The sequence below is a fragment of the Heterodontus francisci genome, unplaced genomic scaffold (assembly GCF_036365525.1).
Source record: "Heterodontus francisci isolate sHetFra1 unplaced genomic scaffold, sHetFra1.hap1 HAP1_SCAFFOLD_692, whole genome shotgun sequence".
In the NCBI taxonomy this organism is placed as follows: domain Eukaryota; kingdom Metazoa; phylum Chordata; class Chondrichthyes; order Heterodontiformes; family Heterodontidae; genus Heterodontus; species Heterodontus francisci.
The window spans coordinates 491,397-632,385 of NW_027140421.1; the positions used below are offsets into that span (position 1 = coordinate 491,397).

Genomic DNA, 140,989 nt, shown 5'->3' on the forward strand with positions numbered 1-140,989 from the left:
GATAGTTTAGCAGAATGGACAGACAGTCAGAATGATAGTAATTGACTGAAACAGGGCTTGGATAGTTTAGCAGAATGGATAGACAGTCAGGATGATAGCAATTGACTGAAACAGGACCTTGATAATTTAGCAGAATGGACAGACAGTCAAGATGATAGTAATTGACTGAAACAGGACATGGATAGTTTAGCAGAATGGATAGACTGTCAGGATGACAGTAATTGACTGAAACAGCACATTGATAGGTCAGCAGAATGGACAGACAGTCAGGATGATAGTAATTGACTGAAACAGGACATGGACAGGTTAGCAGAATGGATAGACAGTCAGGATGATAGTAATTGACTGAAATAGGACATTGATAGTTTAGCAGAATGGACAGAGAGTCAGGATGATAGTAATTGACTGAAATAGGACATTGATAGTTTAGCAGAATGGACAGACAGTCAGGATGATAGTAATTGACTGAAACAGGACATTGATAGTTTAGCAGAATGGATAGACAGTCAGGATGATAGTAATTGACTGAAACAGGACATGGATAGTTTCGCAGAATGGACAGAAAGTCAGGATGATAGTAATTGACTGAAACAGGACATGGATAGTTTAGCAGAATGGATAGACAGTCAGGATGATAGTAATTGACTGAAACAGGACCTTGATAATTTAGCAGAATGGATAGACAGTCAGGATGATAGTAATTGACTGAAACAGGACCTTGATAATTTAGCAGAATGGACAGACAGTCAAGATGATAGTAATTGACTGAAACAGGACATTGATAGTTTAGCAGAATGGATAGACAGTCAGGATGATAGTAATTGACTGAAACAGGACATGGACAGGTTAGCAGAATGGATAGACAGTCAGGATGATAGTAATTGACTGAAATAGGACATTGATAGTTTAGCAGAATGGACAGAGAGTCAGGATGATAGTAATTGACTGAAATAGGACATTGATAGTTTAGCAGAATGGACAGACAGTCAGGATGATAGTAATTGACTGAAACAGGACATTGATAGTTTAGCAGAATGGATAGACAGTCAGGATGATAGTAATTGACTGAAACAGGACATGGATAGTTTCGCAGAATGGACAGAAAGTCAGGATGATAGTAATTGACTGAAACAGGACATGGATAGTTTAGCAGAATGGATAGACAGTCAGGATGATAGTAATTGACTGAAACAGGACCTTGATAATTTAGCAGAATGGATAGACAGTCAGGATGATAGTAATTGACTGAAACAGGACCTTGATAATTTAGCAGAATGGACAGACAGTCAAGATGATAGTAATTGACTGAAACAGGACATGGATAGTTTAGCAGAATGGATAGACTGTCAGGATGACAGTAATTGACTGAAACAGCACATTGATAGGTCAGCAGAATGGACAGACAGTCAGGATGATAGTAATTGACTGAAACAGGACATGGATAGTTTAGCAGAATGGACAGACAGTCAGGATGACAGTACTTGACTGAAACAGCACATTGATTAGTTAGCAGAATGGACAGACAGTCAGGATGATAGTAATTGTCTGAAATAGGACATTGATAGTTTAGCAGAATGGACAGACAGTCTGGATGATAGTAATTGACTGAAACAGGACATGGATAGTTTAGCAGAATGGACAGACAGTCAGGATGACAGTAATTGACTGAAACAGCACATTGATAGGTTAGCAGAATGGACAGACAGTCAGGATGATAGTAATTGACTGAAACAGGACATTGATAGTTTAGCAGAATGGACAGACAGTCAGGATGATAGTAATTGACTGAAACAGGACATTGATAGTTTAGCAGAATGGATAGACAGTCAGGATGATAGTAATTGACTGAAACAGGACATGGATAGTTTCACAGAATGGACAGTCAGTCAGGATGATAGTAATTGACTGAAACAGGACATTGATAGTTTAGCAGAATGGATAGACAGTCAGGATGATAGTAATTGACTGAAATAGGACATTGATAGTTTAGCAGAATGGACAGACAGTCAGGATGATAGTAATTGACTGAAACAGGACATTGATAGTTTAGCAGAATGGATAGACAGTCAGGATGATAGTAATTGACTGAAACAGGACATGGATAGTTTCGCAGAATGGACAGACAGTCAGGATCATAGTAATTGACTGAAACAGGACATGGATAGTTTCGCAGAATGGACAGACAGTCAGGATGATAGTAATTGACTGAAACAGGACATGGATAATTTAGCAGAATGGACAGACTGTCAGGATGACAGTAATTGACTGAAACAGCACATTGATAGGTTAGCAGAATGGACAGACAGTCAGGATGATAGTAATTGACTGAAACAGGACATTGATAGTTTAGCAGAATGGACAGACAGTCAGAATGATAGTAATTGACTGAAACAGGACATGGATAGTTTAGCAGAATGGACAGACAGTCAGAATGATAGTAATTGACTGAAACAGGACATGGATAGTTTAGCAGAATGGACAGACAGTCAGGATGATAGTAATTGACTGAAACAGGACATGGATAGTTTCGCAGAATGGACAGAAAGTCAGGATGATAGTAATTGACTGAAACAGGACATGGATAATTTAGCAGAATGGACAGACTGTCAGGATGACAGTAATTGACTGAAACAGCACATTGATAGGTTAGCAGAATGGACAGACAGTCAGGATGATAGTAATTGACTGAAACAGGACATTGATAGTTTAGCAGAATGGACAGACAGTCAGAATGATAGTAATTGACTGAAACAGGACATGGATAGTTTAGCAGAATGGACAGACAGTCAGAATGATAGTAATTGACTGAAACAGGACATGGATAGTTTAGCAGAATGGATAGACAGTCAGGATGATAGTAATTGACTGAAACAGGACATGGATAGTTTAGCAGAATGGACAGACAGTCAGAATGATAGTAATTGACTGAAACAGGGCTTGGATAGTTTAGCAGAATGGATAGACAGTCAGGATGATAGCAATTGACTGAAACAGGACATTGATAGTTTAGCAGAATGGGCAGACTGTCAGGATGATAGTAAATGACTGAAACAGGACATGGATACTTTAGCAGAATGGACAGAGAGTCAGGATGATAGTAATTGACTGAAATAGGGCTTGGATAGTTTAGCAGAATGGATAGACAGTCAGGATGATAGTAATTGACTGAAACAGGACCTTGATAATTTAGCAGAATGGACAGACAGTCAAGATGATAGTAATTGACTGAAACAGGACATGGATAGTTTAGCAGAATGGATAGACTGTCAGGATGACAGTAATTGACTGAAACAGCACATTGATAGGTCAGCAGAATGGACAGACAGTCAGGATGATAGTAATTGACTGAAACAGGACATGGATAGTTTAGCAGAATGGACAGACAGTCAGGATGATAGTAATTGACTGAAACAGCACATTGATTAGTTAGCAGAATGGACAGAGAGTCAGGATGATAGCAATTGTCTGAAATAGGACATTGATAGTTTAGCAGAATGGACAGACAGTTTGGATGATAGTAATTGACTGAAACAGGACATGGATAGTTTAGCAGAATGGACAGACAGTCAGGATGACAGTAATTGACTGAAACAGCACATTGATAGGTTAGCAGAATGGACAGACAGTCAGGATGATAGTAATTGACTGAAACAGGACAGTGATAGTTTAGCAGAATGGACAGAGAGTCAGGATGATAGTAAATGACTGAAACAGGTCATTGAAAGTTTAGCAGAATGGATAGACAGTCAGGATGATAGTAATTGACTGAAACAGGACATTGATAGTTTAGCAGAAAAGAAAGACAGTCAGGATGATAGTAATTGACTGAAACAGGACATTGATAGTTTAGCAGAATGGATAGACAGTCAGGATGATAGTAATTGACTGAAACAGGACATGGATAGTTTCGCAGAATGGACAGACAGTCAGGATGATAGTAATTGACTGAAACAGGACATGGATAGTTTCGCAGAATGGACAGACAGTCAGGATGATAGTAATTGACTGAAACAGGACATGGATAATTTAGCAGAATGGACAGACTGTCAGGATGACAGTAATTGACTGAAACAGCACATTGATAGGTTAGCAGAATGGACAGACAGTCAGGATGATAGTAATTGACTGAAACAGGACATTGATAGTTTAGCAGAATGGACAGACAGTCAGAATGATAGTAATTGACTGAAACAGGACATGGATAGTTTAGCAGAATGGACAGACAGTCAGAATGATAGTAATTGACTGAAACAGGGCATGGATAGTTTAGCAGAATGGATAGACAGTCAGGATGATAGTAATTGACTGAAACAGGACATTGATAGTTTAGCAGAATGGACAGACAGTCAGAATGATAGTAATTGACTGAAACAGGACATGGATAGTTTGGCAGAATGGACAGACAGTCAGAATGATAGTAATTGACTGAATCAGGACATGGATAGTTTAGTAGAATGGACAGACAGTCAGAATGATAGTAATTGACTGAAACAGGACATGGATAGTTTAGCAGAATGGACAGACTGTCAGGATGATAGTAAATGACTGAAACAGGACATGGATAGTTTAGCAGAATGGACAGAGAGTCAGGATGATAGTAATTGACTGAAACAGGACATAGATAATTATAATGGACAGAGGATCAGCATGATAATAATTGACTGAAACAGGACATAGATAATTAGAATGGACAGAGGATCAAGCTGATAGCAATTGACTGAAACAGGACATTGATAATTTCGCAGAATGGACAGACAGTCAGGATGATAGTAATTGACTGAAACAGGACATTGACAGTTTAGCAGAATGGACAGACAGTCAGGATGATAGTAATTGACTGAAACAGGACATTGATAGTTCAGCTGAATGGACAGACAGTCAGGATGATAGTAATTGACTGAAACAGGACATTGATATTTTAGCAGATTAGACAGACAGTCAGTATGATAGTAATTGACTGAAGCAGGACTTTGTTAGGTTAGCAGAATGGATAGACAGTCAGGATGATAGTAATTGACTGAACAGGACATGGATAATTTAGCAGAATGGACAGACGGTCAGGATGACAGTAATTGACTGAAACAGCACATTGACAGTTTAGCAGAATCGACAGACAGTCAAGATGATAGTAATTGACTGAAACAGGACATTGATAGTTTAGCAGAATGGACAGACAGTCAGAATGATAGTCATTGACTGAAACAGGACATTGATAGTTTAGCAGAATGGACAGACTGTCAGGATGATAGTAATTGACTGAAACAGGACATGGATAGTTTAGCAGAATGGACAGACTGTCAGGATGATAGTAATTGACTGAAACAGGACATAGATAATTAGAATGGAGAGAGGATCAGGATGATAGTAATTGACTGAAACAGGACATAGATAATTAGAATGGACAGAGGATCAGGATGATAGTAATTGACTGAAACAGGACATTAATAGGTTAGCAGAATGGACAGATAGTCAGGATGATAGTAATTGACTGAAACAGGACATGGATAATTTAGCAGAATGGACAGACTGTCAGGATGACAGTAATTGACTGAAACAGCACATTGACAGATTAGCAGAATCGACAGACAGTCAAGATGATAGTAATTGACTGAAACAGGACATTGATAGTTTAAGAGAATGGACAGACAGTCAGAATGATAGTCATTGACTGAAACAGGACATTGATAGTTTAGCAGAATGGACAGACTGTCAGGATGATAGTAATTGACTGAAACAGGACATGGATAGTTTAGCAGAATGGACAGAGAGTCAGTATGATAGTAATTGACTGAAACAGGACATAGATAATTAGAATGGAGAGAGGATCAGCATGATAATAATTGACTGAAACAGGACATAGATAATTAGAATGGACAGAGGATCAGGATGATAGTAACTGACTGAAACAGGACATTGTTAGTTTAGCAGAATGGACAGACAGTCAGGATGATAGTAATTGACTGAAACAGGATATTGATAATTTAGCAGAATGGACAGACAGTCAGGATGATAGTAATTGACTGAAACAGGACATGGATAGTTTAGCAGAATGGACAGAGAGTCAGGATGATAGTAATTGACTGAAACAGGGCATTGATAGTTTAGCAGAAAAGAAAGACAGTCAGGATGATAGTAATTGACTGAAGCAGGACATGGGTAGTATAGCAGAATGGACAGACAGTCAGGATGATAGTAATTGACTGAAACAGGACAGTGATAGTTTAGCAGAATGGACAGAGAGTCAGGATGATAGTAAATGACTGAAACAGGTCATTGAAAGTTTAGCAGAATGGATAGACAGTCAGGATGATAGTAATTGACGGAAACAGGACATTGATAGTTTAGCAGAAAAGAAAGACAGTCAGGATGATAGTAATTGACTGAAACAGGGCATTGATAGTTTAGCAGAAAAGAAAGACAGTCAGGATGATAGTAATTGACTGAAGCAGGACAAGGGTAGTATAGCAGAACGGACAGAGGATCAGGATGATAGTAATTGACTGAAACAGGACATTGATAATTTAGCAGAATGGACAGACAGTCAGGATGATAGTAATTGACTGAAACAGGACATTGATAGGTTAGCAGAATGGACTGACAGTCAGGATGATAGTAATTGACTGAAACAGGACGTGGATAGTTTAGCAGAATGGACAGACAGTCAGGATGATAGTAATTGACTGAAACAGGACATGGGTAGTTTAGCAGAATGGACAGACAGTCAGGATGATAGTAATTGACTGAAACTGGACATGGATAGTTTACCAGAATGGACAGACAGGCAGGATGATAGTAATTGACTGAAACAGGACATTGATAGTTTAGCAGAACGGATAGACATCAGGATGATAGTAATTGACTGAAACAGGACATGGATAGTTTAGCAGAATGGACAGACAGTCAGGATGACAGTAATTGACTGAAACAGGACATTGATAGTTTAGCAGAATGGACAGACAGTCAGGATGATAGTAATTGACTGAAACAGGACATGGATAATTTAGCAGAATGCACAGACAGTCAGGATGATAGTAATTGACTGAAACAGGACATGGATAATTTAGCAGAATGGACAGACAGTCAGGATGATAGTAAATGACTGAAACAGGACATGGATAATTTAGCAGAATGGACAGACTGTCAGGATGATAGTAATTGACTGAAACAGGACATTGATAGTTTCGCAGACTGGACAGACAGTCAAGATGATAGTAATTGACTGAAACAGAACATTGATTGGTTAGCAGACTGGACAGACAGTCAGGATGATAGTAATTGACTGAAACAGGACATGGATAATTTAGCAGAATGGACAGACAGTCAGGATGATAGTAATTGACTGAAACAGAACATTGATTGGTTAGCAGACTGGACAGACAGTCAGGATGATAGTAATTGACTGAAACAGGACATGGATAATTTAGCAGAATGGACAGACAGTCAGGTTGATAGTAAATGACTGAAACAGGTCATGGATAGTTTAGCAGAATGGACAGACAGTCAGGATGATAGTAATTGACTGAAACAGGACATGGATAATTTAGCAGAATGGACAGACAGTCAGGTTGATAGTAAATGACTGAAACAGGACATGGATAGTTTAGCAGAATGGACAGACAGTCAGGATGATAGTAATTGACTGAAACAGGACATGGATAATTTAGCAGAATGGATAGACAGTCAGGATGATAGTAATTGACTGAAACAGGACATGGATAATTTAGCAGAATGGATAGACAGTCAGGATGATAGTAATTGACTGAAACAGGACATGGATAATTTAGCAGAATGGATAGACAGTCAGGATGATAGTAATTGACTGAAACAGGACATTGATAGTTTAGCAGAATGGACAGACAGTCAGGATGATAGTAATTGACTGAAACAGGACATGGATAATTTAGCAGAATGGACAGAAAGTCAGGATGATAGTAATTGACTGAAACAGGACATTGATAGGTTTGCAGAATGGACAGACTGTCAGGATGATAGTATTTGACTGAAACAGGACATTGATAGGTTAGCAGAATGGACAGACAGTCTGGATGATAGTAATTGACTGAAACAGGACATTGATAGTTTAGCAGAATGGACAGACAGTCAGGATGATAGTAATTAACTGAAACAGGACATTGATAGTTTAGCAGAATGGACAGACAGTCAGGATGATAGTAATTGACTGAAACAGGACATGGATAGTTTAGCAGAATGGACAGACAGTCAGGATGATAGTAATTGACTGAAACAGGACATGGATAGTTTAGCAGAATGGACAGACAGTCAGGATGATAGTATTTGACTGAAACAGGACATTGATAGGTTAGCAGAATGGACAGACAGTCTGGATGATAGTAATTGACTGAAGCAGGACATTGATAGGTTAGGAGATTAGACAGACAGTCAGGATGATAGTAATTGACTGAAGCAGGACATTGTTAGGTTAGCAGAATGGATAGACAGTCAGGATGATAGTAATTGACTGAAACAGGACATGGATAGTTTAGCAGAATGGATAGACAGTCAGGATGATAGTAATTGCCTGAAACAGGGCATTGATAGTTTAGCAGACTGGACAGACAGTCAGGATGATAGTAAAAGACTGAAACAGAACATTGATTGGTTAGCAGACTGGACAGACAGTCAGGATGATAGTAATTGACTGGAACAGGACATGGATAGTTTAGCAGAATGGAGAGACAGTCAGGATGATAGTAATTGACTGAAACAGGACATGGATAATTTAGCAGACTGGACAGACAGTCAGGATGATAGTAATTGACTGGAACAGGACATGGATAGTTTAGCAGAATGGAGAGACAGTCAGGATGATAGTAATTGACTGAAACAGAACATTGATTGGTTAGCAGACTGGACAGACAGTCAGGATGATAGTAATTGACTGAAACATGACATGGGTAGTTTAGCAGAATGGACAGACAGTCAGGATGATAGTAATTGACTGAAACAGGACATGGATAGTTTAGCAGAATGGACAGACAGTCAGGATGATAGTAATTGACTGAAACAGGACATGGATAAATTAGCAGAATGGACAGACAGTCAGGATGATAGTAATTGACTGAAACAGGACATGGATAATTTAGCAGAATGGACAGACAGTCAGGATGATAGTAAATGACTGAAACAGGACATGGATAATTTAGCAGAATGGACAGACTGTCAGGATGATAGTAAATGACTGAAACAGGACATGGATAGTTTAGCAGAATGGACAGACAGTCAGGATGATAGTAATTGACCTAAACAGGACATGGATAGTTTAGCGGAATGGACAGACAGTCATGTTGATAGTAATTGACTGAAACAGGACATGGATAGTTTAGCGGAATGGACAGACAGTCAGGATGATAGTAAATGACTGAAACAGGACATGGATAATTTAGCAGAATGGACAGACTGTCAGGATGATAGTAAAGGACTGAAACAGGACATGGATAGTTTAGCAGAATGGACAGACAGTCAGGATGATAGTAATTGACAGAAACAGGACATTGATAATTTAGCAGAATGGACAGACAGTCAGGATGATAGTAATTGACTGAAACAGGACATTGATAGTTTAGCAGATTAGTCAGACAGTCAGGATGATAGTAATTGACTGAAACAGGACATTGATATTTTAGCAGATTAGACAGACAGTCAGGATGATAGTAATTGACTGAAGCAGGACATTGTTAGGTTAGCAGAATGGATAGACAGTCAGATGATAGTAATTGACTGAAACAGGACATGGATAGTTTAGCAGAATGGATAGACAGTCAGGATGATAGTAATTGACTGACACAGGACATTGATAATTTAGCAGAATGGACAGAGAGTCAGGATGATAGTAATTGACTGAAACAGGACATTGATAGTTTAGCAGAATGGATAGACAGTCAGGATGATAGTAATTGACTGAAACAGGACATTGATAGTTTAGCAGAATGGACAGACAGTCAGGATGATAGTAAAAGACTGAAACAGAACATTGATAGTTTAGCAGAATGGACAGACAGTCAGGATGATAGTAAAAGACTGAAACAGAACATTGATTGGTTAGCAGACTGGACAGACAGTCAGGATGATGGTAAAAGACTGAAACAGGACATTGATAGTTTAGCAGAATGGAGAGACAGTCAGGATGATAGTAATTGACTGAAACAGGACATTGATAATTTAGCAGAATGGATAGACAGTCAGGATGATAGTAATTGACTGAAACAGGACATGGATAATTTAGCAGAATGGACAGACAGTCAGGATGATAGTAATTGACTGAAACAGGACATTGATAATTTAGCAGAATGGACAGACAGTCAGGATGATAGTAATTGACTGAAACAGGACATTGATAATTTAGCAGAATGGATAGACAGTCAGGATGATAGTAAAAGACTGAAACAGAACATTGATTGGTTAGCAGACTGGACAGACAGTCAGGATGATGGTAAAAGACTGAAACAGGACATTGATAGTTTAGCAGAATGGACAGACAGTCAGGATGATAGTAATTGACTGAAACAGGACATTGATAATTTAGCAGAATGGAGAGACAGTCAGGATGATAGTAATTGACTGAAACAGGACATTGATAATTTAGCAGAATGGATAGACAGTCAGGATGATAGTAATTGACTGAAACAGGACATTGATAGTTCAGCAGAATGGACAGACAGTCAGGATGATAGTAATTGACTGAAACAGGACATTGATAATTTAGCAGAATGGAGAGACAGTCAGGATGATAGTAATTGACTGAAACAGGACATTGATAATTTAGCAGAATGGACAGACAGTCAGAATGATAGTAATTGACTGAAACAGGACATGGACAGTTTAGCAGAATGGATAGACAGTCAGGATGATAGTAATTGTCTGAAACAGGACATTGATAGTTTAGCAGAATGGACAGACTGCAGGATGATAGTAAATGACTGAAACAGGACATGGATAGTTTAGCAGAATGGACAGAGAGGCAGGATGATAGCAATTGACTGAAACAGGACATAGATAATTAGAATGGACAGAGGATCAGGATGATAGCAATTGACTGAAACAGGACATTGTTAGTTTAGCAGAATGGACATCCAGTCAGGATGATAGTAATTGACTGAAACAGGACATTAATAGTTTAGCAGAATGGACAGACAGTCAGGATGATAGTAATTGACTGAAACAGGATATTGATAATTTAGCAGAATGGACAGACAGTCAGGATGATAGTAATTGACTGAAACAGGACATGGATAGTTTAGCAGAATGGACAGAGAGTCAGGATGATTGTAAATGACTGAAACAGGACTTGGATAGTTTAGCAGAATGGAGAGACATTCAGGATGATAGTAATTGACTAAAACAGGACATTGATAGTTTAGCAGAATGGACAGACAGTCAGGATGATAGTAATTGACTGAAACAGGACATGGATAGTTTAGCAGAATGGACAGACAGTCAGGATGATAGTAATTGACTGAAACAGGACATTGATAGTTTAGCAGAATGGACAGACAGTCAGGATGATAGTAATTGACTGAAACAGGACATGGATAGTTTAGCAGAATGGACAGACAGTCAGGATGATAGTAATTGACTGAAACAGGACATTGATAATTTAGCAGAATGGACAGACAGTCAGGATGATAGTAATTGACTGAAACAGGGCATTGATAATTTAGCAGAATGGATAGACAGTCAGGATGATAGTAATTGACTGAAACAGGACATGGATAATTTAGCAGAATGGACAGACAGTCAGGATGATAGTAATTGACTGAAACAGGACATTGATAATTTAGCAGAATGGACAGACAGTCAGGATGATAGTAATTGACTGAAACAGGACATTGATAATTTAGCAGAATGGATAGACAGTCAGGATGATAGTAAAAGACTGAAACAGAACATTGATTGGTTAGCAGACTGGACAGACAGTCAGGATGATGGTAAAAGACTGAAACAGGACATTGATAGTTTAGCAGAATGGACAGACAGTCAGGATGATAGTAATTGACTGAAACAGGACATTGATAATTTAGCAGAATGGAGAGACAGTCAGGATGATAGTAATTGACTGAAACAGGACATTGATAATTTAGCAGAATGGATAGACAGTCAGGATGATAGTAATTGACTGAAACAGGACATTGATAGTTCAGCAGAATGGACAGACAGTCAGGATGATAGTAATTGACTGAAACAGGACATTGATAATTTAGCAGAATGGAGAGACAGTCAGGATGATAGTAATTGACTGAAACAGGACATTGATAATTTAGCAGAATGGACAGACAGTCAGAATGATAGTAATTGACTGAAACAGGACATGGACAGTTTAGCAGAATGGATAGACAGTCAGGATGATAGTAATTGTCTGAAACAGGACATTGATAGTTTAGCAGAATGGACAGACTGCAGGATGATAGTAAATGACTGAAACAGGACATGGATAGTTTAGCAGAATGGACAGAGAGGCAGGATGATAGCAATTGACTGAAACAGGACATAGATAATTAGAATGGACAGAGGATCAGGATGATAGCAATTGACTGAAACAGGACATTGTTAGTTTAGCAGAATGGACATCCAGTCAGGATGATAGTAATTGACTGAAACAGGACATTAATAGTTTAGCAGAATGGACAGACAGTCAGGATGATAGTAATTGACTGAAACAGGATATTGATAATTTAGCAGAATGGACAGACAGTCAGGATGATAGTAATTGACTGAAACAGGACATGGATAGTTTAGCAGAATGGACAGAGAGTCAGGATGATTGTAAATGACTGAAACAGGACTTGGATAGTTTAGCAGAATGGAGAGACATTCAGGATGATAGTAATTGACTAAAACAGGACATTGATAGTTTAGCAGAATGGACAGACAGTCAGGATGATAGTAATTGACTGAAACAGGACATGGATAGTTTAGCAGAATGGACAGACAGTCAGGATGATAGTAATTGACTGAAACAGGACATTGATAGTTTAGCAGAATGGACAGACAGTCAGGATGATAGTAATTGACTGAAACAGGACATGGATAGTTTAGCAGAATGGACAGACAGTCAGGATGATAGTAATTGACTGAAACAGGACATTGATAATTTAGCAGAATGGACAGACAGTCAGGATGATAGTAATTGACTGAAACAGGGCATTGATAATTTAGCAGAATGGATAGACAGTCAGGATGATAGTAATTGACTGAAACAGGACATGGATAATTTAGCAGAATGGACAGACAGTCAGGATGATAGTAATTGACTGAAACAGGACATTGATAATTTAGCAGAATGGACAGACAGTCAGGATGATAGTAATTGACTGAAACAGGACATTGATAATTTAGCAGAATGGATAGACAGTCAGGATGATAGTAAAAGACTGAAACAGAACATTGATTGGTTAGCAGACTGGACAGACAGTCAGGATGATGGTAAAAGACTGAAACAGGACATTGATAGTTTAGCAGAATGGACAGACAGTCAGGATGATAGTAATTGACTGAAACAGGACATTGATAATTTAGCAGAATGGAGAGACAGTCAGGATGATAGTAATTGACTGAAACAGGACATTGATAATTTAGCAGAATGGATAGACAGTCAGGATGATAGTAATTGACTGAAACAGGACATTGATAGTTCAGCAGAATGGACAGACAGTCAGGATGATAGTAATTGACTGAAACAGGACATTGATAATTTAGCAGAATGGAGAGACAGTCAGGATGATAGTAATTGACTGAAACAGGACATTGATAATTTAGCAGAATGGACAGACAGTCAGAATGATAGTAATTGACTGAAACAGGACATGGACAGTTTAGCAGAATGGATAGACAGTCAGGATGATAGTAATTGTCTGAAACAGGACATTGATAGTTTAGCAGAATGGACAGACTGCAGGATGATAGTAAATGACTGAAACAGGACATGGATAGTTTAGCAGAATGGACAGAGAGGCAGGATGATAGCAATTGACTGAAACAGGACATAGATAATTAGAATGGACAGAGGATCAGGATGATAGCAATTGACTGAAACAGGACATTGTTAGTTTAGCAGAATGGACATCCAGTCAGGATGATAGTAATTGACTGAAACAGGACATTGATAGTTTAGCAGAATGGACAGACAGTCAGGATGATAGTAATTGACTGAAACAGGATATTGATAATTTAGCAGAATGGACAGACAGTCAGGATGATAGTAATTGACTGAAACAGGACATGGATAGTTTAGCAGAATGGACAGAGAGTCAGGATGATAGTAAATGACTGAAACAGGACTTGGATAGTTTAGCAGAATGGAGAGACATTCAGGATGATAGTAATTGACTAAAACAGGACATTGATAGTTTAGCAGAATGGACAGACAGTCAGGATGATAGTAATTGACTGAAACAGGACATGGATAGTTTAGCAGAATGGACAGACAGTCAGGATGATAGTAATTGACTGAAACAGGACATTGATAGTTTAGCAGAATGGACAGACAGTCAGGATGATAGTAATTGACTGAAACAGGACATGGATAGTTTAGCAGAATGGACAGACAGTCAGGATGATAGTAATTGACTGAAACAGGACATTGATAATTTAGCAGAATGGACAGACAGTCAGGATGATAGTAATTGACTGAAACAGGGCATTGATAGTTTAGCAGAAAAGGAAGACAGTCAGGATGATAGTAATTGACTGAAGCAGGACATGGGTAGTATAGCAGAATGGATAGACAGTCAGGATGATAGTAATTGACTGAAACAGGACATTGATAGTTTAGCAGAATGGACAGAGAGTCAGGATGATAGTAAATGACTGAAACAGGTCATTGAAAGTTTAGCAGAATGGATAGACAGTCAGGATGATAGTAATTGACTGAAACAGGACATTGATAATTTAGCAGAATGGACAGACAGTCAGGATGATAGTAATTGACTGAAACAGGACATGGATAGTTTAGCAGAATGGATAGACAGTCAGGATGATAGTAATTGACTGAAACAGGACATTGATAATTTAGCAGAATGGACAGACAGTCAGGATGATAGTAATTGACTGAAACAGGACATGGATAGTTTAGCAGAATTGACAGACAGTCAGGATGATAGTAAATGACTGAAACAGGACATGGATAGTTTAGCAGAATGGACAGACAGTCAGGTTGATAGTAAATGACTGAAACAGTACATTGATAGGTTAGCAGATTAGACAGAGAGTCAGGATGATAGTAATTGACTGAAACAGGACATTGATAATTTAGCAGAATGGACAGACAGTCAGGATGATAGTAATTGACTGAAACAGGACATTGACAGTTTAGCAGAATGGACAGACAGTCAGGATGATAGTAATTGACTGAAACAGGACATTGATATTTCAGCAGAATGGACAGACAGTCAGGATGATAGTAATTGACTGAAACAGGACATTGATAGTTTAGCAGAATGGACAGACAGTCAGGATGATAGTAATTGACTGAAACAGGACATTGATATTTTAGCAGATTAGACAGACAGTCAGTATGATAGTAATTGACTGAAGCAGTACTTTGTTAGGTTAGCAGAATGGATAGACAGTCAGGATGATAATAATTGACTGAAACAGGACATTGATAGGTTGGCAGAATGGACAGACAGTCAAGATGATAGTAATTGACTGAAACAGGACATGGATAGTTTAGCAGAATGGATAGACTGTCAGGATGACAGTAATTGGCCTGAACAGCACATTGATAGGTTAGCAGAATGGACAGACAGTCAGGATGATAGTAATTGACTGAAACAGGACATGGATCTTTTAGCAGACTGGACAGACAGTCAGGATGACATTAATTGACTGAAACAGCACATTGATAGGTTAGCAGAATGGACAGACAGTCAGGATGATAGCAATTGACTGAAACAGGACATTGATAGTTTAGCAGAATGGACAGACAGTCAGGATGATAGTAATTGACTGAAACAGGACATGGATAGTTTCGCAGAATGGACAGTCAGTCAGGATGATAGTAATTGACTGAAACAGGACATTGATAGTTTAGCAGAATGGACAGACAGTCAGGATGATAGTAATTGACTGAAACAGGACATTGATAGTTTAGCAGAATGGATAGACAGTCAGGATGATAGTAATTGACTGAAACAGGACATGGATAGTTTCGCAGAATGGACAGACAGTCAGGATGATAGTAATTGACTGAAACAGGACATGGATAGTTTCGCAGAATGGACAGACAGTCAGGATGATAGTAATTGACTGAAACAGGACATGGATAATTTAGCAGAATGGACAGACAGTCAGGTTGATAGTAAATGACTGAAACAGGACATGGATAGTTTAGCAGAATGGACAGACAGTCAGGATGATAGTAATTGACTGAAACAGGACATGGATAATTTAGCAGAATGGATAGACAGTCAGGATGATAGTAATTGACTGAAACAGGACATGGATAATTTAGCAGAATGGATAGACAGTCAGGATGATAGTAATTGACTGAAACAGGACATGGATAATTTAGCAGAATGGATAGACAGTCAGGATGATAGTAATTGACTGAAACAGGACATTGATAGTTTAGCAGAATGGACAGACAGTCAGGATGATAGTAATTGACTGAAACAGGACATGGATAATTTAGCAGAATGGACAGAAAGTCAGGATGATAGTAATTGACTGAAACAGGACATTGATAGGTTTGCAGAATGGACAGACTGTCAGGATGATAGTATTTGACTGAAACAGGACATTGATAGGTTAGCAGAATGGACAGACAGTCTGGATGATAGTAATTGACTGAAACAGGACATTGATAGTTTAGCAGAATGGACAGACAGTCAGGATGATAGTAATTAACTGAAACAGGACATTGATAGTTTAGCAGAATGGACAGACAGTCAGGATGATAGTAATTGACTGAAACAGGACATGGATAGTTTAGCAGAATGGACAGACAGTCAGGATGATAGTAATTGACTGAAACAGGACATGGATAGTTTAGCAGAATGGACAGACAGTCAGGATGATAGTATTTGACTGAAACAGGACATTGATAGGTTAGCAGAATGGACAGACAGTCTGGATGATAGTAATTGACTGAAGCAGGACATTGATAGGTTAGGAGATTAGACAGACAGTCAGGATGATAGTAATTGACTGAAGCAGGACATTGTTAGGTTAGCAGAATGGATAGACAGTCAGGATGATAGTAATTGACTGAAACAGGACATGGATAGTTTAGCAGAATGGATAGACAGTCAGGATGATAGTAATTGCCTGAAACAGGGCATTGATAGTTTAGCAGACTGGACAGACAGTCAGGATGATAGTAAAAGACTGAAACAGAACATTGATTGGTTAGCAGACTGGACAGACAGTCAGGATGATAGTAATTGACTGGAACAGGACATGGATAGTTTAGCAGAATGGAGAGACAGTCAGGATGATAGTAATTGACTGGAACAGGACATGGATAGTTTAGCAGAATGGACAGACAGTCAGGATGATAGTAATTGACTGAAACAGGACATGGATAAATTAGCAGAATGGACAGACAGTCAGGATGATAGTAATTGACTGAAACAGTACATGGATAATTTAGCAGAATGGACAGACAGTCAGGATGATAGTAAATGACTGAAACAGGACATGGATAATTTAGCAGAATGGACAGACTGTCAGGATGATAGTAAATGACTGAAACAGGACATGGATAGTTTAGCAGAATGGACAGACAGTCAGGATGATAGTAATTGACCTAAACAGGACATGGATAGTTTAGCGGAATGGACAGACAGTCATGTTGATAGTAATTGACTGAAACAGGACATGGATAGTTTAGCGGAATGGACAGACAGTCAGGATGATAGTAAATGACTGAAACAGGACATGGATAATTTAGCAGAATGGACAGACTGTCAGGATGATAGTAAAGGACTGAAACAGGACATGGATAGTTTAGCAGAATGGACAGACAGTCAGGATGATAGTAATTGACAGAAACAGGACATTGATAATTTAGCAGAATGGACAGACAGTCAGGATGATAGTAATTGACTGAAACAGGACATTGATAGTTTAGCAGATTAGTCAGACAGTCAGGATGATAGTAATTGACTGAAACAGGACATTGATATTTTAGCAGATTAGACAGACAGTCAGGATGATAGTAATTGACTGAAGCAGGACATTGTTAGGTTAGCAGAATGGATAGACAGTCAGATGATAGTAATTGACTGAAACAGGACATGGATAGTTTAGCAGAATGGATAGACAGTCAGGATGATAGTAATTGACTGACACAGGACATTGATAATTTAGCAGAATGGACAGAGAGTCAGGATGATAGTAATTGACTGAAACAGGACATTGATAGTTTAGCAGAATGGATAGACAGTCAGGATGATAGTAATTGACTGAAACAGGACATTGATAATTTAGCAGAATGGACAGACAGTCAGGATGATAGTAATTGACTGAAACAGGACATTGATAGTTTAGCAGAATGGACAGACAGTCAGGATGATAGTAAAAGACTGAAACAGAACATTGATAGTTTAGCAGAATGGACAGACAGTCAGGATGATAGTAAAAGACTGAAACAGAACATTGATTGGTTAGCAGACTGGACAGACAGTCAGGATGATGGTAAAAGACTGAAACAGGACATTGATAGTTTAGCAGAATGGAGAGACAGTCAGGATGATAGTAATTGACTGAAACAGGACATTGATAATTTAGCAGAATGGATAGACAGTCAGGATGATAGTAATTGACTGAAACAGGACATGGATAATTTAGCAGAATGGACAGACAGTCAGGATGATAGTAATTGACTGAAACAGGACATTGATAATTTAGCAGAATGGACAGACAGTCAGGATGATAGTAATTGACTGAAACAGGACATTGATAATTTAGCAGAATGGATAGACAGTCAGGATGATAGTAAAAGACTGAAACAGAACATTGATTGGTTAGCAGACTGGACAGACAGTCAGGATGATGGTAAAAGACTGAAACAGGACATTGATAGTTTAGCAGAATGGACAGACAGTCAGGATGATAGTAATTGACTGAAACAGGACATTGATAATTTAGCAGAATGGAGAGACAGTCAGGATGATAGTAATTGACTGAAACAGGACATTGATAATTTAGCAGAATGGATAGACAGTCAGGATGATAGTAATTGACTGAAACAGGACATTGATAGTTCAGCAGAATGGACAGACAGTCAGGATGATAGTAATTGACTGAAACAGGACATTGATAATTTAGCAGAATGGAGAGACAGTCAGGATGATAGTAATTGACTGAAACAGGACATTGATAATTTAGCAGAATGGACAGACAGTCAGAATGATAGTAATTGACTGAAACAGGACATGGACAGTTTAGCAGAATGGATAGACAGTCAGGATGATAGTAATTGTCTGAAACAGGACATTGATAGTTTAGCAGAATGGACAGACTGCAGGATGATAGTAAATGACTGAAACAGGACATGGACAGTTTAGCAGAATGGACAGAGAGGCAGGATGATAGCAATTGACTGAAACAGGACATAGATAATTAGAATGGACAGAGGATCAGGATGATAGCAATTGACTGAAACAGGACATTGTTAGTTTAGCAGAATGGACATCCAGTCAGGATGATAGTAATTGACTGAAACAGGACATTAATAGTTTAGCAGAATGGACAGACAGTCAGGATGATAGTAATTGACTGAAACAGGATATTGATAATTTAGCAGAATGGACAGACAGTCAGGATGATAGTAATTGACTGAAACAGGACATGGATAGTTTAGCAGAATGGACAGAGAGTCAGGATGATAGTAAATGACTGAAACAGGACTTGGATAGTTTAGCAGAATGGAGAGACATTCAGGATGATAGTAATTGACTAAAACAGGACATTGATAGTTTAGCAGAATGGACAGACAGTCAGGATGATAGTAATTGACTGAAACAGGACATGGATAGTTTAGCAGAATGGACAGACAGTCAGGATGATAGTAATTGACTGAAACAGGACATTGATAGTTTAGCAGAATGGACAGACAGTCAGGATGATAGTAATTGACTGAAACAGGACATGGATAGTTTAGCAGAATGGACAGACAGTCAGGATGATAGTAATTGACTGAAACAGGACATTGATAATTTAGCAGAATGGACAGACAGTCAGGATGATAGTAATTGACTGAAACAGGGCATTGATAATTTAGCAGAATGGATAGACAGTCAGGATGATAGTAATTGACTGAAACAGGACATGGATAATTTAGCAGAATGGACAGACAGTCAGGATGATAGTAATTGACTGAAACAGGACATTGATAATTTAGCAGAATGGACAGACAGTCAGGATGATAGTAATTGACTGAAACAGGACATTGATAATTTAGCAGAATGGATAGACAGTCAGGATGATAGTAAAAGACTGAAACAGAACATTGATTGGTTAGCAGACTGGACAGACAGTCAGGATGATGGTAAAAGACTGAAACAGGACATTGATAGTTTAGCAGAATGGACAGACAGTCAGGATGATAGTAATTGACTGAAACAGGACATTGATAATTTAGCAGAATGGAGAGACAGTCAGGATGATAGTAATTGACTGAAACAGGACATTGATAATTTAGCAGAATGGATAGACAGTCAGGATGATAGTAATTGACTGAAACAGGACATTGATAGTTCAGCAGAATGGACAGACAGTCAGGATGATAGTAATTGACTGAAACAGGACATTGATAATTTAGCAGAATGGAGAGACAGTCAGGATGATAGTAATTGACTGAAACAGGACATTGATAATTTAGCAGAATGGACAGACTGTCAGAATGATAGTAATTGACTGAAACAGGACATGGACAGTTTAGCAGAATGGATAGACAGTCAGGATGATAGTAATTGTCTGAAACAGGACATTGATAGTTTAGCAGAATGGACAGACTGCAGGATGATAGTAAATGACTGAAACAGGACATGGATAGTTTAGCAGAATGGACAGAGAGGCAGGATGATAGCAATTGACTGAAACAGGACATAGATAATTAGAATGGACAGAGGATCAGGATGATAGCAATTGACTGAAACAGGACATTGTTAGTTTAGCAGAATGGACATCCAGTCAGGATGATAGTAATTGACTGAAACAGGACATTGATAGTTTAGCAGAATGGACAGACAGTCAGGATGATAGTAATTGACTGAAACAAGATATTGATAATTTAGCAGAATGGACAGACAGTCAGGATGATAGTAATTGACTGAAACAGGACATGGATAGTTTAGCAGAATGGACAGAGAGTCAGGATGATAGTAAATGACTGAAACAGGACTTGGATAGTTTAGCAGAATGGAGAGACATTCAGGATGATAGTAATTGACTAAAACAGGACATTGATAGTTTAGCAGAATGGACAGACAGTCAGGATGATAGTAATTGACTGAAACAGGACATGGATAGTTTAGCAGAATGGACAGACAGTCAGGATGATAGTAATTGACTGAAACAGGACATTGATAGTTTAGCAGAATGGACAGACAGTCAGGATGATAGTAATTGACTGAAACAGGACATGGATAGTTTAGCAGAATGGACAGACAGTCAGGATGATAGTAATTGACTGAAACAGGACATTGATAATTTAGCAGAATGGACAGACAGTCAGGATGATAGTAATTGACTGAAACAGGGCATTGATAGTTTAGCAGAAAAGGAAGACAGTCAGGATGATAGTAATTGACTGAAGCAGGACATGGGTAGTATAGCAGAATGGATAGACAGTCAGGATGATAGTAATTGACTGAAACAGGACATTGATAGTTTAGCAGAATGGACAGAGAGTCAGGATGATAGTAAATGACTGAAACAGGTCATTGAAAGTTTAGCAGAATGGATAGACAGTCAGGATGATAGTAATTGACTGAAACAGGACATTGATAATTTAGCAGAATGGACAGACAGTCAGGATGATAGTAATTGACTGAAACAGGACATGGATAGTTTAGCAGAATGGATAGACAGTCAGGATGATAGTAATTGACTGAAACAGGACATTGATAATTTAGCAGAATGGACAGACAGTCAGGATGATAGTAATTGACTGAAACAGGACATGGATAGTTTAGCAGAATTGACAGACAGTCAGGATGATAGTAAATGACTGAAACAGGACATGGATAGTTTAGCAGAATGGACAGACAGTCAGGTTGATAGTAAATGACTGAAACAGTACATTGATAGGTTAGCAGATTAGACAGAGAGTCAGGATGATAGTAATTGACTGAAACAGGACATTGATAATTTAGCAGAATGGACAGACAGTCAGGATGATAGTAATTGACTGAAACAGGACATTGATATTTCAGCAGAATGGACAGACAGTCAGGATGATAGTAATTGACTGAAACAGGACAGTGATAGTTTAGCAGAATGGACAGACAGTCAGGATGATAGTAATTGACTGAAACAGGACATTGATATTTTAGCAGATTAGACAGACAGTCAGTATGATAGTAATTGACTGAAGCAGTACTTGGTTAGGTTAGCAGAATGGATAGACAGTCAGGATGATAATAATTGACTGAAACAGGACATTGATAGGTTAGCAGAATGGACAGACAGTCAAGATGATAGTAATTGACTGAAACAGGACATGGATAGTTTAGCAGAATGGATAGACTGACAGGATGACAGTAATTGGCCTGAACAGCACATTGATAGGTTAGCAGAATGGACAGACAGTCAGGATGATAGTAATTGACTGAAACAGGACATGGATCTTTTAGCAGACTGGACAGACAGTCAGGATGACATTAAGTGACTGAAACAGCACATTGATAGGTTAGCAGAATGGACAGACAGTCAGGATGATAGCAATTGACTGAAACAGGACATTGATAGTTTAGCAGAATGGACAGACAGTCAGGATGATAGTAATTGACTGAAACAGGACATGGATAGTTTCGCAGAATGGACAGTCAGTCAGGATGATAGTAATTGACTGAAACAGGACATTGATAGTTTAGCAGAATGGACAGACAGTCAGGATGATAGTAATTGACTGAAACAGGACATTGATAGTTTAGCAGAATGGATAGACAGTCAGGATGATAGTAATTGACTGAAACAGGACATGGATAGTTTCGCAGAATGGACAGACAGTCAGGATGATAGTAATTGACTGAAACAGGACATGGATAGTTTCGCAGAATGGACAGACAGTCAGGATGATAGTAATTGACTGAAACAGGACATCGATAATTTAGCAGAATGGACAGACTGTCAGGATGACAGTAATTGACTGAAACAGCACATTGATAGGTTAGCAGAATGGACAGACAGTCAGGATGATAGTAATTGACTGAAACAGGACATTGATAGTTTAGCAGAATGGACAGACAGTCAGAATGATAGTAATTGACTGAAACAGGACATGGATAGTTTAGCAGAATGGACAGACAGTCAGAATGATAGTAATTGACTGAAACAGGGCATGGATAGTTTAGCAGAATGGATAGACAGTCAGGATGATAGTAATTGACTGAAACAGGACATTGATAGTTTAGCAGAATGGACAGACAGTCAGAATGATAGTAATTGACTGAAACAGGACATGGATAGTTTAGCAGAATGGACAGACAGTCAGAATGATAGTAATTGACTGAATCAGGACATGGATAGTTTAGCAGAATGGACAGACAGTCAGAATGATAGTAATTGACTGAAACAGGACATGGATAGTTTAGCAGAATGGACAGACAGTCAGAATGATAGTAATTGACTGAAACAGGACATGGATAGTTTAGCAGAATGGACAGACTGTCAGGATGATAGTAAATGACTGAAACAGGACATGGATAGTTTAGCAGAATGGACAGAGAGTCAGGATGATAGTAATTGACTGAAACAGGACATAGATAATTATAATGGAGAGAGGATCAGCATGATAATAATTGACTGAAACAGGACATAGATAATTAGAATGGACAGAGGATCAGGCTGATAGCAATTGACTGAAACAGGACATTGATAATTTCGCAGAATGGACAGACAGTCAGGATGATAGTAATTGACTGAAACAGGACATTGACAGTTTAGCAGAATGGACAGACAGTCAGGATGATAGTAATTGACTGAAACAGGACATTGATAGTTCAGCTGAATGGACAGACAGTCAGGATGATAGTAATTGACTGAAACAGGACATTGACAGTTTAGCAGAATCGACAGACAGTCAAGATGATAGTAATTGACTGAAACAGGACATTGATAGTTTAGCAGAATGGACAGACAGTCAGAATGATAGTCATTGACTGAAACAGGACATTGATAGTTTAGCAGAATGGACAGACTGTCAGGATGATAGTAAATGACTGAAACAGGACATGGATAGTTTAGCAGAATGGACAGAGAGTCAGGATGATAGTAATTGACTGAAACAGGACATAGATAATTAGAATGGACAGAGGATCAGGCTGATAGCAATTGACTGAAACAGGACATTGATAATTTCGCAGAATGGACAGACAGTCAGGATGATAGTAATTGACGGAAACAGGACATTGACAGTTTAGCAGAATGGACAGACAGTCAGGATGATAGTAATTGACTGAAACAGGACATTGATAGTTCAGCTGAATGGACAGACAGTCAGGATGATAGTAATTGACTGAAACAGGACATTGATAGTTTAGCAGAATGGACAGACAGTCAGGATGATAGTAATTGACTGAAACAGGACATTGATATTTTAGCAGATTAGACAGACAGTCAGGCTGATAGTAATTGACTGAAACAGGACATGGATAGTTCAGCAGAATGGACAGACAGTCAGGATGATACAAATTGACTGAAACAGGGCATTGATAGTATAGCAGAATGGACAGACAGTCAGGATGATAGTAATTGACTGAAACAGGACAGTGATAGTTTAGCAGAATGGACAGAGAGTCAGGATGATAGTAAATGACTGAAACAGGTCATTGAAAGTTTAGCAGAATGGATAGACAGTCAGGATGATAGTAATTGACTGAAACAGGACATTGATAGTTTAGCAGAAAAGAAAGACAGTCAGGATGATAGTAATTGACTGAAACAGGACATTGATAGTTTAGCAGAATGGATAGACAGTCAGGATGATAGTAATTGACTGAAACAGGACATGGATAGTTTCGCAGAATGGACAGACAGTCAGGATGATAGTAATTGACTGAAACAGGACATGGATAGTTTCGCAGAATGGACAGACAGTCAGGATGATAGTAATTGACTGAAACAGGACATTGATAGTTTAGCAGAATGGACAGACTGTCAGGATGACAGTAATTGACTGAAACAGCACATTGATAGGTTAGCAGAATGGACAGACAGTCAGGATGATAGTAATTGACTGAAACAGGACATTGATAGTTTAGCAGAATGGACAGACAGTCAGAATGATAGTAATTGACTGAAACAGGACATGGATAGTTTAGCAGAATGGACAGACAGTCAGAATGATAGTAATTGACTGAAACAGGGCATGGATAGTTTAGCAGAATGGATAGACAGTCAGGATGATAGTAATTGACTGAAACAGGACATTGATAGTTTAGCAGAATGGACAGACAGTCAGAATGATAGTAATTGACTGAAACAGGACATGGATAGTTTAGCAGAATGGACAGACAGTCAGAATGATAGTAATTGACTGAATCAGGACATGGATAGTTTAGCAGAATGGACAGACAGTCAGAATGATAGTAATTGACTGAAACAGGACATGGATAGTTTAGCAGAATGGACAGACTGTCAGGATGATAGTAAATGACTGAAACAGGACATGGATAGTTTAGCAGAATGGACAGAGAGTCAGGATGATAGTAATTGACTGAAACAGGACATACATAATTATAATGGAGAGAGGATCAGCATGATAATAATTGACTGAAACAGGACATAGATAATTAGAATGGACAGAGGATCAAGCTGATAGCAATTGACTGAAACAGGACATTGATAATTTCGCAGAATGGACAGACAGTCAGGATGATAGTAATTGACTGAAACAGGACATTGACAGTTTAGCAGAATGGACAGACAGTCAGGATGATAGTAATTGACTGAAACAGGACATTGATAGTTCAGCAGAATGGACAGACAGTCAGGATGATAGTAATTGACTGAAACAGGACATTGATATTTTAGCAGATTAGACAGACAGTCAGTATGATAGTAATTGACTGAAGCAGGACTTTGTTAGGTTAGCAGAATGGATAGACAGTCAGGATGATAGTAATTGACTGAACAGGACATGGATAATTTAGCAGAATGGACAGACGGTCAGGATGACAGTAATTGACTGAAACAGCACATTGACAGTTTAGCAGAATCGACAGACAGTCAAGATGATAGTAATTGACTGAAACAGGACATTGATTGTTTAGCAGAATGGACAGACAGTCAGAATGATAGTCATTGACTGAAACAGGACATTGATAGTTTAGCAGAATGGACAGACTGTCAGGATGATAGTAATTGACTGAAACAGGACATGGATAGTTTAGCAGAATGGACAGACTGTCAGGATGATAGTAATTGACTGAAACAGGACATAGATAATTAGAATGGACAGAGGATCAGGATGATAGTAATTGACTGAAACAGGACATTAATAGGTTAGCAGAATGGACAGATAGTCAGGATGATAGTAATTGACTGAAACAGGACATGGATAATTTAGCAGAATGGACAGACTGTCAGGATGACAGTAATTGACTGAAACAGCACATTGACAGTTTAGCAGAATCGACAGACAGTCAAGATGATAGTAATTGACTGAAACAGGACATTGATAGTTTAGCAGAATGGACAGACAGTCAGAATGATAGTCATTGACTGAAACAGGACATTGATAGTTTAGCAGAATGGACAGACTGTCAGGATGATAGTAATTGACTGAAACAGGACATGGATAGTTTAGCAGAATGGACAGAGAGTCAGGATGATAGTAATTGACTGAAACAGGACATAGATAATTAGAATGGAGAGAGGATCAGCATGATAATAATTGACTGAAACAGGACATAGATAATTAGAATGGACAGAGGATCAGGATGATAGTAATTGACTGAAACAGGACATTGTTAGTTTAGCAGAATGGACAGACAGTCAGGATGATAGTAATTGACTGAAACAGGATATTGATAATTTAGCAGAATGGACAGACAGTCAGGATGATAGTAATTGACTGAAACAGGACATGGATAGTTTAGCAGAATGGACAGAGAGTCAGGATGATAGTAAATGACTGAAACAGGACTTGGATAGTTTCGCAGAATGGAGAGACAGACAGGATGATAGTAATTGACTGAAACAGGACATTGATAGTTTAGCAGAATGGACAGACAGTCAGGATGATAGTAATTGACTGAAACAGGGCATTGATAGTTTAGCAGAAAAGAAAGACAGTCAGGATGATAGTAATTGACTGAAGCAGGACATGGGTAGTATAGCAGAATGGACAGACAGTCAGGATGATAGTAATTGACTGAAACAGGACATGGATAGTTCAGCAGAATGGACAGACAGTCAGGATGATAGTAATTGACTGAAACAGGGCATTGATAGTTTAGCAGAAAAGAAAGACAGTCAGGATGATAGTAATTGACTGAAGCAGGACATGGGTAGTATAGCAGAATGGACAGACAGTCAGGATGATAGTAATTGACTGAAACAGGACAGTGATAGTTTAGCAGAATGGACAGAGAGTCAGGATGATAGTAAATGACTGAAACAGGTCATTGAAAGTTTAGCAGAATGGATAGACAGTCAGGATGATAGTAATTGACGGAAACAGGACATTGATAGTTTAGCAGAAAAGAAAGACAGTCAGGATGATAGTAATTGACTGAAACAGGGCATTGATAGTTTAGCAGAAAAGAAAGACAGTCAGGATGATAGTAATTGACTGAAGCAGGACATGGGTAGTATAGCAGAATGGACAGAGGATCAGGATGATAGTAATTGACTGAAACAGGACATTGATAATTTAGCAGAATGGACAGACAGTCAGGATGATAGTAATTGACTGAAACAGGACATTGATAGGTTAGCAGAATGGACTGACAGTCAGGATGATAGTAATTGACTGAAACAGGACGTGGATAGTTTAGCAGAATGGACAGACAGTCAGGATGATAGTAATTGACTGAAACAGGACATGGGTAGTTTAGCAGAATGGACAGACAGTCAGGATGATAGTAATTGACTGAAACTGGACATGGATAGTTTAGCAGAATGGACAGACAGGCAGGATGATAGTAATTGACTGAAACAGGACATTGATAGTTTAGCAGAACGGATAGACATCAGGATGATAGTAATTGACTGAAACAGGACATGGATAGTTTAGCAGAATGGACAGACAGTCAGGATGATAGTAATTGACTGAAACAGGACATTGATAGTTTAGCAGAATGGACAGACAGTCAGGATGATAGTAATTGACTGAAACAGGACATGGATAATTTAGCAGAATGCACAGACAGTCAGGATGATAGTAATTGACTGAAACAGGACATGGATAATTTAGCAGAATGGACAGACAGTCAGGATGATAGTAAATGAGTGAAACAGGACATGGATAATTTAGCAGAATGGACAGACTGTCAGGATGATAGTAATTGACTGAAACAGGACATTGATAGTTTAGCAGACTGGACAGACAGTCAAGATGATAGTAATTGACTGAAACAGAACATTGATTGGTTAGCAGACTGGACAGACAGTCAGGATGATAGTAATTGACTGAAACAGGACATGGATAATTTAGCAGAATGGACAGACAGTCAGGATGATAGTAATTGACTGAAACAGAACATTGATTGGTTAGCAGACTGGACAGACAGTCAGGATGATAGTAATTGACTGAAACAGGACATGGATAATTTAGCAGAATGGACAGACAGTCAGGTTGATAGTAAATGACTGAAACAGGTCATGGATAGTTTAGCAGAATGGACAGACAGTCAGGATGATAGTAATTGACTGAAACAGGACATGGATAATTTAGCAGAATGGACAGACAGTCAAGATGATAGTAATTGACTGAAACAGAACATTGATTGGTTAGCAGACTGGACAGACAGTCAGGATGATAGTAATTGACTGAAACAGGACATGGATAATTTAGCAGAATGGACAGACAGTCAGGATGATAGTAATTGACTGAAACAGAACATTGATTGGTTAGCAGACTGGACAGACAGTCAGGATGATAGTAATTGACTGAAACAGGACATGGATAATTTAGCAGAATGGACAGACAGTCAGGTTGATAGTAAATGACTGAAACAGGTCATGGATAGTTTAGCAGAATGGACAGACAGTCAGGATGATAGTAATTGACTGAAACAGGACATGGATAATTTAGCAGAATGGACAGACAGTCAGGATGATAGTAATTGACTGAAACAGGACATGGATAATTTAGCAGAATGGATAGACAGTCAGGATGATAGTAATTGACTGAAACAGGACATGGATAATTTAGCAGAATGGATAGACAGTCAGGATGATAGTAATTGACTGAAACAGGACATTGATAGTTTAGCAGAATGGACAGACAGTCAGGATGATAGTAATTGACTGAAACAGGACATGGATAATTTAGCAGAATGGACAGAAAGTCAGGATGATAGTAATTGACTGAAACAGGACATTGATAGGTTTGCAGAATGGACAGACTGTCAGGATGATAGTAATTGACTGAAACAGGACATTGATAGTTTAGCAGAATGGACAGACAGTCAGGATGATAGTAATTGACTGAAACAGGACATGGATAGTTTAGCAGAATGGACAGACAGTCAGGATGATAGTAATTGACTGAAGCAGGACATTGATAGGTTAGGAGATTAGACAGACAGTCAGGATGATAGTAATTGACTGAAGCAGGACATTGTTAGGTTAGCAGAATGGATAGACAGTCAGGATGATAGTAATTGACTGAAACAGGACATGGATAGTTTAGCAGAATGGATAGACAGTCAGGATGATAGTAATTGCCTGAAACAGGGCATTGATAGTTTAGCAGACTGGACAGACAGTCAGGATGATAGTAAAAGACTGAAACAGAACATTGATTGGTTAGCAGACTGGACAGACAGTCAGGATGATAGTAATTGACTGGAACAGGACATGGATAGTTTAGCAGAATGGACAGACAGTCAGGATGATAGTAATTGACTGAAACAGGACATGGATAAATTAGCAGAATGGACAGACAGTCAGGATGATAGTAATTGACTGAAACAGGACATGGATAATTTAGCAGAATGGACAGACAGTCAGGATGATAGTAATTGACTGAAACAGGACATGGATAGTTTAGCAGAATGGACAGACAGTCAGGATGATAGTAATTGACTGAAACAGGACATGGATAATTTAGCAGACTGGACAGACAGTCAGGATGATAGTAATTGACTGGAACAGGACATGGATAGTTTAGCAGAATGGAGAGACAGTCAGGATGATAGTAATTGACTGAAACAGGACATGGATAATTTAGCAGACTGGACAGACAGTCAGGATGATAGTAATTGACTGAAACAGGACATGGATAGTTTAGCAGAATGGACAGACAGTCAGGATGATAGTAATTGACTGAAACAGGACATGGATAAATTAGCAGAATGGACAGACAGTCAGGATGATAGTAATTGACTGAAACAGGACATGGATAGTTTAGCAGAATGGACAGACAGTCAGGATGATAGTAATTGACTGAAACAGGACATGGGTAGTTTAGCAGAATGGACAGACAGTCAGGATGATAGTAATTGACTGAAACAGGACATGGATAGTTTAGCAGAATGGACAGACAGTCAGGATGATAGTAATTGACTGAAACAGGACATGGATAAATTAGCAGAATGGACAGACAGTCAGGATGATAGTAATTGACTGAAACAGGACATGGATAATTTAGCAGAATGGACAGACAGTCAGGATGATAGTAAATGACTGAAACAGGACATGGATAATTTAGCAGAATGGACAGACTGTCAGGATGATAGTAAATGACTGAAACAGGACATGGATAGTTTAGCAGAATGGACAGACAGTCAGGATGATAGTAATTGACCTAAACAGGACATGGATAGTTTAGCGGAATGGACAGACAGTCAGGTTGATAGTAATTGACTGAAACAGGACATGGATAGTTTAGCGGAATGGACAGACAGTCAGGATGATAGTAAATGACTGAAACAGGACATGGATAATTTAGCAGAATGGACAGACTGTCAGGATGATAGTAAAGGACTGAAACAGGACATGGATAGTTTAGCAGAATGGACAGACAGTCAGGATGATAGTAATTGACCTAAACAGGACATGGATAGTTTAGCGGAATGGACAGACAGTCAGGTTGATAGTAATTGACTGAAACAGGACATGGATAGTTTAGCAGAATGGACAGACAGTCAGGATGATAGTAATTGACAGAAACAGGACATTGATAATTTAGCAGAATGGACAGACAGTCAGGATGATAGTAATTGACTGAAACAGGACATTGATAGTTTAGCAGATTAGTCAGACAGTCAGGATGATAGTAATTGACTGAAACAGGACATTGATATTTTAGCAGATTAGACAGACAGTCAGGATGATAGTAATTGACTGAAGCAGGACATTGTTAGGTTAGCAGAATGGATAGACAGTCAGATGATAGTAATTGACTGAAACAGGACATGGATAGTTTAGCAGAATGGATAGACAGTCAGGATGATAGTAATTGACTGACACAGGACATTGATAATTTAGCAGAATGGACAGAGAGTCAGGATGATAGTAATTGACTGAAACAGGACATTGATAATTTAGCAGAATGGACAGACAGTCAGGATGATAGTAATTGACTGAAACAGGACATTGATAGTTTAGCAGAATGGACAGACAGTCAGGATGATAGTAAAAGACTGAAACAGAACATTGATAGTTTAGCAGAATGGACAGACAGTCAGGATGATAGTAAAAGACTGAAACAGAACATTGATTGGTTAGCAGACTGGACAGACAGTCAGGATGATGGTAAAAGACTGAAACAGGACATTGATAGTTTAGCAGAATGGAGAGACAGTCAGGATGATAGTAATTGACTGAAACAGGACATTGATAATTTAGCAGAATGGATAGACAGTCAGGATGATAGTAATTGACTGAAACAGGACATGGATAATTTAGCAGAATGGACAGACAGTCAGGATGATAGTAATTGACTGAAACAGGACATTGATAATTTAGCAGAATGGATAGACAGTCAGGATGATAGTAAAAGACTGAAACAGAACATTGATTGGTTAGCAGACTGGACAGACAGTCAGGATGATGGTAAAAGACTGAAACAGGACATTGATAGTTTAGCAGAATGGACAGACAGTCAGGATGATAGTAATTGACTGAAACAGGACATTGATAATTTAGCAGAATGGATAGACAGTCAGGATGATAGTAATTGACTGAAACAGGACATTGATAGTTCAGCAGAATGGACAGACAGTCAGGATGATAGTAATTGACTGAAACAGGACATTGATAATTTAGCAGAATGGATAGACAGTCAGGATGATAGTAATTGACTGAAACAGGACATTGATAATTTAGCAGAATGGACAGACAGTCAGGATGATAGTAATTGACTGAAACAGGACATTGATAATTTAGCAGAATGGACAGACAGTCAGGATGATAGTAATTGACTGAAACAGGACATTGATAGTTCAGCAGAATGGACAGACAGTCAGGATGATAGTAAATGACTGAAACAGGACATAGATAGTTTAGCAGAATGGACAGAGAGTCAGGATGATACTAATTGACTGAAACAGGACATAGATAGTTTAGCAGAATGGATAGACAGTCAGGATGATAGTAAATGACTGAAACAGGACATAGATAGTTTAGCAGAATGGACAGACAGTCAGGATGATAGTAAATGACTGAAACAGGACATGGATAGTTTAGCAGAATGGACAGACAGTCAGGATGATAGTAAATGACTGAAACAGGACATAGATAGTTTAGCAGAATGGACAGACAGTCAGGATGATAGTAATTGACTGAAACAGGACATTGATAATTTAGCAGAATGGACAGACAGTCAGGATGATAGTAATTGACTGAAACAGGACATTGATAATTTAGCAGAATGGACAGACAGTCAGGATGATAGTAATTGACTGAAACAGGACATTGATAATTTAGCAGAATGGACAGACAGTCAGGATGATAGTAATTGACTGAAACAGGACATTGATAATTTAGCAGAATGGATAGACAGTCAGGATGATAGTAAAAGACTGAAACAGAACATTGATTGGTTAGCAGACTGGACAGACAGTCAGGATGATGGTAAAAGACTGAAACAGGACATTGATAGTTTAGCAGAATGGACAGACAGTCAGGATGATAGTAATTGACTGAAACAGGACATTGATAGTTCAGCAGAATGGACAGACAGTCAGGATGATAGTAATTGACTGAAACAGGACATTGATAATTTAGCAGAATGGATAGACAGTCAGGATGATAGTAATTGACTGAAACAGGACATTGATAGTTCAGCAGAATGGACAGACAGTCAGGATGATAGTAATTGACTGAAAGAGGACATTGATAATTTAGCAGAATGGACAGACAGTCAGGATGATAGTAATTGACTGAAACAGGACATTGATAATTTAGCAGAATGGACAGACAGTCAGGATGATAGTAATTGACTGAAACAGGACATTGATAGTTCAGCAGAATGGACAGACAGTCAGGATGATAGTAAATGACTGAAACAGGACATAGATAGTTTAGCAGAATGGACAGAGAGTCAGGATGATAGTAATTGACTGAAACAGGACATAGATAGTTTAGCAGAATGGATAGACAGTCAGGATGATAGTAAATGACTGAAACAGGACATAGATAGTTTAGCAGAATGGACAGACAGTCAGGATGATAGTAATTGACTGAAACAGGACATGGATAGTTTAGCAGAATGGACAGACAGTCAGGATGATAGTAAATGACTGAAACAGGACATAGATAGTTTAGCAGAATGGACAGACAGTCAGGATGATAGTAATTGACTGAAACAGGACATTGATAATTTAGCAGAATGGACAGACAGTCAGGATGATAGTAATTGACTGAAACAGGACATTGATAATTTAGCAGAATGGACAGACAGTCAGGATGATAGTAATTGACTGAAACAGGACATTGATAATTTAGCAGAATGGACAGACAGTCAGGATGATAGTAATTGACTGAAACAGGACATTGATAATTTAGCAGAATGGATAGACAGTCAGGATGATAGTAATTGACTGAAACAGGACATTGATAGTTCAGCAGAATGGACAGACAGTCAGGATGATAGTAAATGACTGAAACAGGACATAGATAGTTTAGCAGAATGGACAGACAGTCAGGATGATAGTAAATGACTGAAACAGGACATAGATAGTTTAGCAGAATGGATAGACAGGCAGGATGACAGTAATTGACTGAAACAGGACATTGATAGTTCAGCAGAATGGACAGACAGTCAGGATGATAGTAAATGACTGAAACAGGACATAGACAGGTTATCCGAGTGAACAGACAGTCAGGCTGATCGTCATAGACTGAAACTGGACTTCGACAGGCTATCAGAATGGACATAAAGTCAAAATAATAGTAATTGACTGGAACAGGACATACATAGGTTAGCAGAACTGGCAGATGTATTTTCGAGAAGCAATATAGACTTAATAACACATTGCTGAATGATTTGCTGGAATAGAGGGACTTGCGGGTGCATATACATCAATGTTTGAAGGTGGCAGGACATACTGAGAGATTGATTAGTAAATCGTATTGGATCTTGTCCTTAATAAATAGAGTCATTCAGCACTAAAGCAGTGAAGATTTGCTGAACACTTATAATGCTCTGGTTCGGCTACAACTACAGTATCTAGTCCATTTCTGTTCACCAGACTTTTGGAAAGATGTGCGGTCCCTTGAAAGGGTGCAGTTGAGATTTACCAGAATGATTCCAGGGATGGGAATATTTGTTACAAGGTTAGGTTAGTAAAACTGGGTTTCTTCCTGTTTGAACAAAGGAGATTGAGGGGAGATTTGATTAAAATGTAGATAATTATGACAGGCTTAGATAAGTTAGACAAGGAAAATGTCTCTATTAACTAATGGTATGAGGACTAGGGGCCACAGATTTAAAGTTCTGGACAAGAGATGCAGGGAGAATGTGCGGAATAACTTTTTTTATGCAGCAGTTGTTGTTGATATGTGTCACAAATGGATGGAAACCAACTGCAAATTGTATTTTCGTGCACTTGGATGTTATTGTGAGCTGCCACTTCTGTGTTCAACTTGTTTAAACATGGTGGGGGAGCAGATACCTTCAACAACAGTACCTGGGACAGTTACTTTAAGGGTTCCGATCACATGACCCAAATGCCATCCTTTTAAGCCTATCTGGTTTTGAAACCGTTTTAGTTTGAGGGAACAGCTCTTACAGGTAATCAGCTGCCTGGAAGGTTTGCAGCTGGCTATCCCTGGGGCCTGCCTGCAAGAAGGAAATAAGATGCCACAGTCTGCAAAGCAGCAAGAAAATAATTCTGCTCTCTACCAGATTCTCGTCATAAAAAAGCCTCATCTAATCCCCGAAAGTGCAAGAAGAAACATTGAGAGTAGAGATTTCCTGCAACTCCTACTCCACTCAGCATTTCCAGTTGGTTAATTCCAGCTTTGAACTTTATGTCAGTGAAAAAACGGACTCTATTTTCAACTGGAACCTCCTTCAGTTTGTAATTAAGCTATTTTTTCTACTTGGTAAATGTTCTTACCCTTTTGATGCCTTTACCATTCCCTGTATGCTTATGAATGTACGTTGCGAATGTAACCCGCTTCCTGAGTTTGAGTATGTAGTAATAAATCCTACTTCTATTTTTAACTTTAACACCAGTGTTGTTGCAGTCCTTTAAAAGTCAGGGTTCGCAAGCTGAGGGAGTGGAGAAATACGGAATCAGGATTTTCCTTGTTTTAAAAAAAGGGGGAAAATTAACTACAATCTGCTTACAGACAGGTTGTTGGACAGAAAGAGACATTTGTTCTCAAAATTCTCGACATCTTTGTAACACCTGGAACTCGCTGCCCACGAGGGTGATGGAAGTGAAGACAATCAATGATTTCAAAAGGAAATTGGATGGACACTTGAAGGAAATGACAATATAATGGGTGCATCAGCTGCTCCTGCCTGGAAAGATCCAGATCCATAGAAGTTCAATGAAACTGTGACCTTAACAGCCTCACCCTGGTGTGAGGCTCCAGGTCGTGTGACAGGAGGTGACACAGTTCTGTGACCACCTCCTTACTGAATCAGAGTCACCTCAAAAACTGCTTCTGGGTTAGGTGTAGGTAGGAAAAGTGCTCTGGAAAACCCGGGGAGCATAGTGCAGAGGCCCCTCCTCCTCCCTCTTTACAGAGCTTCCCCTCTCTGCAGCCTCTGCTCCATTTGGTGGTCATGTTACAGACCAAGAGACACTGTAACTACAGTCCCCATACCTCGTCCAGAGTTGGGTCACCAAATCCTCGGTCCTTCCTGAATGTCTGCAGAAGCTCAAAACACAACCTCAAGAAAACCATCCACAGTACCTCCACTAACTTTACAATAGCGGAAATAAGTCAAAAGCCCCTCACCTGTATGTTGGATGCCTGGTCCTTTTAAATAACACTAGAGGGGGTTCCTCGTGTTGCTGAATGTATGTTCAGCTGAGGGTGACGAACACAGGCAGTCAGTGGACATGCACAGACTAAGTTTCAAAGTCGTACATCAAAGCTACTGAAATGGCTGATTGACATCATATTCAGGCCCCGCCTCACACGACAGACACACACACACAGACATTACACCGACACCAGCACCCCGGCCAGCCCGGGTGTCCTGTACAATGTGCTGGATGTGACCGGCAGTCACACCATTTCATGGATCCAAACTTCCACAGCATGAGTGGAGCAGGAGAGATGAAATGTGTGGTCAGGGAGAGAGACGGGGATGGGGGAACTCTCTTTAAAAAGGGAATTAGAAAAGGACTTTAAGATCAACAAGTTTCAGGGATATTGGAAATTGACAGGGGACTGGGATAATCAGAGGGGTGAGGCCATGGAGGCATTTGATCACATGATGGGAATATTAAAATTGAGATGTTTCTACACATAGGAACTTGGGACTGAGGAGCAGGAGGAGGCCATTCGGCCCTTTGAGCCTGCTCCACCATTCGATCTGATCATGGCTGAACATTTATTTTTCGCTTTATCCCCTAGTTCCAGTCTCCCCAACAAGAGGAAACATCCTCTCGGTATCCACTCTATCAAGGTTACTCAGGATCAGCTATGTTTCAATAAGACATCTCTCATTCTTCCAAACTCCACCCTCTTGAACCTTTCTTGATAAAATAAGCCCTTCATTCACGAAACGAATCAACTGAACTTTCATTCACCTGTATGCAATTATATAGTTTTATCAAAGAAGGAGACCAAAAGTATACACAATATTCCTGATGTGGTCTCACCAAAGCCCTGCACATCTGCAGTAAAACTTCTCCACTTTTATACTCGATTCCATTTGCAATAAACACTAACATTCCATTTGCCTTCCTAGTCACTTGCTGTCCCTGTATACTGACTCTTTCTGATTCATGTACCAGGACACCCAGATCCCGCTGTACCACCGAGTTGTGCAATCTCTCTACATTTAAATAGCATCCTGCTTTTCTATTCTTCCTGCCAAAGTGGACAAGTCCACATCTTACCACATGATACTCCATCTGCCAAAGTTTTGCAATCTTACTGAACCTATTTATATCCCTTTGTAGACTGTTTACCTCCTCTTGACAATGTACAGTAAATGGGCTCACAGGCAGGACAATCTTTTGGAGGTGGCCAATGTTCAGAACAGCAAAACAGTTAATTATCGTTTATAGGATTAATAGCTTGATAGAGAGACTTACCAGGGACACCAACAATAGCGAGTATGGGATAATAAATGTATTGAGTCATCCTCAGTGCATAATAGATCCGATCCACTAATGTCATCCAAGAATAATCCGCAGTAAGATAATCAAACCAATAGGATAAACTCCTGTCCATTGTTGTAACATTCCGATCTATTGTTCTCAGATTCTGATCCATTGTTGTAACATTCCAATCTATTGTTCTCAGATTCTGATCCATTGTTGTAACATTCCGATCTATTGTTCTCAGATTCTGACCCATTGTTGTAACATTCCGATCTATTGTTCTCAGATTCTGATCCATTGTTGTAACATTCCAATCTATTGTTCTCAGATTCTGATCTATCCTTTCACTCTCGCTGGAGCCGGTGATCCCTGTTAGTGCCGGAGACGATGCTCTGGCTGACACTATAAGATAACACATTGAAAGGAATCTCTTATTAATAGAAAAAGGAAATGCTCCAGTGTCACAATTAGAGTCCATTGAGACTGACATTAATTACAGTCACTGTTGGAGAAAATCCAGATTGTGCCCTATTGTTGAACAAATTCTCCGGACTCAGACGTTGAGAATCAAACACTTTATTGCATGATATCATGGGGGATAACACCTTACCTAAATGCGGTTCAGTGCTACTCCCAAAGAGCTACAGATCGCCGTGGACTTATATAGTATAAAAAAGGCAGAGCTAACAGTTTCACAATTAGATAAGCACCCACAAGACTGCCTACGTAACGGTGCACCATGCAGGGTCCGAGGTCAGCGAAACATCAGTTTCAACAATAACAAGCTAGTTCCTTAATTCAATGCCCACTCCAGACACCATATCTGACCGTAACGTCTGATTGTGGTTAGCTGCTCTGTCTACAATTTATGACCGTTGGTTGTGGTTAGATTAGCTACAAGCTGTGTCCTGCTTTTCTGCTTCTACAATGTTATGTAATAATTAGCAAAGCTCAGAAAATTTCTCCAACAGTCACTGAACAAACAGGTTCAATGAAAGCCTTTCAATCCACCACTTTTGTACCGAAATAATGAAAATAGCAGAGGGACTCGCCAGAATCTTCCAATCCGTGGCAGAGGACTGGAGAGTTGTAAATGTCACACCCCATTTTAAAAAGTAGAGCTGGAATAAACCCTGTATTTACTGACCTGTCAGACGAGTATCCCTGGTGGGGAAATTACAACCATCAACCTGTCAGAGATAACCGCTGTTTTTAAACACAATGGTTTAGAAGAAGAAGAAGAAGAAAAAAATTACAGCACAGGAACAGGCCATTCAGCCCTCCAAGCCTGCCCCGATCCAGATCCTCTATCTAAACCTGTCGCCTATTTTCTAAGGGTCTGTATCTCTTTGCTTCCTGCCCATTCATGTATCTGTCCAGATACATCTTAAAAGATGCTATTGAGCCCGCGTCTCCCACCTCCACAGGCAACGCGTTCCAGGCACCCACCACCCTCTGCGTAAAGAACTTTCCAAGCATATCCCCCCATAACTTTTCCCCTCTCACTTTGAACTCGTGTCCCCTAGTAATTGAATCCCCCACTCTGGGAAAAAGCTTCTTGCTATCCAACCTGTCTATACCTCTCATGATTTTGTACACCTCAATCAGGTCCCCCTCAACTTCCGTCTTTCTAATGAAAATAATCCTAATCTGCTCAACCTCTCTTCATAGCTAGCGCCCTCCATACCAGCCAACATCCTGGTGAACCTCCTCCGCACCCTCTCCAAAGCATCCACATCCTTTAGGTAATGTGGCGACCAGAACTGCACGCAGCATTCCAAATGTGGCCGAACCAAATGTAACATGACCTGCCAACTCTTGTACTCAATACCCTGTCCGATGAAGGAAAGCATGCCGTATGCCTTCTTGACCACTCTATTTACCTGCGTTGCCACCTTCAGGGAACAATGGACCTGAACACCCAAATCTCTCTGTACATCAACTTTCCCCAGGACTTTTCCATTTACTGTCTTGTTCACTCTTGAATTGGATCTTCCAAAATGCATCACCTCGCATTTGCCCGGATTGAACTCCATCTGCAATTTCTCTGCCCAACTCTCCAATCTATCTATATTCTGCTGTATTCTCTGACAGTCCCCTTCACTATCTGCTCCTCCACCAATCTTAGTGTCGTCTGCAAACTTGCTAATCAGACCACCTATACTTTCCTCCAAATCATTTATGTATATCACAAACAGTGGTCCCAGCACGGATCCCTGTGGAAAACCACTGGTCACACGTCTCCATTTTGAGAAACTCCCCTCCACTGCTACTCTCTGTCTCCTGTTGCCCAGCCAGTTCTTTATCCATCTAGCTAGTACACCCTGGATCCCCATGCGACTTCACTTTCTACATCTGCCTACCATGGGGAACCTTATCAAACGCCTTACTGAAGTCCATGTATATGACATCTACAGCCCTTCCCTCATCAATCAACTTTGTCACTTCCTCAAAGAATTCTATTAAGTTGGTAAGACATGACTTTCCCTGCACAAAACCATGTTGCCAATCACTGATAATCCCATTTTCTTCCAAATGGGAATAGATCCTATCCATCAGTATCTTCCCCAGCAGCTTCCCTACCACTGACGTCAGGCTCACCGGTCTATAATTACCTGGATTATCCCTGCTACCCTTCTTAAACAAGGGGACAACATCAGCACTTCTCCAGTCCTCCGGGACCTCACCCGTGTTTAAGGATGCTGCAAAGATATCTGTTAAGGCCCCAGCTATTTCCTCTCTCGCTTCCCTCAGTAATCTGGGATAGATCCCATCCGGACCTGGGCACTTGTCCACCTTAATGCCCTTTAGAGTACCCAACACTTCCTCCGTCCTTATGCCGACTTGACCTAGAGTAATCAAACATCTGTCCCTAACCTCAACATCCGTCATGTCCCTCTCCTCGGTGAATACTGATGCAAAGTACTCGTTCAGAATCTCACTCATTTTCTCTGACTCCACGCATAACTTTCCTCCTTTGTCCTTGAGTGGGCCGATCCTTTCTCTCATTACCTTCTTGCTCCTTATTTATGAATAAAAGGCTTTGGGATTTTCCTTAACCTTGTTTGCTAACGATATTTCATGACCCCTTTTAGCCCTCTTAATTCCTCGTTTCAGATTGGACCTACATTCCCGATATTCTTCCAAATCTTTGTCTTTCTTCAGCCGCCTAGACCTTATGTATGCTTCCTTTTTCCTCTTAGCTAGATTCACAATTTCACCTGTCATCCATGGTTCCCTAATCTTGCCATTTCTATCCCTCATTTTCACAGGAACATGTCTCTCCTGCACGCTAATCAACCTCTCTTTAGAAGCCTCCCACATATCAAATGTGGATTTACCTTCAAACAGCTGCTCCCAATCTACATTCCCCAGCTCCTGCCGAATTTTGGTATAGTTGGCCTTCCCCCAATTTAGCACTCTTCCTTTAGGACCACTCTTGTCTTTGTCCATGAGTATTCTAAAACTTACGGAATTGTGATCACTATTCCCAAAGTAGTCCCCTACTGAAACTTCAACCACCTGGCCGGGCTCATTCCCCAACACCAGGTCCAGTATGGCCCCTTCCAGAGTTGGACTATTTACATACTGCTCTAGAAAACCCTCCTGGATGCTCCTTACATATTCTGCTCCATCTAGACCTCTAACACTAGTGAATCCCAGTCAATGTTGGGAAAATTAAAATATCCTACCACCACCCTGTTGCTCCTACATCTTTCCATAATCTGTTTACATATTTGTACCTCTATCTCACGCTCGCTGTTGGGAGGCCTGTAGTAAAGCCCCAACATTGTTACCACACCCTTCCTATTTCTGAGTTCTGCCCATATTGCCTCACTGCTCGAGTCCTCCATAGTGCCCTCCTTCAGCACAGCTGTGATCTCCTCTTTGACCAGTAATGCAACTCCTCCACCCCTTTTATCTCCCTCTCTATTCCGCCTGAAGCATCGATATCCTGGGATATTTAGTTGCCAATCATGCCCTTCCCTCAACCAAGTCTCAGTAATAGCAATAACATCATACTCCCAGGTACTAATCCAAGCCCTAAGTTCATCTGCCTTACCTACTACACTTCTTGCATTAAAACAAATGCACCTCAGACCACCACTCCCATTGCGTTCATCATCTGCTCCCTGTCTACTCTTTCCCTTAGTCACGCTGACTTCATTATCTAGTTCCTTACAGGCTTTAGTTACTACCTCCTTACTGTCCACTGACCTCCTCATTTGGTTTCCATCCCCCTGCCACATTAGTTTAAACCCTCCCCAACAGCGTTAGCAAAAGCAACCCCAAGGACATTGGTTCCAGTCCGGCCCAGGTGTAGACCGTCCAATTTGTAATAGTCCCACCTCCCCCAGAACCGGTTCCAACGTCCCAAAAATCTGAACCCCTCCCTCCTGCACCATCTCTCATTTATAAATGTCAGCTACCATGAACAGGTTAAAGGCAAATTGTACCTAACAAACCTGAAGGATGTATTTGATATAGTATTAGAGGGGACTGATGAGGGTGGCACAGCTGGTGTTATGTATATAACTTTCAAAAGGTGTTTGACCAAGTGTCATTTAATATACTTCTTAGGAAAACTGAAACCAATGGATCAAAGTGGCAGTGGTTGTTTAAATCTCCAATTGGCTAAGGCACAGAACATATATTGTTTTTCTGGCTGGGGGAAGTATACAGTGCTGTTCCAAAGCCATCAAAACAATAACAGCATATATTTACGTACAAACATATGAATTAGGAGTAGGAGTTGGCCACTCGGACCTTCGAGCCTGCTGCACCATTCAATAAGTTGCTGGCTGAACTGATTACTCCACATTTCCACCTACTCCCAATAACCTTTTTCCCTCTTGCTTATCAGGAATCTATCCAACTCTGCATTAAAAATATTCAAAGACTCTGCCTTTTGAGGAAGATAATTTCAAAGACTCGACACTCTGAGAGGAAAGAATTTCTCCTCATCTCTGTCTTAAATGGGCGGCTCCTTATTTTTAAACAGTGACACCTTCCCCTCTCTATTGCGGAATGATCTGTACATAGCAAACAACTGTTTGAACCCCGAATACTCCAACCTCAATTCATTTCACGCTCAGCATGACGTGGAGCTCTTTTCTGTCACCATCGCCTCTTGCTCAATTGTTCGGACAGGGATCCTTTCCCTGACCAGTGGACCTACTCAGGCACCTCCGGTATTCTCCCTCCACCTGCACCCCTCCTTCTGGCCTCTTACTCAGTCTTGATCTTTTCATTGAGAACTGTCGGCAAGACATATGCCATTCAATTTCTCTGCTCCCCTTACTGTCTAATCCCGACATTGTGATCAAACCTGCAGACAAGGGTGGTGCTGCTGTTGTCTGGCGTACTGACCTCTGCCTCGCAAAGGCTCAGTGCCAACTCTCAGACACTTCTTCCTACTTTCCCCTGGACCATGACCCCACCACAAAGCATCACGCCGCTGTCTGCAGGACACTGTCATTGACCTCATCTCCTCCAGGCATCTTCCCTCTACAGCTTCCAACCTTATTCACAGAACCCCGGACAGGCCACTTCTACCTCATTCAGAAAATTCACAAAGAGGACTACCCTGGTCAAGCCATTGTTTCAGATTGTTCCTATCGCACTGAACTTATTTCTTCCTATCTTGACTCGATTTTTTCTCCCCTTGTCCAGTCTCTTCCCTCCTACATATGTGACGCTTTGGACGCCCTTCGTCATTTTGACAATTTCCATCTTCTTGGCACTAACCACCTCCTCTTCACTATGGACGTCCACTCTCTCTACACCTCCATCCCATGCCAGGAATGATTGAGGGCTCTCTGCTTCTTCCTTGAACAGAGGCCGAGCCAGTCCCCATCCACCACCACCCTCCTTCGCCTGGCTGATCCTGTTCTCACATTGAACAACTTCTCCTTGAACTCCACTTAGTTCATTGAGTCAGAGAGTTATAAAACACAGAAATAGGTCCTTCGGCCCATTGTGTCAATGCTGGCCATCAAGCACCTCACTATTCTAATGCCATTTTCCAACATTTGGCCGTAGCTTTGGATGCTGTGGCGTTTCAAGTGCTCGTCTAAATACTTCTTGTGAGCGTTCCTGCCTCTGCCACCCCTTCAGGCAGTGGGTTCCAGATTTCAACTGGCAACATTTGTCCTCAAATCGCCTCTAAAACTCCTGTCTTTACCTTAAATCTCTGTCCCCTGGTCATTGACACCTCCGCTAAGGGGAAAAAAGTTTCTTCCCATCTACCCTATAATTTTGTATACCTCAATCAGGTCTCCCCTCAGCCTTCTCTGCTCTAAGGAAAACAACCCTAGCCTGCCCAGTCTCTCTTCACAGCTTAACTTCAAGTAAATGGTATTGCTATGGGTACCCGCATGGGTCTTAACTATGCCCTTGTTATCGCATATGTTGGACATTCCTTGTTCCAGTCCGACTCAGGTACCCTCCCTGAGCTCTTTTTTCTGGTGCATTGATAACTGTATCGGTGCTGTTTCCTGCTCCCATCTCGAACTGGAAAACTTTATCAACATTGCTTCCAAATTTCACCCTTCACTCACCTTCTTGTTGTCTATCTCCAACACTTCCCTTCCTTGACTCTTCAGTCTCCATCTCTTGGGATAGGCTGCCCAATCATATCCATTATAAGCCCACCGACTCTCACAGCTACCTCGACTACATTTCTTCACACCCTGCCTACTGTAAGGACTCCATTCCATTCTCCCAAATTCTTCATCTCCATCGCATCTGCTCTGATGATGCAACCTTCCAGAACAGCATTTCGGTTATGTCTTCCTTTTTCCTCCACTGAGGATCCCCCCTACTGTGGTTGACAGGGCCCTCAGCCGGGTCCGGCTCATTTCCCGCACTTCTACCCTCATCCCTTCCCCTCCCTCCCAGACCTGTGAAAGGGTTCATCTTGTCTTCACTTTCCACCCCATCAGCCCCCATATCCAAAGTATCACTTTCCACCATTTCTGCCACCTCCAGTGTGATGCCACTGCCAAGCACTCCTTCCCCCCACCCTCCCAAGTCATCATTCCGAAGAGATTGTTCCCTCCGTGACACCCTGGACCACTCCTCCCTCACCCCCAACACCTTGTTCCCTTCCCACAGCACCTTCCCATGCAATCACAGAAGGTGTCATACCTGCCCTTTTCCCTCCTCTAGCCTCACTATCCAAGACCTCAAACACTCCTTTCAGGTGAATCAGCATATTAACTTGTACTTCTTTCAATTTAGTATACTGTATTCGCTGCTCACAATGCGGTCTCCTTTCCATTAAGGATCGCCAATAAATGCTGTCCTCGTCAGTGATGCGCACATCCCATGAACAAATAATAATAAAGATAATTGTGGAGACCAAATACAGATTGGATGACGCTTTGTGGAACCTGTCCACTCAGTCCACAAGCATGTCACTGAACTTCTGGTCACTTGCCATTTTAATTCACTGCCCTGCTCCCACACTGACATTTCTGCTCTCCACATTCTGCAGTGTTCCAGTGAAGCTCAAGACAAGCTTGAGGAACAGAACCTCATCTTCCAATTGCACACTTTAGAGCCTCTGGATCAGCACTGAGTTCAACAATTTCACACCGGCACCTGGTCTTAAACTTGTTTTTCATACTTTTGCTTTCGGACAGAGCAGTTCATTATTCAGCCATTAACACCCTCCCTGGACAAATGCTTTGTCCCTTACAACAAATGTTACCACTCCCTTTGCCTTGTTCTTTGTCATTTAGTCTCCCCATCCTCGGCCTATCACAGATCTTCCCTTTTGTTGCTCTTCCCCACCTTTCACTTTTTCAACACCGATTACATTTCTAATCATTGCCTGTTCTGATGAAATGTTATCAACATGAAACGTTAACTTTGCTTCTCTTTCCACAGATGCTGCCAGTCAAGTTGAGTATTTACAGCATTTTCTGTTATTTTAGCTATGAATGGAACGTAGCTAAGCAGAAGTCAATGGGAGAAATCAACTGCTTGGGAGTCATTCCTAACCTAGCATAAAGGAAGATGGTTGTGGTTGTTGGAGGTCAATCATCTCAGTTCCAGGACATCACTGCAGGAGTTCCTCAGGGTAGTGTCCTAGGCCCAAACATCTTCAGCTGCTTCATCAATGACCTTCTTCAATCATAAGGTCAGAAGTGGGAAAGTTCACTGATGACTGTACAATGATGATCACTATTCACAACTGCTCAGATACTGAAGACAGACATATGCAGCAAGACCTGGACAACATTCAGGCTTGAACTGAAAAGTGGCAAGTAACATTCATGACACACAAGTGCCAGGACACAATCATTTCCAATAAGAGAGAATCTAACCATCTCCCCTTGACATTAAACGGCATTACCATCGCTGAATCTCCCACTATCAGCATCCTAGGGGTTACCATTGAACGGAAGCGGAATTGCAGCGACAAGAGCAGGTCAAAGGCTTGGAATGCTGCGGAGAGTAACTCACCTCCTGACTCCCCAAAGCCTCTCCACCATTTGCAAGGCACAAGTCAGGAGTGTTATGGAATACTGTCCACTTGCCTGGATGAGTGCAGCACCAACAACACTCCAGAAGGTCAACACCATTCAGGACAAAACCGCCCGCTTGTTTGTTGTGATTGGGGTGTCATGCACTCCCTCACCACCAGCACAGGAGCAGCAGTGTGTACCATCTACAAGATGCACTGTAGCAACGCACCAAGGTTTCTTAGACAGCACCTTCCAAACCCACGACCTCTACAACTTAGAAGGACAATGGCAGCGATGCATGGGAACACCACCACCTGCAAGTTCCCCTCCAAGTCATATACCATCCTGAATTGGAACGATATCGCTGTTCCTTTACTGTCACTGGGTCAAAATCCTGGAACTCCCTTCCTAAATAGTACTGTGGGTGTACCGGCACCAGATGGACTGCAGCGGATCAAGGAGGCAGCTTAATACCACCTTTTCAAAGGCAATTAGTGATGGGCAATGAATGTTGGTTTAGCCAGCGATGCTTCATCCCATGAAATAATAAAAAGGTAACAGCATTTCCTTCCAGCTGGACGACAATGGAGAGGTGTGGGAGGAAGATGGTGTTATGAACATTGTCACAGACTGCAGTAAGTTTGTGAAGGATAAGGAAGGATAGTTTGTCTTTGAAACAGTCACACAGCATGTCATTTTAACAAGCTCATCTATATGTCCTGTCATTGAACTATTCACATGCATCCACTCTGTTGCTGCACCCCCATTAAAATTACACCCTTTATTTTTCATTGCCTCTCCTCTCCGTCCAATGTAAATGTATCAATTTGCGCTTCTGTTAAAGTTTATCTGCCACGTGTCCGTCCATTCCACCAACCTATCTACATCCACTTGATGTCTGTTACGATCATCCTCATTGCGCAGTACACTTCCAAATTTTGTGCCAAGTGTAAAGTTTGAAATTGTTCCATTTACACTCAAGTCCAAGTGTTTAATATAAATCATGAAAAGTAGCAGACCCAGTAACGACCCCTGGGGAAACTTCCTCCAGTCTAAAAACAACCTTTCACCCCCTCTCTCTGCTTCTGGTCATGTAGACAACTTTGTCCCTTTTATTCCATGGGCTTTATCTTTATTGACAAGCCTGTTAAATGACACTTCATCGAATTCTGTTTGGAAGTAATGGGGAACAAAGAAATGGTAGACCAATTAAATACATACTTTGGTTCTGTCTTCACAAAGGAGGACACAAATTACCTCCCAGTAATGTTGGGGAACATAGGGTCCAGTAAGAAGGAGGGACGGTATGAAATCAGTATTAGTAGGGAAAAGGTGTTGGGTAAATTGATGGGATTGAAGGCTGATAAATCCCCAGGGCCTGATAATCTACATCCCAAAGTATTTAAGGAAGAGACTCTAGAAATAGTAGATGCATTGCTGGCCAGTCTTCAAATTTCTATAGACTCTGGAAGAGTTACAATGGATTGCAGGTTAGCTAATGTAACACCACTTTTTAAAAACGGTGGTAGAGACACAACAGGGAATTATTGACCGGTAAGCCTGACATAAGTAGTGGGGAAAATGCGAGAGAACATTATAAAAGATGTAATAACAGAGCACACGCAGAACAATGACAGGATCGGACACAGTCAACATGGATTTACGAAAGGGAAATCATGCTTGGCAAATCTACTGGAATTTTTTGAGGATGTAATTTCATAGAATAGATATGAGAGAACGAGTGGATGTGATGTATTTTGACTTTCAGAAGGATTTTGATAAGTTCCCACGTAAGAAGTTAGCGTGCAAAATTAAAGCACATGGGAATTCAATGAAGAGTGTAGGAGGGCATGCCAGGAGCAGCACCAGGCATACCTCAAAACCAGGTGTCAACCTGGTGAAGCCACAACACAAGAGTATCTGCGTGCCAAACTGCATAAGCAGCATGTGATAGACAGAGCTCAGCGATCCCATAACCAACGGATCAGATCTAAGCTCTGCAGTCTTGCCACATCCAGCTGTGAATGGTGGTGGACAATTAAACAACTAACTGGAGGAGGCAGCTCCACAAATATCCCCATCCTCAATGATGGGGGAGCCCAGCACATCAGTGCAAAAAAAAAGGCTGAAGCATTTGCAACAATCTTCAGCCAGAAGTGCCGAGTTGATGATCCATCTCGGCCTCCTCCTGAAATCCCCAGCATCACAGATGCCAGACTTCAGCCAATTCGATTCATTCCACGTGATATCAAGAAACGATTGAAGGCACTGGATACTGCAAAAGCTATGGGCCCTGATAATATTCCCGCAATAGTACTGAAGACCTGTGCTTCAGAACTTGCAGTGCCCCGAGCCAAGCTGTTCCCGCGCAGTCACAACATTGGCATCTACCCTGCAATGTGGAAAATTACCCAGGTAAGTCCTGTACACAAAAAGCAGGACAAGTCCAAACCGGCCAACTTCCGCCCCATTAGCCTACTCTCAATTATCAGTAAAGTGATGGACGGTGTCATCAACAGTGCCATGAAGCGGCACTTGCTTCGCAATAACCTGCTCAGTGATGCTCAGTTTGGGTTCTGCCAGGGCCACTCATTTCCTGACCTCATTACAGCCTTGGATCAATCATGGACAAAAGAGCTGAACTCAAGAGGTGAGGTGAGAGTGACTGCCGTTGATATCAAGGCAGCATTTGACCGAGTAGGGCGTCAAGGAGACCTGAAGTCAATGGGAATCAGGGGGAAAAACCATCCACTGGCTGGAGTCATACCTTAAACAAATGAAAATGGTTGTGGTTGTTGGAGGTCAATCATCCGAGCTCCAGGACATCACTGCAGGAGTTCCTCAGGGTAGTGTCCTGGGCCCAACCATCTTCAGCTGCTTCATCAATGACCTTCCTTCAATCATATGGTCAGAAGTGGGTATGTGTGCTGATGATTGCACAATATTCAGCACCATTCGTGACTCCTCAGATACTGAAGCATTCTGTGTAGAAATGCAGCAAGACCTGGAAAATATCCAGGCTTGGGCTGGTAAGTGGCAAGTAACATTCGTGCCACACAAGTGCCAGGCAATGATCATCTCCATCAAGAGAGAATCTAGCCATCTCCCCTTGACATTCAACGGAATTGCCATCGCTGAATCCCCCACTATCAACATCCTAGGGGCTACCATTGACCAGAAAATGAATTGGAGTAGCCATATAAATAACAAGAGCAGGTCAGAGGCTAGGAATCCAGAGGCGAGTAACTCACCTCCTGACTCCACAAAGCCTGTCCACAATTTACAAGGCGCATGTCAGGAGTGTGATGGAATATTCTTCACTTGCCTTGATGTATGTAGGTCCAACAACACTCAAGAAGCTCGACACCATCCAGGAAAAAGCAGCGTACTTGATTGGCACCCAATCTACACACATTCACTCCCTCCACCACCGACGCACAGTGGCAGCAGTGTGTACCATCCACAAGATGCACCACAACAACTCACCAAGGCTCCTTCGACAGCAACTTCCAACCCACGACCTCTACCAACTAGAAGGACAAGGGCAGCAAATACATGGGAACACCACCACCTGCAAGTTCCCCGCCAAGTCACACACCATCCTGACTTGGAACTATATCGCCGTTCCTTCACTGTCGCTTGGTCCAAATCCTGGAACTCCCTTCCTAACAGCACTGTGGGTGTACCTACCCCAAATGGACTGCAGCAGTTCAAGAAGGCAGCTCCCCACCACCTTCTCAAGGGCAATTAGGGATGGGTAATAAATGCTGGACGATCCAGCGACGTCCACATCCCATGAATGAAGAAAATAAAATAGCCCTGAGCAAGAAGGGAGAGTTGTAAACACAGGTGCTCCTCCTTCAGCCAGAGCAGACGGTGCTGAGAACAGGAGTGTCGCCAAAGCCTGTGAGTTTCCATTGTAATAAGGCCCATCACCTCTGAGCTGACTGCTGGACATTACAGTGAAAAGCTGGAGGATTAATCAGGATACACCAGACCAGTGCAGGAAAAGGGGCCCTGATGGGAAACACAGAATACCAGGCTGTGACCTTAACTGTGGCAGTAAGATCCAGTATGACCACCACTCAGAGTGCTGGAAAATTTAACAAACTCCCTGAGAGATACCAGGATTTTGTATCCTACGGAAAAGTGACCCCATACCCCTCGAATAAGGCAAGTAAGCCCAAAGACATACTTGGGATACAGGGGCCACCCATTCCCTCCTGCTTGGAAAATGCATGAACTTTCCCCGAGAGAGGGCATCGAACGCTCAGGTATTAGTAAACAGTATCAGTGAAGGTAAATGCCCAGGACTCTATATTGGGTACACATGGAGTGCAGCTTTGTTTCAGGACTGGTAACCCTGGGGATTGTCCCTAGTTTACCTATGGACAGGGTCGACCTGTGCCTGGGTAATGATCTGGTCAGGGTGAAGGTGGTAGCTTACCCAGTGGTTTTAGAGAGAATGAAATAGATCAGGCAGACAGAGCAGTTACAGGAGAAGGCCACTGACATTTTTCCTGCCTTTGTGTTGTGATGGTCCATGGTCAAACAAGCTCCGTCAGAGGAGGATGAACTGACACTGCAGACTGATGACCCTCCTATCTAGTTATCTGAAACCTTCTTTGGGAAGTTAGAGGTCAAAAAGAATGTGTTAAATAGATCTTTCTTGGTCGAGGCTCAGCAAGCTGACCCAATGTTAAAAAAGTTAGCGCAGACTGTCTAAAGTTAAACAGAAGCAGAGGGAGTTCCAGAGTGTGACTATTTAAAGAATGAGGTGCTGATGAGGAAGTGGAGACCTGCTTAGAGACCTGCGGATGAAGAGTGGACAGTGGCTCACCAGTGGTTCTGCCCAGGTACCAAAAGGAAATACTGAGAATAACCCAGGAATTCCAATGGCTGGACATGTCGGCATCAGAAAAACCTAAGCCTGCATAAGACAGCAGTTTGACTGGCCACAACTCTACAAAGATGTGGTGGAGTTCTGTAAAACTGTTCACATGTGCCAGGTTGTGGGGAAGCCCCAACTTGCTATAAAAAGTGCTCCCCTAATTCCCAAACCAGCTTTTGCAGAACCCTTGAACAGAATGCTGGTGGATTGTGTGGGACTTCTGCCGAAAACAAAAGGAGTCAAGCAGTATCTTCTCACCATTATGGATGTGGAGAGGACATTCCATGGAAGAACTATCTCTGCCAAGGTAGTGGTAGAGGGGCTAAACCAATTCTTTACCCACATGAGCTGCCTGCTGAGATCCAGTTGGATCAGGGCACAAATGTCATTGTATTAGGGATGATGTCAATATAACAATTAAACACAATATTCTACCCTAAGCATGAAAGATAAAGTCTAACTTAACCATTATCTGGAATGTGTAAACTTAGTTTTCAGGATGACAGCTCGTAACAATTGACCAAGACATTGCCCCTGTGGATTAGGGATGACACGTAACTTAAAATTAAGTGGGATATTTTAGACACTGTTTTAGTTATCATGTCTAATTTAACAATTAACCAGAATATTATCACCTGTGTATTAGTGATGATATCTAATTTAACAATTAACTGGAATATTATCACCTGTGTATTAGTGATGATATCTAATTTAACAATTAACTGGAATATTATCACCTGTGTATTAGTGATGATATCTAATTTAACAATTAACTGGAATATTATCCCCTGTGTATTAGTGATGATATCTAATTTAACAATTAACTGGAATATTATCACCTGTGTATTAGTGATGATATCTAATTTAACAATTAACTGGAATATTATCCCCTGTGTATTAGTGATGATATCTAATTTAACAATTAACTGGAATATTATCACCTGTGTATTAGTGATGATATCTAATTTAACAATTAACTGGAATATTATCACCTGTGTATTAGTGATGATATCTAATTTAACAATTAACTGGAATATTATCACCTGTGTATTAGTGATGATATCTAATTTAACAATTAACTGGAATATTATCACCTGTGTATTAGTGATGATATCTAATTTAACAATTAACTGGAATATTATCACCTGTGTATTAGTGATGATATCTAATTTAACAATTAACTGGAATATTATCACCTGTGTATTAGTGATGATATCTAATTTAACAATTAACTGGAATATTATCACCTGTGTATTAGTGATGATATCTAATTTAACAATTAACTGGAATATTATCCCCTGTGTATTAGTGATGATATCTAATTTAACAATTAACTGGAATATTATCACCTGTGTATTAGTGATGATATCTAATTTAACAATTAACTGGAATATTATCCCCTGTGTATTAGTGATGATATCTAATTTAACAATTAACTGGAATATTATCACCTGTGTATTAGTGATGATATCTAATTTAACAATTAACTGGAATATTATCCCCTGTGTATTAGTGATGATATCTAATTTAACAATTAACTGGAATATTATCACCTGTGTATTAGTGATGATATCTAATTTAACAATTAACTGGAATATTATCACCTGTGTATTAGTGATGATATCTAATTTAACAATTAACTGGAATATTATCACCTGTGTATTAGTGATGATATCTAATTTAACAATTAACTGGAATATTATCACCTGTGTATTAGTGATGATATCTAATTTAACAATTAACTGGAATATTATCCCCTGTGTATTAGTGATGATATCTAATTTAACAATTAACTGGAATATTATCCCCTGTGTATTAGTGATGATATCTAATTTAACAATTAACTGGAATATTATCACCTGTGTATTAGTGATGATAATCTAATTTAACAATTAACTGGAATATTATCACCTGTGTATTAGTGATGATATCTAATTTAACAATTAACTGGAATATTATCACCTGTGTATTAGTGATGATATCTAATTTAACAATTAACTGGAATATTATCACCTGTGTATGAGTGATGATAATCTAATTTAACAATTAACTGGAATATTATCACCTGTGTATTAGTGATGATATCTAATTTAACAATTAACTGGAATATTATCCCCTGTGTATTAGTGATGATATCTAATTTAACAATTAACTGGAATATTATCACCTGTGTATGAGTGATGATAATCTAATTTAACAATTAACTGGAATATTATCACCTGTGTATTAGTGATGATATCTAATTTAACAATTAACTGGAATATTATCACCTGTGTATTAGTGATGATATCTAATTTAACAATTAACTGGAATATTATCCCCTGTGTATTAGTGATGACATCTAATTTAACAATTAACTGGAATATTATCCCCTGTGTATTAGTGATGACATCTAATTTAACAATTAACTGGAATATTATCACCTGTGTATTAGTGATGATATCTAATTTAACAATTAACTGGAATATTATCACCTGTGTATTAGTGATGATATCTAATTTAACAATTAACTGGAATATTATCACCTGTGTATTAGTGATGATATCTAATTTAACAATTAACTGGAATATTATCCCCTGTGTATTAGTGATGATATCTAATTTAACAATTAACTGGAATATTATCACCTGTGTATTAGTGATGACATCTAATTTAACAATTAACTGGAATATTATCACCTGTGTATTAGTGATGATATCTAATTTAACAATTAACTGGAATATTATCACCTGTGTATTAGTGATGACATCTAATTTAACAATTAACTGGAATATTATCACCTGTGTGTTAGTGATGATATCTAATTTAACAATTAACTGGAATATTATCACCTTTGTGTTAGTGATGATATCTAATTTAACAATTAACTGGAATATTATCACCTGTGTATTAGTGATGATATCTAATTTAACAATTAACTGGAATATTATCACCTGTGTATTAGTGATGATATCTAATTTAACAATTAACTGGAATATTATCACCTGTGTATTAGTGATGATATCTAATTTAACAATTAACTGGAATATTATCACCTGTGTATTAGTGATGATATCTAATTTAACAATTAACTGGAATATTATCCCCTGTGTATTAGTGATGATATCTAATTTAACAATTAACTGGAATATTATCCCCTGTGTATTAGTGATGATATCTAATTTAACAATTAACTGGAATATTATCACCTGTGTATTAGTGATGATATCTAATTTAACAATTAACTGGAATATTATCACCTGTGTATTAGTGATGATATCTAATTTAACAATTAACTGGAATATTATCACCTGTGTATTAGTGATGATATCTAATTTAACAATTAACTGGAATATTATCACCTGTGTATTAGTGATGATATCTAATTTAACAATTAACTGGAATATTATCACCTGTGTATTAGTGATGATATCTAATTTAACAATTAACTGGAATATTATCACCTGTGTATTAGTGATGACATCTAATTTAACAATTAACTGGAATATTATCCCCTGTGTATTAGTGATGATATCTAATTTAACAATTAACTGGAATATTATCACCTGTGTATTAGTGATGATATCTAATTTAACAATTAACTGGAATATTATCACCTGTGTATTAGTGATGATATCTAATTTAACAATTAACTGGAATATTATCACCTGTGTATTAGTGATGATATCTAATTTAACAATTAACTGGAATATTATCCCCTGTGTATTAGTGATGACATCTAATTTAACAATTAACTGGAATATTATCCCCTGTGTATTAGTGATGACATCTAATTTAACAATTAACTGGAATATTATCACCTGTGTATTAGTGATGATATCTAATTTAACAATTAACTGGAATATTATCACCTGTGTATTAGTGATGATATCTAATTTAACAATTAACTGGAATATTATCACCTGTGTATTAGTGATGATATCTAATTTAACAATTAACTGGAATATTATCACCTGTGTATTAGTGATGATATCTAATTTAACAATTAACTGGAATATTATCACCTGTGTATTAGTGATGACATCTAATTTAACAATTAACTGGAATATTATCACCTGTGTATTAGTGATGATATCTAATTTAACAATTAACTGGAATATTATCACCTGTGTATTAGTGATGACATCTAATTTAACAATTAACTGGAATATTATCACCTGTGTGTTAGTGATGATATCTAATTTAACAATTAACTGGAATATTATCACCTTTGTATTAGTGATGATATCTAATTTAACAATTAACTGGAATATTATCACCTGTGTATTAGTGATGATATCTAATTTAACAATTAACTGGAATATTATCACCTGTGTATTAGTGATGATATCTAATTTAACAATTAACTGGAATATTATCCCCTGTGTATTAGTGATGATATCTAATTTAACGATTAACTGGAATATTATCCCCTGTGTATTAGTGATGACATCTAATTTAACAATTAACTGGAATATTATCACCTGTGTATTAGTGATGACATCTAATTTAACAATTAACTGGAATATTATCCCCTGTGTATTAGTGATGACATCTAATTTAACAATTAACTGGAATATTATCACCTGTGTATTAGTGATGATATCTAATTTAACAATTAACTGGAATATTATCACCTGTGTATTAGTGATGATATCTAATTTAACAATTAACTGGAATATTATCACCTGTGTATTAGTGATGATATCTAATTTAACAATTAACTGGAATATTATCACCTGTGTATTAGTGATGATATCTAATTTAACAATTAACTGGAATATTATCACCTGTGTATTAGTGATGATATCTAATTTAACAATTAACTGGAATATTATCACCTGTGTATTAGTGATGATATCTAATTTAACAATTAACTGGAATATTATCACCTGTGTATTAGTGATGACATCTAATTTAACAATTAACTGGAATATTATCCCCTGTGTATTAGTGATGATATCTAATTTAACAATTAACTGGAATATTATCCCCTGTGTATTAGTGATGATATCTAATTTAACAATTAACTGGAATATTATCCCCTGTGTATTAGTGATGACATCTAATTTAACAATTAACTGGAATATTATCCCCTGTGTATTAGTGATGACATCTAATTTAACAATTAACTGGAATATTATCACCTGTGTATTAGTGATGATATCTAATTTAACAATTAACTGGAATATTATCACCTGTGTATTAGTGATGATATCTAATTTAACAATTAACTGGAATATTATCACCTGTGTATTAGTGATGATATCTAATTTAACAATTAACTGGAATATTATCACCTGTGTATTAGTGATGATATCTAATTTAACAATTAACTGGAATATTATCCCCTGTGTATTAGTGATGATATCTAATTTAACAATTAACTGGAATATTATCACCTGTGTATTAGTGATGATATCTAATTTAACAATTAACTGGAATATTATCACCTGTGTATTAGTGATGATATCTAATTTAACAATTAACTGGAATATTATCACCTGTGTATTAGTGATGATATCTAATTTAACAATTAACTGGAATATTATCCCCTGTGTATTAGTGATGATATCTAATTTAACAATTAACTGGAATATTATCACCTGTGTATTAGTGATGATATCTAATTTAACAATTAACTGGAATATTATCACCTGTGTATTAGTGATGACATCTAATTTAACAATTAACTGGAATATTATCACCTGTGTATTAGTGATGATATCTAATTTAACAATTAACTGGAATATTATCACCTGTGTATTAGTGATGATATCTAATTTAACAATTAACTGGAATATTATCACCTGTGTATTAGTGATGATATCTAATTTAACAATTAACTGGAATATTATCACCTGTGTATTAGTGATGATATCTAATTTAACAATTAACTGGAATATTATCACCTGTGTATTAGTGATGACATCTAATTTAACAATTAACTGGAATATTATCACCTGTGTATTAGTGATGATATCTAATTTAACAATTAACTGGAATATTATCACCTGTGTATTAGTGATGATATCTAATTTAACAATTAACTGGAATATTATCACCTGTGTATTAGTGATGATATCTAATTTAACAATTAACTGGAATATTATCACCTGTGTATTAGTGATGATATCTAATTTAACAATTAACTGGAATATTATCACCTGTGTATTAGTGATGATATCTAATTTAACAATTAACTGGAATATTATCACCTGTGTATTAGTGATGATATCTAATTTAACAATTAACTGGAATATTATCACCTGTGTATTAGTGATGACATCTAATTTAACAATTAACTGGAATATTATCCCCTGTGTATTAGTGATGATATCTAATTTAACAATTAACTGGAATATTATCACCTGTGTATTAGTGATGATATCTAATTTAACAATTAACTGGAATATTATCACCTGTGTATTAGTGATGATATCTAATTTAACAATTAACTGGAATATTATCACCTGTGTATTAGTGATGATATCTAATTTAACAATTAACTGGAATATTATCCCCTGTGTATTAGTGATGACATCTAATTTAACAATTAACTGGAATATTATCCCCTGTGTATTAGTGATGACATCTAATTTAACAATTAACTGGAATATTATCACCTGTGTATTAGTGATGATATCTAATTTAACAATTAACTGGAATATTATCACCTGTGTATTAGTGATGATATCTAATTTAACAATTAACTGGAATATTATCACCTGTGTATTAGTGATGATATCTAATTTAACAATTAACTGGAATATTATCCCCTGTGTATTAGTGATGATATCTAATTTAACAATTAACTGGAATATTATCACCTGTGTATTAGTGATGACATCTAATTTAACAATTAACTGGAATATTATCACCTGTGTATTAGTGATGATATCTAATTTAACAATTAACTGGAATATTATCACCTGTGTATTAGTGATGACATCTAATTTAACAATTAACTGGAATATTATCACCTGTGTGTTAGTGATGATATCTAATTTAACAATTAACTGGAATATTATCACCTTTGTGTTAGTGATGATATCTAATTTAACAATTAACTGGAATATTATCACCTGTGTATTAGTGATGATATCTAATTTAACAATTAACTGGAATATTATCACCTGTGTATTAGTGATGATATCTAATTTAACAATTAACTGGAATATTATCACCTGTGTATTAGTGATGATATCTAATTTAACAATTAACTGGAATATTATCACCTGTGTATTAGTGATGATATCTAATTTAACAATTAACTGGAATATTATCCCCTGTGTATTAGTGATGATATCTAATTTAACAATTAACTGGAATATTATCCCCTGTGTATTAGTGATGATATCTAATTTAACAATTAACTGGAATATTATCACCTGTGTATTAGTGATGATATCTAATTTAACAATTAACTGGAATATTATCACCTGTGTATTAGTGATGATATCTAATTTAACAATTAACTGGAATATTATCACCTGTGTATTAGTGATGATATCTAATTTAACAATTAACTGGAATATTATCACCTGTGTATTAGTGATGATATCTAATTTAACAATTAACTGGAATATTATCACCTGTGTATTAGTGATGATATCTAATTTAACAATTAACTGGAATATTATCACCTGTGTATTAGTGATGACATCTAATTTAACAATTAACTGGAATATTATCCCCTGTGTATTAGTGATGATATCTAATTTAACAATTAACTGGAATATTATCACCTGTGTATTAGTGATGATATCTAATTTAACAATTAACTGGAATATTATCACCTGTGTATTAGTGATGATATCTAATTTAACAATTAACTGGAATATTATCACCTGTGTATTAGTGATGATATCTAATTTAACAATTAACTGGAATATTATCCCCTGTGTATTAGTGATGACATCTAATTTAACAATTAACTGGAATATTATCCCCTGTGTATTAGTGATGACATCTAATTTAACAATTAACTGGAATATTATCACCTGTGTATTAGTGATGATATCTAATTTAACAATTAACTGGAATATTATCACCTGTGTATTAGTGATGATATCTAATTTAACAATTAACTGGAATATTATCACCTGTGTATTAGTGATGATATCTAATTTAACAATTAACTGGAATATTATCACCTGTGTATTAGTGATGATATCTAATTTAACAATTAACTGGAATATTATCACCTGTGTATTAGTGATGACATCTAATTTAACAATTAACTGGAATATTATCACCTGTGTATTAGTGATGATATCTAATTTAACAATTAACTGGAATATTATCACCTGTGTATTAGTGATGACATCTAATTTAACAATTAACTGGAATATTATCACCTGTGTGTTAGTGATGATATCTAATTTAACAATTAACTGGAATATTATCACCTTTGTATTAGTGATGATATCTAATTTAACAATTAACTGGAATATTATCACCTGTGTATTAGTGATGATATCTAATTTAACAATTAACTGGAATATTATCACCTGTGTATTAGTGATGATATCTAATTTAACAATTAACTGGAATATTATCCCCTGTGTATTAGTGATGATATCTAATTTAACGATTAACTGGAATATTATCCCCTGTGTATTAGTGATGACATCTAATTTAACAATTAACTGGAATATTATCACCTGTGTATTAGTGATGACATCTAATTTAACAATTAACTGGAATATTATCCCCTGTGTATTAGTGATGACATCTAATTTAACAATTAACTGGAATATTATCACCTGTGTATTAGTGATGATATCTAATTTAACAATTAACTGGAATATTATCACCTGTGTATTAGTGATGATATCTAATTTAACAATTAACTGGAATATTATCACCTGTGTATTAGTGATGATATCTAATTTAACAATTAACTGGAATATTATCACCTGTGTATTAGTGATGATATCTAATTTAACAATTAACTGGAATATTATCACCTGTGTATTAGTGATGATATCTAATTTAACAATTAACTGGAATATTATCACCTGTGTATTAGTGATGATATCTAATTTAACAATTAACTGGAATATTATCACCTGTGTATTAGTGATGACATCTAATTTAACAATTAACTGGAATATTATCCCCTGTGTATTAGTGATGATATCTAATTTAACAATTAACTGGAATATTATCCCCTGTGTATTAGTGATGATATCTAATTTAACAATTAACTGGAATATTATCCCCTGTGTATTAGTGATGACATCTAATTTAACAATTAACTGGAATATTATCCCCTGTGTATTAGTGATGACATCTAATTTAACAATTAACTGGAATATTATCACCTGTGTATTAGTGATGATATCTAATTTAACAATTAACTGGAATATTATCACCTGTGTATTAGTGATGATATCTAATTTAACAATTAACTGGAATATTATCACCTGTGTATTAGTGATGATATCTAATTTAACAATTAACTGGAATATTATCACCTGTGTATTAGTGATGATATCTAATTTAACAATTAACTGGAATATTATCACCTGTGTATTAGTGATGATATCTAATTTAACAATTAACTGGAATATTATCACCTGTGTATTAGTGATGATATCTAATTTAACAATTAACTGGAATATTATCACCTGTGTATTAGTGATGATATCTAATTTAACAATTAACTGGAATATTATCACCTGTGTATTAGTGATGATATCTAATTTAACAATTAACTGGAATATTATCCCCTGTGTATTAGTGATGATATCTAATTTAACAATTAACTGGAATATTATCACCTGTGTATTAGTGATGATATCTAATTTAACAATTAACTGGAATATTATCACCTGTGTATTAGTGATGACATCTAATTTAACAATTAACTGGAATATTATCACCTGTGTATTAGTGATGATATCTAATTTAACAATTAACTGGAATATTATCACCTGTGTATTAGTGATGATATCTAATTTAACAATTAACTGGAATATTATCACCTGTGTATTAGTGATGATATCTAATTTAACAATTAACTGGAATATTATCACCTGTGTATTAGTGATGATATCTAATTTAACAATTAACTGGAATATTATCACCTGTGTATTAGTGATGACATCTAATTTAACAATTAACTGGAATATTATCACCTGTGTATTAGTGATGATATCTAATTTAACAATTAACTGGAATATTATCACCTGTGTATTAGTGATGATATCTAATTTAACAATTAACTGGAATATTATCACCTGTGTATTAGTGATGATATCTAATTTAACAATTAACTGGAATATTATCACCTGTGTATTAGTGATGATATCTAATTTAACAATTAACTGGAATATTATCCCCTGTGTATTAGTGATGATATCTAATTTAACAATTAACTGGAATATTATCACCTGTGTATTAGTGATGATATCTAATTTAACAATTAACTGGAATATTATCACCTGTGTATTAGTGATGACATCTAATTTAACAATTAACTGGAATATTATCACCTGTGTATTAGTGATGATATCTAATTTAACAATTAACTGGAATATTATCACCTGTGTATTAGTGATGATATCTAATTTAACAATTAACTGGAATATTATCACCTGTGTATTAGTGATGATATCTAATTTAACAATTAACTGGAATATTATCACCTGTGTATTAGTGATGATATCTAATTTAACAATTAACTGGAATATTATCACCTGTGTATTAGTGATGACATCTAATTTAACAATTAACTGGAATATTATCACCTGTGTATTAGTGATGATATCTAATTTAACAATTAACTGGAATATTATCACCTGTGTATTAGTGATGATATCTAATTTAACAATTAACTGGAATATTATCACCTGTGTATTAGTGATGATATCTAATTTAACAATTAACTGGAATATTATCACCTGTGTATTAGTGATGATATCTAATTTAACAATTAACTGGAATATTATCACCTGTGTATTAGTGATGATATCTAACTTAACAATTAACTGGAATATTATCCCCTGTGTATTAGTGATGATATCTAATTTAACAATTAACTGGAATATTATCACCTGTGTATTAGTGATGATATCTAATTTAACAATTAACTGGAATATTATCACCTGTGTATTAGTGATGATATCTAATTTAACAATTAACTGGAATATTATCCCCTGTGTATTAGTGATGATATCTAATTTAACAATTAACTGGAATATTATCACCTGTGTATTAGTGATGATATCTAATTTAACAATTAACTGGAATATTGTCACCTGTGTATTAGTGATGATATCTAATTTAACAATTAACTGGAATATTATCACCTGTGTATTAGTGATGATATCTAATTTAACAATTAACTGGAATATTATCCCCTGTGTATTAGTGATGATATCTAATTTAACAATTAACTGGAATATTATCACCTGTGTATTAGTGATGATATCTAATTTAACAATTAACTGGAATATTATCACCTGTGTATTAGTGATGATATCTAATTTAACGATTAACTGGAATATTATCACCTGTGTATTAGTGATGATATCTAATTTAACAATTAACTGGAATATTATCACCTGTGTATTAGTGATGACATCTAATTTAACAATTAACTGGAATATTATCACCTGTGTATTAGTGATGATATCTAATTTAACAATTAACTGGAATATTATCCCCTGTGTATTAGTGATGACATCTAATTTAACAATTAACTGGAATATTATCACCTGTGTATTAGTGATGATATCTAATTTAACAATTAACTGGAATATTATCACCTGTGTGTTAGTGATGATATCTAATTTAACAATTAACTGGAATATTATCACCTTTGTATTAGTGATGATATCTAATTTAACAATTAACTGGAATATTATCACCTGTGTATTAGTGATGATATCTAATTTAACAATTAACTGGAATATTATCACCTGTGTATTCGTGATGATATCTAATTTAACAATTAACTGGAATATTATCACCTGTGTATTAGTGATGATATCTAATTTAACAATTAACTGGAATATTATCACCTGTGTATTAGTGATGATATCTAATTTAACAATTAACTGGAATATTATCACCTGTGTATTAGTGATGATATCTAATTTAACAATTAACTGGAATATTATCACCTGTGTATTAGTGATGATATCTAATTTAACAATTAACTGGAATATTATCACCTTTGTATTAGTGATGATATCTAATTTAACAATTAACTGGAATATTATCACCTGTGTATTAGTGATGATATCTAATTTAACAATTAACTGGAATATTATCACCTGTGTATTAGTGATGATATCTAATTTAACAATTAACTGGAATATTATCACCTGTGTATTAGTGATGATATCTAATTTAAATATTAACTGGAATATTATCCCCTGTGTATTAGTGATGATATCTAATTTAACAATTAACTGGAATATTATCCCCTGTGTATTAGTGATGGCATCTAATTTAACAATTAACTGGAATATTATCACCTGTGTATTAGTGATGATATCTAATTTAAATATTAACTGGAATATTATCCCCTGTGTATTAGTGATGATATCTAATTTAACAATTAACTGGAATATTATCCCCTGTGTATTAGTGATGGCATCTAATTTAACAATTAACTGGAATATTATCACCTGTGTATTAGTGATGATATCTAATTTAACAATTGACTGGAATATTATCACCTGTGTATTAGTGATGATATCTAATTTAACAATTAACTGGAATATTATCACCTGTGTATTAGTGATGATATCTAATTTAACAATTAACTGGAATATTATCACCTTTGTATTAGTGATGATATCTAATTTAACAATTAACTGGAATATTATCACCTGTGTATTAGTGATGATATCTAATTTAACAATTAACTGGAATATTATCACCTGTGTATTAGTGATGATATCTAATTTAACAATTAACTGGAATATTATCACCTGTGTATTAGTGATGATATCTAATTTAAATATTAACTGGAATATTATCCCCTGTGTATTAGTGATGATATCTAATTTAACAATTAACTGGAATATTATCCCCTGTGTATTAGTGATGGCATCTAATTTAACAATTAACTGGAATATTATCCCCTGTGTATTAGTGATGACATCTAATTTAACAATTAACTGGAATATTATCACCTGTGTATTAGTGATGATATCTAATTTAACAATTAACTGGAATATTATCACCTGTGTATTAGTGATGATATCTAATTTAACAATTAACTGGAATATTATCACCTGTGTATTAGTGATGATATCTAATTTAACAATTAACTGGAATATTATCACCTGTGTATTAGTGATGATATCTAATTTAACAATTAACTGGAATATTATCACCTGTGTATTAGTGATGATATCTAATTTAACAATTAACTGGAATATTATCACCTGTGTATTAGTGATGATATCTAATTTAAATATTAACTGGAATATTATCCCCTGTGTATTAGTGATGATATCTAATTTAACAATTAACTGGAATATTATCACCTGTGTATTAGTGATGATATCTAATTTAACAATTAACTGGAATATTATCACCTGTGTATTAGTGATGATATCTAATTTAACAATTAACTGGAATATTATCACCTGTGTATTAGTGATGATATCTAATGTAACAATTAACTGGAATATTATCCCCTGTGTATTAGTGATGATATCTAATTTAACAATTAACTGGAATATTATCACCTGTGTATTAGTGATGATATCTAATTTAACAATTAACTGGAATATTATCACCTGTGTATTAGTGATGATATCTAATTTAACAATTAACTGGAATATTATCACCTGTGTATTAGTGATGATATCTAATGTAACAATTAACTGGAATATTATCACCTGTGTATTAGTGATGATATCTAATTTAACAATTAACTGGAATATTATCACCTGTGTATTAGTGATGACATCTAATTTAACAATTAACTGGAATATTATCACCTGTGTATTAGTGATGATATCTAATTTAACAATTAACTGGAATATTATCACCTGTGTATTAGTGATGATATCTAATTTAACAATTAACTGGAATATTATCACCTGTGTATTAGTGATGATATCTAATTTAACAATTAACTGGAATATTATCACCTGTGTATTAGTGATGATATCTAATTTAACAATTAACTGGAATATTATCACCTGTGTATCAGTGATGATATCTAATTTAACAATTAACTGGAATATTATCCCCTGTGTATCAGTGATGATATCTAATTTAACAATTAACTGGAATATTATCACCTGTGTATCAGTGATGATATCTAATTTAACAATTAACTGGAATATTATCACCTGTGTACTAGTGATGATATCTAATTTAACAATTAACTGGAATATTATCACCTGTGTATTAGTGATGATATCTAATTTAACAATTAACTGGAATATTATCACCTGTGTATTAGTGATGATATCTAATTTAACAATTAACTGGAATATTATCACCTGTGTATGAGTGATGATATCTAATTTAACAATTAACTGGAATATTATCACCTGTGTATTAGTGATGATATCTAATTTAACAATTAACTGGAATATTATCACCTGTGTATTAGTGATGATATCTAATTTAACAATTAACTGGAATATTATCACCTGTGTATTAGTGATGATATCTAATTTAACAATTAACTGGAATATTATCACCTGTGTATTAGTGATGATATCTAATTTAACAATTAACTGGAATATTATCACCTGTGTATTAGTGATGATATCTAATTTAACAATTAACTGGAATATTATCACCTGTGTATTAGTGATGATATCTAATTTAACAATTAACTGGAATATTATCACCTGTGTATCAGTGATGATATCTAATTTAACAATTAACTGGAATATTATCACCTGTGTATCAGTGATGATATCTAATTTAACAATTAACTGGAATATTATCCCCTGTGTATCAGTGATGATATCTAATTTAACAATTAACTGGAATATTATCACCTGTGTATTAGTGATGATATCTAATTTAACAATTAACTGGAATATTATCACCTGTGTACTAGTGATGATATCTAATTTAACAATTAACTGGAATATTATCACCTGTGTATTAGTGATGATATCTAATTTAACAATTAACTGGAATATTATCACCTGTGTATTAGTGATGATATCTAATTTAACAATTAACTGGAATATTATCACCTGTGTATGAGTGATGATATCTAATTTAACAATTAACTGGAATATTATCACCTGTGTATTAGTGATGATATCTAATTTAACAATTAACTGGAATATTATCACCTGTGTATTAGTGATGATATCTAATTTATCAATTAACTGGAATATTATCACCTGTGTATTAGTGATGATATCTAATTTAACAATTAACTGGAATATTATCACCTGTGTATTAGTGATGATATCTAATTTAACAATTAACTGGAATATTATCCCCTGTGTATTAGTGATGATATCTAATTTAACAATTAACTGGAATATTATCACCTGTGTATTAGTGATGATATCTAATTTAACAATTAACTGGAATATTATCACCTGTGTATTAGTGATGATATCTAATTTAACAATTAACTGGAATATTATCACCTGTGTATTAGTGATGATATCTAATTTAACAATTAACTGGAATATTATCACCTGTGTATTAGTGATGATATCTAATTTAACAATTAACTGGAATATTATCACCTGTGTATTAGTGATGATATCTAATTTAACAATTAACTGGAATATTATCACCTGTGTATTAGTGATGACATCTAATTTAACAATTAACTGGAATATTATCACCTGTGTATTAGTGATGATATCTAATTTAACAATTAACTGGAATATTATCACCTGTGTATTAGTGATGATATCTAATTTAACAATTAACTGGAATATTATCACCTGTGTATTAGTGATGATATCTAATTTAACAATTAACTGGAATATTATCACCTGTGTATGAGTGATGATATCTAATTTAACAATTAACTGGAATATTATCACCTGTGTATTAGTGATGATATCTAATTTAACAATTAACTGGAATATTATCACCTGTGTATTAGTGATGATATCTAATTTAACAATTAACTGGAATATTATCACCTGTGTATTAGTGATGATATCTAATTTAACAATTAACTGGAATATTATCACCTGTGTATTAGTGATGATATCTAATTTAACAATTAACTGGAATATTATCCCCTGTGTATTAGTGATGATATCTAATTTAACAATTAACTGGAATATTATCACCTGTGTATTAGTGATGATATCTAATTTAACAATTAACTGGAATATTATCACCTGTGTATTAGTGATGATATCTAATTTAACAATTAACTGGAATATTATCACCTGTGTATTAGTGATGATATCTAATTTAACAATTAACTGGAATATTATCACCTGTGTATTAGTGATGATATCTAATTTAACAATTAACTGGAATATTATCACCTGTGTATTAGTGATGATATCTAATTTAACAATTAACTGGAATATTATCACCTGTGTATTAGTGATGACATCTAATTTAACAATTAACTGGAATATTATCACCTGTGTATTAGTGATGATATCTAATTTAACAATTAACTGGAATATTATCACCTGTGTATTAGTGATGATATCTAATTTAACAATTAACTGGATTATCACCTGTGTATTAGTGATGAATACTAATTTAACAATTAACTGGAATATTATCACCTGTGTATTAGTGATGATATCTAATTTTACAATTAACTGGAATATTATCACCTGTGTATTAGTGATGATATCTAATTTAACAATTAACTGGAATATTATCCCCTGTGTATTAGTGATGATATCTAATTTAACAATTAACTGGAATATTATCACCTGTGTATTAGTGATGATATCTAATTTAACAATTAACTGGAATATTATCACCTGTGTATTAGTGATGATATCTAATTTAACAATTAACTGGAATATTATCACCTGTGTATTAGTGATGATATCTAATTTAACAATTAACTGGAATATTATCACCTGTGTATTAGTGATGATATCTAATTTAACAATTAACTGGAATATTATCACCTGTGTTTTAGTGATAACATCCAATTTAACAATTAGCCATAATATTGCGCACTGTAATTTTTGTATCATCTGTGAACTTACTGATCATACCTCCTATATTCACATCTAAGTCATTAATGTGCACTACAAACAGCTAGGGTCACAGCACCGATCCCTGTGGTGCACCACTGGTCACAGGCTTCCAATCGCAATAACAGCCCTCGCCTGTTACCCTCTGCCTCCTGCCACAAAGCCACTTTTGGATCGAATTTGCCAAATTGCCCTGGATCCCATGGGCTATTACCTTCTCAACCAATCTCCCATGTGGGACCTTAACAAAACCCTTACTGAAGTCCATGTAGACTACATCGACTGCTTTACCTTCATCTACACATCTGGGCATCTCCTCGAAAAATTCAATCAAGTTAGTCAGACACGATCTCCCCCTGAAAAAGCCATGCTGACTATCCCTGATTAATCCCCGCCTCTCCAAGTGGAGAATAATCCTGTCCCTCGCATCTTTTTCCAATCGTTTCCCTACCACTGATGTTAGACTCACTGACCTATAAATACCTAGCATATCCCTGCTACCCTTCTTAAATAATGGTACCACATTCACTATCCTCCAGTCCTCTGGTACCTTTCCTCTGGATAAAGAGGATTTGAAAACTTGTTACAAAGCCCCTGCAATCGCCTCTCTTGCCTCACATAACAGCCAGGGATACATTTCATCTGAGCCTGGGGATTTATCTACTTTCAAGCCCACTAAAACTGCTAATACTTCCTCCCTTTCAATGCTAACATGTTCAAGTAAATCACAATCCCCCTCCCTGATCTCTACACCAGGATCATCCTTCTCCATAGTGAACACAGATGAAAAGTAATCATTTAAAACCTCACCTGTGCCCTCCGGCTCCACACACAGGTTGCCACTTTGGTGCCTAATGGTCCCTAATCTTTCCCTGGTTATCTTCTTGCCCTTGACATACTGATAAATTGCTTTAGGATTTTCCTTTCTCTTGCCTGCCAGTATTTTTTCATGTCCCCTCTTCGCTCTCCTAATTACTTTTTTAAAGTTCCCCCCTACACTTTCTATACTCCTCTAGTGCCTCCGCTGTTTGTCAGCACTCTGAATCTGCAATAAGCTTCCTTTTTTTCCTGATCCAATCCTCTGTATCTCTTGACATCCAGTGTTCCCTGGACCTGTTAGTCCTCCCCATCACCTTAACGGGTGCATGTTGGCTCTGAACTCTCACTATTTTCTCTTTGAATGACACCCATTGATCTGATATGGACTTTCCTACAAGTAGCTGCTCACAGTCCACTTTGGCCCCATCCTGTTTTATCATCTTAAAATCGGCCTTCCCCCAATTCAGTCCCTTTAGTTTCGGTCTGTCTTTGTCCTTATCCATAACTACCTTAAATCTTAGCGTTATGGTCACTAGCACCGAAATGCTCCCTCCCTGACACTTCTACCACTTGTCCAGTTTCATTCCCTAGTGTTAGGTCCAGTACTGCCCCTTCTCTTGTAGGACGTCTGATGCACTGGCTCAAAAAGCTCTCCTGTATGCATTTTAAGAATTCATTCCCCTTTAAGCCTTTTGCACTAAGACTATCGCAGTTGATATCAGGGAAGTTGAAATCCCCTACTAATACTACCCTATTATTTTTGCACCCCTGAAATTTGCCTATATATCTGCTCCTCTATCTCTCTCTGACTGTTTGGCAGCCTGTAGTACACTCCCAGCCAGGTGATTGCCCCCTTTATGTTTTTAAGTTCCACCCATATGGCCTCATTTAAGGAACCTTCTAAGATATCATCCCTTCTTACTGCAGTAAATGACTCCTTGATCAACAGTGCAATGCCACCTCCACTTTTACCCCCTCCCCTGTCACACTTGAAGATTCTATACCCTGGAATATTGAGCTGCCAGTCCTGCCCCGCCCACAACCATGTCTCTGTGATAGCAATATCATAATGCTTTGTGCTAATCAACAACCTCAATTTATCTACCTTACTAATGAGACTCCTGTTTTTGAAATAGTTACAATCCAACCTTGCATTTTTCTCTTCTGCCTTACCAGGTCTATATTTGCTCTGCCTTCCAGCAGACTCACGTTCTGTTCCACATTACCCTCTACTGTACCTCCGCTCTGTATCCCAACCCCCTGCCGATTAGTTTAACCGCCTACCCCCAACCCCCCAACCAAGAACGAACAAACCTCCAAACAAGGATGCTTGTCCCATTCCAGTTCAGGTGCAACCTGTCCAACTTGGACAAGTCCCACTTTTGCCAAAAATATACCCAGTGATCCAGGAAACTGAAGCCCTCCTTCCTGCATGATCTCCTCAGCCAGATATTCATCTGCTCTATCCTCCTATTTCTAAAGTCATTAGCACGTGGCACCGGGAGGAATCCAGAGATTGCAACCTTAGAGGTCCTCCTTTTTAATCTGCTTCCTCGCACCCTAAATTCTTGTTGCAGGAACTCATCCCTATTTCTACCTATGTCGTTGGTACCAATGTGTACCACGATCTCTGACTATTCACCCTCTCCCTTCAGAATGTCCAGCAGCCGCTCTGAGACATCCTTGACCCGAGCACCAGGGAGGCAACATACAATCCTGGAGTCTCATTTGCGGCCACAGAAACGCCTGTCTGTTCCCCCAGTGTGTGAGATATCTGAATGGGGAAGATCAATCTGCTCACTCAGGTACACCCAGACTGGCTGCAGGGGAGAGAGGCGGGAATTGGATAGATATAATTAAAGATATGTACCCAGTCTGGTACTGAGTTCCATACAGAGCACAGAAAGATCCCAGGCTCCATTCCTGGCCTTTGCAGAGTGAACTGATCTCAGCCAGTCAGGTGCTGAGATGCATACACAGAGCACAGGAAGATCCCAGTCTGTGCAGAGTCAACGGATCTCACAGAGTATGTTACTGCGTACCGCACAGAGGAAGATCTCAGGCTCCATTCCTGACTGGTGCTGAACGAGCACCTAACCCAACACAGACAAACTGACTGAGGTTAAGAGCTCAGAACAAAGCAGCTGAATGCTCAGACACCCAGAGAGAAAGAGTGATAACATGCGATAAAAATTTACACAGTTGTAGACTGTTCAGAAACATTCACTCACTTGTTTACTAGAATTTCAAATTGGATCCAAAACTGGCTTAGTGGCAGGAGGCAGAGGGTGATGGTCGAGGGTTGATTTTGCGAATGGAAGTCTGTGACCAGTGGTGTACCACAGGGATCGATGCTGGGACCCTTGCTGTTTGTAGTGTACATTAATGATTTAGACCTGAATATAGGTGGTATGATCAGTAAGTTCTCAGATGACACAAAGAATGATGGTATTGTAAATAGTAAGGAGGAAATCCTTAGATTACAGGATGATATAGATGGGCAGGTAAGATGGGCAAAGCAGTGGCAAATTGAATTTAATCCTGAGAAGTGTGAGGTGATGCATTTTGGGAGGACTAATAAGGCAAGGGAATATACAATGGATGGTATGACCCTGGACAGTACAGAGGGTCAGAGGGAATGGGGTGTACTTGTCCATATATTACTGAAGGCAACAGCACAGGTAGATAAGATGGTTAGAAAGGCTTCTGGGATACTTGCCTTTATTAGCTGAGGCATAGAATATCAGAGCAGGGATGCTATAATGAAGCTGCATAAAACTCTGGGTAAGCCACAGCTGGAGTACTGTGTATGGTTCTGGTCAACACACTATAGGAAGGATGTGATTGCACAACAGAAGGTGCAGAGGTGATTCACCAGAATGTTGCGTGGGCTAGAGCATTTCAGCTATGAAGAGAGACTGAAAAGGCGAGGGTTGTTTTCCTTCCAGCAGAGAAGTCTGAGGTGGGACATGATTGAGGTATACAAAATTATGAGGGGCTTTGATAGGATAGATTGGAAGAAACATTTTCCCATTGCGGAGGTGTCAATAAGGTGTCAACCAGGGGATATCGATTTAAGGTTAGGGGCAGGAGATACAGAGGAGATTTGAGGCAAAATGTTTTCACCCAGCGGGTGGTTGGAATCTGGAACACACTGCCTGAAAAGGTGGTCGAAGCAAGAACACTCAACATTTAAGTATTTAGATGAACACTTGAAATGCCATAGTATACAAGGCTACAGGACAAGTGCTGGAAAATGGGATTACAACATATAGGTGCTTGATGGCCGGCACAGACACGATGGGCTGAAAGGCCTGTTTCTGAGCGGAATAACTCTATCACTCTATGAGATTAATAAGGTAGAATTCATTTTCAACCCATATAACTATAAAATCTGACCACATTTTCTGTGAGAAATGATGATTTTAGGTTGTCATGGAGCAGTTACTGATCGGTTCATTGGACACCTGATTTACAAACAAAGGATTCCTGCTCTGAGACTCTCACCTTACAACATCATATTACTGACAGTCAGATAAACACAACAGTATCAATAGAACACGGTATATTAAAATAGAAATATGAAGGAGGGACAGACAGAACAAACAAATAATGCAATCCCTGTCACTTCAAACATCAAACTGTCTGATTGGACAACCCTGAGACATTGGTGACAATGAGACAGGTAAACTGACCTGTTTAACTGCATGGGTCAGGGTCAATAATGAAAATTCAATTCACTGCAGTGGGAAACAAGTTCCTGCTTCTCAGAAAAGACCTGCTTTATATCGATAACGTATCACAAAATGAGAACTTATTCCAAACTCATCCTTTATTAAGCTGAATAATGGACACACAGATACAGAAATATATTTACATCTGTGTATATGGGGCTCAAAGAGATTCCACAAATCTCAGAAATGGAAATCACGTCACCACAAATAAGGGACTGTACATAAAGAAACTCAAGAGAATTTTCCATCACATGTTATGAGGGATTGTCTATAAAGCAACATTAGGAAAATCCTCACTTAAACAAAAACTTCCAAGGGAGAATTATTCGTGCATTTAAATGATAAGGGATTGTTCACAATTCTTCATCAGAGAAATGTCAATCCAAACAATAAAGGACTGACCGTAAATCACCTACAGAACAATCACTGTCAATTATTAAAGGACTGACTGTAAATCACCTACAGAACAACCACTGTCCAATTATTAAAGGACTGACCGTAAATCACCTACAGAACAACCACTGTCCAATTATTAAAGGACTGACCGTAAATCACCTACAGAACAATCACTATCCAATTATTAAAGGACTGACTGGAAATCACCTACAGAACAATCACTGTCCAATTATTAAAGGACTGACCGTAAATCACCTACAGAACAATCACTGTCCAATTATTAAAGGACTGACTGTAAATAACCTACAGAACAACCACTGTCCAATTATTAAAGGACTGACTGTAAATCACCTACAGAACAATCACTGTCCAATTATTAAAGGACTGACTGTAAATAACCTACAGAACAACCACTGTCCAATTATTAAAGGACTGACCGTAAATCACCTACAGAACAATCACTGTCCAATTATTAAAGGACTGACTGTAAATCACCTACAGAACAATCACTGTCCAATTATTAAAGGACTGACTGGAAATAACCTACAGAACAACCACTGTCCAATTATTAAAGGACTGACTGTAAATAACCTACAGAACAATCACTGTCCAATTATTAAAGGACTGACTGTAAATCACCTGCAGAACAATCACTGTCCAATTATTAAAGGACTGACCGTAAATCACCTACAGAACAATCACTGTCCAATTATTAAAGGACTGACCGTAAATCACCAACAGAACAATCACTGTCCAATTATTAAAGGACTGACCGTAAATCACCTACAGAACAATCACTGTCCAATTATTAAAGGACTGACCGTAAATCACCTACAGAACAATCACTATCCAATTATTAAAGGACTGACTGGAAATCACCTACAGAACAATCACTGTCCAATTATTAAAGGACTGACCGTAAATCACCTACAGAACAATCACTGTCCAATTATTAAAGGACTGACTGTAAATCACCTACAGAACAATCACTGTCCAATTATTAAAGGACTGACTGTAAATCACCTACAGAACAATCACTGTCCAATTATTAAAGGACTGACTGTAAATAACCTACAGAACAACCACTGTCCAATTATTAAAGGACTGACCGTAAATAACCTACAGAACAATCACTGTCCAATTATTAAAGGACTGACTGTAAATAACCTACAGAACAACCACTGTCCAATTATTAAAGGACTGACTGTAAATAACCTACAGAACAATCACTGTCCAATTATTAAAGGACTGACTGTAAATAACCTACAGAACAACCACTGTCCAATTATTAAAGGACTGACCGTAAATCACCTACAGAACAATCACTGTCCAATTATTAAAGGACTGACTGTAAATCACCTACAGAACAATCACTGTCCAATTATTAAAGGACTGACTGTAAATCACCTACAGAACAATCACTGTCCAATTATTAAAGGACTGACTGTAAATAACCTACAGAACAATCACTGTCCAATTATTAAAGGACTGACTGTAAATCACCTGCAGAACAATCACTGTCCAATTATTAAAGGACTGACCGTAAATCACCTACAGAACAATCACTGTCCAATTATTAAAGGACTGACCGTAAATCACCAACAGAACAATCACTGTCCAATTATTAAAGGACTGACCGTAAATCACCTACAGAACAATCACTGTCCAATTATTAAAGGACTGACCGTAAATCACCTACAGAAAAATCACTGTCCAATTATTAAAGGACTGACCGTAAATCACCAACAGAACAATCACTGTCCAATTATTAAAGGACTGACCGTAAATCACCTACAGAAAAATCACTGTCCAATTATTAAAGGACTGACCGTAAATCACCAACAGAACAATCACTGTCCAATTATTAAAGGACTGACCGTAAATCACCTACAGAACAATCAGTGTCCAATTATTAAAGGACTGACCGTAAATCACCTACAGAACAATCACTGTCCAATTATTAAAGGACTGACCGTAAATCACCTACAGAACAATCACTGTCCAATTATTAAAGGACTGACCGTAAATCACCTACAGAACAATCACTGTCCAATTATTAAAGGACTGACCGTAAATCACCAACAGAACAATCACTGTCCAATTATTAAAGGACTGACCGTAAATCACCTACAGAACAATCACTGTCCAATTATTAAAGGACTGACTGTAAATCACCTACAGAACAATCACTATCCAATTATTAAAGGACTGACTGTAAATCACCTGCAGAACAATCACTGTCCAATTATTAAAGGACTGACCGTAAATCACCTACAGAACAATCACTATCCAATTATTAAAGGAATGACCGTAAATCACCTACAGAACAATCACTGTCCAATTATTAAAGGACTGACCGTAAATCACCTACAGAACAATCACTATCCAATTATTAAAGGACTGACCGTAAATCACCTACAGAACAACCACTATCCAATTATTAAAGGACTGACCGTAAATCACCTACAGAACAATCACTGTCCAATTATTAAAGGACTGACCGTAAATCACCTACAGAACAATCACTGTCCAATTATTAAAGGACTGACCGTAAATCACCGACAGAACAATCACTATCCAATTATTAAAGGACTGACCGTAAATCACCTACAGAACAATCACTGTCCAATTATTAAAGGACTGACCGTAAATCACCTACAGAACAATCACTATCCAATTATTAAAGGACTGACCGTAAATCACCTACAGAACAACCACTATCCAATTATTAAAGGACTGACCATAAATCACCTACAGAACAATCACTGTCCAATTATTAAAGGACTGACCGTAAATCACCTACAGAACAATCACTGTCCAATTATTAAAGGACTGACCGTAAATCACCTACAGAACAATCACTATCCAATTATTAAAGGACTGACCGTAAATCACCTACAGAACAATCACTATCCAATTATTAAAGGACTGACCGTAAATCACCTACAGAACAATCACTATCCAATTATTAAAGGACTGACCGTAAATCACCTACAGAACAATCACTGTCCAATTATTAAAGGACTGACCGTAAATCACCTACAGAACAATCACTATCCAATTATTAAAGGACTGACCGTAAATCACCTACAGAACAATCACTGTCCAATTATTAAAGGACTGACCGTAAATCACCTACAGAACAATCACTGTCCAATTATTAAAGGACTGACCGTAAATCACCTACAGAACAATCACTGTCCAATTATTAAAGGACTGACCGTAAATCACCTACAGAACAATCACTGTCCAATTATTAAAGGACTGACCGTAAATCACCTACAGAACAATCACTGTCCAATTATTAAAGGACTGACCGTAAATCACCTACAGAACAATCACTGTCCAATTATTAAAGGACTGACCGTAAATCACCGACAGAACAATCACTGTCCAATTATTAAAGGACTGACCGTAAATCACCTACAGAACAATCACTGTCCAATTATTAAAGGACTGACCGTAAATCACCGACAGAACAATCACTATCCAATTATTAAAGGACTGACCGTAAATCACCTACAGAACAATCACTGTCCAATTATTAAAGGACTGACCGTAAATCACCTACAGAACAATCACTATCCAATTATTAAAGGACTGACCGTAAATCACCTACAGAACAATCACTGTCCAATTATTAAAGGACTGACCGTAAATCACCTACAGAACAATCACTGTCCAATTATTAAAGGACTGACCGTAAATCACCTACAGAACAATCACTGTCCAATTATTAAAGGACTGACCGTAAATCACCTACAGAACAATCACTGTCCAATTATTAAAGGACTGACCGTAAATCACCTACAGAACAATCACTGTCCAATTATTAAAGGACTGACCGTAAATCACCTACAGAACAATCACTGTCCAATTATTAAAGGACTGACCGTAAATCACCTACAGAACAATCACTGTCCAATTATTAAAGGACTGACCGTAAATCACCGACAGAACAATCACTATCCAATTATTAAAGGACTGACCGTAAATCACCTACAGAACAATCACTGTCCAATTATTAAAGGACTGACCGTAAATCACCTACAGAACAATCACTATCCAATTATTAAAGGACTGACCGTAAATCACCTACAGAACAATCACTGTCCAATTATTAAAGGACTGACCGTAAATCACCTACAGAACAATCACTGTCCAATTATTAAAGGACTGACCGTAAATCACCTACAGAACAATCACTGTCCAATTATTAAAGGACTGACCGTAAATCACCTACAGAACAATCACTGTCCAATTATTAAAGGACTGACCGTAAATCACCTACAGAAAAATCACTGTCCAATTATTAAAGGACTGACCGTAAATCACCTACAGAACAATCACTGTCCAATTATTAAAGGACTGACCGTAAATCACCTACAGAACAATCACTATCCAATTATTAAAGGACTGACCGTAAATCACCTACAGAACAATCACTGTCCAATTATTAAAGGACTGACCGTAAATCACCTACAGAAAAATCACTGTCCAATTATTAAAGGACTGACCGTAAATCACCTACAGAACAATCACTGTCCAATTATTAAAGGACTGACCGTAAATCACCTACAGAACAATCACTGTCCAATTATTAAAGGACTGACCGTAAATCACCTACAGAACAATCACTGTCCAATTATTAAAGGACTGACCGTAAATCACCTACAGAACAATCACTATCCAATTATTAAAGGACTGACCGTAAATCACCTACAGAACAATCACTGTCCAATTATTAAAGGACTGACCGTAAATCACCTACAGAACAATCACTATCCAATTATTAAAGGACTGACCGTAAATCACCTACAGAACAATCACTATCCAATTATTAAAGGACTGACCGTAAATCACCTGCAGAACAATCACTGTCCAATTATTAAAGGACTGACCGTAACTCACCTACAGAACAATCACTATCCAATTATTAAAGGACTGACCGTAAATCACCTACAGAACAATCACTGTCCAATTATTAAAGGAATGACCGTAAATCACCTACAGAACAATCACTGTCCAATTATTAAAGGAATGACCGTAAATCACCTACAGAACAATCACTGTCCAATTATTAAAGGAATGACCGTAAATCACCTACAGAACAATCACTGTCCAATTATTAAAGGAATGACCGTAAATCACCTACAGAACAATCACTATCCAATTATTAAAGGACTGACCGTAAATCACCTACAGAACAATCACTGTCCAATTATTAAAGGAATGACCGTAAATCACCTACAGAACAATCACTGTCCAATTATTAAAGGACTGACCGTAAATCACCTACAGAACAATCACTGTCCAATTATTAAAGGACTGACCGTAAATCACCTACAGAACAATCACTATCCAATTATTAAAGGACTGACCGTAAATCACCTAGAGAACAATCACTATCCAATTATTAAAGGAATGAACGTAAATCACCTACAGAACAATCACTGTCCAATTATTAAAGGACTGACCGTAAATCACCTACAGAACAATCACTATCCAATTATTAAAGGACTGACTGTAAATCACCTACAGAACAATCACTGTCCAATTATTAAAGGACTGACCGTAAATCACCTACAGAACAATCACTGTCCAATTATTAAAGGACTGACCGTAAATCACCTACAGAACAATCACTATCCAATTATTAAAGGACTGACCGTAAATCACCTAGAGAACAATCACTATCCAATTATTAAAGGAATGAACGTAAATCACCTACAGAACAATCACTGTCCAATTATTAAAGGACTGACCGTAAATCACCTACAGAACAATCACTATCCAATTATTAAAGGACTGACTGTAAATCACCAACAGAACAATCACTATCCAATTATTAAAGGACTGACCGTAAATCACCTACAGAACAATCACTGTCCAATTATTAAAGGACTGAACGTAAATCACCTACAGAACAATCACTGTCCAATTATTAAAGGACTGAACGTAAATCACCTACAGAACAATCACTGTCCAATTATTAAAGGAATGAACGTAAATCACCTACAGAACAATCACTGTCCAATTATTAAAGGACTGACTGTAAATCACCTACAGAACAATCACTGTCCAGTTATTAAAGGACTGACCGTAAATCACCTACAGAACAATCACTGTCCAATTATTAAAGGACTGAACGTAAATCACCTACAGAACAATCACTATCCAATTATTAAAGGACTGAACGTAAATCACCTACAGAACAATCACTATCCAATTATTAAAGGACTGACCGTAAATCACCTACAGAACAATCACTATCCAATTATTAAAGGACTGACTGTAAATCACCAACAGAACAATCACTATCCAATTATTAAAGGACTGACCGTAAATCACCTACAGAACAATCACTATCCAATTATTAAAGGACTGACCGTAAATCACCTACAGAACAATCACTGTCCAATTATTAAAGGACTGAACGTAAATCACCTACAGAACAATCACTGTCCAATTATTAAAGGACTGACCGTAAATCACCTACAGAACAATCACTATCCAATTATTAAAGGACTGACTGTAAATCACCAACAGAACAATCACTGTCCAATTATTAAAGGACTGACTGTAAATCACCAACAGAACAATCACTGTCCTATTATTAAAGGAATGACTGTAAATCACCTACAGAACAATCACTATCCAATTATTAAAGGACTGACCGTAAATCACCTACAGAACAATCACTGTCCAATTATTAAAGGACTGACCGTAAATCACCTACAGAACAATCACTATCCAATTATTAAAGGACTGACCGTAAATCACCTACAGAACAATCACTGTCCAATTATTAAAGGACTGACCGTAAATCACCTACAGAACAATCACTATCCAATTATTAAAGGACTGACCGTAAATCACCTACAGAACAATCACTATCCAATTATTAAAGGACTGACCGTAAATCACCTACAGAACAATCACTATCCAATTATTAAAGGACTGACCGTAAATCACCAACAGAACAATCACTGTCCAATTATTAAAGGACTGACCGTAAATCACCTACAGAACAATCACTGTCCAATTATTAAAGGACTGACCGTAAATCACCTACAGAACAATCACTATCCAATTATTAAAGGACTGACCGTAAATCACCTACAGAACAATCACTATCCAATTATTAAAGGACTGACCGTAAATCACCTACAGAACAATCACTGTCCAATTATTAAAGGACTGACCGTAAATCACCTACAGAACAATCACTATCCAATTATTAAAGGACTGACCGTAAATCACCTACAGAACAATCACTGTCCAATTATTAAAGGACTGACCGTAAATCACCTACAGAACAATCACTGTCCAATTATTAAAGGACTGACCGTAAATCACCTACAGAACAATCACTGTCCAATTATTAAAGGACTGACCGTAAATCACCTACAGAACAATCACTATCCAATTATTAAAGGACTGACCGTAAATCACCTACAGAACAATCACTGTCCAATTATTAAAGGACTGACCGTAAATCACCTACAGAACAATCACTGTCAATTATTAAAGGACTGACCGTAAATCACCTACAGAACAATCACTATCCAATTATTAAAGGACTGACCGTAAATCACCTACAGAACAATCACTGTCAATTATTAAAGGACTGACCGTAAATCACCGACAGAACAATCACTGTCCAATTATTAAAGGACTGACCGTAAATCACCTACAGAACAATCACTGTCCAATTATTAAAGGACTGACCGTAAATCACCTACAGAACAATCACTATCCAATTATTAAAGGACTGACCGTAAATCACCTACAGAACAATCACTGTCCAATTATTAAAGGACTGACCGTAAATCACCTACAGAACAATCACTATCCAATTATTAAAGGACTGACCGTAAATCACCTACAGAACAATCACTATCCAATTATTAAAGGACTGACCGTAAATCACCTACAGAACAATCACTGTCCAATTATTAAAGGACTGACCGTAAATCAACTACAGAACAATCACTGTCCATTTATTAAAGGACTGACCGTAAATCACCTACAGAACAATCACTGTCCAATTATTAAAGGACTGACCGTAAATCACCTACAGAACAATCACTGTCCTATTATTAAAGGACTGACCGTAAATCACCTACAGAACAATCACTGTCCAATTATTAAAGGACTGACCGTAAATCACCTGCAGAACAATCACTGTCCAATTATTAAAGGACTGACCGTAAATCACCTACAGAACAATCACTGTCCATTTATTAAAGGACTGACCGTAAATCACCTACAGAACAATCACTGTCTAATTATTAAAGGACTGACCGTAAATCACCTACAGAACAATCACTGTCTAATTATTAAAGGACTGACCATAAATCACCTACAGAACAATCACTATCCAATTATTAAAGGACTGACCGTAAATCACCTACAGAACAATCACTGTCCAATTATTAAAGGACTGACCGTAAATCACCTACAGAACAATCACTGTCCAATTATTAAAGGACTGACCGTAAATCACCTACAGAACAATCACTGTCCATTTATTAAAGGACTGACCGTAAATCACCTACAGAACAATCACTGTCTAATTATTAAAGGACTGACCGTAAATCACCTACAGAACAATCACTGTCCAATTATTAAAGGACTGACCATAAATCACCTACAGAACAATCACTGTCCAATTATTAAAGGACTGACCGTAAATCACCTACAGAACAATCACTGTCTAATTATTAAAGGACTGACCATAAATCACCTACAGAACAATCACTATCCAATTATTAAAGGACTGACCGTAAATCACCTACAGAACAATCACTGTCCAATTATTAAAGGACTGACCAGAAATCACCTACAGAACAATCACTGTCCAATTATTAAAGGACTGACCGTAAATCACCTACAGAACAATCACTGTCCAATTATTAAAGGACTGACTGTAAATCACCTACAGAACAATCACTATCCAATTATTAAAGGACTGACCGTAAATCACCGACAGAACAATCACTATCCAATTATTAAAGGACTGACCGTAAATCACCTACAGAACAATCACTGTCCAATTATTAAAGGACTGACCGTAAATCACCTACAGAACAATCACTATCCAATTATTAAAGGACTGACCGTAAATCACCTGCAGAACAATCACTGTCCAATTATTAAAGGACTGACCGTAAATCACCTACAGAACAATCACTGTCCAATTATTAAAGGACTGACCGTAAATCACCTACAGAACAATCACTGTCCAATTATTAAAGGACTGACCGTAAATGACCTACAGAACAATCACTATACAATTATTAAAGGACTGACCGTAAATCACCGACAGAACAATCACTGTCCAATTATTAAAGGACTGACCATAAATCACCTACAGAACAATCACTATACAATTATTAAAGGACTGACCGTAAATCACCTACAGAACAATCACTCTCCAATTATTAAAGGACTGACCGTAAATGACCTACAGAACAATCACTATACAATTATTAAAGGACTGACCGTAAATCACCTACAGAACAATCACTGTCCAATTATTAAAGGACTGACCGTAAATGACCTACAGAACAATCACTATACAATTATTAAAGGACTGACCGTAAATCACCTACAGAACAATCACTGTCCAATTATTAAAGGACTGACCATAAATCACCTACAGAACAATCACTCTCCAATTATTAAAGGACTGACCGTAAATCACCTACAGAACAATCACTATACAATTATTAAAGGACTGACCGTAAATCACCTACAGAACAATCACTGTCCAATTATTAAAGGACTGACCATAAATCACCTACAGAACAATCACTCTCCAATTATTAAAGGACTGACCGTAAATCACCTACAGAACAATCACTGTCCAATTATTAAAGGACTGACCGTAAATGACCTACAGAACAATCACTATACAATTATTAAAGGACTGACCGTAAATCACCGACAGAACAATCACTGTCCAATTATTAAAGGACTGACCGTAAATCACCTACAGAACAATCACTATACAATTATTAAAGGACTGACCGTAAATCACCTACAGAACAATCACTCTCCAATTATTAAAGGACTGACCGTAAATCACCTACAGAACAATCACTGTCCAATTATTAAAGGACTGACCGTAAATCACCTACAGAACAATCACTGTCCAATTATTAAAGGACTGACCGTAAATCACCTACAGAACAATCACTGTCCAATTATTAAAGGACTGACCGTAAATCACCTACAGAACAATCACTGTCCAATTATTAAAGGACTGACCGTAAATCACCTACAGAACAATCACTGTCCAATTATTAAAGGACTGACCGTAAATCACCTACAGAAAAGTCACTGTCCAATTATTAAAGTACTGACCGTAAATCACCAACAGAACAATCACTGTCCAATTATTAAAGGACTGACTGTAAATCACCTACAGAACAATCACTGTCCAATTATTAAAGGACTGACTGTAAATCACCTACAGAACAATCACTGTCCAATTATTAAAGGACTGACTGTAAATCACCTACAGAACAATCACTGTCCAATTATTAAAGGACTGACCGTAAATCACCTACAGAAAAGTCACTGTCCAATTATTAAAGTACTGACCGTAAATCACCAACAGAACAATCACTGTCCAATTATTAAAGGACTGACTGTAAATCACCTACAGAACAATCACTGTCCAATCATTAAAGGACTGACTGTAAATCACCAACAGAACAATCACTGTCCAATTATTAAAGGACTGACTGTAAATCACCTACAGAACAATCACTGTCCAATTATTAAAGGACTGACTGTAAATCACCTACAGAACAATCACTGTCCAATTATTAAAGGACTGACTGTAAATCACCTACAGAACAATCACTGTCCAATTATTAAAGGACTGACTGTAAATCACCTACAGAACAATCACTGTCCAATTATTAAAGGACTGACCGTAAATCACCTGCAGAACAATCACTATCCAATTATTAAAGGACTGACCGTAAATCACCTACAGAACAATCACTGTCCAATTATTAAAGTACTGACCGTAAATCACCTACAGAACAATCACTGTCCAATTATTAAAGGACTGACCATAAATCACCTACAGAACAATCACTGTCCAATTATTAAAGGACTGACCGTAAATCACCTGCAGAACAATCACTATCCAATTATTAAAGGACTGACCGTAAATCACCTACAGAACAATCACTGTCCAATTATTAAAGGACTGACCGTAAATCACCTACAGAACAGTCACTGTCCAATTATTAAAGTACTGACCGTAAATCACCAACAGAACAATCACTGTCCAATTATTAAAGGACTGACCGTAAATCACCTACAGAACAATCACTGTCCAATTATTAAAGGACTGACCGTAAATCACCTACAGAACAATCACTGTCCAATTATTAAAGGACTGACCGTAAATCACCTACAGAACAATCACTGTCCAATTATTAAAGGACTGACCGTAAATCACCTACAGAGCAATCACTGTCCAATTATTAAAGGACTGACAGTAAATCACCGACAGAACAATCACTGTCCAATTATTAAAGGACTGACCGTAAATCACCTACAGAACAATCACTGTCCAAGTATTAAAGGACTGACCGTAAATCAGCTACAGAACAATCACTGTCCAATTATTAAAGGACTGACCGTAAATCACCTACAGAACAATCACTGTCCAATTATTAAAGGACTGACCGTAAATCACCTACAGAACAATCACTGTCCAATTATTAAAGGACTGACCGTAAATCACCTACAGAACAATCACTGTCCAATTATTAAAGGACTGACCGTAAATCACCTACAGAACAATCACTATCCAATTATTAAAGGACTGACCGTAAATCACCTACAGAACAATCACTGTCCAATTATTAAAGGACTGACCGTAAATCACCTACAGAACAATCACTGTCCAATTATTAAAGGACTGACCGTAAATCACCTACAGAACAATCACTGTCCAATTATTAAAGGACTGACCGTAAATCACCTACAGAACAATCACTGTCCAATTATTAAAGGACTGACCGTAAATCACCGACAGAACAATCACTGTCCAATTATTAAAGGACTGACCGTAAATCACCTACAGAACAATCACTATACAATTATTAAAGGACTGACCGTAAATCACCTCCAGAACAATCACTGTCCAATTATTAAAGGACTGACCGTAAATCACCTACAGAACAATCACTGTCCAATTATTAAAGGACTGACCGTAAATCACCTACAGAACAATCACTATCCAATTATTAAAGGACTGACCGTAAATCACCTACAGAACAATCACTATCCAATTATTAAAGGACTGACCGTAAATCACCTACAGAACAATCACTGTCCAATTATTAAAGGACTGACCGTAAATCACCTACAGAACAATCACTATCCAATTATTAAAGGACTGACCGTAAATCACCTACAGAACAATCACTGTCCAATTATTAAAGGACTGACCGTAAATCACCTACAGAACAATCACTGTCCAATTATTAAAGGACTGACCGTAAATCACCTACAGAACAATCACTGTCCAATTATTAAAGGACTGACCGTAAATCACCTACAGAACAATCACTATCCAATTATTAAAGGACTGACCGTAAATCACCTACAGAACAATCACTATCCAATTATTAAAGGACTGACCGTAAATCACCTACAGAACAATCACTGTCCAATTATTAAAGGACTGACCGTAAATCACCTACAGAACAATCACTGTCCAATTATTAAAGGACTGACCGTAAATCACCTACAGAACAATCACTGTCCAATTATTAAAGGACTGACCGTAAATCACCTACAGAACAATCACTGTCCAATTATTAAAGGACTGACCGTAAATCACCTACAGAACAATCACTGTCCAATTATTAAAGGACTGACCGTAAATCACCGACAGAACAATCACTGTCCAATTATTAAAGGACTGACCGTAAATCACATACAGAACAATCACTATCCAATTATTAAAGGACTGACCGTAAATCACCTACAGAACAATCACTATCCAATTATTAAAGGACTGACCGTAAATCACCTACAGAACAATCACTATCCAATTATTAAAGGACTGACCGTAAATCACCTACAGAACAATCACTGTCCAATTATTAAAGGACTGACCGTAAATCACCGACAGAACAATCACTGTCCAATTATTAAAGGACTGACCGTAAATCACATACAGAACAATCACTATCCAATTATTAAAGGACTGACCGTAAATCACCTACAGAACAATCACTATCCAATTATTAAAGGACTGACCGTAAATCACCTACAGAACAATCACTGTCCAATTATTAAAGGACTGACCGTAAATCACCTACAGAACAATCACTATCCAATTATTAAAGGACTGACCGTAAATCACCTACAGAACAATCACTGTCCAATTATTAAAGGACTGACCGTAAATCACCTACAGAACAATCACTGTCCAATTATTAAAGGACTGACCGTAAATCACCTACAGAACAATCACTGTCCAATTATTAAAGGACTGACCGTAAATCACCTACAGAACAATCACTATCCAATTATTAAAGGACTGACCGTAAATCACCTACAGAACAATCACTGTCCAATTATTGAAGGACTGACCGTAAATCACCTACAGAACAATCACTGTCCAATTATTAAAGGACTGACCGTAAATCACCTACAGAACAATCACTATCCAATTATTAAAGGACTGACCGTAAATCACCTACAGAACAATCACTGTCCAATTATTAAAGGACTGACCGTAAATCACCTACAGAACAATCACTGTCCAATTATTAAAGGACTGACCGTAAATCACCTACAGAACAATCACTGTCCAATTATTAAAGGACTGACCGTAAATCACCTACAGAACAATCACTGTCCAATTATTAAAGGACTGACCGTAAATCACCTACAGAACAATCACTGTCCAATTATTAAAGGACTGACCGTAAATCACCTACAGAACAATCACTGTCCAATTATTAAAGGACTGACCGTAAATCACCGACAGAACAATCACTATCCAATTATTAAAGGACTGACCGTAAATCACCTACAGAACAATCACTGTCCAATTATTAAAGGACTGACCGTAAATCACCTACAGAACAATCACTGTCCAATTATTAAAGGACTGACCGTAAATCACCTACAGAACAATCACTGTCCAATTATTAAAGGACTGACCGTAAATCACCTACAGAACAATCACTGTCCAATTATTAAAGGACTGACCGTAAATCAACTACAGAACAATCACTGTCCAATTATTAAAGGACTGACCGTAAATCACCTACAGAACAATCACTATCCAATTATTAAAGGACTGACCGTAAATCACCTACAGAACAATCACTATCCAATTATTAAAGGACTGACCGTAAATCACCTACAGAACAATCACTGTCCAATTATTAAAGGACTGACTGTAAATCACCTACAGAACAATCACTGTCCAATTATTAAAGGACTGACCGTAAATCACCTACAGAACAATCACTGTCCAATTATTAAAGGACTGACCGTAAATCACCTACAGAACAATCACTGTCCTATTATTAAAGGACTGACCGTAAATCACCTACAGAACAATCACTATCCAATTATTAAAGGACTGACCGTAAATCACCTACAGAACAATCACTATCCAATTATTAAAGGACTGACCGTAAATCACCTACAGAACAATCACTGTCCTATTATTAAAGGACTGACCGTAAATCACCTACAGAACAATCACTGTCCTATTATTAAAGGACTGACCGTAAATCACCTACAGAACAATCACTATCCAATTATTAAAGGACTGACCGTAAATCACCTACAGAACAATCACTGTCCTATTATTAAAGGACTGACCGTAAATCACCTACAGAACAATCACTGTCCAATTATTAAAGGACTGACTGTAAATCACCTACAGAACAATCACTGTCCAATTATTAAAGGACTGACCGTAAATCACCTACAGAACAATCACTGTCCTATTATTAAAGGACTGACCGTAAATCACCTACAGAACAATCACTATCCAATTATTAAAGGACTGACCGTAAATCACCTACAGAACAATCACTATCCAATTATTAAAGGACTGACCGTAAATCACCTACAGAACAATCACTATCCAATTATTAAAGGACTGACCGTAAATCACCTACAGAACAATCACTGTCCAATTATTAAAGGACTGACCGTAAATCACCGACAGAACAATCACTGTCTAATTATTAAAGGACTGACCGTAAATCACCGACAGAACAATCACTGTCCAATTATTAAAGGACCGACCGTAAATCACCTACAGAACAATCACTGTCCTATTATTAAAGGACTGACCGTAAATCACCTACAGAACAATCACTATCCAATTATTAAAGGACTGACCGTAAATCACCTACAGAACAATCACTATACAATTATTAAAGGACTGACCGTAAATCACCTACAGAACAATCACTATCCAATTATTAAAGGACTGACCGTAAATCACCTACAGAACAATCACTGTCCAATTATTAAAGGACTGACTGTAAATCACCTACAGAACAATCACTGTCCAATTATTAAAGGACTGACCGTAAATCACCTACAGAACAATCACTGTCCTATTATTAAAGGACTGACCGTAAATCACCTACAGAACAATCACTATCCAATTATTAAAGGACTGACCGTAAATCACCTACAGAACAATCACTGTCCTATTATTAAAGGACTGACTGTAAATCACCTACAGAACAATCACTGTCCAATTATTAAAGGACTGACCGTAAATCACCTACAGAACAATCACTATCCAATTATTAAAGGACTGACCGTAAATCACCTACAGAACAATCACTATCCAATTATTAAAGGACTGACCGTAAATCACCTACAGAACAATCACTGTCCAATTATTAAAGGACTGACCGTAAATCACCTACAGAACAATCACTATCCAATTATTAAAGGACTGACCGTAAATCACCTACAGAACAATCACTATCCAATTATTAAAGGACTGACCGTAAATCACCTACAGAACAATCACTGTCCAATTATTAAAGGACTGACCGTAAATCACCTACAGAACAATCACTATCCAATTATTAAAGGACTGACCGTAAATCACCTACAGAACAATCACTATCCAATTATTAAAGGACTGACCGTAAATCACCTACAGAACAATCACTGTCCAATTATTAAAGGACTGACCGTAAATCACCTACAGAACAATCACTATCCAATTATTAAAGGACTGACCGTAAATCACCTACAGAACAATCACTATCCAATTATTAAAGGACTGACCGTAAATCACCTACAGAACAATCACTATCCAATTATTAAAGGACTGACCGTAAATCACCTACAGAACAATCACTGTCCAATTATTAAAGGACTGACCGTAAATCACCTACAGAACAATCACTATCCAATTATTAAAGGACTGACCGTAAATCACCTACAGAACAATCACTATCCAATTATTAAAGGACTGACCGTAAATCACCTACAGAACAATCACTATCCAATTATTAAAGGACTGACCGTAAATCACCTACAGAACAATCACTGTCCAATTATTAAAGGACTGACCGTAAATCACCTACAGAACAATCACTGTCCAATTATTAAAGGACTGACCGTAAATCACCTACAGAACAATCACTATCCAATTATTAAAGGACTGACTGTAAATCACCTACAGAACAATCACTGTCCAATTATTAAAGGACTGACCGTAAATCACCTACAGAACAATCACTATCCAATTATTAAAGGACTGACCGTAAATCACCTACAGAACAATCACTATCCAATTATTAAAGGACTGACCGTAAATCACCTACAGAACAATCACTATCCAATTATTAAAGGACTGACCGTAAATCACCTACAGAACAATCACTATCCAATTATTAAAGGACTGACCGTAATTCACCTACAGAACAATCACTATCCAATTATTAAAGGACTGACCGTAAATCACCTACAGAACAATCACTGTCCAATTATTAAAGGACTGACTGTAAATCACCTACAGAACAATCACTATCCAATTATTAAAGGACTGACCGTAAGTCACCTACAGAACAATCACTGTCCAATTATTAAAGGACTGACCGTAAATCACCTACAGAACAATCACTGTCCAATTATTAAAGGTCTGACCGTAAATCACCTACAGAACAATCACTGTCCAATTATTAAAGGACTGACTGTAAATCACCTACAGAACAATCACTATCCAATTATTAAAGGACTGACCGTAAATCACCTACAGAACAATCACTGTCCAATTATTAAAGGACTGACCGTAAATCACCTACAGAACAATCACTGTCCAATTATTAAAGGACTGACCGTAAATCACCTACAGAACAATCACTGTCCAATTATTAAAGGTCTGACCGTAAATCACCTACAGAACAATCACTGTCCAATTATTAAAGGACTGACTGTAAATCACCTACAGAACAATCACTATCCAATTATTAAAGGACTGACTGTAAATCACCTACAGAACAATCACTATCCAATTATTAAAGGACTGACTGTAAATCACCTACAGAACAATCACTATCCAATTATTAAAGGTCTGACCGTAAATCACCTACAGAACAATCACTGTCCAATTATTAAAGGACTGACCGTGAATCACCTGCAGAACAATCACTATCCAATTATTAAAGGACTGACCGTAAATCACCTACAGAACAATCACTATCCAATTATTAAAGGACTGACCGTAAATCACCTACAGAACAATCACTATCCAATTATTAAAGGACTGACTGTAAATCACCTACAGAACAATCACTATCCAATTATTAAAGGACTGACCGTAAATCACCTACAGAACAATCACTGTCCAATTATTAAAGGACTGACCGTAAATCACCTACAGAACAATCACTGTCCTATTATTAAAGGACTGACCGTAAATCACCTACAGAACAATCACTGTCCAATTATTAAAGGACTGACCGTAAATCACCTACAGAACAATCACTGTCCAATTATTAAAGGACTGACCGTAAATCACCTACAGAACAATCACTGTCCAATTATTAAAGGACTGACCGTAAATCACCTACAGAACAATCACTATCCAATTATTAAAGGACTGACTGTAAATCACCTACAGAACAATCACTGTCCAATTATTAAAGGACTGACCGTAAATCACCTACAGAACAATCACTGTCCAATTATTAAAGGACTGACCGTAAATCACCTACAGAACAATCACTGTCCAATTATTAAAGGACTGACCGTAAATCACCTACAGAACAATCACTATCCAATTATTAAAGGACTGACTGTAAATCACCTACAGAACAATCACTGTCCAATTATTAAAGGACTGACCGTAAATCACCTACAGAACAATCACTGTCCAATTATTAAAGGACTGACCGTAAATCACCTACAGAACAATCACAGTCCAATTATTAAAGGACTGACCGTAAATCACCTACAGAACAATCACTGTCCAATTATTAAAGGACTGACCGTAAATCACCTACAGAACAATCACTATCCAATTATTAAAGGACTGACTGTAAATCACCTACAGAACAATCACTGTCCAATTATTAAAGGACTGACCGTAAATCACCTACAGAACAATCACTGTCCAATTATTAAAGGACTGACCGTAAATCACCTACAGAACAATCACTGTCCAATTATTAAAGGACTGACCGTAAATCACCTACAGAACAATCACTATCCAATTATTAAAGGACTGACTGTAAATCACCTACAGAACAATCACTGTCCAATTATTAAAGGACTGACCGTAAATCACCTACAGAACAATCAATGTCCAATTATTAAAGGACTGACTGTAAATCACCTACAGAACAATCACTATCCAATTATTAAAGGACTGACCGTAAATCACCTACAGAACAATCACTGTCCAATTATTAAAGGACTGACCGTAAATCACCTACAGAACAATCACTATCCAATTATTAAAGGACTGACCGTAAATCACCTACAGAACAATCACTGTCCAATTATTAAAGGACTGACCGTAAATCACCTACAGAACAATCACTATCCAATTATTAAAGGACTGACCGTAAATCACCTACAGAACAATCACTGTCCAATTATTAAAGGACTGACCGTAAATCACCTACAGAACAATCACTGTCCAATTATTAAAGGACTGACCGTAAATCACCTACAGAACAATCACTATCCAATTATTAAAGGACTGACCGTAAATCACCTACAGAACAATCACTATCCAATTATTAAAGGACTGACCGTAAATCACCTACAGAACAATCACTATCCAATTATTAAAGGACTGACCGTAAATCACCTACAGAACAATCACTATCCAATTATTAAAGGACTGACCGTAAATCACCTACAGAACAATCACTATCCAATTATTAAAGGACTGACCGTAAATCACCTACAGAACAATCACTGTCCAATTATTAAAGGACTGACTGTAAATCACCTACAGAACAATCACTATCCAATTATTAAAGGACTGACCGTAAGTCACCTACAGAACAATCACTGTCCAATTATTAAAGGACTGACCGTAAATCACCTACAGAACAATCACTATCCAATTATTAAAGGACTGACCGTAAATCACCTACAGAACAATCACTGTCCAATTATTAAAGGACTGACCGTAAATCACCTACAGAACAATCACTGTCCAATTATTAAAGGACTGACCGTAAATCACCTACAGAACAATCACTATCCAATTATTAAAGGACTGACCGTAAATCACCTACAGAACAATCACTGTCCAATTATTAAAGGACTGACCGTAAATCACCTACAGAACAATCACTGTCCAATTATTAAAGGACTGACCGTAAATCACCTACAGAACAATCACTATCCAATTATTAAAGGACTGACCGTAAATCACCTACAGAACAATCACTATCCAATTATTAAAGGACTGACCGTAAATCACCTACAGAACAATCACTATCCAATTATTAAAGGACTGACTGTAAATCACCTACAGAACAATCACTATCCAATTATTAAAGGACTGACCGTAAATCACCTACAGAACAATCACTGTCCAATTATTAAAGGACTGACTGTAAATCACCTACAGAACAATCACTGTCCAATTATTAAAGGACTGACCGTAAATCACCTACAGAACAATCACTATCCAATTATTAAAGGACTGACCGTAAATCACCTACAGAACAATCACTGTCCAATTATTAAAGGACTGACCGTAAATCACCTACAGAACAATCACTGTCCAATTATTAAAGGACTGACCGTAAATCACCTACAGAACAATCACTATCCAATTATTAAAGGACTGACCGTAAATCACCTACAGAACAATCACTATCCAATTATTAAAGGACTGACCGTAAATCACCTACAGAACAATCACTATCCAATTATTAAAGGACTGACCGTAAATCACCTACAGAACAATCACTGTCCAATTATTAAAGGACTGACCGTAAATCACCTACAGAACAATCACTATCCAATTATTAAAGGACTGACCGTAAATCACCTACAGAACAATCACTATCCAATTATTAAAGGACTGACTGTAAATCACCTACAGAACAATCACTGTCCAATTATTAAAGGACTGACTGTAAATCACCTACAGAACAATCACTGTCCTATTATTAAAGGACTGACCGTAAATCACCTACAGAACAATCACTATCCAATTATTAAAGGACTGACCGTAAATCACCTACAGAACAATCACTATACAATTATTAAAGGACTGACCGTAAATCACCTACAGAACAATCACTGTCCAATTATTAAAGGACTGACCGTAAATCACCTACAGAACAATCACTGTCCAATTATTAAAGGACTGACCGTAAATCACCTACAGAACAATCACTGTCCAATTATTAAAGGACTGACCGTAAATCACCTACAGAACAATCACTATCCAATTATTAAAGGACTGACAGTAAATCACCTACAGAACAATCACTGTCCAATTATTAAAGGACTGACCGTAAATCACCTACAGAACAATCACTGTCCAATTATTAAAGGACTGACTGTAAATCACCTACAGAACAATCACTGTCCAATTATTAAAGGACTGACCGTAAATCACCTACAGAACAATCACTGTCCAATTATTAAAGGACTGACCGTAAATCACATACAGAACAATCACTGTCCAATTATTAAAGGACTGACCGTAAATCACCTACAGAACAATCACTGTCCAATTATTAAAGGACTGACCGTAAATCACCTACAGAACAATCACTGTCCAATTATTAAAGGACTGACCGTAAATCACCTACAGAACAATCACTGTCCAATTATTAAAGGACTGACCGTAAATCACCTACAGAACAATCACTATCCAATTATTAAAGGACTGACCGTAAATCACCTACAGAACAATCACTGTCCAATTATTAAAGGACTGACCGTAAATCACATACAGAACAATCACTGTCCAATTATTAAAGGACTGACAGTAAATCACCTACAGAACAATCACTGTCCAATTATTAAAGGACTGACCGTAAATCACCTACAGAACAATCACTGTCCAATTATTAAAGGACTGACCGTAAATCACATACAGAACAATCACTGTCCAATTATTAAAGGACTGACCGTAAATCACATACAGAACAATCACTATCCAATTATTAAAGGACTGACCGTAAATCACCTACAGAACAATCACTATCCAATTATTAAAGGACTGACCGTAAATCACCTACAGAACAATCACTGTCCAATTATTAAAGGACTGACCGTAAATCACCTACAGAACAATCACTATCCAATTATTAAAGGACTGACCGTAAATCACCTACAGAACAATCACTATCCAATTATTAAAGGACTGACAGTAAATCACCTACAGAACAATCACTGTCCAATTATTAAAGGACTGACCGTAAATCACCTACAGAACAATCACTGTCCAATTATTAAAGGACTGACTGTAAATCACCGACAGAACAATCACTGTACAATTATTAAAGGACTGACCGTAAATCACCTACAGAACAATCACTGTCCAATTATTAAAGGACTGACCGTAAATCACCTACAGAACAATCACTGTCCAATTATTAAAGGACTGACCGTAAATCACCTACAGAACAATCACTATCCAATTATTAAAGGACTGACCGTAAATCACCTACAGAACAATCACTGTCAATTATTAATGGACGGACCGTAAATCACCTACAGAACAATCACTGTCCAATTATTAAAGGACTGACCGTAAATCACCTACAGAACAATCACTGTCCAATTATTAAAGGACTGACCGTAAATCACCTACAGAACAATCACTATCCAATTATTAAAGGACTGACCGTAAATCACCTACAGAACAATCACTGTCCAATTATTAAAGGACTGACCGTAAATCACCTACAGAACAATCACTGTCTAATTATTAAAGGACTGACCGTAAATCACCTACAGAACAATCACTGTCCAATTATTAAAGGACTGACCGTAAATCACCTACAGAACAATCACTGTCCAATTATTAAAGGACTGACCGTAAATCACCTACAGAACAATCACTATCCAATTATTAAAGGACTGACCGTAAATCACCTACAGAACAATCACTATCCAATTATTAAAGGACTGACCGTAAATCACCTACAGAACAATCACTGTCCAATTATTAAAGGACTGACCGTAAATCACCTACAGAACAATCACTGTCCAATTATTAAAGGACTGACCGTAAATCACCTACAGAACAATCACTGTCCAATTATTAAAGGACTGACCGTAAATCACCTACAGAACAATCACTGTCCAATTATTAAAGGACTGACCGTAAATCACCTACAGAACAATCACTGTCCAATTATTAAAGGACTGACCGTAAATCACCTACAGAACAATCACTGTCCAATTATTAAAGGACTGACCGTAAATCACCTACAGAACAATCACTATCCAATTATTAAAGGACTGACCGTAAATCACCTACAGAACAATCACTATCCAATTATTAAAGGACTGACCGTAAATCACCTACAGAACAATCACTGTCCAATTATTAAAGGACTGACCGTAAATCACCTACAGAACAATCACTATCCAATTATTAAAGGACTGACCGTAAATCACCTACAGAACAATCACTGTCCAATTATTAAAGGACTGACCGTAAATCACCTACAGAACAATCACTGTCCAATTATTAAAGGACTGACCGTAAATCACCTACAGAACAATCACTGTCCAATTATTAAAGGACTGACCGTAAATCACCTACAGAACAATCACTGTCCTATTATTAAAGGACTGACCGTAAATCACCTACAGAACAATCACTATCCAATTATTAAAGGACTGACCGTAAATCACCTACAGAACAATCACTGTCCAATTATTAAAGGACTGACCGTAAATCACCTACAGAACAATCACTGTCCAATTATTAAAGGACTGACCGTAAATCACCTACAGAACAATCACTGTCCAATTATTAAAGGACTGACCGTAAATCACCTACAGAACAATCACTGTCCTATTATTAAAGGACTGACCGTAAATCACCTACAGAACAATCACTATACAATTATTAAAGGACTGACCGTAAATCACCTACAGAACAATCACTATCCAATTATTAAAGGACTGACCGTAAATCACCTACAGAACAATCACTGTCCAATTATTAAAGGACTGACCGTAAATCACCTACAGAACAATCACTGTCCAATTATTAAAGGACTGACCGTAAATCACCTACAGAACAATCACTGTCAAATTATTAAAGGACTGACCGTAAATCACCTACAGAACAATCACTATCCAATTATTAAAGGACTGACCGTAAATCACCTACAGAACAATCACTGTCCAATTATTAAAGGACTGACCGTAAATCACCTACAGAACAATCACTGTCCAATTATTAAAGGACTGACCGTAAATCACCTACAGAACAATCACTGTCCAATTATTAAAGGACTGACTGTAAATCACCTACAGAACAATCACTATCCAATTATTAAAGGACTGACCGTAAATCACCTACAGAACAATCACTGTCCAATTATTAAAGGACTGACCGTAAATCACCTACAGAACAATCACTATCCAATTATTAAAGGACTGACCGTAAATCACCTACAGAACAATCACTGTCCAATTATTAAAGGACTGACCGTAAATCACCTACAGAACAATCACTGTCCAATTATTAAAGGACTGACCGTAAATCACCTACAGAACAATCACTGTCCAATTATTAAAGGACTGACCGTAAATCACCTACAGAACAATCACTGTCCAATTATTAAAGGACTGACCGTAAATCACCTACAGAACAATCACTATCCAATTATTAAAGGACTGACCGTAAATCACCTACAGAACAATCACTGTCCAATTATTAAAGGACTGACCGTAAATCACCTACAGAACAATCACTGTCCAATTATTAAAGGACTGACCGTAAATCACCTACAGAACAATCACTATCCAATTATTAAAGGACTGACTGTAAATCACCTACAGAACAATCACTATCCAATTATTAAAGGACTGACCGTAAATCACCTACAGAACAATCACTATCCAATTATTAAAGGACTGACCGTAAATCACCTACAGAACAATCACTGTCCAATTATTAAAGGACTGACCGTAAATCACCTACAGAACAATCACTATCCAATTATTAACGGACTGACCGGAAATCACCGAAGAACAATCACTGTCCAATTATTAAAGGACTGACCGTAAATCACCTACAGAACAATCACTGTCCAATTATTAAAGGACTGACCGTAAATCACCTACAGAACAATCACTGTCCAATTATTAAAGGACTGACCGTAAATCACCTACAGAACAATCATGGTCCTATTATTAAAGGACTGACCGTAAATCACCTACAGAACAATCACTGTCCAATTATTAAAGGACTGACCGTAAATCACCTACAGAACAATCACTGTCCAATTATTAAAGGACTGACAGTAAATCACCTACAGAACAATCACTGTCCAATTATTAAAGGACTGACCGTAAATCACCTACAGAACAATCACTATCCAATTATTAAAGGACTGACTGTAAATCACCTACAGAACAATCACTATCCAATTATTAAAGGACTGACCGTAAATCACCTACAGAACAATCACTGTCCAATTATTAAAGGACTGACTGTAAATCACCTACAGAACAATCACTATCCAATTATTAAAGGACTGACCGTAAATCACCTACAGAACAATCACTATCCAATTATTAAAGGACTGACTGTAAATCACCTACAGAACAATCACTATCCAATTATTAAAGGACTGACCGTAAATCACCTACAGAACAATCACTATCCAATTATTAAAGGACTGACCGTAAATCACCTACAGAACAATCACTGTCCAATTATTAAAGGACTGACCGTAAATCACCTACAGAACAATCACTATCCAATTATTAACGGACTGACCGGAAATCACCGAAGAACAATCACTGTCCAATTATTAAAGGACTGACCGTAAATCACCTACAGAACAATCACTGTCCAATTATTAAAGGACTGACCGTAAATCACCTACAGAACAATCACTGTCCAATTATTAAAGGACTGACCGTAAATCACCTACAGAACAATCATGGTCCTATTATTAAAGGACTGACCGTAAATCACCTACAGAACAATCACTGTCCAATTATTAAAGGACTGACCGTAAATCACCTACAGAACAATCACTGTCCAATTATTAAAGGACTGACAGTAAATCACCTACAGAACAATCACTGTCCAATTATTAAAGGACTGACCGTAAATCACCTACAGAACAATCACTGTCCAATTATTAAAGGACTGACCGTAAATCACCTACAGAACAATCATGGTCCTATTATTAAAGGACTGACCGTAAATCACCTACAGAACAATCACTGTCCAATTATTAAAGGACTGACCGTAAATCACCTACAGAACAATCACTGTCCAATTATTAAAGGACTGACAGTAAATCACCTACAGAACAATCACTGTCCAATTATTAAAGGACTGACCGTAAATCACCTACAGAACAATCACTATCCAATTATTAAAGGACTGACTGTAAATCACCTACAGAACAATCACTATCCAATTATTAAAGGACTGACCGTAAATCACCTACAGAACAATCACTGTCCAATTATTAAAGGACTGACTGTAAATCACCTACAGAACAATCACTATCCAATTATTAAAGGACTGACCGTAAATCACCTACAGAACAATCACTATCCAATTATTAAAGGACTGACTGTAAATCACCTACAGAACAATCACTATCCAATTATTAAAGGACTGACCGTAAATCACCTACAGAACAATCACTGTCCAATTATTAAAGGACTGACCGTAAATCACCTACAGAACAATCACTGTCCAATTATTAAAGGACTGACCGTAAATCACCTACAGAACAATCACTATCCAATTATTAACGGACTGACCGGAAATCACCGAAGAACAATCACTGTCCAATTATTAAAGGACTGACCGTAAATCACCTACAGAACAATCACTGTCCAATTATTAAAGGACTGACCGTAAATCACCTACAGAACAATCACTGTCCAATTATTAAAGGACTGACCGTAAATCACCTACAGAACAATCATGGTCCTATTATTAAAGGACTGACCGTAAATCACCTACAGAACAATCACTGTCCAATTATTAAAGGACTGACCGTAAATCACCTACAGAACAATCACTGTCCAATTATTAAAGGACTGACAGTAAATCACCTACAGAACAATCACTGTCCAATTATTAAAGGACTGACCGTAAATCACCTACAGAACAATCACTGTCCAATTATTAAAGGACTGACCGCAAATCACCTACAGAACAATCACTGTCCAATTATTAAAGGACTGACAGTAAATCACCTACAGAACAATCACTGTCCAATTATTAAAGGACTGACTGTAAATCACCTACAGAACAATCACTGTCCAATTATTAAAGGACTGACCGCAAATCACCTACAGAACAATCACTATCCAATTATTAAAGGACTGACCGTAAATCACCTACAGAACAATCACTGTCCAATTATTAAAGGACTGACCGTAAATCACCTACAGAACAATCACTGTCCAATTATTAAAGGACTGACCGTAAATCACCTACAGAACAATCACTGTCCAATTATTAAAGGACTGACAGTAAATCACCTACAGAACAATCACTGTCCAATTATTAAAGGACTGACAGTAAATCACCTACAGAACAATCACTGTCCAATTATTAAAGGACTGACCGTAAATCACCTACAGAACAATCACTATCCAATTATTAAAGGAATGACCGTAAATCACCTACAGAACAATCACTATCCAATTATTAAAGGACTGACCGTAAATCACCTACAGAACAATCACTGTCCAATTATTAAAGGACTGACCGTAAATCACCTACAGAACAATCACTATCCTATTATTAAAGAACTGACCGTAAATCACCTACAGAACAATCACTATCCAATTATTAAAGGACTGACCGTAAATCACCTACAGAACAATCACTGTCCAATTATTAAACGACTGACCGTAAATCACCTACAGAACAATCACTATCCAATTATTAAAGGACTGACCGTAAATCACATACAGAACAATCACTATCCAATTATTAAAGGACTGACCGTAAATCACCTACAGAACAATCACTATCCTATTATTAAAGGACTGACCGTAAATCACCGACAGAACAATCACTGTCCAATTATTAAAGGACTGACCGTAAATCACCGACAGAACAATCACTGTCCAATTATTAAAGGACTGACCGTAAATCAACTACAGAACAATCACTGTCCAATTATTAAAGGACTGACCGTAAATCACCTACAGAACAATCACTGTCCAATTATTAAAGGACTGACCGTAAATCACCTACAGAACAATCACTGTCCAATTATTAAAGGACTGACCGTAAATCACCTACAGAACAATCACTGTCCAATTATTAAAGGACTGACCGTAAATCACCTGCAGAACAATCACTGTCCAATTATTAAAGGACTGACCGTAAATCACCTACAGAACAATCACTATCCAAATATTAAAGGACTGACAGTAAATCACCTACAGAACAATCACTGTCCAATTATTAAAGGACTGCCAGTAAATCACCTGCAGAACAATCACTGTCCAATTATTAAAGGACTGACCGTAAATCACCTACAGAACAATCACTATCCAAATATTAAAGGACTGACCGTAAATCACCTACAGAACAATCACTGTCCAATTATTAAAGGACTGACCGTAAATCACCTACAGAACAATCACTATCCAATTATTAAAGGACTGACCGTAAATCACCTACAGAACAATCACTATCCAAATATTAAAGGACTGACCGTAAATCACCTACAGAACAATCACTGTCCAATTATTAAAGGACTGACCGTAAATCACCTACAGAACAATCACTGTCCAATTATTAAAGGACTGACCGTAAATCACCTACAGAACAATCACTGTCCAATTATTAAAGGACTGACCGTAAATCACCAACAGAACAATCACTGTCCAATTATTAAAGGACTGACCGTAAATCACCTACAGAACAATCACTATCCAATTATTAAAGGACTGACCGTAAATCACCTACAGAACAATCACTGTCCAATTATTAAAGGACTGACAGTAAATCACCTACAGAACAATCACTGTCCAATTATTAAAGGACTGACCGTAAATCACCTACAGAACAATCACTGTCCAATTATTAAAGGACTGACAGTAAATCACCTACAGAACAATCACTGTCCAATTATTAAAGGACTGACCGTAAATCACCTACAGAACAATCACTATCCAATTATTAAAGGACTGACAGTAAATCACCTACAGAACAATCACTGTCCAATTATTAAAGGACTGACCGTAAATCACCTACAGAACAATCACTATCCAATTATTAAAGGACTGACCGTAAATTACCTACAGAACAATCACTGTCCAATTATTAAAGGACTGACCGTAAATCACCAACAGAACAATCACTATCCAAATATTAAAGGACTGACAGTAAATCACCTACAGAACAATCACTGTCCAATTATTAAAGGACTGACCGTAAATCACCTACAGAACAATCACTATCCAATTATTAAAGGACTGACAGTAAATCACCTACAGAACAATCACTGTCCAATTATTAAAGGGCTGACCGTAAATCACCTACAGAACAATCACTGTCCAATTATTAAAGGACTGACCGTAAATCACCTACAGAACAATCACTGTCCAATTATTAAAGGACTGACCGTAAATCACCTACAGAACAATCACTATCCAAATATTAAAGGACTGACAGTAAATCACCTACAGAACAATCACTGTCCAATTATTAAAGGACTGACCGTAAATCACCTACAGAACAATCACTGTCCAATTATTAAAGGACTGACAGTAAATCACCTACAGAACAATCACTGTCCAATTATTAAAGGACTGACCGTAAATCACCTACAGAACAATCACTATCCAATTATTAAAGGACTGACCGTAAATCACCTACAGAACAATCACTATCCAAATATTAAAGGACTGACAGTAAATCACCTACAGAACAATCACTGTCCAATTATTAAAGGACTGACCGTAAATCACCTACAGAACAATCACTGTCCAATTATTAAAGGACTGACCGTAAATCACCTACAGAACAATCACTGTCCAATTATTAAAGGACTGACCGTAAATCACCTAGAGAACAATCACTATCCAAATATTAAAGGACTGACCGTAAATCACCTACAGAACAATCACTGTCCAATTATTAAAGGACTGACAGTAAATCACCTACAGAACAATCACTGTCCAATTATTAAAGGACTGACCGTAAATCACCTACAGAACAATCACTATACAATTATTAAAGGAGTGACCGTAAATCACCTACAGAACAATCACTATCCAATTATTAAAGGACTGACCGTAAATCACCTACAGAACAATCACTGTCCAATTATTAAAGGACTGACCGTAAATCACCTACAGAACAATCACTATCCAATTATTAAAGGACTGACAGTAAATCACCTACAGAACAATCACTGTCCAATTATTAAAGGACTGACAGTAAATCACCTACAGAACAATCACTGTCCAATTATTAAAGGACTGACCGTAAATCACCTACAGAACAATCACTGTCCAATTATTAAAGGACTGACCGTAAATCACCTACAGAACAATCACTGTCCAATTATTAAAGGACTGACCGTAAATCACCTACAGAACAATCACTGTCCAATTATTACAGGACTGACCGTAAATCACCTACAGAACAATCACTGTCCAATTATTAAAGGACTGACCGTAAATCACCTACAGAACAATTACTATCCAATTATTAAAGGACTGACCGTAAATCACCTACAGAACAATCACTGTCCAATTACTAAAGGACTGACCGTAAATCACCCACAGAACAATCACTGTCCAATTATTAAAGGACTGACCGTAAATCACCCACAGAACAATCACTGTCCAATTATTAAAGGACTGACCGTAAATCACCTACAGAACAATCACTGTCCAATTATTAAAGGACTGACCGTAAATCACCTACAGAACAATCACTATCCAATTATTAAAGGACTGACCGTAAATCACCTACAGAACAATCACTGTCCAATTATTAAAGGACTGACCGTAAATCACCGACAGAACAATCACTGTCCAATTATTAAAGGACAGACAGTAAATCACCTACAGAACAAGCACTCTCCAATTATTAAAGGACTGACCGTAAATCACCTACAGAACAATCACTGTCCAATTATTAAAGGACTGACCGTAAATCACCTACAGAACAATCACTGTCCAATTATTAAAGGACTGACCGTAAATCACCTACAGAACAATCACTGGACAATTATTAAAGGACTGACCGTAAATCACCTACAGAACAATCACTGTCCAATTATTAAAGGACTGACCGTAAATCACCTACAGAACAATCACTATCCAATTATTAAAGGACTGACCGTAAATCACCTACAGAACAATCACTGTCCAATTATTAAAGGACTGACCGTAAATCACCGACAGAACAATCACTGTCCAATTATTAAAGGACAGACAGTAAATCACCTGCAGAACAAGCACTCTCCAATTATTAAAGGACTGACCGTAAATCACCTACAGAACAATCACTGTCCAATTATTAAAGGACTGACCGTAAATCACCTACAGAACAATCACTGTCCAATTATTAAAGGACTGACCGTAAATCACCTACAGAACAATCACTGGACAATTATTAAAGGACTGACCGTAAATCACCTACAGAACAATCACTGTCCAATTATTAAAGGACTGACCGTAAATCACCTACAGAACAATCACTGTCCAATTATTAAAGGACTGACCGTAAATCACCTACAGAACAATCACTGTCCAATTATTAAAGGACTGACCGTAAATCACCTACAGAACAATCACTGTCCAATTATTAAAGGACTGACCGTAAATCACCTACAGAACAATCACTGTCCAATTATTAAAGGACTGACCGTAAATCACCTACAGAACAATCACTGTCCAATTATTAAAGGACTGACCGTGAATCACCTACAGAACAATCACTGTCCAATTATTAAAGGACTGACCGTAAATCACCTACAGAACAATCACTGTCCAATTATTAAAGGACTGACCGTAAATCACCTACAGAACAATCACTGTCCAATTATTAAAGGACTGACCGTAAATCACCTACAGAACAATCACTGTCCAATTATTAAAGGACTGACCGTAAATCACCTACAGAACAATCACTGTCCAATTATTAAAGGACTGACCGTAAATCACCTACAGAACAATCACTGTCCAATTATTAAAGGACTGACCGTAAATCACCTACAGAACAATCACTGTCCAATTATTGAAGGACTGACCGTAAATCACCTACAGAACAATCACTGTCCAATTATTAAAGGACTGACCGTAAATCACCTACAGAACAATCATGGTCCTATTATTAAAGGACTGACCGTAAATCACCTACAGAACAATCACTATCCAATTATTAAAGGACTGACCGTAAATCACCTAGAGAACAATCACTGTCCTATTATTAAAGGACTGACCGTAAATCACCTACAGAACAATCACTGTCCAATTATTAAAGGACTGACCGTAAATCACCTACAGAACAATCACTATCCAATTATTAAAGGTCTGACCGTGAATCACCTGCAGAACAATCACTATCCAATTATTAAAGGTCTGACCGTAAATCACCTACAGAACAATCACTGTCCAATTATTAAAGGACTGACCGTAAATCACCTACAGAACAATCACTGTCCAATTATTAAAGGACTGACCGTAAATCACCTACAGAACAATCACTATCCAATTATTAAAGGACTGACCGTAAATCACCTAGAGAACAATCACTGTCCTATTATTAAAGGACTGACCGTAAATCACCTACAGAACAATCACTGTCCAATTATTAAAGGACTGACCGTAAATCACCTACAGAACAATCACTGTCCAATTATTAAAGGACTGACTGTAAATCACCTACAGAACAATCACTATCCAATTATTAAAGGACTGACCGTAAATCACCTACAGAACAATCACTGTCCAATTATTAAAGGACTGACCGTAAATCACCTACAGAACAATCACTGTCCAATTATTGAAGGACTGACCGTAAATCACCTACAGAACAATCACTGTCCAATTATTAAAGGACTGACCGTAAATCACCTACAGAACAATCATGGTCCTATTATTAAAGGACTGACCGTAAATCACCGACAGAACAATCACTATCCAATTATTAAAGGACTGACCGTAAATCACCTACAGAACAATCACTGTCCAATTATTAAAGGACTGACCGTAAATCACCTACAGAACAATCACTATCCAATTATTAAAGGACTGACCGTAAATCACCTACAGAACAATCACTGTCCAATTATTAAAGGACTGACCGTAAATCACCGACAGAACAATCACTGTCCAATTATTAAAGGACTGACCGTAAATCACCTACAGAACAATCACTGTCCAATTATTAAAGGACTGACCGTAAATCACCTACAGAACAATCACTGTCCAATTATTAAAGGACTGACCGTAAATCACCTACAGAACAATCACTGTCCAATTATTAAAGGACTGACCGTAAATCACCTACATAACAATCACTGTCCAATTATTAAAGGACTGACCGTAAATCACCTACAGAACAATCACTGTCCAATTATTAAAGGACTGACCGTAAATCACCTACAGAACAATCACTGTCCAATTATTAAAGGACTGACCGTAAATCACCTACAGAACAATCACTGTCCAATTATTAAAGGTCTGACCGTAAATCACCTACAGAACAATCATGGTCCTATTATTAAAGGACTGACCGTAAATCACCTACAGAACAATCACTATCCAATTATTAAAGGACTGACCGTAAATCACCTACAGAACAATCACTGTCCAATTATTAAAGGACTGACCGTAAATCACCTACAGAACAATCACTGTCTAATTATTAAAGGACTGACCGTAAATCACCTACAGAACAATCACTGTCCAATTATTAAAGGTCTGACCGTAAATCACCGACAGAACAATCACTGTCCAATTATTAAAGGTCTGACCGTAAATCACCTACAGAACAATCACTGTCCAATTATTAAAGGTCTGACCGTAAATCACCGACAGAACAATCACTGTCCAATTATTAAAGGTCTGACCGTAAATCACCTACAGAACAATCACTGTCCAATTATTAAAGGTCTGACCGTAAATCACCTACAGAACAATCACTGTCCAATTATTAAAGGTCTGACCGTAAATCACCTACAGAACAATCATGGTCCTATTATTAAAGGACTGACCGTAAATCACCTACAGAACAATCACTGTCCAATTATTAAAGGTCTGACCGTAAATCACCTACAGAACAATCATGGTCCTATTATTAAAGGACTGACCGTAAATCACCTACAGAACAATCACTGTCCAATTATTAAAGGACTGACCGTAAATCACCTACAGAACAATCACTGTCCAATTATTAAAGGACTGACCGTAAATCACCTGCAGAACAATCACTGTCCAATTATTAAAGGACTGACCGTAAATCACCTACAGAACAATCACTGTTCAATTATTAAAGGACTGACCGTAAATCACCTACAGAACAATCACTGTCCAATTATTAAAGGACTGACCGTAAATCACCGACAGAACAATCACTGTCCAATTATTAAAGGACTGACCGTAAATCACCTACAGAACAATCACTATCCAATTATTAAAGGACTGACCGTAAATCACCTGCAGAACAATCACTGTCCAATTATTAAAGGACTGACCGTAAATCACCTACAGAACAATCACTGTTCAATTAATAAGGACTGACCGTAAATCACCGACAGAACAATCACTGTCCAATTATTAAAGGACTGACCGTAAATCACCTACAGAACAATCACTATCCAATTATTAAAGGACTGACCGTAAATCACCTGCAGAACAATCACTGTCCAATTATTAAAGGACTGACCGTAAATCACCTACAGAACAATCACTGTCCAATTATTAAAGGACTGACCGTAAATCACCTGCAGAACAATCACTGTCCAATTATTAAAGGACTGACCGTAAATCACCTACAGAACAATCACTGTTCAATTATTAAAGGACTGACCGTAAATCACCTACAGAACAATCACTGTCCAATTATTAAAGGACTGACCGTAAATCACCTACAGAACAATCACTGTCCAATTATTAAAGGTCTGACCGTGAATCACCTACAGAACAATCACTATCCAATTATTAAAGGACTGACTGTAAATCACCTACAGAACAATCACTGTCCAATTATTAAAGGTCTGACCGTGAATCACCTACAGAACAATCACTATCCAATTATTAAAGGACTGACTGTAAATCACCTACAGAACAATCACTGTCAAATTATTAAAGGACTGACCGTAAATCACCTACAGAACAATCACTATACAATTATTAAAGGACTGACCGTAAATCACCTACAGAACAATCACTGTCCTATTATTAAAGGACTGACCGTAAATCACCTACAGAACAATCACTGTCCAATTATTAAAGGACTGACCGTAAATCACCTACAGAACAATCACTGTCCAATTATTAAAGGACTGACCGTAAATCACCTACAGAACAATCACTGTCCAATTATTAAAGGTCTGACCGTAAATCACCTACAGAACAATCATGGTCCTATTATTAAAGGACTGACCGTAAATCACCTACAGAACAATCACTGTCCAATTATTAAAGGACTGACCGTAAATCACCTACAGAACAATCACTGTCTAATTATTAAAGGACTGACCGTAAATCACCTACAGAACAATCACTGTCCAATTATTAAAGGTCTGACCGTAAATCACCGACAGAACAATCACTGTCCAATTATTAAAGGTCTGACCGTAAATCACCTACAGAACAATCACTGTCCAATTATTAAAGGTCTGACCGTAAATCACCGACAGAACAATCACTGTCCAATTATTAAAGGTCTGACCGTAAATCACCTACAGAACAATCACTGTCCAATTATTAAAGGTCTGACCGTAAATCACCTACAGAACAATCACTGTCCAATTATTAAAGGTCTGACCGTAAATCACCTACAGAACAATCATGGTCCTATTATTAAAGGACTGACCGTAAATCACCTACAGAACAATCACTGTCCAATTATTAAAGGTCTGACCGTAAATCACCTACAGAACAATCATGGTCCTATTATTAAAGGACTGACCGTAAATCACCTACAGAACAATCACTGTCCAATTATTAAAGGACTGACCGTAAATCACCTACAGAACAATCACTGTCCAATTATTAAAGGACTGACCGTAAATCACCTGCAGAACAATCACTGTCCAATTATTAAAGGACTGACCGTAAATCACCTACAGAACAATCACTGTTCAATTATTAAAGGACTGACCGTAAATCACCTACAGAACAATCACTGTCCAATTATTAAAGGACTGACCGTAAATCACCGACAGAACAATCACTGTCCAATTATTAAAGGACTGACCGTAAATCACCTACAGAACAATCACTATCCAATTATTAAAGGACTGACCGTAAATCACCTGCAGAACAATCACTGTCCAATTATTAAAGGACTGACCGTAAATCACCTACAGAACAATCACTGTTCAATTAATAAGGACTGACCGTAAATCACCGACAGAACAATCACTGTCCAATTATTAAAGGACTGACCGTAAATCACCTACAGAACAATCACTATCCAATTATTAAAGGACTGACCGTAAATCACCTGCAGAACAATCACTGTCCAATTATTAAAGGACTGACCGTAAATCACCTACAGAACAATCACTGTCCAATTATTAAAGGACTGACCGTAAATCACCTGCAGAACAATCACTGTCCAATTATTAAAGGACTGACCGTAAATCACCTACAGAACAATCACTGTTCAATTATTAAAGGACTGACCGTAAATCACCTACAGAACAATCACTGTCCAATTATTAAAGGACTGACCGTAAATCACCTACAGAACAATCACTGTCCAATTATTAAAGGTCTGACCGTGAATCACCTACAGAACAATCACTATCCAATTATTAAAGGACTGACTGTAAATCACCTACAGAACAATCACTGTCCAATTATTAAAGGTCTGACCGTGAATCACCTACAGAACAATCACTATCCAATTATTAAAGGACTGACTGTAAATCACCTACAGAACAATCACTGTCAAATTATTAAAGGACTGACCGTAAATCACCTACAGAACAATCACTATACAATTATTAAAGGACTGACCGTAAATCACCTACAGAACAATCACTGTCCTATTATTAAAGGACTGACCGTAAATCACCTACAGAACAATCACTGTCCAATTATTAAAGGACTGACCGTAAATCACCTACAGAACAATCACTGTCCAATTATTAAAGGACTGACCGTAAATCACCTACAGAACAATCACTGTCCAATTATTAAAGGTCTGACCGTAAATCACCTACAGAACAATCATGGTCCTATTATTAAAGGACTGACCGTAAATCACCTACAGAACAATCACTATCCAATTATTAAAGGACTGACCGTAAATCACCTACAGAACAATCACTGTCCAATTATTAAAGGACTGACCGTAAATCACCTGCAGAACAATCACTATCCAATTATTAAAGGACTGACTGTAAATCACCTACAGAACAATCACTATCCAATTATTAAAGGACTGACCGTAAATCACCTACAGAACAATCACTGTCCAATTATTAAAGGACTGACCGTCAATCACCGACAGAACAATCACTATACAATTATTAAAGGACTGACCGTAAATCACCTACAGAACAATCACTGTCCAATTATTAAAGGACTGACCGTAAATCACCTACAGAACAATCACTGTCCAATTATTAAAGGACTGACCGTAAATCACCTACAGAACAATCACTGTCCAATTATTAAAGGACTGACCGTAAATCACCTACAGAACAATCACTGTCCAATTATTAAAGGACTGACAGTAAATCACCTACAGAACAATCACTGTCCAATTGTTAAAGGACTGACCGTAAATCACCTACAGAACAATCACTGTCCAATTATTAAAGGACTGACCGTAAATCACCTACAGAACAATCACTGTCCAATTATTAAAGGACTGACCGTAAATCACCTACAGAACAATCACTATCCAATTATTAAAGGTCTGACCGTAAATCACCTACAGAACAATCACTGTCCAATTATTAAAGGACTGACCGTAAATCATCTACAGAACAATCACTGTCCAATTATTAAAGGACTGACCGTAACTCACCTAAAGAACAATCACTGTCCAATTATTAAAGGACTGACCGTAAATCATCTACAGAACAATCACTGTCCAATTATTAAAGGACTGACCGTAAATCACCTACAGAACAATCACTGTCCAATTATTAAAGGACTGACCGTAAATCACCTACAGAACAATCACTGTCCAATTATTAAAGGACTGACCGTAAATCACCCACAGAACAATCACTGTCCAATTATTAAAGGACTGACCGTAAATCACCTACAGAACAATCACTGTCCAATTATTAAAGGAATGACCGTAAATCACCTACAGAACAATCACTGTCCAATTATTAAAGGACTGACCGTAAATCACCTACAGAACAATCACTGTCCAATTATTAAAGGACTGACCGTAAATCACCCACAGAACAATCACTGTCCAATTATTAAAGGACTGACCGTAAATCACCTACAGAACAATCACTATCCAATTATTAAAGGTCTGACCGTAAATCACCTACAGAACAATCACTGTCCAATTATTAAAGGACTGACCGTAAATCACCCACAGAACAATCACTGTCCAATTATTAAAGGACTGACCGTAAATCACCTACAGAACAATCACTATCCAATTATTAAAGGACTGACCGTAACTCACCTACAGAACAATCACTGTCCAATTATTAAAGGACTGACAGTAAATCACCTACAGAACAATCACTGTCCAATTATTAAAGGACTGACCGTAAATCACCTACAGAACAATCACTATCCAATTATTAAAGTACTGACCGTAAATCACCTACAGAACAATCACTGTCCAATTATTAAAGGACTGACCGTAAATCACCTACAGAACAATCACTATCCAATTATTAAAGGACTGACCGTAAATCATCTACAGAACAATCACTGTCCAATTATTAAAGGACTGCCCGTAAATCACCTACAGAACAATCACTATCCAATTATTAAAGTACTGACCGTAAATCACCTACAGAACAATCACTGTCCAATTATTAAAGGACTGACTGTAAATCACCTACAGAACAATCACTGTCCAATTATTAAAGGACTGACCGTAACTCACCTAAAGAACAATCACTGTCCAATTATTAAAGGACTGACCGTAAATCATCTACAGAACAATCACTGTCCAATTATTAAAGGAATGACCGTAAATCACCTACAGAACAATCACTGTCCAATTATTAAAGGACTGACCGTAAATCATCTACAGAACAATCACTGTCCAATTATTAAAGGACTGACCGTAAATCACCTACAGAACAATCACTGTCCAATTATTAAAGGACTGACCGTAACTCACCTAAAGAACAATCACTGTCCAATTATTAAAGGACTGACCGTAAATCACCTACAGAACAATCACTGTCCAATTATTAAAGGACTGACTGTAAATCACCTACAGAACAATCACTGTCCAATTATTAAAGGACTGACCGTAACTCACCTAAAGAACAATCACTGTCCAATTATTAAAGGACTGACCGTAAATCACCTACAGAACAATCACTGTCCAATTATTAAAGGACTGACCGTAAATCACCTACAGAACAATCACTATCCAATTATTAAAGGACTGACCGTAAATCACCTACAGAACAATCACTGTCCAATTATTAAAGGACTGACCGTAAATCACCTACAGAACAATCACTGTCCAATTATTAAAGGACTGACCGTAAATCACCTACAGAACAATCACTGTCCAATTATTAAAGGACTGACCGTAAATCACCTACAGAACAATCACTGTCCAATTATTAAAGGACTGACCGTGAATCACCGACAGAACAATCACTGTCCAATTATTAAAGGACTGACTGTAAATCACCTACAGAACAATCACTATCCAATTATTAAAGGACTGACCGTAAATCACCTACAGAACAATCACTATCCAATTATTAAAGGACTGACCGTAAATCACCTACAGAACAATCACTGTCCAATTATTAAAGGACTGACCGTAAATCACCTACAGAACAATCACTGTCCAATTATTAAAGGACTGACCGTAAATCACCTACAGAACAATCACTGTCCAATTATTAAAGGACTGACCGTAAATCACCTACAGAACAATCACTGTCCAATTATTAAAGGACTGACCGTGAATCACCGACAGAACAATCACTATCCAATTATTAAAGGACTGACCGTAAATCACCTACAGAACAATCACTGTCCAATTATTAAAGGACTGACCGTAAATCACCTACAGAACAATCACTGTCCAATTATTAAAGGACTGACCGTAAATCACCTACAGAACAATCACTATCCAATTATTAAAGGACTGACCGTAAATCACCTACAGAACAATCACTGTCCATTTATTAAAGGACTGACCGTAAATCACCGACAGAACAATCACTATCCAATTATTAAAGGACTGACCGTAAATCACCTACAGAACAATCACTGTCCAATTATTAAAGGACTGACTGTAAATCACCTACAGAACAATCACTGTCCAATTATTAAAGGACTGACTGTAAATCACCGACAGAACAATCACTGTCCAATTATTAAAGGACTGACCGTAAATCACCTACAGAACAATCACTATCCAATTATTAAAGGACTGACCGTAAATCACCAACAGAACAATCACTGTCCAATTATTAAAGGACTGACCGTAAATCACCTACAGAACAATCACTGTCCAATTATTAAAGGACTGACCGTAAATCACCTACAGAACAATCACTGTCCAATTATTAAAGGACTGACCGTAAATCACCGACAGAACAATCACTGTCCAATTATTAAAGGACTGACCGTAAATCACCTACAGAACAATCACTGTCCAATTATTAAAGGACTGACCGTAAGTCACCTACAGAACAATCACAGTCCAATTATTAAAGGACTGACCGTAAATCACCTACAGAACAATCACTATCCAATTATTAAAGGACTGACCGTAAATCACCTACAGAACAATCACTGTCCAATTATTAAAGGACTGACCGTAAGTCACCTACAGAACAATCACAGTCCAATTATTAAAGGACTGACCGTAAATCACCTACAGAACAATCACTATCCAATTATTAAAGGACTGACCGTAAATCACCTACAGAACAATCACTGTCCAATTATTAAAGGACTGACCGTAAATCACCTACAGAACAATCACTGTCCAATTATTAAAGGACTGACCGTAAGTCACCTACAGAACAATCACAGTCCAATTATTAAAGGACTGACCGTAAATCACCTACAGAACAATCACTATCCAATTATTAAAGGACTGACCGTAAATCACCTACAGAACAATCACTGTCCAATTATTAAAGGACTGACCGTAAGTCACCTACAGAACAATCACAGTCCAATTATTAAAGGACTGACCGTAAATCACCTACAGAACAATCACTATCCAATTATTAAAGGACTGACCGTAAATCACCTACAGAACAATCACTGTCCAATTATTAAAGGACTGACCGTAAGTCACCTACAGAACAATCACAGTCCAATTATTAAAGGACTGACCGTAAATCACCTACAGAACAATCACTGTCCAATTATTAAAGGACTGACCGTAAATCACCTACAGAACAATCACTGTCCAATTATTAAAGGACTGACCGTAAGTCACCTACAGAACAATCACAGTCCAATTATTAAAGGACTGACCGTAAATCACCTACAGAACAATCACTATCCAATTATTAAAGGACTGACCGTAAATCACCTACAGAACAATCACTGTCCAATTATTAAAGGACTGACCGTAAGTCACCTACAGAACAATCACAGTCCAATTATTAAAGGACTGACCGTAAATCACCTACAGAACAATCACTGTCCAATTATTAAAGGACTGACCGTAAATCACCTACAGAACAATCACTGTCCAATTATTAAAGGACTGACCGTAAGTCACCTACAGAACAATCACAGTCCAATTATTAAAGGACTGACCGTAAATCACCTACAGAACAATCACTATCCAATTATTAAAGGACTGACCGTAAATCACCTACAGAACAATCACTGTCCAATTATTAAAGGACTGACCGTAAGTCACCTACAGAACAATCACAGTCCAATTATTAAAGGACTGACCGTAAATCACCTACAGAACAATCACTGTCCAATTATTAAAGGACTGACCGTAAATCACCTACAGAACAATCACTGTCCAATTATTAAAGGACTGACCGTAAGTCACCTACAGAACAATCACAGTCCAATTATTAAAGGACTGACCGTAAATCACCTACAGAACAATCACTATCCAATTATTAAAGGACTGACCGTAAATCACCTACAGAACAATCACTGTCCAATTATTAAAGGACTGACCGTAAATCACCTACAGAACAATCACTGTCCAATTATTAAAGGAATGACCGTAAATCACCTACAGAACAATCACTGTCCAATTATTAAAGGACTGACCGTAAATCACCTACAGAACAATCACTGTCCAATTATTAAAGGACTGACCGTAAATCACCTACAGAACAATCACTATCCAATTATTAAAGGACTGACCGTAAATCACCTACTGAACAATCACTATCCAATTATTAAAGGACTGACCGTAAATCACCTACAGAACAATCACTGTCCAATTATTAAAGGACTGACCGTAAATCACCTACAGAACAATCACTATCCAATTATTAAAGGACTGACCGTAAATCACCTACTGAACAATCACTATCCAATTATTAAAGGACTGACCGTAAATCACCTACAGAACAATCACTGTCCAATTATTAAAGGACTGACCATAAATCACCTACAGAACAATCACTGTCCAATTATTAAAGGACTGACCGTAAATCACCTGCAGAACAATCACTGTCCAATTATTAAAGGACTGACCGTAAATCACCTACAGAACAATCACTGTCCAATTATTAAAGGACTGACCGTAAATCACCTACAGAACAATCACTGTCCAATTATTAAAGGACTGACCGTAAATCACCTACAGAACAATCACTATCCAATTATTAAAGGACTGACCGTAAATCACCTACAGAACAATCACTGTCCAATTATTAAAGGACTGACCGTAAATCACCTACAGAACAATCACTGTCCAATTATTAAAGGACTGACCGTAAATCACCTACAGAACAATCACTGTCCAATTATTAAAGGACTGACCGTAAATCACCTACAGAACAATCACTATCCAATTATTACAGGACTGACCGTAAATCAACTACAGAACAATCACTGTCCAATTATTAAAGGACTGACCGTAAATCACCTACAGAACAATCACTATCCAATTATTAAAGGACTGACCGTAAATCACCTACAGAACAATCACTGTCCAATTATTAAAGGACTGACCGTAAAATCACCTACAGAACAATCACTGTCCAATTATTAAAGGACTGACCGTAAATCACCTACAGAACAATCACTGTCCAATTATTAAAGGACTGACCGTAAATCAACTACAGAACAATCACTGTCCAATTATTAAAGGACTGACCGTAAATCACCTGCAGAACAATCACTGTCCAATTATTAAAGGACTGACCGTAAATCACCTACAGAACAATCACTGTCCAATTATTAAAGGACTGACCGTAAATCACCTACAGAACAATCACTGTCCAATTATTAAAGGACTGACCGTAAATCACCTACAGAACAATCACTGTCCAATTATTAAAGGACTGACCGTAAATCACCTACAGAACAATCACTGTCCAATTATTAAAGGACTGACCGTAAATCACCTACAGAACAATCACTGTCCAATTATTAAAGGACTGACCGTAAATCACCTACAGAACAATCACTGTCCAATTATTAAAGGACTGACCGTAAATCACCTACAGAACAATCACTGTCCAATTATTAAAGGACTGACCGTAAATCACCTACAGAACAATCACTGTCCAATTATTAAAGGACTGACCGTAAATCACCTACAGAACAATCACTGTCCAATTATTAAAGGACTGACCGTAAATCACCTACAGAACAATCACTGTCCAATTATTAAAGGACTGACCGTAAATCACCTGCAGAACAATCACTGTCCAATTATTAAAGTACTGACCGTAAATCACCTACAGAACAATCACTGTCCTATTATTAAAGGACTGACCGTAAATCACCTACAGAAAAATAACTATCCAATTATTAAAGGACTGACCGTAAATCACCTACAGATCAATCACTGTCCAAATGTTAAATGTTCCAAGTTTTAGAAGCTTCAGGCGGGATGGAGGGAGATGTAAAAGGTGTGGGGGAGCTGCATTAATGGTTAAGGAGAATATAACAACTGTACTGCAGGAGGACACCTCAGAGGGGTCCTGCAGCGATGCAATATGGGTGGACCTCAGGAATAGGAAGGGTGCAGTCACGATGTTTGGGGTTTACTGCAGGCCTCCCAACAGCCAGCGGGAGGTAGTGGAGCAGATATGCAGACAGATTTTGGAAAGACGTAAAGATAACAGGGTTGTAGTGGTGGGTGATTTTAACTTCCCCAATATTGACTGGGACTCACTTAGTGTTAGGGGCTTGGATGGGGCAGAATTTGTGAGCGGCATCCCGGAGGGCTTCTTGAAACAGTATGTCGATAGTCCAACTAGGGATGGGGCCATTCTGGACCTGGTATTGGGGAAAGAGTCCGGCCAGGTGGTCTAAGTTTCAGTGGGGGAGCATTCCAGGAGTAGTGACCATAAGTAGTGATCAGTGATCATAATTCCATAAGTTTTAAGGTACTTGTGAATAAGGATAAGAGTAGTCCTCGGGTGAAGGTGCTAAATTAGGGGAAGGCTAATTACAACAATATTAGGCAGGAACTGAAGAATTTAGATTGGGGGTGGTTGTTTAAGGGTAAATCAACATCTGACATGTGGGAGTCTTTCAAACGTCAGTTGATTAGAATCCAGGACCAGCATGTTCCTGTGAGCAAGAAAGACAAGTTTAGCAAGTTTCGGGAAGCTTGGATGACAGGGGATATTGCGAGCCTAGTCAAAAAGAAAAAGGAAGCATTTGTCAGGGCTGGAAGGCGAGGAACAGATGAAGCACTTGAGGAATATAAAGACAGTAGGAAGGAACTAAAGCAAGGAGTTAGGAGGGCTAAAAGGGGACATGAAAACTCATTGGCAAACAGGATTAAGGAAAATCCCAAGGCTTTTTATACATATATAAAGAGCAAGAGGGTAACCAGGGAAAGGGTTGGCCCACACAGGGACAGAGATGGGAATCTATGCGTGGAGCCAGAGGACATTGGCGAGGTGCTAAATGAGTACTTTGCATCAGTTTGCACCAAGGAGAAGGACTTGGTGGATGATGAGTCTAGGGAAGGGAGTGCAGATAGCCACAGTCATCTCATTATCAAAAAGAAGGTGGTGTTGGGTGTCTTGCAAAGCATTAAGGTAGATAAGTCCCCAGGGCCTGATGGGATCTACCCTAGAATACTGAAGGAGGCAAGGGAAGAAATTGCTGGGGCTTTGACAGAAATCTTTGCATCCTCATTGGCTACAGGTGAGGTCCCAGAGGACTGGAGAATAGCCAATGTTGTTCCTTTGTTTAAGAAGGGTGGCAAGGATAATCCAGGAAAAAATAAGCCGGTGAGCCTTACGTCAGTGGTAGGGAAACTATTAGAGAGGCTTCTTCGGGACAGGATTTACTCCCATTTGGAAACAAATGAACTTATTAGCGAGGGACAGCATGGTTCTGTGAGGGGGAGGTCGTGTATTACTAATTTGATTGAGTTTTTTGAGGAAGTGACGAAGATGATTGATGAGGGAAGGGCGGTGGATGTTGTCTATATGGACTTTCGTAAAGCCTTTGACAAGGTCCCGCATGGCAGACTGGTGCAAAAGGTGTTGTCACACGGGATCAGAGGTGAGTTGGCAAGATGGATAAAGAACTGGCTCAGTCACAGAAGACAGAGGGTAACAGTGGATGGGTGTTTTTCTGAATGGAGGGATGTGTCTAGTGGTGTTCCACAAGATTCAGTGCTGGGACCTTTGCTGTTTGTAGTATATATAAATGATTTGGAGGAAAATGTAGCTGGTCTGATTAATAAGTTTGCGGACGACACAAAGGTTGGCGGAGTTGCGGATAATGATGAGGATTTTCAGAGGATACAGCAGGATATAGATCGGTTGGAGACTTGGGCAGAGAAATGACAGATGGAGTTTAATCTGGACAAATGTGAGGTAATACATTTTGGAAGGTCGAATGCAGGTGGGAGGTATGCAGTAAATGACAGAACCCTTAGGAGTATTGACAGGCACAGAGATCTGGGCGGACAGGTCCACATGTCACTGAAAGTGCAACGCAGGTGGATAAGGTAGTCAAAGCGACATACGGCATGCTTGCCTTCATCGGTCGGGGCATAGAGTATAAAAAATAACAAGTCATGTTGCAGCTGTACAGAACCTTATTGCGTGCAATTCTGGTCGCCACACTACCAGAAGGACGTGGAGGCTTTGGAGAGGGGACAGAGGAAGTTTACCACGATGTTGCCTGCTCTGGAGGGCATTAGCTATGAGGAGAGGGTGGAAAACTCGGATTGTTTTCACTGGAACGATGGAGGTGGAGGGGCGACATGATAGAGGTTTACAAAGTTATGAGCGGCATGGACAGAGTGGATAGTCAGAAGCGTTTTCCCAGAGTGGAAGAATCAGTTACTCGGGGACATAGGTTTAAGGTGCAAGGGGCAAAGTTTATAGGGGATGTGCGAGGCAAGTTTTTTTACACAGAGGGTGGTGAGTGCCTGGGACTTGCTGCCAGGGGAGGTGGTGGAAGCAGATACGATAGCGACGTTTAAGAGACATCTTGACAAATATATGAATAGAAGGGAATAGAGGGATATGGGCCCCAGAAGTGCAGAAGGTGTTAGTTTCGGCAGGCATCAAGACCGGCGCAGGCGTGGAGGGCCGAATGGCCTGTTCCTTTGCTGTCCTGTTCTTTGTTCTTTGTTCAATTAAGAAAGGACTGACTGTAAATCATCAACAGAACAATCACCATCTGAAGAACAGGGAACAGTCTATAAAACTCCTGTGAAACCATTTTGAGTTATATATTAAGAGAATGATCATTAATCTTCATTGGAGCAGTCTCTGCACCTGTGATGACTGAGCGGTTCTCACCTGGTATGGTACTGAGCCCCACATCGTGAACAGGAAAATCGCAGGCTCAATTCCCAGCCTGTGCTGTGTGAGCTGCTTTTATCTGTTGTGATACTGAGCCCCACTTGGTGAACAGAAAAATCCCAGGCTCCAGCTCCAGCCTGTTCTGTGTGAGCTGATTTTTTCTATTGTGATACTGAGCCCCACTTGGTGAACAGGAAGGTCCCAGGCTCCATCTCCCTCCTGTGTTGTGTAGTACTGAGCTCTATTCTTTATGTGCTTACAAGCTCCATGACCCATCCCATACCTATGCTGAGTTGGCCCCCTGCTCTATTGTATGTTATCAGGGGGTGATCTTACCTCACTGCAGAGTGTATCAAAGGCTGGACTCCTCAATCTCCTGCATCAATACAGCTGCTCATCCAACTTGCTGATGTTTCATGTGGGGACAGGAACAGGACATTCTGCTCAGTCAGGAATTCCCAAACTAACTGCAAGACAGAGAGGCAGCAATTAGACCCACACAATGAGAGGTACATAACCAGTGTGATACTGGGTCACACACAGAGCAGGAAGATCCCAGGATCCATCCCCAGCCTGTGCTGTACTTCCCCCACACTCGACCCTCTGTTCACTGTGGGTGATTTTACCTCACTGTGGTGTATATGAAGACTCGATTTATCCATCTCCTGTATCACTGTCAGTGTGTCGGCCATCTTCAATGTGAGCGATAATGGAATGGGGCAGAACAATCTGTTCACTCAGGTACACACAGACTGACTGCAAGAGAGAGAGGTGGGAATTAGACAGATATAATTAAAGGTATGTACCCAGTCTGGTACTGAGCTCCAAACAGAGCACAGGAAGATCCCAGGCTCCATGCCCAGCCTGTGCTGTGTTTCTCCCGACTCTACGCTCTGTTCACTGTGGGTGATTTTAACTCACTGTGGTGTGTATAAATACTCGATTTATTCATCTCCTGTATCACTGTCAGTGTGTCGTCAATGTCATAGAGTCAGAGTTATACAGCACAGAAACAGGCCCTTCGGCCCATCGTGTCTATGTCGGCCATTGGGCACCTATCTATTCTAATCCCATTTTCCAGCATTTGGTCGTAGCCTTGTATTCTATGGCGTTTCAAGTGGTCATCTAAATACTTAAATGTGAGTGTTTCTTCCTGTACCACCTTCTGGCAGTTCGTTGCAGATTCCAACCACCCTCTGGGTGTAAAAATGTTTTCCTCAAATCCCCTTTAAACCTCCTGCCCCTTACCTTAAATCTATGCCACCTGGTTATTGGCCCCTCTAATAAAGGAAAATATTTCTTCCTGTCTAATCTGTCAGTGACTCTCAGAATTTTGTATACCTCAATCATGTTGCCACTCTGTCTTCTGCACACTAAGGTAAACAACCCAAGCCTTTTCAGTCGCTCTTCATAGCTGAAATGCTCCAGCCCAGGCAACCTCCTGGTGAACCTCCTCTGCACCCTCTCCAGTGCCATCACATCCTTCCTGTAGAATAGATTTCACTAGAGAAGGTGCAGATGAGATTCACCAGGATGTTGCCTGGCCTGGAGCATTTCAGCTATGTAGACAGACGGGATAAGCTCGGGTTGTTTTCCTTCCAGCAGAGAAGTCTGAGTGGAGATATGATTGAGGTATATGAGGGGCATTGATAGGATAGATAGGAAGAAACATTTTCCCATAGCGGAGGTGTCAATAACCAGGGGATATCGATTTAAGGTTAGGGGCAGGAGATACAGAGGAGATTTGAGGCAAAGTGTTTTCACCCAGAGGGTGGTTGGAATCTGGAACACACTGCCTGAAGAGGTGGTCGAGGCCAGAACACTCAACATTTAAGAAGTATTTAGATGAGCACTTGAAATGCCATAGTATACAAGGCTACAGGCCAAGTGCTGGAAAATGGGATTAGAATAGATAGGTGCTTGATGGCCGACACAGACACAATGGGCCGAAAGTCCTGTTTCTGAGCGGAATAACTCTATCACTCTCTGACATTAATAAGGTAGAATTCATTTTCAACCCATATAACTACAAAATCTGACCACATTTTCTGTGAGAAATTATGATTTTAGGTTGTCGTGGAGCAGTTACTGATCAGTTCATTGGACACCTGATTTACAAACAAAGGATTCCTGCTCTGAGACTCTCACCTTACAACATCATATTACTGACAGTCAGATAAACACAACAGTATCAATAGAACATGGTATATTAAAATAGAAATATGAAGGAGGGACAGACAGAACAAACAAATAATGCAATCCCTGTCACTTCAAACATCAAACTGTCTGAATGGACAACCCTGAGACATTGGTGACAATGAGACAGGTAAACTGATCTGTTTAACTGCATGGGTCAGGGTCAATAATGAAAATTCAATTCACTGCAGTGGGAAACAAGTTCCTGCTTCTCAGAAAAACCTGCTTTTTAAAGATAATGTCTCACAAAATAGAACTTAATCCAACCTCATTCTTTATTATGCTGAATAGTGGATAATAATTTATCTCTGAGTTAGTGACTGCAGGGAGAGCCCTTTCTACTGGAACAGTGTCAGCTCAGTGTCAGGTACACAGATACAGAAATAGATTCTCATCGGTGTACCTGTGGCTCAAAGAGATTCCACAAATCACAGAAATTGAAATCACAACACCACAAATAAGACACTGTCCTCAGAGTAACTCGAGAGAATTCTCCATCATCGGTATCACCTCACATTTCTCTGTATGAAATGTCATCTGTCACGTGTCTGTTCCTCCCACCAGCCTGTCTATATCCTCCTGAAGTCTCTCACTATCCTCTTCACAGTTCACAATATTTCCAAGTTTTGTGTCATGTGTGAATATTAACAATATGTCCTGCCTGGATTATTAATAACTGATCCTAACATCAGTACCTGGGGAACTGCACTATATATCTTCCTCTAGTCTAAATAATAACAGTTCATCACAACACTCTGTTTCCTCTCACTCAGCCCATTTCCTATCCTTTCTGTATCTCTCCTTTTTATTCCATGGGCTGCAGTTTTGCTGGTAATTCTATTACATGTCACTGAACCAAACACCTTTTGGGAATCCAGATACACCACATCAAACACATTCCCCTCAATAACCCTTCCTGAAACGTACAGCTCGAGCTTATCCAGCTGACCACACTTCATGTAAATGTGTTCAAAGACACAAGATGTACGGGAAATCTATACAGAGCGCAGGAAGATCCCAGCATCCATCCGCAGCCTCTGCTGAGTGAGCACAGGAAGATCCCAGGCTCCATCTCCAGCCTGTGCTGTGAACTATTCTGAGAAAGTGTGGCACTGAATACCAGACACAGAGCACAGGAAGATCCCGGGCTCCATCCCCAGCCTGACCTAAGTGAGCTGCTCTCACATAATGTGGTACTGATCCCCATTCTTAGAGCACAGAAAGATCCCAGGCCCCATTCCTGGCCTCTGCTGAGCTAACACCTTGTTGTAACAGTTGTTATCAGTGTATGATCGTCCCTCACTGTGGAGTGGATGGAAGTCTGGAGTTCTCCATCTCCTGCATCACCACCAGCGGCTCATCCAACTTGAGTGTGTGTGATGTGTGGAAAGGATCAGGACATTGTGATCAGTCAGGAACTCCCAGACCCACTGCAAGAGAGAGAGTGGCAGCAATTAGAATCACACAATGAGGGTTAACCACATGGTATGGTACTGAGCCCAATACAGAGGACAGGGAGATCCCAGACTCCATCCACTGCCTCTGATGAGTGAGCTGTTCTCAACCAGTCTGGCACTGAGCCCCACCCAACGAGCACAGGAAGATCCCAAGCTCCATCCCCAGCCTGTGCTGTGTTTCTCCCAACTCTACCCTCTGTTCACGGTGGGTGATTTTACCTCACTGTGGTGTGGAGGAAGACTCAATTTATCCTTCTCAAGTATCAACGTCAGTGTGTCTTCAATGTCATAGAGTGAGAGTTATACAGCACAGAAACAGGCCCTTCGGCCCATCATGTCTGTGCTGCCCAACAGCACCTTTCTATTCCAATCCCATTTTTCCAGCACATGGCCTGTAGCCTTGTATACTATGGCGTTTCAAGTGCTCATCTAAATATTTAAATGTTGTCAGGGTTCCTGCCTCTCCTACCCCTTCAGGCAGTGTATTCCAGATTCCAACCACCCTCTGGGAGAAAAATATATTCCTCAAACCCCCTTTAAACCTCCGGCCCCTTACCTTAAATCTATGCCCCCTGGTTATTGACCCCTCGGAGAAGGGAAAATGTTTCTGCCTATCTAACCTATCAAAGCCCCTCATAATTTGGTTTTCCTCAATCATGTCCACTCTCAGAGTTTTCTGCTTCACGGAAAACATCCCAGCCTTTTCAGTCTCTCTTCATCGCTGAAATGTTCCAGCGATGCAACATCCTGGTGAATCTCCTCTGACCTTCTGCACTTTCTCGGGTCCTACCATCCATTGTATATTCTCTTGCCTTGTTAGTCCTCCCAAAATGCATTACCTCACACTTCTGAGGATTAAATTACATTTCCCACTGCTCCGCCCATCTTACCAGCCCATCTACATAGTCCTTTAATCTAAGGCTTTCCTACTCACTATTGACGACACCACTAATTTTCGTGTCATCTGCGAACTTACTGATGATACCTCATACAATCACGTCCAAAATATTAATGTGCACTACAAACAGCAAGGGTCCCAGCACGATCCCTGTGGTACACCACTGGTAACAGGCTTCCAATCGCACAAACAACCCTCACCCATTACCCTCTGCCTCCTGCCACAAAGCCATTTTTGGATTCAATTTGCCAAATTGCCCTGGATCCCATGGGCTCTTACCATCTTAACCAACCTCCCATGTGGGACCTTATCAAAAGCCTTACTGAAGTCCATGTAGACTACATCGACTGCTTTACCCTCATCTACACATCTGGTCACCTCCTCGAAAAATTCATATCAAGTTAGTCAGACACGATCTCCCCCTGACAAATCCATAGTGACTATCCCTGATTAATCCCTGCCTCTCCTCGTGGAGATTAATCCTGTCCCTCAGATTCTTTTCCAATCGTTCCCCAACCACTGATGTTAGACTCACTAACCTGTATTTACCTAGTTTATCCCTGCCACCCTTCTTAAATAATGGTACCACATTCGCTGCCCTCTAGTCGTCTGGTACCTCTCCTGTGGCCAAAGAGGGTTTGCAAATTTGTGTCCGAGGCCCTGCAATCTCCTCCCTTGCCTCCGATAATGGCCTGGGATACATTTCATCTGAGTCTGGGGATTTATCCACTTTTAAGCCCGCTAAAACAGCGAATACTTACTTCCTTTCAATGCTAATATGTTCAAGTATATCACAATACCACTCCCTAATCTCTACACCGACATCATTCTTCTCCAAAGTGAACACAGATGAAAAGTAATAATTTAAAACCTCACCCATGTCCTCCGGTTCCACAAACAGATTGCCACTTTGGTTCCCTCATGGGATCTAATATTTTTCTGGTTATCTTCTTGCCCTTGACATACTGATAAAACATCTTAGGATTTTCCTTTATCTTGCCTGCTGGTGTTTTTTCATGTCCCTTCCCCACTCTCCGAATTACTTTTTTGAAGTACCCTCCAGCACTTTCTATACTCCTCTACTGCCTCGGCTGTTATCAGCGCTCTGAATCTGCCTTAAGCCTCCTATTTTTTCCTGATCTAATCCTCTATATCCCTTAACATCCAGGGTTCCCAGGGCCTGTAAGTCCTACCCTTCACTTTAACGGGTACATGTTGACTCTGAACTCTCACTATTTCCTCTTTGAAAGACTCCCACTGATTTGATGTCGACTTTCATAGAACATAGAACAGTACAGCACAGTACAGGCCCTTCGGCCCACGATGTTGTGGCAAACCTTTAACCTACACTAAGATCAAACTAACTAACTACCCTTCATTCTACTATCATCCATGTACCGATCCAAGAGTCGCTTAAATTTCCCGAATGTATCTGCTTCTACTACCACCGCTGGCAGCACATTCCACGCACCCACCACTCTGTGTAAAGAACCTACCTCTGACATCTCCCCGAAACCTTCCTCCAATCATCTTAAAATTATGCCCCCTGGTGATAGCCCTTTCCACCCTGGGAAAAAGTCTCTGACTATCCACTCTATCTGTGCCTCTCATCATCTTGTACCCTCATCCTTCTTCGCTCTAATGAGAAAAGCCCTAGCTCTCTCAATCTTTCTTCGTAGGACATGCCCTCCAGTCCAGGCAGCATCCTGGTAAATCTCCTCTGCACCCTCTCTAAAGCTTCCACATCCTTCCGATAATGAGGAGACCAGAACTGAACACAATATTCCAAGTGTGGTCGAACCAGGGCCTTATAGAGCTGCAGCATAACCTCGCGGCTCTTAAACTCAATCCCCCTGTTAATTAAAGCCAACACACCATACGCCTTCTTAACAACCCTATCAACTTGGGTGGCAACTTTGAGCAATCTATGGACATGGACCCCAAGATCCCTCTGTTCCTCCACACTACCAAGAATCCTGTCTTTAAGCCTGCATTCCGCATTCAAATTCGACCTTCCAAAATGAATCACTTCACACTTTTCCAGGTTGAACTCCATCTGCCACTTCTCAGCCCAGCTCTGCATCCTGTCAATGTCCCGTTGCATCCGACAACAGCCTTCCACACTATTCACAACTCCAGCAACCTTCGTGTCATCGGCAAACTTGCTAACCCAACCTTCCACTTCCTCATCCAAGTCATGTATAAAAATCACAAAGAGCAGAGGTCCCAGTACAGATCCTTGTGGAACACCACTGGTCACTGAGCTCCATGCTGAATACTTTCCATCTACTAACACCCTCTGACTTCGATGGGCCAGCCAATTCTGTATCCAGACAGCCAACTTTCCCTGTATCCCATGCCTCCTCACTTTCTGAATGAGCCTACCATGGGGAACCTTATCAAACGCCTTGCTAAAATCCATATACACCACATCCACTGCTCTTCCTTCATCAATGTGTTTTGTCACATCTTCAAAGAATTCAATTAGGCTTGTGAGGCATGACCTGCCCCTCACAAAGCAATGCTGACTGTCTCTAATCAAACCATGCTTTTCCAAATAATCATAAATCCTGTCTCTCAGAATCCTCTCCAATAATTTGCCCACTACCGATGTAAGACTGACAGGTCCATATTCCCAGGGTTATCCCTATTCCCTTTCTTGAACAAGGGAACAATATTTGCCACCCTCCAATCATCCAGGACGACTCCAGTGGACAGTGAAGACGCAAAGATCATCGCCAAAGGTGCAGCAATCTCTTCCCTTGCTTCCCATAATATCCTTGGGTATTTCCCGTCTGGCCCCGGAGATTATCTGTCCTCATATCATTCAAAAATTCCAGCACATCCTCCCTCTTAACCTCAACCTGTTTGAGCATATCAGCCTGTTCCATGCTGTCCTCACAAACGACCAGGTCCCTCACACAAGTGAATACTGAAGCAAAGTATTCATTTAGGACCTCCCCTACCTACTCCGACTCCAGGCACAAGTTCCCTCCACTATCCCTGATCTGCCCTACCCTCACTCTGGCCATCCTCTTGTTCCTCACAAGTGTAGAACGCCTTGGCATTTTCCTTAATCCTACCCGCCAAGACGTTTTCATGTCCCCTTCTAGCTCTCCTAAGTCCATTCTTCAGTTCCTTCCTGGCTACCTTGTAACCTTCTAGAGCCCTGTCTGATCCTTGCTTCCTCAACCTTAAGTAAGCTTCCTTCTTCCTCCTGACTAGCTGTTCCACTTCTCTTATCATCCAAGGTTCCTTCACCCTACGATCCCTTCCCTGCCTCATCAGGACAAACCTATCCAGCAGTCGCAGCAAGTGCTCCCTAAACAACCTCCACATTTCTGTCGTGCATTTCCCTGAGAACATCTGTTCCCAGTTTATGCTCCCCAGTTCCTGCCTAATAGCATTGTAATTCCCCCTCCCCCAATTAAATATTTTCCCATCCCGTCTGCTCCTCTCCCTCTCCAAGACTATAGTAAAGGTCAGGGAGTTGTGATCACTATCACCGAAATGCTCTCCCACCGAGAGATCTGCCACCTGGCCTGGTTCGTTGCCAAGCACCAAATTCAACATAGTCTCCCCTCCAGTCGGCCTATCTACATACTGAGTCAGGAAACCTTCCTGGACACACCTGACAAAAACTGCTCCATCCAAACTATTTGCACTGAGGAGGTTCCAATCAATATTAGGGAAGTTGAAGTCACCCATGACAACAACCCTGTTACTTCTGCACCTTTCCAAAATCTGCCTCCCAATCTGTTCCTCCGTGTCTCTGTTGCTATTGGGGGGTCTATAGCAAACTCCCAATAAAGTGACTGCTCCTTTCCTGTTTCTGACTTCCACCCATAATGACTCAGTAGACAAACCCTCCTCGACGACCTCCCTTTCTGCAGCTGTGATACTATCCCTGATTAACAATGCCACTCCCCCACCTCTTTTACCTCCCTCCCTATTCCTTTAGAAACATCTAAACCCCGGAACATCCAACATCCATTCCTGCCCCTGTGATATCCACGTCTCCGTAATGGCCACAACATCGTAGCTCCAAGTACTGATCCTTTCTCTAAGTTCATCACCCTTATTCCTGACACTTTCTGCGTTAAAATAGACACACTTCAACCCATCATACTGGCTGCAACTTTGTCGTGTCAATTGTCTAACCTTCCTCACAGACACTCTGCACTCGGTATCTGCCTGTTCAACAGCTACCCCATCCACTGATCCGTGGCTCCGGTTCCCATCCCAATGCAAGACAAGTTCAAACCCTCCCGAACAGCTCTAGCAAACCTCCTGCCCAGGATATTGGTGCCCCTCCAGTTCAGATGCAACCCGTCCTTTTTGTACAGGTCCCACCCTCCCCAGAAGATATCCCAATGATCCACATATCTGAATCCCTCCCTCCTGCACTAGTTCTGTAGCCACGTGTTCAGCTGCCAATTGAATCCAAGCCTCTATCAATACCAGCTGGAGTGGTACTGAGTCTCACTCACACACCAGGAAAGAGGCAATTCAATCCAGGCCTCTATTAATACCAGCTGGAGTGGTACTGAGTCCCACTCACTCACCAGGAAAGAGGCAATTCAATCCTGACCTCTATTAATACCAGCTGGAGTGGTACTGAGTCCCACTCAAACACCAGGAAAGAGGCAATTCAATCCAGACCTCTATTAATACCAGCTGGAGTGGTACTGAGTCCCACTCAAACACCAGGAAAGAGGCAATTCAATCCAGGCCTCTATTAATACCAGCTGGAGAGGTACTGAGCCCCACTCACTCACCAGGAAAGAGGCAATTCAATCCAGGCCTCTATTAATACCAGCTGGAGTGGTTCTGAGTCCCACTCAAACACCAGGAAAGAGGCAATTCAATCCAGACCTCTATTAATACCAGCTGGAGTGGTACTGAGTCCCACTCACACACCAGGAAAGAGCCAATTCAATCCAGTCCTCTATTAATACCAGCTGGAGTGGTTCTGAGTCCCACTCAAACACCAGGAAAGAGGCAATTCAATCCAGACCTCTATTAATAGCAGCTGGAGTGGTACTGAGTCCCACTCACACACCAGGAAAGAGTCAATTCAATCCAGGCCTCTATTAATACCAGCTGGAGTGGTACTGAGTCCCACTCACACAGCAGGAAAGAGACAAATCAATCCAGACCTCTATTAATACCAGCTGGAGTGGTACTGAGTCCCACTCACACAGCAGGAAAGAGACAAATCAATCCAGACCTCTATTAATACCAGCTGGAGTGGTACTGAGTCCCACTCACACAGCAGGAAAGAGACAAATCAATCCAGACCTCTATTAATACCAGCTGGAGTGGTACTGAGTCCCACTCACACAGCAGGAAAGAGACAAATCAATCCAGACCTCTATTAATACCAGCTGGAGTGGTTCTGAGTCCCACTCACACAGCAGGAAAGAGACAAATCAATCAAGACCTCTATTAATACCAGCTGGAGTGGTACTGAGTCCCACTCACACACCAGGAAAGAGCCAATTCAATCCTGGTCTCTATTAATACCAGCTGGAGTGGTTCTGAGTCCCACTCACACACCAGGAAAGAGCCAATTCAATCAAGACCTCTATTAATACCAGCTGGAGTGGTACTGAGTCCCACTCACACACCAGGAAAGAGCCAATTCAATCAAGACCTCTATTAATACCAGCTGGAGTGGTACTGAGTCCCACTCACACAGCAGGAAAGAGCCAATTCAATCAAGACCTCTATTAATACCAGCTGGAGTGGTTCTGAGTCCCACTCACACACCAGGAAAGAGCCAATTCAATCAAGACCTCTATTAATACCAGCTGGAGTGGTACTGAGTCCCACTCACACAGCAGGAAAGAGCCAATTCAATCAAGACCTCTATTAATACCAGCTGGAGTGGTACTGAGTCCCACTCACACACCAGGAAAGAGCCAATTCAATCAAGACCTCTATTAATACCAGCTGGAGTGGTACTGAGTCCCACTCACACAGCAGGAAAGAGACAAATCAATCCAGACCTCTATTAATACCAGCTGGAGTGGTTCTGAGTCCCACTCACACAGCAGGAAAGAGCCAATTCAATCAAGACCTCTATTAATACCAGCTGGAGTGGTACTGAGTCCCACTCACACAGCAGGAAAGAGCCAAATCAATCCAGACCTCTATTAATACCAGCTGGAGTGGTACTGAGTCCCACTCACACAGCAGGAAAGAGACAAATCAATCCAGACCTCTATTAATACCAGCTGGAGTGGTTCTGAGTCCCACTCACACAGCAGGAAAGAGCCAATTCAATCCAGACCTCTATTAATACCAGCTGGAGTGGTACTGAGTCCCACTCACACAGCAGGAAAGAGACAAATCAATCCAGACCTCTATTAATACCAGCTGGAGTGGTTCTGAGTCCCACTCACACAGCAGGAAAGAGACAAATCAATCCAGGTCTCTATTAATACTAGCTGGAGTGGTACTGAGTCCCACTCACACACCAGGAAAGAGCCAATTCAATCCAGGCCTCTATAAATACCAGCTGGAGTGGTACTGAGTCCCACTCACACACCAGAAAAGAGCCAATTCAATCCAGGCCTCTATTAATACCAGCTGGAGTGGTACTGAGCCCCACTCACACACCAGGAAAGAGCCAATTCTATCCAGGTCTCCATTAATACCAGCTGGAGTGGTACTGAGTCCCACCCAAACACCAGGAAAGTGTCAATTTAAACCAAATTGCTATTAATACCAGCTGGAGTAGTACTGAGTCCCACTCACACACCAGAAAAGAGCCAATTCAATCCAGGCCTCTATTAATACCAGCTGGAGTGGTACTGAGTCCCACTCACACACCAGGAAAGAGGCAATTCAATCCAGACCTCTATTAATACCAGCTGGAGTCAGACTGAGCCCCACGCACACACCAGGAAAGAGGCAATTCAATCCAGGCCTCTATTAATACCAGCTGGAGTGGTACTGAGTCCCACTCACACACCAGGAAAGAGGCAATTCAATCCAGACCTCTATTAATACCAGCTGGAGTCAGACTGAGTCCCACTCACGCTCCAGGAAAAGGGTAATTCAATCCTGGTCTCTATTAATACCAGCTGGAGTGGTACTGAGTCCCACTCAAACACCAGGAAAGAGGCAATTCAATACAGACCACTATTAATACCAGCAGGAGTGGTACTGAGTCCCACTCACACACCAGGAAAGTTTAATTTCAATCTAGGCCTCTATAAATACCTGCAAAAGTGGTACTGAGTCCGACTCACAAACCAGGAAAGAGTCAATTCAATCCATACCCCTATTAATACCAGCTGGAGTGGTACTGAGTCCCACTCACACACCAGGAAAGAGCCAAATCAATCCAGACCTCTATCAATACCAGCTGGAGTGGTACTGAGTCCCATTCACACACCAGGGAAGAGCCAATTCAATCCAGGCCTCTATTAATACCAGCTGGAGTGGTACTGAGTCCCACTCACACACCAGGAAAGAGCCAATTCAATCCAGACCTCTATTAATACCAGCTGGAGTGGTACTGAGCCCCACTCACTCACCAGGAAAGAGCCAATTCAATCCAGGCCTCTATTAATACCAGCTGGAGTGGTACTGAGCCCCACTCACACACCAGGAAAGAGCCAATTCAATCCAGACCTCTATTAATACCAGCTGGAGTGGTACTGAGCCCCACTCACTCACCAGGAAAGAGCCAATTCAATCCAGACCTCTATTAATACCAGCTGGAGTGGTACTGAGTCCGACTCACACACCAGAAAAGAGCCAATTCAATCCAGGCCTCTATTAATACCAGCTGGAGTGGTACTGAGCCCCACTCACACACCAGGAAAGAGCCAATTCTATCCAGGTCTCCATTAATACCAGCTGGAGTGGTACTGAGTCCCACCCAAACACCAGGAAAGTGTCAATTTAAACCAAATTGCTATTAATACCAGCTGGAGTAGTACTGAGTCCCACTCACACACCAGAAAAGAGCCAATTCAATCCAGGCCTCTATTAATACCAGCTGGAGTGGTACTGAGTCCCACTCACACACCAGGAAAGAGGCAATTCAATCCAGACCTCTATTAATACCAGCTGGAGTCAGACTGAGCCCCACGCACACACCAGGAAAGAGGCAATTCAATCCAGGCCTCTATTAATACCAGCTGGAGTGGTACTGAGTCCCACTCACACACCAGGAAAGAGGCAATTCAATCCAGACCTCTATTAATACCAGCTGGAGTCAGACTGAGTCCCACTCACGCTCCAGGAAAAGGGTAATTCAATCCTGGTCTCTATTAATACCAGCTGGAGTGGTACTGAGTCCCACTCAAACACCAGGAAAGAGGCAATTCAATACAGACCACTATTAATACCAGCAGGAGTGGTACTGAGTCCCACTCACACACCAGGAAAGTTTAATTTCAATCTAGGCCTCTATAAATACCTGCAGAAGTGGTACTGAGTCCGACTCACAAACCAGGAAAGAGTCAATTCAATCCATACCCCTATTAATACCAGCTGGAGTGGTACTGAGTCCCACTCACACACCAGGAAAGAGCCAAATCAATCCAGACCTCTATCAATACCAGCTGGAGTGGTACTGAGTCCCATTCACACACCAGGGAAGAGCCAATTCAATCCAGGCCTCTATTAATACCAGCTGGAGTGGTACTGAGTCCCACTCACACACCAGGAAAGAGCCAATTCAATCCAGACCTCTATTAATACCAGCTGGAGTGGTACTGAGCCCCACTCACTCACCAGGAAAGAGCCAATTCAATCCAGGCCTCTATTAATACCAGCTGGAGTGGTACTGAGCCCCACTCACACACCAGGAAAGAGCCAATTCAATCCAGACCTCTATTAATACCAGCTGGAGTGGTACTGAGCCCCACTCACACACCAGGAAAGAGCCAATTCAATCCAGACCTCTATTAATACCAGCTGGAGTGGTACTGAGTCCGACTCACACACCAGGAAAGAGCCAATTCAATCCAGACCTCTATCAATACCAGCTGGAGTGGTACTGAGTCCCACTCACACACCAGGAAAGTTTAATTTCAATCTAGGCCTCTATAAATACCTGCAGAAGTGGTACTGAGTCCCACTCACACACCAGGAAAGAGCCATTTCAATCCAGACCTCTATCAATACCAGCTGGAGTGGTACTGAGTCCGACTCACACACCAGGAAAGAGCCATTTCAATCCAGACCTCTATCAATACCAGCTGGAGTGGTACTGAGTCCCACTCACACACCAGGAAAGAGCCAATTCAATCCAGGCCTCTATTAATACCAGCTGGAGTGGAACTGAGTCCCACTCACACACCAGGAAAGAGCCAATTCAATCCAGGCCTCTATCAATACCAGCTGGAGTGGTACTGAGTCCCACTCACACACCAGGAAAGAGCCAATTCAATCCAGGCCTCTATTAATACCAGCTGGAGTGGTACTGAGCCCCACTCACTCACCAGGATGGAGCCAATTCAATCCAGGCCTCTATTAATACCAGCTGGAGTGGTACTGAGCCCCACTCACACACCAGGAAAGAGCCATTTCAATCCAGACCTCTATCAATACCAGCTGGAGTGGTACTGAGTCCGACTCACACACCAGGAAAGAGCCATTTCAATCCAGACCTCTATCAATACCAGCTGGAGTGGTACTGAGTCCCACTCACACACCAGGAAAGAGCCAATTCAATCCAGGCCTCTATTAATACCAGCTGGAGTGGTACTGAGTCCCACTCACACACCAGAAAAGAGCCAATTCAATCCAGGCCTCTATTAATACCAGCTGGAGTGGTACTGAGCCCCACTCACACACCAGGAAAGAGCCAATTCAATCCAGGCCTCTATTAATACCAGCTGGAGTGGTACTGAGTCCCACTCACACACCAGGAAAGTTTAATTTCAATCTAGGCCTCTATAAATACCTGCAGAAGTGGTACTGAGTCCCTTTGACACAGGAGGAAAGAGACAATTTATTTCTGAACACTATCAATACCAGCTGGAGTGGGACTGAGTCCCACCCAAACACCAGGAAAGTGTCAATTTAAACCAAATTGCTATTAATACCAGCTGGAGTAGTACTGAGTCCCACTCACACACCAGAAAAGAGCCAATTCAATCCAGGCCTCTATTAATACCAGCTGGAGTGGTACTGAGTCCCACTCACACACCAGGAAAGAGGCAATTCAATCCAGACCTCTATTAATACCAGCTGGAGTCAGACTGAGCCCCACGCACACACCAGGAAAGAGGCAATTCAATCCAGGCCTCTATTAATACCAGCTGGAGTGGTACTGAGTCCCACTCACACACCAGGAAAGAGGCAATTCAATCCAGACCTCTATTAATACCAGCTGGAGTCAGACTGAGTCCCACTCACGCTCCAGGAAAAGGGTAATTCAATCCTGGTCTCTATTAATACCAGCTGGAGTGGTACTGAGTCCCACTCAAACACCAGGAAAGAGGCAATTCAATACAGACCACTATTAATACCAGCAGGAGTGGTACTGAGTCCCACTCACACACCAGGAAAGTTTAATTTCAATCTAGGCCTCTATAAATACCTGCAGAAGTGGTACTGAGTCCGACTCACAAACCAGGAAAGAGTCAATTCAATCCATACCCCTATTAATACCAGCTGGAGTGGTACTGAGTCCCACTCACACACCAGGAAAGAGCCAAATCAATCCAGACCTCTATCAATACCAGCTGGAGTGGTACTGAGTCCCATTCACACACCAGGGAAGAGCCAATTCAATCCAGGCCTCTATTAATACCAGCTGGAGTGGTACTGAGTCCCACTCACACACCAGGAAAGAGCCAATTCAATCCAGACCTCTATTAATACCAGCTGGAGTGGTACTGAGCCCCACTCACTCACCAGGAAAGAGCCAATTCAATCCAGGCCTCTATTAATACCAGCTGGAGTGGTACTGAGCCCCACTCACACACCAGGAAAGAGCCAATTCAATCCAGACCTCTATTAATACCAGCTGGAGTGGTACTGAGCCCCACTCACTCACCAGGAAAGAGCCAATTCAATCCAGACCTCTATTAATACCAGCTGGAGTGGTACTGAGTCCGACTCACACACCAGGAAAGAGCCAATTCAATCCAGACCTCTATCAATACCAGCTGGAGTGGTACTGAGTCCCACTCACACACCAGGAAAGTTTAATTTCAATCTAGGCCTCTATAAATACCTGCAGAAGTGGTACTGAGTCCCACTCACACACCAGGAAAGAGCCATTTCAATCCAGACCTCTATCAATACCAGCTGGAGCGGTACTGAGTCCGACTCACACACCAGGAAAGAGCCATTTCAATCCAGACCTCTATCAATACCAGCTGGAGTGGTACCGAGTCCCACTCACACACCAGGGAAGAGCCAATTCAATCCAGGCCTCTATTAATACCAGCTGGAGTGGTACTGAGCCCCACTCACACACCAGGAAAGAGCCATTTCAATCCAGACCTCTATCAATACCAGCTGGAGTGGTACTGAGTCCGACTCACACACCAGGAAAGAGCCATTTCAATCCAGACCTCTATCAATACCAGCTGGAGTGGTACTGAGTCCCACTCACACACCAGGAAAGAGCCAATTCAATCCAGGCCTCTATTAATACCAGCTGGAGTGGAACTGAGTCCCACTCACACACCAGGAAAGAGCCAATTCAATCCAGGCCTCTATCAATACCAGCTGGAGTGGTACTGAGTCCCACTCACACACCAGGAAAGAGCCAATTCAATCCAGGCCTCTATTAATACCAGCTGGAGTGGTACTGAGCCCCACTCACTAACCAGGATGGAGCCAATTCAATCCAGGCCTCTATTAATACCAGCTGGAGTGGTACTGAGCCCCACTCACACACCAGGAAAGAGCCATTTCAATCCAGACCTCTATCAATACCAGCTGGAGTGGTACTGAGTCCGACTCACACACCAGGAAAGAGCCATTTCAATCCAGACCTCTATCAATACCAGCTGGAGTGGTACTGAGTCCCACTCACACACCAGGAAAGAGCCAATTCAATCCAGGCCTCTATTAATACCAGCTGGAGTGGTACTGAGTCCCACTCACACACCAGAAAAGAGCCAATTCAATCCAGGCCTCTATTAATACCAGCTGGAGTGGTACTGAGCCCCACTCACACACCAGGAAAGAGCCAATTCAATCCAGGCCTCTATTAATACCAGCTGGAGTGGTACTGAGTCCCACTCACACACCAGGAAAGTTTAATTTCAATCTAGGCCTCTATAAATACCTGCAGAAGTGGTACTGAGTCCCTTTGACACAGGAGGAAAGAGACAATTTATTTCTGAACACTATCAATACCAGCTGGAGTGGGACTGAGTCCCACTCACACACCAGGAAAGAGTCAATTCAATCCAGGCCTCTATTAATACCAGCTGGAGTGGTACTGAGTCTCACTCACACACCAGGAAAGAGTCAATTCAATCCAGGCCTCTATCAATACCAGCTGGAGTGGTACTGAGTCCCACTCACACACCAGGAAAGAGTCAATTCAATCCAGGCCTCTATCAATACCAGCTGGAGTGGTACTGAGCCCCACTCACACACCAGGAAAGAGTCAATTCAATCAAGACCTCTATTAATACCAGCTGGAGTGGTACTGAGTCCGACTGACACACCAGGAAGAGGGCGAGGGAGAGGGAGGTGGCGGGGAATGAAGAGGGGGAGGGAGAGGAGGTGGATGGGAATGAAAATGGGGAGGGAGGGGCTGGTCGAGGGGAATGATGAAGGAGGGATGGGGTGGTGGAGGGGAATGAAGAGGGGGAGGTGGATGGGAATGAAGAGTGGGGGGGAGGGGGTGGTGGAGGGGAATGAAGAGGGTTGAGGGAGTGGGAGGTGGAGGGGAGTGGGAGGTGGAGGGGAATGAAGAGGGGGAGGGATGGGGAGGGGGAGGTGGATGGGAATGAAGAGGGGAGGGAGGGGTAGGTGGAGGTGAATGAAGAGGGGGAGGGAGGAGGCGGGGGAGGGGAATGAAGTGTGGGAGGTAGGGGTGGTGGAGGGGAATGAAGAGGGGTAGGGAGGGGAAGGTGGAGGGCAATGAAGAGGGTGGGCTCCGGGGAGGGGGAGGGAGGGGGTGGTGGAGTGGAATGAAGAGGGGGAGGGAGGGGTAGGTGGAGGTGAATGAAGAGTGGGAGGGAGGAGGAGGGGGAGGGAGGGGTAGGTGGAGGTGAATGAAGAGGGGGAATGAAGAGGGGGAGGGAGGGGAGGGGAATGAAGAGCGGCAGGGAGGGGGAGGGAAGGGGAGGTGGTGAAGAATGATGAGGGGGAGGGAGGGGTTGGTGGAGGGCAATGAAGAGGGCAAGGTACGGAGAGGGAGAGGGAGGGAGGGGGTGGTGGAGTGGAATGAAGAGGGGGAGGGAGGGGTAGGTGGAGGTGAATGAAGAGGGGGAGGGAGGAGGAGGGGGAGGGGAATGAAGAGTGGGAGGGTGGGGGAGGGGAATGGAGGGGGAGGGAGGGGGTGGTTGAGTGGAATGAAGACGGGGAGGGAGGGGGAGGTGTAGTGGAATGAAGAGTGGGAGGGAGAGGGACGGGAATGAAGAGGGGGAGGGAGCGGGATGGGGAGGGGAATGATGAGGGGGAAGGAGTGGGAGGGGGAGGGAGGGGGTGTTGGAGTGGAATGAAGAGGGGGAGGGAGGGGTAGGTGGAGGTGAATGAAGAGGGGGAGGGAGGTGGAGGGGGAGGGGAATGAAGAGGGGGAGAGAGGGGGAGGGGAATGAAAAGGGGGAGGGAGGGGGAGGTGGTGAAGAATGAAGTGGGGGAGGGAGGGGATGGGGGAGGTGAATGAAAAGGGGGCGGGATGACGAGGGGGAGGGAGCGGGAGGGAGGGGGAGGTGGTGAACAATGCAGTGATGGATGGAGGGGATGGTGGAGGGGAATGAAGAGGGGGAGGGAGGGGTTGGTGGAGGGCAATGACGAGGGGGAGGGAGGGGGTGGTGGAGTGGAATGAAGAGGGGAGGGAGGGTTTTTTAGAGGGGAATGAAGAGGGAGAGGGAGAGGGAGGTGGATGGGAATGAAGAGGGGAAGGGAGGGGGAGGTGGAGGAGAATGAAGATGGGGTGCGAGGGGTAGGTGCAGGGGAATGAAAAGGGGAAGGAGGGGGTGGTTGAGGGGAATGAAGAGGGGGAGGGAGGGGGAGGTGGAGGAGAATGAAGAGGGGGAGAGAGGGGGCGGGAAATGAATAGGGGGAGGGAGGGGGTGGTGGATGGGAATGAAGAGGGGGAGGGATAGTGAGGTGGATGGGAATGAAGATGGGGAGGAAGGGGCAGGTAGAGGGGAATGATGAGGGGGAGGGAGGGGTGGTGGAGGGGAATGAAGAGGGGGAGGGAGGGGGGTGGTGGAGTGGAATGAAGAGGGGGAGGGAGGGGTAGGTGGAGGTGATTGAAGAGGGGGAGAGAGGGGGCGGGAAATGAATAGGGGGAGGGAGGGGGTGGTGGTGAAGAATGAAGTGGGGGAGGGAGGGGATGGTGGAGGGGAATGAAGAGGGGGAGGGAGGGGGAGGGAGGGGGTGGTGGTGAAGAATGAAGTGGGGGAGGGAGGGGATGGTGGAGGGGAATGAAGAGGGGGAGGGAGGGGTTGGTGGAGTGCAATGAAGGGGGGGAGGGAGGAGGAGGGGGAGGGAGGGGGAGGGATGGGGAGGTGGTGAAGTATGAAGTGGCGTACGGAGGGGATGGTGGAGGGGAATGACGAGGGGGAGGGAGGGGTTGGTGGAGGGCAATGACGAGGAGGAGGGAGGGGGTGGTGGAGTGGAATAAAGAGGGGAGGGAGGGGGTGGTAGAGGGGAATGAAGAGGGGGAGGGAGGGGGAGGTGGTGAAGAATGAAGAGGGGAGGGAGGGAGTGTTAGAGGGGAATGAGGAGGGGGAGGGAGGGGGATGTGGAGGGGAATGAAGAGGGGGATGGAGGGGGTTGTTGGAGGGGAATGAAGAGGGGGAAGGTGGAGGACGGGGAGGGGAATGAAGAGGGGGAGGGAGGGAGGGGAATGAAGAGGGGCAGGGAGGGGGAGGGAAGGGGAGGTGGTGAAGAATGAATTGGGGAGGGAGGGGATGATGGAGGGGAATGATGAGGGGGAGGGAGGGGTTGGTGGAGGGCAATGAAGAGGGCGAGGTACGGGGAGGGGGAGGGAGGGTGTGGTGGAGTGGAATGAAGAGGGGGAGGAAGGGGTAGGTGGAGGTGAATGAAGAGGGGGTGGGAGGAGGAGTGGGAGGGGAATGAAGAGGGGGAGGGAGGGGGTGGTTGAGTGGAATAAAGAGGGGGAGGGAGGGGGAGGTGTAGTGGAATGAAGAGTGGGAGGGAGGGGGACGGGAATGAAGAGGGGGAGGGATGCGGTGTGGTGGATGGGAATGAAGAGGGGCAGGGAGCGGGATGGGGAGGGGAATGAAGAGGGGGAAGGAGTGGAAGGGGGAGGGAGGGGGTGTTGGAGTGGAATGACGAGGGGGATGGAGGGGTTGGTGGAGGGGAATGAAGAGGGGGAGGGAGGGGTAGGTGGAGGTGAATGAAGAGGGGGAGGGAGGAGGTGGTCTTTGGGAATGAAGAGGGGGAGGGAGCGGGATGGGGACGGGAATGAAGAGGGGGAGGGAGGGGGGCGGGCTAGGGAGGGGGAGGGGTGGCAAATGACAAGGGGAGGGGAAAGGGTGGTGGATGGGAATGAAGAGGTGGGAGGAAGGGTAGGTGCAGGTGAATGAAGAGGGGGAGGGAGGAGTAGGGGTCGGGGAATGAAGAGGGGGAGAGAGGGGGAAGGGAATGAAGAGGGGGAGGGCGTGGGAGGTGGTGAAGAATGAAGTGGGGGAGGGAGAGGATGGTGGAGGGGAATGAGAAGAGGGGAGGGGAGGGGGTTGTATGAGGGGAATGAA

At 39.3% G+C, this 140,989-nt stretch overlaps 1 long non-coding RNA gene across 1 annotated transcript; it reads right to left on the bottom strand.

Annotated features, from left to right (window-relative positions):
* Window positions 1-38,347: 38,347 nt before the first annotated feature.
* LOC137359670 (uncharacterized) lies at window positions 38,348-121,301 on the bottom strand. The gene is made up of 3 exons (XR_010971556.1): window positions 121,178-121,301; window positions 120,888-121,018; window positions 38,348-38,492 (listed from the first exon to the last, which is right to left on the bottom strand). It is a non-coding gene; the product is annotated as an uncharacterized lncRNA (long non-coding RNA).
* Between the last annotated feature and the right edge of the window lie 19,688 nt (window positions 121,302-140,989).